Source organism: Heterocephalus glaber, unplaced genomic scaffold (genome assembly GCF_053883595.1).
Source record: "Heterocephalus glaber isolate CG9 unplaced genomic scaffold, H.glaber_assembly_v1.0 deba00001452, whole genome shotgun sequence".
Lineage (NCBI taxonomy): Eukaryota > Metazoa > Chordata > Mammalia > Rodentia > Bathyergidae > Heterocephalus > Heterocephalus glaber.
In genome coordinates this window covers 15,038,788-15,178,196 of record NW_028258302.1, presented here as the reverse complement: position 1 = coordinate 15,178,196, position 139,409 = coordinate 15,038,788, and the positions used below count along the sequence as shown (strand labels likewise).

Below are 139,409 nucleotides of genomic sequence, written 5' to 3'. Positions count from 1 at the left end.
TGGCATTGGAATCAAAATATTTAGGTTGGGGCCAGGGATTTAGTTCAGTGGCACAGCACCTGCCTCACAAGTGCAAGGTCCTGAGTTCGATTCCTGGTACCAAAATATATATATATTTAGGTTGAAATCCTAGCTCTGCCATTTACTAAATTTTTGACTTGGATGTCAATAACAATAATACCAGTATTTTTGTTTGTGTTTTTGTTTTTTGTTTTGAAACAGGGTCTCTCTGTAGTTCAGGCTGTCCTTGAACTCACTATGTAGCCTAGGCTGGCCTTGAATTCATGGGGATCCTCCTGCCTCAGCCTCCCGAGTGCTGAGATTACAGGTGTGCGCCACCATACCTGGCTGTGATAGTATTTATTTATTTTATTTTTTTATAATAGTATTTGTTGAATGCTTACTGTTTGATAAGCTTTAGCAAATGTTTATCTCATCTAGTCCTTAACACAACTTTATTCTGTGGGCACTGACAACCTATCTATCTCTATGTATAGATACAGAGATACTTTATTTCTATCTCTATATCTATATAAATTTGGGGAAATATTACTGGGGATTAAAACCAGGGCCACATAGTTGCTAGGCAAACACTGAGACAAGTTACATCTCCAGCCCTTTAAAATTTTTATTTTAAAATAGGGTCTCACAGGGCCGGGGATTTAGCTCAGTGGTTTCGCTGCCTACTATGAAAGTGCAAGGACCCGAGTTCGATCCCCAGTACCAAAAAAAAAGAAAAAAAAAAATAGGGTCTCATAGATGGGCGTGGTGGCGCACACCTGTAATCCCAGCACTTGGGAGGCTGAGGCAGGAGGATCACTGAGAGTTCCAGGCCAGCCAGGGCTACATAGTGAGTTCAAGGCCAGCCTGAACTATATAGTGAGATCCTGTCTCAAACAAACAAACAAAAAATGGTCTCATTAAGTCAAATATTGTCTTCATGTTGTATACCTGAAACTAAGGCTCACAGACTGGGATTCAAACCCAGGGCCTGGCCTTCATCCAGAGCTTCTCTCCGCAGGTTGGCTGGGCAGCCTGGGGCTCCTCGGCTGTGTCCCGGTTCCTGTCCATGGCAGGGCACGGTGAGGTCCTGGGAGCAGCTTAGAGCCCCTCCTTCATTTGGTGCTCCGCTTAGCTGCATGGGCGCCTGCAAGGCCCAATTCCACCCACCCCCACCCCCACCCCCACCCCCCACCCCCGCCTTACGGCTCTTCTGGTACCTGGTCCCTCACTACAGAGGCACAGGGGATTATACTTCACATAGTTAAATGTGATAGATTAATAACTACCACAAATTGTCATTTTCTAAGCTGTGCTTGATGCTATGGTATTGCTGATTGTAACATTTGGCCTAACATGTTGTGATTGATCTAATCAGTTTTCCTTCCTGGTATTAGGAAAATAAAATAGCCTCAGAGTCATTACAGCCTCAAAACCTAAACACAAGCCATATCTGGAAGACACCTCTGAAAAGCAATCATTCCACAAGGGTTTTAAGCACAAGCAACAAAGATACCTGCATTAAGCAATTTTGAAATATCAACCCAGGAATTAAACCAAGGACAGTAACAAAAACAAAAATGAGAAGACATTTAAGCAAGGCACAAACGCAGGCCTCCATGCCACAAAAAGGAAATTCTGGGGGAAATGAGTTGGAAAAGTCAGATAATCAACCAGCTGGACACCCTGAACTGATAGCACAGGAAGTAACAAAGCAGATACATGAGGCTCTAGAAAAATTCAAAGCAGAAATAATCTCCCAGATAAATACAGAGATGATTAGAGTGAAAGACATGATTAGAGGCTCTAGAGCAGAAACAGACAAGAAAATAGATGAGATCAGAAACATGCTGGAAGCCCTGAATACCCAGCATAAGAAAGAAATGGAATCCATGAAACAGATTCAAACAGATATTCAGGAAGTTAAAAATTCCATTGAAAGCATGCAGAGCAGACTAAGAGAATCTGAAGACAGAATACCAGATATAAAAGACAAGATCGCAGTTAAGGACCATGAAAACAGAGATTTCTTAAAGATAGTAAGGGACCATGAGAAATCAATCCAACAGCTGCTAGATGATGCAAAGAAGAATAACATAAGACTGATAGGAGTCCACAAAAAAACAGGAGACAGTACAATTGACATAAAAAAACTGTTTACAGAAGTAATAGTAGAAAATTTCCCAGAGGTGGAGAATTGGACACACAGATAAGCGAGGCATATAGAACTCCACCCAGCCACAATCAAAAAAAATCTACACCTAGGCATATAATAGTCAAGATCCCAGAAACCCAACAGAAGAACAAAATTCTACAGGCAGTTAGAGAAAAGAAACAAATCCCCTACAAAGGAAAGCCCATCAGAATCACGGCAGATTTCTCAACACAAACCCTCAAATCAAGGAGAGCCTGGAGTGAAGTATTTCAAGCCCTTAAAGAAAATAACTTCCAACCTAGACTGTTGTATCTGGCAAAATTATCTTTCAAAATCAATGGGGAAATTAGATACTTTCACAACAAAGAACACCTGAGAAATTTCATGAACACCAAACCAGCACTCCAAACAATTTTATGCAATATCCTAGAAAAAGACAATGACGGTCACAACTCCATGAGGGCCAACAGAGAGAAGACACCATGCAAGGTAAGGCAATAAAGGGAAAGGGGGAAAAATAAGAAAAGAGCCAACAACAATAAAACATCACTGCAAGAATGAGTCAATATCTCTCAGTTATAATCATCAATGTTAATGGCCTCAATTCACCAATCAAAAGAAACAGACTGACAATGGGTTAAGAAGCAAAACCCAGCAATATGCTGTATACAAGAAACACACCTAACTCAAAAGGAAATTCATAGACTGAAAGTAAAAGGATGGAAAACAGTTCTCCACATGACAGGATCCCAGAAAAAAGCAGGGGTAGCAATCTTATTTGCAGACAAAGTAGATTTCAAATCAAAACTAATTAAGAGAGACAAAGATGGTCACTACATCCTTGTGAAGGGAACAATCCAAGAGGAAGAGATGACAATCCTAAATATTTATGCACCAAATATGAATGCCCCCAACTATACAAAACAAATATTAATGGACATGAAAAACCAAATAAGCACTAACACAATTGTAGTGGGGGACCTCAACACCTCTCTATCACAAATAGACAGATCATCTAGGAAAAAAATTAACAATGAAATTCTAGAACTGAACCAAGCTATTGAACAAATGGACTTAAGAGATGTTTATAGAGTGTTCCACCACACAAAATCAGAATACACATTCTTTTCAGCTGCACACAGGTCATTCTCCAAAATAGATCACATGCTAGCTCATAGGGCAAACCTAAGTAAATGTAAAAGAATCAAAGTTATCTCCTGTATATTATCAGACCATAGTGCAATAAAATTGGAGATCAATAACATAAGAAACCGCAGAACAACCACAAACACATGGAAGTTGAATAACACTGTCCTGAACAACCAATGGGTCACAGAGGAAATCAAAGAAGAAATTAGACAAGTTTCTACAAGTAAATGATAATGCCAGTACAACATACAGGAATCTGTAGGACACAATGAAAGCAGTTCTTTGTGGGAAATTCATAGCAGTGAATGCCCATATTAGGACAACAGAGAGAACTCAGTTAAATAACCTAATGCAGAACCTCAAGCTCCTAGAAAAAGAAAAGCATAACAAACCCAAAGCTCATACAAGAAAGGAAATTATAAAGATCTGAGCAGAAATCAATGCAATGGAGACTAAGAGAACAATACAAAAAAATCAATGAATCAAAGATCTGGTTTTTTGAAATAATAAATAAAATAGATAAACCTTTAGCCAACCTTATCAAAAAAAGGAAAGAAAAGGCTCAAATCCATGCAATTAAGAATGAAAAAGGTAGGGCTGGGGATTTAGCTCAGTGTTTTCGCCACCTGCTGTGCAAGCACAAGGACCCAAGTTCAATCCCCTGTACCAAAAAAAAAAGACTGAAAAAGGTGAAGCCACAACAGATCCAGCAGAAATTCAGAGGATCATCAATACCTACTTTGAGAACCTGTACTCTAATAAAATGGAAAACACTGAAAAAATGGACAGATTCCTAGATACATACAAATTGCCAAAGTTAAATGAAGAAGATATAGAAATTCTAAACACCCCAATAACAATGAGTGAAATTGAATATGTAATAAAAAGTTTACCAACAAAGAAAAGCCCAGGTCCTGATGGGTTCACTGCTGAATTCTACAAGACGTTTAAAGAAGAACTATCACCATTACTCTTTAAACTCATCAAGGAAATTGAAAGGACAGCAAGGCTTCCAAATTCTTTCTTGGAAGCAAGTGTTACTTTGATTCCAAAACCAGGGAAAGACCTATCCCAAAAAGAGAACTACAGACCAATCTCCCTAATGAACATAGATGCAAAAATCCTCAACAAGATACTGGCAAACAGAATACAGAGGGTCATCAAGAAGATCACACACACACACACACACACACACACACACACACACACACACACAGAAGATCATACACCCTGACCAAGTCGGATTTATCCCAGGGATGCAAGGATGGTTCAACATCCATAAATCAATAAATGTAATACACTATATTAACAGAGTCAAGGACAAAAACCATATGATCATCTCAATAGATGCAGAAAAGGCATTTGACAAAATCCAGCACCCATTCATAATAAAAACGCTACAGAAAATTGGAATAGAAGGTCTTTATCTCAACCTGATTAGGGCTCTCTATGAAAAACCAACAGCCAACATCATACTAAATGGTCAAAAACTGAAAACTTTAATGCTAAAATCAGGAACAAGACAAGGATGCCCACTATCACCACTCCTGTTCAATATTGTTCTGGAAACATTAGCCATAGCAATTAGACAAGAGAAATAAATAAAAGGAATAAAGATAGGAAAGGAAGAAATGAAACTGTCATTATTTGCTGATGATATGATACTTTACATAGAAGACCCAAAAAACTCGGTCAAAAGCCTTCTAGACCTAATTGACAGATTCAGTAGAGTAGCTGGATATAAGGTCAACACTCAAAAGACAACAGCCTTCTTATATGCAAATAGACCCATTGAGAGAGAAATTTGGGAAATAATTCCTTTTACAATAGCATCTAAAAATATGAAATATCTAGGAATCAACCTAACAAAGGAAGCAAAAGACCTCTACACTGAAAACTACAGCACTCTGAAGAAGGAGATCAAAGAGGATATAAGAAAATGGAAAGATATCCCTTGTTCCTGGGTAGGAAGAATCAATATAGTGAAAATGGCCATACTTCCAAAACTACTATATAGATTTAATGCAATACTGATTGAAATTCCAACAATATACTTCACAGGACTAGAGAAAACAATCCAAAAATTCATTTGGAGCTGAAGAAACCTAGAATAGCAAAAGCAATTCTGGGCAACAGAGACATGGCTGGGGGTATCACAATCCCCAACTTGAAACTATACTACAAAGCTACTATTATAAAAACAGCATGGTACTGGCAAAGAAACAGACCCGAGGATCAGTGGAATAGATTAGAAGATGAAGAAACAACTCCAGACATACTCAGCCACCTCATCTTTGACAAAGGAGCCAATCACCCTCATTGGAGAAAAGATAGCCTGTTCAATAAATGGTGTTGGAAAAACTGGATTTCAACCTGCCACAGATTAAAACTAGACCCATACCTATCACCGTGCACTAAACTAAGATCAAAGTGGATTAAAGAGCTAAATATCAAGACAGAAACAGTAAACTTGCTGGACGATAAGTTAGGTAGAACTCTCAAGGACATTGGCATAGGAAAAGACTTTATGAACAAAACTTCAGTAGCACGGGAACTAGCACAAAGAATCAACAACTGGGACTTCATCTTATTAAAAAGCTTCTGCTCTGCAAGAGAAACTACCAACAGAGCTAAGAGACAACCTACAATATGGGAAGAAATTTTTAGTAGCTGTACCTCAGACAAAGGTCTACTATCTAGAATATATAAAGAATTGAAAAAAATCAGACCCCCCAAATTCAAAGACCCAGTTCAAAAATGGGCATCCAGAATGAACAGACATTTCTCAGACAAAGAAATAAAAACAGCAAATAAATACATGAAAAAATGTTCAACATCACGGGTCATTTGAGAGATGTAGATGAAAACAACACTGAGATTCCACCTCACCCCACAAAGAATGGCTGCTATCAAGAAATCAACCAATAACAAATGCTGGCAGGGGTGTGGAGAGAAAGGAACCCTTCTCCATTGTTGGTGGGAGTGCAGGCTGGTGCAACCACTGTGGAAATCAGTATGGAGATACCTCAAAGAACTAGGACTAGAGGTCCCATTTGACCCAGCTATTCCCCTACTGGGTATCTTCCCCAAAGAATTAAAAGAATCATACCACAGCGATACATGTGCTCCTATGTTTATAGTGGCACAGTTTGTAATAGCTAAGGTTTGGAAACAGCCCAAGTGCCCATCAACTGGAAACTGGATAAAGAAGATGTGGGGTTTTTTTTATAAAATGGAGTATTACTCAGCCATAAAGAATGAGAAACTAGAGTCATTTATAGCTAAATAGATGCATATTGAGGCGATACTCTTAAGTGAAATAAATAGGACACACATGTGCAAATACCGAATAGTATCTCTAGTGTGAGAAACTGAAAGTGTAAATAAGGATGAAAATGATTAAAATGAATAATTGATAATTTGAAATAGGAAAAGGTCCAAAGGTGGAAGGGTGGCGTGAGGGGAAGGGGAAAGGGAAGAAAGGAGAGGAAAAATTATGAGAAAGAAAAAAAAATGGAAACAAAGTCTATGTAAATAGGGAAGGGTGGTGGGGGTGAAGGGCGCATAGGTAGTGGGGGAAAAAATAAGAACTAAGATACATCATGTTCAGGTACAAACACCCAATGATAAATGTAAACGTATTGTATACCTAAAATGTACCAATTAATATATAAATTTAAAAAAACCCAAGGCCTTATAGACAAGCACTCTACCCCTGAGCAATACCTCCAGCCCTCTTTTCTCCTTTTCTTATAAAGCCACTAACCCAATCATAGGGATCTTTCCCTCATGAATTCATCTAATCCCAATCACCTCCCAACTTCTCAGACCTCTAAATACCATCAATGTATGACTTTGGGGATTAATTTTCTAATACATAACTAGCAGCTAGTGATCTTTATGCTTTCTTATCAGCTTCTTCCAGAAGAGAAAAAACTTTCCTATCTCTGCAACAGAGAGAGACCTCACTTGCTTACATTTTTCTTATTTGCTCCTCCTAATAACCTCTTTGGGTTATTTTTGTTGTTTTGGTTTTGTTTTTCTTGCTAAAGATTGAACCCAGAGCCTTAAGCACGCTGGGCAAGCACCCTACCACTGAGCTACACCCCAGGACCACACCCCCAACTAATATAAAAGGCACATCGCATTCTGCTGAGAGCAGCTCTTCCCATGCTGCAGCTTTCTGCCATATTTCTAATCATCTAGACCCTGGAGCAGCATTTTGCAAGTTGCAGGTTATTATCCATTAGTGGGTCATGAAATTAATTTAGTGAGCTGTTTCCAGCGTTTTAATTTTTTTAATGAAATAGAAAACACCTGGTACACCCTAAATAGGAAACCAGAGTACTTTCTTACGAAGCTCTGATTCAATTACACATCCGCATATACGTGCAGATACTAGGTCACCATGTGTAAAATGAATTTCCCTTTGTAAGATCTGGTAAGGAGTCTGAAAGCTATTGACCAGCAGAGCATCTCAAACTTTTTGGTTCCAGGATCCCTTTGCAATGTTAAAAAATATTTAGAACTGCCGGGGATTTAGCTCAGTGGTTTCGCCGCCTGCTGCGCAAGCGCAAGGACCTGAGTTCGATCCGAGGTACAAAAAAAAAATTGGGAACCCTCCCAAAACTTGTTTTTGTAGGCTTTGTTATTTGTTGCTGTTGCTGTTGTTTGTTACTTTTTCTTTTGTGGTACTGGGGATTGAACTGAGGGATTTTGCGCTGAGATAAATACCAGCCCTTTATTTTTTGTTTCGGGCAGGATCTCACTAAGTCACTAATTTGTCCAGGCTGGGCTTGAATTTATCATCCTCCTTCCTCAGCTTCCTACAGTGCTGGGATTACAGGCATGCGCCACCACATCCCACTTTTTTAAAATAGGTTTTTATCTATTATAAATTAAGAGAAGGGGTTGTGAAATGTAGCTTACTAGTAGAACACTTGCCTAGCTAGTATGCCTAAGGTCCTGGGTTTAATTTCTAACACCACAAAACAAAAAGAACAAAAAAAAGAAAGAAATTAAAACCTTTTTTTGGTGGGGGAGACACAATCTTGCTCTGTAGGCCTGGCTGGACTTGAATTTGTAATCCTCCTGCCTGTCTCCTGACACCGATTACAGCATGTGCCACCACACCCAGTTTAAAACAAATTTTTAGATACTGGAATACACAAGCATTCCAGTTCATCATCATTACAGTTCATGTCTTGTAGCCTCTGGAAAACTCAGCTGTGCCCTGTGAGAGAGTGACTTAGTGCTATTACGGATATTGCTTTGCCTTTGCAGATGCCCTGAAAAGGTCTTGGGGATAGGTCTACAGCAGTGATGGTGAACCTTTTAGAGACAAGTGCCCAAACTGCAACCCAAAACCCATTTATCACAAAGTGCCAAAGCTGCAGTTAAAGCTGAATACTGAGGTTTTAGTTTAGAAAAAACAACTGATACATCAACATCTTTTGTCTTAAAAGAATAATACAATAATTCGCATGCCATAGGTTCACCACCACTGGACTACAGGATATCTCTGTGTAAGTATTCCTGTCAAATTTCTAATCACTCTTTCCACAAACAATCACATCATCTTCCTCCCCAAACCAATAGACCTTCACAGGGTTCTGGTTGATCCTTGGCATCACCCTCCTTCACTGACCCAGGATTCAAACTAGGAATTCTGACTGAGCTTAGTCCTTCATGGGAGTCTGAGTCACTAAATCTCATTCACCTGTCTTTTCTCTACCTAGTGGGAAAGGCTTGGGATTATTGTTTGGGAAGAGGCCTAGAAAAATGATTAAAAGCATGGGATAGAGTTACACAGACATTGATGCAGAACTTTGGGCAATGTCCTAATGCACACCCTAAATTCAAAAGTACCAAAAGATGCAGAACGAAAAGCAACAAACCTCCTTCCCTTCCTTCTCCCAGATTCACTGGGTTCCTCATCTAGGAGGTAGCTACTTGTGTTGTTGGGGGTTTTTTGTTTTATGTTTTCCAGTACCGGGGATCAAACTTGGGTCCTTGTGCTTGCACAGCAGGCAGCAAAACCACTGAGCTAAATCCCCAGCCCTGGGATATAGCTACTTCTTGAATGTCAGCTTTAAGTCTCTGATTTCATATCATGCCTGACTGTCAAACTCCAGGCTTACTTGAGCCCCTCTCTGACCCCCTCCCGCTAAAAGAGTTTGCTGTTCCTTCCTATGGGAAATTGTCCATAAACCTCTGCAAAACACAATAAAAGTAAAAAAAAAAACACACACAATAAAAGTATTGCTTTGACCATGGATATATTTATCTTTCTCAAAACATTATGTGTGTCTGGAACAATTTTAACCTGTTATCTACCTAGTTTAGTTGACAGATGCACCTTTAGTGCTCTCTGGTGACTAAATGCATTTCCCCTGATCAAGCATTTTCAGATACCCGAGTGCCTGTGTGATGTGGTCTCAGCCTCTCAACTCAGCCTTTCAATTTTTTCCAATAGCCTTCACCTTTTCTACCCAAAGTGATTCCCCTGGGAAATTTGACTGCAGCCAAGACAGTCTCCTTATTAGTGCCTGTCTGCCACACTGTCCTACTGCCAGGGCTTTGCTTATGCTGTTGAACATGAACTGAACTTCTGAAACCAAATATTACTTGACGTCACACGCTATTTCCTAGAAACAACATATTTATCTGTGCAGTATGTAAATGATTAATTTGTCTTTCAAGAGGTTGCCCAGTTTGGAAACTTGCATGACATCAATCCCATCGCAGCAGTGTTTAAAATAGCAGAAGACTCTGGAAGTACCCTAAATGTTTATCAGTACAAGGATAGTTAATCAAGGTGAGTAAATTATACCTTTTCTAGGTGGTGTACTGCATCACTGTTAAATGAAGTAGGTGTAAATAGGTGTCTTAGTTACTTTTCTCTCGTTACTGAGACAAAATACCTGACACCCCAAATTAAAGGCAAAAAGGTTTATTTAGCTCACAGTTTGTAGAGGTTTCAGTGCATAGTCGGCTGGCTCCAAGGCAGGGTGGCACATGGCAGAGGGGTGTCACAGAGGAGAAACAGTTCATGATCCACACATGGTAGCAAAAGCAACAAGGGATTTTAACAGTGCCTTTCTGCTCCTTTTATCTTATCCAGACTACTGGGATTAGGGTGGTGCCAAACCAATCAATAGACTGATTTAGTAATCACTCTCCCTTAATCCCAGCATCACACACTCTAGGTTCAGCCACCTCTGAAAAAGCCACCTATGACCACCTGAGGCTTTGAGGGAACATCTAGACTCACGTAGGTAAATCAGGATAAATTTAAAATGGAATCATATAATATGCTTGAAATCTTTCTATGTTGTGTTTATGAAATTCTTCTAGATTATTGCTTGGGGTGGTAGTTGGCCCCTTCTTATTACATATATATTGCTATATGAGGAACACCATCATCCATTCTACTATGCAAGATCATTTGGGTTGTTTTCAATTTTTGATTGTTATTGTTTTGTTGGCCTTTACAAATATTCTTGTAACATCTTGGTGTACATATGAACATATGTCTATCAGCCACCTAGAGTAGAAACAATATATATTATGTTCAACTTTACTTGGTACTGTCAAATAGTTCTGCAAAATAGTCATGCTATTTTATATTCTCACAATAGTGAATAAGAGTTCCAGTTATTCACATCTTCAGCACAATTTGGTAATGTCAATATTTTATTTTATTTCATTAGCTTTTGTGATGCTAGAGATTGGACATAGGGCCTCCCCATGCTAAGCATGCACTCTACCACTGAGCCACATCCCTAGACCCAATATTTTATATTTGAACAATATTTTAGGTGAGTATGAAGATCTTGTTGTAGTTATAATTTGCATTTCTCTGATGACTGAGCAATTTTTCACGTGTTTAATGACCATCTGCATTTTCTCTGTCAGTAACATCTGTTAAAATATCTTGCCCATTTTTTATTGTGCCATCTTTTTCTTATTGATTTATAGTCATTCTTTATATTTTATGAATGAATGTGTATTATATACATTGCAAATTTATGTGTCTATTTTCACTTACATGTGTTCAAAGACCACCTTTTAGTAGTAGTATGTCGTATTTAAAAGTAGCCCACCCTTCCCCATCTTTATAAGTATTAAAATACAATTTTAAAAAAGAGAGAGCTAAACGTGGTAGCATAAACCTGTAATCTCAGCCCTCTGAGGCTGAGGCAGGAGGATCTCAAGTTTGGCTCAGCCTGAGTACTTTAGTGACTTAGAGAGACCTGGTCTCAAAATAAAAATTTAAAAAGGGCTGGGGATATAGTTCAGTATGAAGGCTCTGGGTTCAATCCCAAGCACCACATTGAAAGAGAGAGACAGAGACAGAGAGAATTTCCCAAAGTGCAAAAACCACGTCATTATTTTAATTAAAAGAACTTATTTTTAGAGCAATTTTACAATTATTGAAAATTGAGAAGATAGCACAAAGTTCTCATATATCCAGTTTCTACTTCCCTTTTTCCCAGATTGTGTGTGCATGTGTGTGTGTGTGGGTGCACATTTGTATATGTATATGCGTGCATACACTGGGAATTGAACCTAGGCTTAACACATGGTAAGCGGCAGTTTACCACAAGCTACACTCCCAACCTCAGTTTCCCTATTATTATATCTTGTGTTAACAAGATGTATTTGTTTTAACTGAACCAACAGTGGTATGTTATTATTACCTGGAGTCTATATTTCTTATAGTTCACTGCGTTGTACAGCAACATGGTTTTGACACATACATATCATATATCAACCATGATAATAACATATAATATAGTTTAACCGTTCTAAAAATCTTTCCTTTGTACCTTTCCTCTTCTCCCAAATCCCAGGAAACCATTGATCTTTTTACTATCTCTATAGTTTTTCTTTTTCTAGAAAGTCATGTAATAGCAATCATACAATAGTGTTTTTTTCAGATTGGCTTCTTTCATAAGACAATTGCATTTGGGCCCCAGTCACTGAGCCGCCTCCGAGGATTTAGCTGCCTCCCCCTTGAGCCCCCTGCTTCCCGGCGATCCGTCCCCCCACCCCCACCCCCGCCCGCCTTCTCCCGCAGCCGCCTTCCGCAGGCCATTTCCACCCAGAAAAAGGAATCGTATCGTATGTCCGCTATGCAGAACCTCCACTCTTTCCACCCCTTTGCTGATGCAAGTAAGGGTGATGACCTGCTTCCTGCCGGCACTAAGGATTATATCCGTATAAGAATCCAACAGAGAAACGGCAGGAAGACCCTTACCACAGTCCAAGGGATCGCTGATGACTACGATAAAAAGAAACTGGTGAAGGCGCTTAAGAAGAAATTTGCCTGCAATGGTACTGTAATCGAGCATTCAGAATATGGAGAAGTAATCCAGCTCCAGGGTGACCAACGCAAGAACATATGCCAGGTCCTGGTAGAGATTGGACTGGCTAAGGAAGATCAGCTGAAGGTTCATGGGTTTTAAGTGCTTGTGGCTCATTGAAGCTTAAGTGAGGATTTCCTTGCATTGAGTAGAATATCCCTTCTGTCCTTTGTCACGAGTTTAAAAATCTCACAGCTTGTATAATGTAACCATTTGGGGTCCACTTTCCTTTGGACTAGTGTAACTCCTACATCCAATAAACTGAAAAGAGCCAAAAAAAAAAAAAAAAAAAAAGACAATTGCATTTGTTTCTTTCATAACTTTTTGTGGCCTGATACCTCCATCATCACGAGTAATATTCCATTGTAGGATTGTGCCAGTTTTGTTTATCCGTTCACCATTTGAAGGACATCTTGGGTTTTTTTCCAGTTTGGGGCAATTATGAATAAAGCTGATATAAGCATTCATGTGCAGTTTTTTGTATGGACATAAGTTCATTACAGTAAATACCTAGGTGTATGATAGCGGGATTGTATAGTAAGACTACATTTAGCTTTGTAAGAAACTGCCAACTGTCTTCCAAAGTGTCTGTAACCTTTTTACATTTCCACCTGTGAAGAATGAGAGGGGTTTTTTTGTTTTGGTACTGGGGATTGAACTCAGGACCTTTAGCTTGCGAGGCAGGCCCAGTGCCACCAAGCTAAATGCCCGACCCTAGAATGAGAGTTCTTATTGATCCACATCCTTCTTGACCTTTGGTCTCTTGAATTTTAGCCCTTTTATTTATTTTTTCGTACCAGGGATCGAACTCGGGTCCTTGCGCTTGCAAGGCAGTCGGCAGAACCACTAAGCTAAATCCCCGGCCCTATGGCCATTTTAATAATCGTGTAGTGATATCTCATTTTAAATTGCTGTTCTCTAACAAAATATAATGTACAGCATCTTCCTATATGCTTACTTGGTACTCATAGTATTTTCTTCAGATAGGTGTCTATTACAGGTCTTTTGCATAAATCGGATTATTTGTTTTCTTATTATAAGCCTTTTTTCCCAGTCTATGGCTTATCTTTTCATTCTTTTTCTCAAAAAATTTTTTTAAATTATGGTGCTGGGAATGGAATCTAGGGCCTTGTGAATGTTAGGCAAGCATTCTACCACTAGAATATATTCCCAGCCCATTTGTTTTTCTGTTTTTTGTTTTTGTTTTTGTTTGAGACAGAGTCTCATTATGCAGTTCAGGCTGGCCTTGAACTCACTATGTAGCCCAGGCTGGCCTCAAACTTGCAGCAATCGTCCTACCTCAGCCGCCCCAACTTCTGGGACTATAGGCATATGCCACCACACTTAGCTTTCCAGTCCTTTAAAAAATTTTTTTTTAATTTTTAATTTTGAGACAGAGTCTTGGCAAGTCACTCCTGTAGCACCAGCTGAGCTCAAACTGGCCCATCCTCCTGCCTCAGCCTCTCAGAGTACTAGGACTACAGACATGCACCACCATATCTGGCATAAATTTTTTATTTGATACAGGGTCTGGCTTACTTTCTTAGGCTGGGCTTGAACTTGCCTTCCTCCTACTTCAGTTTATCTAGTATCTGGGATTACTGACATGTGGCATCGTGCTTGGCTTCATTTTGTGTGTGTGTTGAGAAAATTTTTGCTTCTTAATTTTAAAAATTATTTTATATTTTAAAGTTTATTATTATTATTATTATATTTTAAGGTACCAGGGATTGAACTTAAGGCTTTCACACTGAGTTACACTACCAACCTTTTTTAATTTTTCAAAAAATTTTGAGACAGGGTCTTGTTGTGTTGCTAGGCTGAGTCAGGAGGATTGCTATGAGTTCAAAGACAGCCTTGGCTACAAAGTGAGAGCAGTGCCAGGCTGAACTATCTAGTGAGACCTTGTCTCGCAAAATAAAATAAAAATAAACTGACACATAGTAATTATACATGTTTTGGAAACACAGTGTGAGATTTTGCATGTATATAAGGTGTAATAATCAAATCAAGTAATTGGTATATTTGTCACTTCAGATAGATAATTTCTTTGTGTTGGAAACATTTATGATCTTCTCTACTTGCTATTTTGAAATATTCAATTAATTGTTTTTAACCATAGTTATCCTCCTGTGCTATGTGAACCTCAAAAGTTATTTCTCTTTGGACTGGGGATTTAGCTCAGTTGTTTCACTGTCTGCTGTGCAAGCGCAAGGACCCGAGTTCAATCTCTGGTACCAAAAAAAGTTATTTCTTGTATTCGACTGCACCCCTGTGACCATTAACCATCTTCTCTTTATTCCTTCCTCTCCCATACCTTTCCCAATATCTTCTTTTTTATTTGTTTGAGACAGTGTCTTGCTATGCAGTTCAGGCTGGCCTTGAACTCACTACGTAACCCAGTCTGGCCTCAAACTCACAGCAATCCTCCTACCTCAGCCTCCTGAGTACTGGGAGTATAGGCATGTGCCACCCCGCCTGGTCCCCAATATTTTCTTTCGTGCAACTAAAACTTCATCAATTCAAGGTCACCCAAGTTTTCTTCTATGACATGTTTCATAAGTTTTATAGTGTTGAATTTTACATTTACAAATATTATCCATTTTGTGCTATTTTTTATGAAAAGTTAAAGGTCAGTGTCTAGATGTCTTGGTCTACTTGAGCAGCTAAAATACAAATAATAAATAATAAAACAAATAGTGAAAATAGTCTGCGTGGCCAGGGATTTAGCTCAGTGGTTCTGCCACCTGCCTCAAAAGCACAAGGTCCCAAGTTCGATCCCCGGTACCAAAAAAACAAAACAAAACAAAAGTCTGGGTGGCTTATAAATAACAGAAATTTATTTCTTACAGTTCTGGAGGCTGGGAAATCCAAGACCAGGCAGAGGCAAATTGAGGTCTAGTGAAGGCCCACTTTCTGGTTTGTAGACTGCCATCTATTTGCTATGTCTTTACTTGACAGAAGAGAGCAAAAGAGCTCTCTAGGGCCTCTTGGAAGGGCATTCACTAATCCCATTTATGGAGGCTCCATCCTCACAACCTAATTATCTCTGAAACTTCCCACTTCCTAACCTACCAATTTGAGGATTAGGACTCGAATATATCAATTAGAGAGGGAGTACAAACATCCAGCCCCTAACTCTGGATTTATTTATTATGTACACATCCAGTTGTTCCAGCACCATTTGTTAAAATGATCACTCTCTGTTGAATGACCTTTACTTCTTTGCCAAAGATTGGTTGACTATATTTATGTGGGTTTATTTCTGTGTTCATTACTTTTCTCTCATTGCTGAGGCAAAATACCTGGCCCCCAAAGGTAGAGGGGAAAGGGTTTATTTAGCTTACAAATAGAGGTTTCAGTCTATAATCAGCTGGCTCCAAGATAGAGTGGCAGAGGAGAAACAGTTCATGGTAGCAGAAGACAGAGAAAGCAACAAGAGACCTTAAAAGTGTGTTTCTGCCCCTTTTATCTTACTCAGACTACTTAGGGTGGTTAGCACTCATGCCCTTAATCCTAGTGCCCTCAGGCCTAGCCCCACCATGAATCAATCACACACTCTAGATTCAGCTACCTGTGAAATAGCCTATGACCACATGAGGCTTTGGGGGAACATCTAGACAAACCATAACAATTTCTGAGTTATCAATTTTGTTCTTTTGCTCTTTTTGGCTATTCTTTCACCAATACTACACTGTTTGATTACTGTAGCTTTATAGTAAGACTTGACATCAGGTACCTTGACTCCTCTAAATCACTGGTGGCTTAATATTTGAATTTCATAAATTCAACACACTCTACAAACATACTGGGGATTTCTACTTATGACTCTTGTCAAGGTGGTGATGTATGGTATACCTTATTTACAGAGCATAAAAGGCTAAATCACCTGCTCGTCTAACAAATAACAATATTGGTTTTTCAGTGTTTAACTGTAGTAACCTCTTCCTAAGACAGGAACCATGTTCTGGCTATTGTTAGCTAGATTAGGAATTATTCCCCACTGTACATTAAAACATTGAAATCCTATTTGATCTGTTCTTCCTTCCTTTCTTTTTATTTTTATTTTATTATTTATTTGTTTATTTATTTAGTTTTTTGAGACAGGGTCTCACTGTGTAATTGAGGCTGGTCTTGAACACACTGTGTAATCTAGGCTGGCCTCAAACTTCTGCCTCAGCCTCCCACGTACTAGGATTACTGGCATGTGCCACCATGGCAGGCTCTTTTTTTGGAAGCAAAACATTTATCGGTGCATTTTAGATATACATAATGATAACATTCATCATAAAGAATTTGTACCTGTACGTTATATATCTTGTTTCTCCTTTTTTTCCCATTTCCCTCCCCTCCCTTTGAGTCCCCTTCCCCTCCTTATTTACAAAAGCTTTGTTTCCATTTTTTCCTTTTACTCTCTTTTTGCCTTGTCCCTTCTTTCCTTTCCCCCTCCCCTTTCCTTTGTTCCCCTTCTCATTTGAACATTGTCTTCCCATTTTCCAATAGTATCTACTATACATTTTGTTCCTTATTTACACATTCAGTTTCTCACACTAGAGAAACAATGTGGTATTTAAACATGTGTGTCTGATTTATCTCACTTAAGAGTATGGTCTCAAAGTGCATTGATTTAGCTAGAAATGTCTCAAGTTTATCCTTCATTATGGCAGAGTAGTACTTCACTGTATAAAAAAACCACATCTTTATCCATTCATCGGTTGATGGGCACTTGGGCTGTTTCCAAGATTTAGCTATTACAACTGTGCCACTATAAACATGGGTGTGCATGTATCTCTGTGATATGATGCTTTTAATTCTTTTGGGACGATACCAAGAAGGGGAATAGCTGGGTCAAATGGAACCTCTAGTTTTAGTTGTTTGAGGTATCTCCACGCTGATTTCCACAGTGGTTGCACCAGTCTGCACTCCCACCAACAGTGGAGAAGGGTTCCTTTTTCCCCACAGCCTGGCCAGCATTTGTTATTGGTTGATTGACCTGTCCTTTCTGAGTTTGATTAGCAGAAATCATCTCCCCTGCCAGGTGTGGTGAGCAGTTGTGGCATTATCGATGCTCTTGGGAGAGAAAAGGCATTTGAATTCATTGCTACAAACAATTTTTTCTTCTTTCCTCGTCCTTGTCCTCGTCCTCGTCCTCCTCCTCCTCCTCCTCCTCCTCCTCCTCCTCCTCCTCCTCCTCCTCCTCCTCCTCCTCCTCCTTCATCTTCTTCTTTTTCAGTACTTATAGCCCTTGGCCTTCTTTTGAGTTTTTTCTATGTATAATGGAGTAAAAATAATACCTTTCTCACAAGGTGGTAGTGGGATCAAATGAGTTAGTTTATGTGAATGTATACATGATATATTTAGATATTTATGTAGGGAGAGAGAGCACATGTGGCCAAGCCTAAGAGCACAAGTGAGTACCTGATAGAAAATAATCAATAGTCACTGCAGCTATAGTTGTGTTCTTTGTGCCATCTACTTCCCACTACCAAGCATTCATTCTGAGAACAAATATTTACTGAATGTCTCCTCTGTGCCATAGACTGCTCACTCTTCTCTGTTAGTACATCTTAGATGCTCTGTCACCTCGTCACAATGAAAGAAAGTGTTTTGTGTGTACGTGTGATATTGGGATTAAACCTAAGGCTTTGGGGATGAGCTGCATCCCCAATATTTCTTTTCCTTTTTTCTTTTTTTGAGACAGGATCTCAATATGTAGTTCAGGCTGGCCTTGAACTCACTATGTAGCCCTGGCTGTCCTCAAACTCCTAGTGATCCTTCTGCCTCAGCCTCCTGAGTGCTGGGAGTATAGATGTGCATCATAATGCCCAGCTTGTTTAGTTTTAAAATTTTGAGACAAAGTCTTATTAAATTGCATACAGTGGTCTCAAACTTGCCATCCTCCTGTCTCAGTTGCCCAAACTGGGATTACTGGCATGCACCACGATGCCAGACTAGAAAAAAAGGTTTAAAATAAGGGTTCTGTATTACAATAATCTGGGTTTTAATTCTAATTGTACCACATTCTAGCTATGTGATTGTGGTAGTGTTTCTTAACCCTGTATAAGCATTTATCTTCCATGGAAAGGGTTCAATACATGTTAGCTATTATTCAGCTTAATTGACCCAGTGCTCCTAATCAAGGTTGCAGCTTGCAACTGGGGAGCTATGGATAGATGATCTCAAAACTTTCTTCTAGCACTTCGGAGGCTGAGGCATGAGGATCTCTGTGAGTTTGAGGCCAGTGTGAGTTACATAGTGAGTCAAGGCCAGCCTGAACTGCATAGTGAGACCCTATCTCAAGAAACAAACAAACAATAAAACTTTCTTCTAGTTCCAAAGTCTCTAATTTTGTTCTTTTTTTTTTTTTTTTTTTGTACTGGGGATCGAACTCAGGACCTTGCGCTTGCGAGGCAGGCGGTGGAACCACTGAGCTAAATCCCCGGCCCTCCAAAGTCTATAATTTTTAATTTATATATTCAGTGGAACTGCTGAGAGGGAAAGGCCAGAAAGAATGACCTATAACATTTTAAGGAGACGGGGCCAGGGATTTAGCTCAGTGGCACCATGGCTGCCTTGCAAAGGCAAGGTCCTGAGTTTGATCCCTGGTATCAAAAAAAACATTTTAAGGAGAAAGGAATGAAAGGCTTTGAGGTCTGAATTCACAATAGTACGTTCTTACTTCCCCAAGCATGGGTAAGGTTCAGCCTTTGGGATTCACAGGCTAATTCACATCAATGTGAGCAGAATTGGAAACAAAGCAACTCCCAGAGTAATAAACATGGGAGAAATAATTTAAGTGCAAAATATGTATATTCAGTCCTTTCTGAGGGTGGGTGCTGTCTGGCTTTCACAGGAGTGATAGGCAATGTTTAAAGGCTCAGAGTCTGAAATTAGGCAGATCTGGGTTTGAATTCCAATTTGCTTCCTTATCAGCTGTGCTACCCTGAACAGGATGCCATTCAACTCTATGCTCTGGGTTCATTTTCTGCAAAGCACAGATAGCAATAGTACCTAAGGGACCATACCCAATACAGTGAAAATAAATTACTATTATCTGACAAGTTGCACCCTATGGGTAAGTGACAATTTCCCTTCTCAGAAAGTGATGGTAGCATCTGCCATTACTGGTTTGAGACTTCTGATTTCTGTCTTAAGAAGTTAGGGACAGTGGATCCCTTGGCACCTTGGAAATTTTCTTAGAAGGTTGTCTACGTCAGACTTGGGACTCTACACAGGTGGAACTTTTTTAGAGGCGGGAACTGCAGTGATTCCATTAGTCTTGGATGGACCAATCTCTGTCTCCCATCAACCTGAGAAGCTCCCGGAGAGTACGTGGCTGACTCCCCTCCAGGCCACTCAGTATAGGTCTGATTCCCCTTTATCCTCTTCGGTTAAGCTCAGGAGACCCAGAGAGAAATGTGTTACTTCAGCTTCCTTAAAGGAGGAAGGAGTAGGCTGAGGCTTGGCTCTGTGGGCCCTAGACTGAGAGATCCTGTAATTCAGGGGCTCAGAGGAAGTCTAGAGGAACTCCTAGGGTACTTTGCTGGTGTCTAAGGGATGTGAGAGAGTGTGCTGGGGGAGGGTTCCAGAAGCCGCTTGAGGGAGCCCTTTATGCGGGGGGTGGGGGGTGGGGTGCGTCCAGGTAACTAATGGCAACTGGGCGGGGCAAGCCGGCTCAGCAGGAATTCCTCTACGGCGAAAAACTTCGACTCCCAGAATGCCCCAGGGCTTCGCCCAGCTTTCCTGCCCGCCCACTGGCTGCAGGTCCCGCGAAAGGCGAAGCGGATTGGCCGCAATCGCTCCCCAACTAGCAGGTTAGTGGGCGCTGCCGGCAGCAGACGTTGACCAGGCGCGGGGAGGCGGGAGTGCAGCTGGGGCCCTGGCTCGCCATTCTGGAAGCTCCCGGACGCCGTCTCCGTAGCGTAGGCGCCGGCTGTGAGGCACCGGGAGGGCGCGGAGACGGCGTGACGCAGGCGCAGTGCTGAACTTCTCCTGGGTCCCCAGACAGCTGGAGGAGATAAACAGAGGAGGAGGAGGGAGGGGAGTGCGTGTGTGAGAGCGCGCGAGGGAGTGTGAGTGTGTGTGAGCGCGGGTGTGAGGCGGTGCGCAGGGGCGGGCGGAGGCGCTGTCCGGCCCCGGCCAGGCGCCGGGCGGGGAGCATGGGAAGAGGCTAGAGCTACCCGGGTCCCCCAGCCCTCTTCCCGGGATCCGCGCCCCGACTCCCGGGAGAGGGGCCGGGCACCCGGGACCGACATGGGCTCCTGAAGTTGGCTCCGCTGGTCCGAGGAAGAGACCTGACAGGTACGCGTCGCCGCAGCACTCTGCCCGCCGTGTACACCGTGGCTCCCGCAGCCCCGGCATGCGGGCCGCCCGCTCTGGGCCGGCCCCAGCCTATCGGCCTGGGGGCCTGAAGCGCCAGGTCTTGGCGCCCCGGGGGGTCCCGAGGTGGGGCAGGCCTCGCTGGGGCGGAGGACAGCGTGGGCCGGGGGCGGGGTGGGGACAGAGGGGCTGGCCGGGACTTGGGGGGAGGGGTGCAGTGGAAGTCTCAGGAGGCTCTGCCGAGGTGAGGTGGAAATCATCCCTTCCCGGGACTTTTTTTTTTTTTTTTTGGCGGAGTTTTTGACATCTGATCTGGCGTCCGTCTCAGGAAGAAGGGGGCAGGTGGAAGTTAAGGAAGGGCAATGACCTGACCTGCTCTCTTCGTCAGTTCTCTCTGTTCCTCTCTTTTCTCTCCTCTTCTCTCTCATTTTCAGGCTTCTGGCAGCCGCAGATGCCTTTAGTGGCTCGTCTTGGCACTAAACTGAACTTTGCCAAGGTATTTCCACCCGCAATTGTAGCGCCCAGTACAGAGGGACTCTACTTGGGAATGGGCTATTCCGTACCCACTTCAAAGGATAAATAGGAAGTGCGGAGATAGAGAAGTCTGGGAACAAGCAGGATCCATTCTTTCTGAAAGCTGCAGTGGGGCATCCCATTGCCAGCTGCCAACCATGTTGAATTTGCTTGGTTCCCTTTGGCTCACTATTGGCTTCAGATGTACTACTATGGTTTTTAAGAGTAAAGCGTTTATCACATGTGTCTAACAACCCAATATAATTGTCTACCCTAAAGTTCTTCTCTGATTATCTTTAACCTCCTGAGCTGGTAGTAAAGCAATTTTAAAGTATTTCTCTCAAGTTTGTGAGTTCAGAAGCCTAGTAGAGTGGCTGTATATTCCTCATTCTTTCCAAAGATGGGAGCATGATCTGGGTAAAATGGCCGTAAAGTTTTTATTTTTTTTAAGGTGTTTTGAGGACAGCATATCCAGAAAAATGGTATAGGCAGCATTCCTTCTTTCCTCTTACCTATTTGTCTTTTTGTGTTGCTGGAGATCAAACCGAGGGCCCCCAGAATGTTACACAAGCCCTGTATCACTGAACTGTATCCCCAGTCCAAGTGTTCCTTTTTAAACAAGCCTGAATCAGTATGGAGAGTAAAACTATTCTGAGGGCTCCTTCTGACTCAGTGACATTATGAAATCCCCTCCTGAGGAACAGATATGCCCAGTGGCCTGCAGTAAGCTTTTCTGTACTTCACAGTTCTTCAAGGATCAGTGTCTGCTCACTCCTTGAAAGGAAATACTTAAGGTTATTTCTGGTTTGAGTTCTGGCTTATTCTTGTATCTTTCTTACTTACCTGGTTTTTTTGAAACAAGGTCTTACTCTATAATTCAGGCTAGTCTTGAACTCACTATGTAGCCCAGGCTGGCCTGGAACTCATGGCAATCCTCCTGCCTCAGCCTCCCGAGCACTGGGATTATAGGCATGCACCACCATGTCTGGGTTGGAATTGAATTTTTGTTGAATTATTGTTGGGTTTAGTACTCTGATCCTCTAAAACAGACTAAGGAGTAACTAGTAGGGCCGAGTCTGATTTCTTCATTGTAGGTTGTATCTCATCAACAAACCAGAAACAACATTTTGTGTCTCAATTTGTGATCACGCTGCCTGAAAATCTGGGGTTCTTTTCTTTTTTTCTTTTTCCTCTTTTGACCTATTTAGAGGCACTGACATTCAAGTCACATCTTAACTTGTAGAGGTAGTGCTTTTTGGTAAACTGCAGAATAACTAAGCAACAACTTACATTTCTGCTGGGGACTTATTCTCTGGTGGCCACTGAAAAAATACCTGTAATGATTACTATGATGGTGTTAACAGTTTGCCCAGTTTTGAGTTTTGGAGTTGTCACGTAAGTGACAATTTTTCTAGGTGAAAGGAATTCAATATTGACTCACTGAATGTCCTCTGCCAGGTGTTTTCACACACCTGGACTTCAGAATTTAGAAGGACACAACTAGACATCTTTCTTTCTTTTTTTTTTTTGGTACCGGAGATTGAACTCAGGACCTTTCGCTTGTGAGGCAGGTGGCGGCACCACTGAACTAAATCCCCAGCCCATAACTAGACATTTTGAAGTCCACTTGCAAAAATCTGTGGACTTTGAAATGGCAACTACTGGTGAAGATCCAGATTGTGACTTTTTTTGTGTGTGTATTTTTTTCTCTCTCTCTCCTCTCCAATTAGGGAATGTGGCTCTCACAGGTACAGTTGAGTCGCAGAGAAAGTCATGGTTAAACATGTGAAATGGTGATACTTGCCTTTTCTTTGGATAACTGGGTTAATGGTCTGTCCTGTTTCCGTCATCTTTCCTTTCCAGATTCTCCACTGTATCTTGGGCTACCATTGCAGATTGCTATACCCACAGAACCCTTGGGCTGTGCTTTCTTAGCTGTCTTGTTTTCAAAAACCAAGGTCCTTGCCAGGGATTTAGCTCAGTGGTTCCATCGCCTGTCTCGAAAGCGCAAGGTCCCAAGTTCAATCCCTGGTACCAAAAAATAAATAAATAAATAAAAACCAAGGTCCTGACAGTTGCCATCAGAACCCAGTTCCTTGAGGTTATATTTAATTCTGGCTAACTTACTTTGAGAGAATACTGGCAAATGTCCTAAAAAGTGACTGATATTTATTGAGAGTCTGGTATGTGTTTGGGTTGACTAGGTAGTATTCTTACTTTATCTAGTTTAATCCTCGACTGTTTTGTGAAGTGAGAATCATTTTCTGTTTTACACTGATGAAGGAACAGATTCAGCAAGATTAAGAAACTTGGTTAAATTCACATAGCTAAGAAATGGAAAGATTCAAACCTGGGTCTTTCTGCTTTTTGATATGGAGCTCCCTCTGGGACTGCAATACATGAGGAAGACCTGAAAAGTCCAAAGGTGAGAGCCTGGTGGAACATGATATCTGCCTGCAGATACTTAAGAATCGTCATGGGGAGAGGGAACGGGACTTCTCTGATCCTCGAATGCAGCACCAGAATTAAAGAAGGAAATTCCAAGTGGGTAGACTTTTCACAGGAAGGAATTTAGCTTTCTAAAAACAAAGTAGGCTACCTATGAGAGTGAGTTACTCATCATTGGAAGTATTCAAGCCAAGCAAGACTTGGCCATTTCACAACTTCAAGCCCAGCCTGGGTAATTTAGCAATTTAGCAAGACCTGTCTCAAAATTAAAAAATAAAAAATGGCTGGGAATATAGCTCATTGTGAGGGTCCTGAGTTCAATTCTCAAATCCTGAGCACTGCCAAAAAAAAACAAAACAAAAAAACAATGAGTGCTGGAGGTTACATAGCTAGTAGTGGTAGGAATGTTACTGAAACCTATATCTGCCCCTCGTTAGTTTTGTGACCTAGAATAAGTCATGGGTTCTCTCTGAGCGAGTTTCTTCTGTAAAATGAGCCTTAAAATGACATCTGCTTTATAGTGGGTTTATGAGGACTAAATGACATAATACATGCTTTTCACCAGACATCAATGGTTGCCTCAAGAGCCAGTGCTTGGAAATAAAGGAGTATCATTTTATTGGCTTCCACAGAAGTGAGTTTGGGCCTGACTGACACCCCGAGAATTCTGGGACTCATTCTTTGTGCTATTAGTAATGGCTGCAGACTCCTCGAAGGGCTTTGTGGCATTAGTGACTAATACCTAAAAATTTGAAGCTTGAACACAGGGAACATACAATTAGTAGGTCAGAGTACAGGCTGCAGTGTAGAGGCCCAGTGCAAAGAAAATTCTTAGCTACTCCTATAGAGCCAGATTTGAGGGTCACTGTTTGCATTTTTATGTTTAATGTCTTTTAGGATGAACAAGGTCACAACTACTAGAGCTATGCCAGAGCTAGATGCCAAGAATAATGACCCTTAATCCTCTCTGGAGCCATCTGGGGAGGTATTAACCCCATTTTCTTTGGGAGGGGGTGGGGAGCAGAATAAGACCTTGCACAGGGAACTATCCAGAGACTTCTAGGGCAGTGTTAGGAGCAGAACCCTGGTAAAATTTTGTCCTTACTCATAACCCCAGATTTGGGTGAGGTAATGATGAGATAGGATATTGCTATGTAGTTCAGGCTGGCCTTGAACTCAGGATGATCCTCCTGCCTCAGCCTCCTGAGTGCTGGGATTACAGGCCTGTGTCACCATGCCTGGCTCCTAGATTCTATTTTTAAGAAGAATAAAACTGCTTATCCCTTAATTTTTTAGGGAGATTTTCTCAGAATGAGAGCCAGGCAGTTCAGTTCAGGGAACTTCTTCAGTTGAGGCCTGAGTGTTAGAGTGCTGATGGCTACCTGAATCCCTCTTGAGACACCTGTCTGGATGTATCACAGCTGCAACTCAGAAAGGAAGCATTTCCAAATTGGTCAGCTTCATTTTCCTTGATCTTTCTGTTTAGAGTAGAGTAGGGAAACTTCAGTGGCTTCCTTACAAGAGGTACTTTGAATTGTGGCAGGATTTGGAAAGATGCATTTGTTATTTTTCTTTAGTTTAGTTTTGTTTTTTGAGACAGGGTCTCATTGTGTAGTTTTAGGCTAGCCTTGAATACACTGTGTAGCCCAAGCTGGCCTCGAACTCAGCAATCCTCCTGCCTCAGCCTCCTGGCTGCTAGGATTGCAGGCATGCACCACCACACCCAGCAGAAAGATGCAAATTTGGAAAGGCAAAATTCAAGACTGGTTGCTCTTAAATGGCAAGAAAGGACAGCATTGTCAAAATGTTCCTTCCTTTCTTTTTTCCCCTCTCTTTATGATATTGGGGGTTAGACCAGGGCCTTAATGCATGGTAGGCAAACATTCTACCACTGAGCTATAGCCCCAGCCCTTTTTACTTTTATTTTATATTTTAAGACAAAAGTTGCCTAGGCTGACCTTGAACTCATGATTCTCCTGCCTCAGCCTCCCTAGTAGTTGGGATTACAAGTGTGTACCACCACACCTTCCATCTTCCTCCACCTTTTTTTTTTTCTTCCACTACCTTATGATCTGCAGCCTAGAAGAAGGCAGGTAAACTGTGATTGTTGAAAATCAAAGTTCTGAAAAGATCCAGGAAAAATGTTGACAAAGCTCAAATGGTACTGTAGAGCCCATTTGGGCAGAGGAGACATCAAAGTGAGTTCTCACCCAAAGACTCCCAAAAAGGGAAGCATTTCTTGGGTTGGACTTCACAGAGAAAAACTTCAGTCAGTCCCATGTGGGATCATTTGAGCCGAGAGCCTCCAAGATGGCAAAGAACTATTTCAAAGATATTTTGCTGTTGGGCCTGTCCTTACCAGCCAAACTTAGTCCATGACCCTAAAGTAGCACTCTATAAATTTGTATTTGAGACCAGCAGATTGAAGGTGATTTTTTGTTTTATTTTGTTTTGTTTTGTTTCTGTTTGTTTTCTTAGTGCTAGAGATGGGACCGAGGGCCTTGTGCATGCTAAGCAGGCACTCTACCACTTGAACTACACCCTTAGCCAAAGTGATATTGATTCCTTCCCTTAGACCTAAAGAATGGTAAGAAACAAAGTTTCTTTTAGGTAAGACTGCTTGGACTTGGTTGGATTAATGATAGCAATAGTAATTTTTTTCTTTTGGTTCTGATGATCGAACTCGGGTCCTTGAGCTTGCAAGGCAGGCGGTGGAACCACTGAGCTAAATCCCTGGCCTTAATTATTTTTATTGTTTTGGTTTTTTTTTTTTTGGTACCGAGGATCAAACTTGGGTCCTTGCGCTTGCACAGCAGGTGGTGAAACCACTGAGCTAAATCTCCAGCTTTTTGTTTTGTTTTGGTTTTTTTTGGTATGGGGATTGAACTTGGGCCCTTGCGCTTGCGCAGCAGGCGGCGAAACCACTGAGCTAAATCCCCGGCCCTGGCCCTAATTGTTTTTAATAGGCAATGGCCTAGGCTTGGGACTATCTAGGTTGACTCTCCATTTAATAACTATATGACTTTTTTTTTTTTTTTTTAACAACATGACTTTTGGGCCGGGGTTTTAGCTCAGTGGTTCCGCTGCCTGCCTGCAAGCTCAAGGACCCAAGTTCGATCCCCGGTACCAAAAAAACCCAAAACTACATGACTTTAGCAAATGAATTTTTCAGCTCCTACATCTGTAAAATGAAAGTAATAGTATATTGTAGGATTGTTATAAAGAGCTTGTGAGATAACATCAGTAAGCTGTTTAGAATGTTCAATAACTACTGTTTACCAGGCTCAGTGTCAGGCATTTTACATGTACACTCTTCCATTCCTTATCACCCTGCAAAGGTAGATATTACCAGATTAGGAAACTGAGGTTTAGAAATGTAAGTCACGGACTGGGGATTTAGCTCAGTGGTTCCGCCACCTGCCTTGAATGCGCAAGGTCCTGAGTTCAATCCCCAGTACTGAAAAAAAAAGAAAGAAAAGAAATGTAAGTCACATAGAAACTAGGTGACAGCTGAAATTTGAATCTTAGGTCTGTTAGATTCCACAGCTCAATTCTTTATGATAATTATGGTACTTGCAATGAAGTTTATTCATGGAAAATGCTGCTTGGGCTTTACTTCTCTTCTGTAGGATTGCTCCAGTAGGAAAACCATTACAAAGAGAGTAAAAGGAAACTTGCGTACATCTTTTGCATAATTCAGAATGTTGAAAGGGGGTCAGTTGTCACTGTGGCTGGGTGTGCCTCTCTGCTGTGGTGTCCAGAGGAAAGAGAATACAGATGCTTTAGGTTCTATCTCCAGAACCAAGATGCTGCTAAATAGCAGTGTCTCCTTGTAATTATAGCAGAGTGTCATTAGAAGAGGTTTTGTAGCTCATCTCTGAGTCCACCCATCATTTACAAAAGGAAAAAGAACCTAAGAGTGAAATGCCTTACTCAGGATCATACAGCCAATTAAAGGCAGAGGCAGCCTTAAAGTGCAAGACCCTCAATCCTGGTCCAGGGCTTCTTCCTCAATACTATGTAGTATTGTTCTTCAGTTCTCCCTCCCTAAGTGCGGATAATAATAGCTTTATGGCTTCTCTATAGGATTGTCCTGAAGCAAATTAAAAGCATGAACAAAAGCACATTGATAGGTATAAAACCTTGTATGTGTACCAAGATAGTTATGCTATTTATTCAGCAATAGTTATTGCTACCTGCCTAGCTCACATCACCCCTGGGAGACCTAGGAGAAGTGATAGATGAATCAGATGAATAGCTGGCCCTCAGGATACTTTGTCTTTTTGTTTTTGTTTTATGAGACAGGGTCTCACTGTGCAGTTCAGGCTGGCCTTGAAATCACTATGTAGTCAGGCAAAGTATACAATTTAGCAGTTTTTAATATAGTCACAAAGTCATGCAACCATCATCACGTTCTGATTCTAGAAAATTTTTATTCTTTTTTTTTTTTTTTTTTTTGGTACTGGGGATCGAACTTGGGACCTTGTGCTTGTGAGGCAAGCGCCGGAACCACTGAGCTAAATCCCCGGCCCTCTAGAAAATTTTTATCACCCAAAATAAGAAACATTCTTTTAAGCTATTGCTGCACACCCCCAGTCATCCTTATCTTGTCCCTCAGCCCTAAGCAACCACTAATCTACTTTCTATCTCTATAGGTTTTCCTGTTCTTGACGTTTCATATAAAGAATCATACAATATATTATATTTTGTCTTTTGTGACTGGCTTCTTTCACTTACAATAATTTCTATTACTGTATCATCCAGATTGTAGTATGAATCAGTACTTTATTCCTTTCTATGGTTGAGTATTATTCCACTTGTTATGGATGTACTGCACTGTATTTATCCATTCACCAGTTGAGGGTCTTTGGATTGCTTCTCCTTTTGGGCTTTTATGAATAATGCTGCTGTGAACCTTCCAGTACAAGGTTTTGTGTGGATGTTTATTTTCAGTTCTCCTGGGTATATTCCTAGGAGTGGAATTTCTGGGTCATGTAACTCTGTTTAACCTTTTTTTTTTTTTTTTCTGTACCAGGGATCGAACTTGGGACCTTGCACTTGCGAGGCAGGCAGCGGAACCTGTTTAACTTTTTGAGGTAGGCCTTTTATTGTTTATGGTGCTGATTATCACACCAAGGGTTGTGCATATGCTAGGCACATGCTCTACCACTGAGCTACAACCCCAGCCTGAAGTAGGGCTTTTCTTAAAAGATATTTTTTTTTACCGTAAATAACGTGTCACACACAGTAAACACTACAGTGTGCCAGTTACCCTATGGAATCCTCATAGCAGCTCTGTGAGGTAGGTACTATTATTATCTTGTATATAAGAGATGAAGACATAGCTGGTATTTCTTGAGCACTTACCACATGCTAGGCTTGTGCTAAGTGTTTTACAATGCATTACCTCCTTTAATGTTTCCAGTAATCCTGTGAGAGATATATAACATATACCTACCTTTCAAATAAAAAGAAAAAGCCCAGGACTTTAAGAAGGTAAGTAATTTTACCCAAGATCACACAATCTAGAGAGTAGTAGAGTCAGATTCAAATTTAAGTTCCTTTTTCTTTTTTTCAGTGTTGGAGATTAAACTCAGGCCCTGGTGCATGCTAAGCAAGTCCTATGCCACTGAGCTACATCCCTAGCCCTTTTAGTTTCACTCCATAGCTGGTTCCTAATTGCTATTTGTACATTATCATAAAAGTAATAACTGTTTACTGTAGAATATCTGGAAAATAAGAACAAAAAACCCATCTGTCTTCCTAACATTTTGCTGAATGTCCTTCTAGTTATAGCATTGTGAAGATAAATATTTCTTGAGTTGTCTCCCACTACCTCCAATACGAGTATGGTTGTGTATGTCTTGGACCTGATTTGTTAACTATATATATATATTTTTTTTTTTTTTTCTTTTTTTGGTACGGGGGATTGAACTCGAGACCTTAGGCTTATGAGGCAGGCGGTGGAACCGCTGAACTAAATCCCCGGCCCCGTTAACTATATATTATTAATAATTTTCCATTTTATTAATCAGTATTCCACATTTTGCATTACTTTTAGTTGGGAAGAAAGATTTTTAATTAATTAATTTATTTGGATGGTAAAAATTGAACCCAGGGTCTCAAGCATGCTAAGTGCGTGATCTGCTACTGAACTATTTCACTGGCTGAAAGAAGGATTGTATTTTGAAGGATTTTATTAGGAAGAATTCCAAAAATGTACAGAGTAAACAAAATAGAGCAGAATAATGAACCCCATGCATCTGTTAACCTATTTCAAGAAATATCAACATTCTGCTAGCCTGGCGTGGTGACACACACCAATAGTTCCAGCACTTGAGAGGCTAAAGCAGGAAAATTGCCATGAGTTCAAGGCTAGCCTGGGTTACATAGTGAGTTCAAAGCCAGCCTGAACTGCATAGCCAGACCCTGTCTCCCAAAAAACATTCTGCCTGCCTGCCTGTCCATTCTTTCTCTCTCTCTCTCTCTCCCTCCCTCCCTCCTCTCTCTCTCTTTCTTTTTGCAATACTTGGAATTGAACCCATGGCCTTTGCACTGAGCTACATCCCCAACCCTTTTTAAACTTGAGACAGGGTCTCACTAAGTTGCCAACAGTGGGCTTGAACTTAGAATCCTCTTGCCTCAGCCACCCAGAGCGCTGGGATTGCAGGATGTGCCACCAAGCCCAGCTTTATAAAGATTCTGGTGGGCCAGGAATTTAGCTCAGTGGCACTGCGCCTGCCTCGCAAGCACAAGGTCCTGAGTTCGATTCCCAGTACCAAAAAAAAAAGATTCTTGAACAAATATTTTTGGGGAAGTACTAGGAATTGAGCCCAGTATATTCATACTGAGCTATATCCCTCCCCTCCCTCTCTCTCATACACACATTCTCACACGCCTTTTTTTTTTTCTACTTTTATTTTGAGACAGTCTCATTAAACCGTTAAATTCCCAGGCTAGGATTGAACTTTCAATCCTCCTGTTTTTATCCTCATAGAGGGCCGGGGATTTAGCTCAGTGGTTCCACCACCTGCCTCACAAGCGCAAGGTCCCAAGTTTGATGCCTAGTACCAAAAAAAAAATGTTGGAATTTAGCCTCATAGAGTGCTAGGTACACCTACCACGCCTGGCTTGTACACATTTTTGTGTGGATTTCCTTTGTTTTTAAAAAAATTACATTTTTCCTTCTGATCTTGTATTTCAAAGCTAGCAGAGGTCATAAAAACAGCATACTGTCTGTGTGCCCTACCCCTACTCCTACAATGGAATCCCTAATGTCAGTTTCAATTCTGGTAGAGAATTAAGGGAGAAACTAAGTATGTATAACAACAATTACCAGGTTTTAGTGGAATTTACATTTGGCTTATATCTGTTGAGCATCTACTATGATCCAAGTACTATTGTGTATTTTCATAGATAATTTATTATTTATTCCTCAGAACAACCTATTGAAGTAGTTATTAGCATCCCCATTTTACAAATGAGGAAATAAAACTCAGAAAGGTTAAGTAACTTGCCTAATTGGCACATTGAAGGGGATGGAATCCAGGCATAGGTCCCTAAGTATTTTAAGTCTGTTCTTTTTCTGCTATAAGACAAGGACCAAGACACACATGAAATGAATAGTTTCTTATGTTTGGGTATTACCATTTAATCCTTTGTTCTAGATGGGTAATCTTTGCAGATATATTTTGTTCAAAGGCTTGTTAACCTCAGGCTGTTATATCACTAATATCTTTTGCATTATGAGTATATTCTTCCAAATTGAGATGTTGATTTAATTTTTTTTAATTTTTGAAACAAGGTCTCCTAAATTGCCCTAGTTGCTAGATTCAAACTTGTGATACTTCTACTTTAGCCTTAGACTCCCAGAGTTTTCTTCCTTCCTTTCTTTTTTTAAATCAGGGTCTCGCTAAGTTGCCCAGGCTGCCTTTGAACTCATGATCCTTCTGCGTTTGCCTTCCAAGTAGCTGGCCAGGATTATAGACACACATCCTTATGAATATTACTTTCTTACTAGCATCCTTTATATAATATCAGAGTTGTGCTAGTTGCCTAAAAGTTTGTAGAAGGAAAAGGGATTAAATGAAGATGCTGGCCATTTTAGAGCTCCAGGAATAGAATACTTTTTGAGAGGTATAACATCTACATAGCAGCTTGTATTTTTATTACAGCATTATGTCACATGTTTCTTCTGTGCCTTTGATATTTTTGTTTTGCATATTCCTAGTTCCCAGAAACCTTTCTCTCTCTTTTTCATTGAGTATATATTAGAGCTTACCTGCAACATCCTGTATTATAGTAGGTGCTATTCTAAACCTTTGTACTCTAACTAGAGAAAGTTTTTATAGAGCTTTTATGTCCCATAAACAAATTAGCCCCGATATTATTAGAGCTTTAAATGTGAAAATCAGGGTATATTATGTTAACTGTGTTCACCTTAGGAATGAAGTTTCTTTGATCTGCAATAGTTCCCATTTTTCCATTGGTGATTTTCAAGTTGTCTTGCTCTGCTTTGGTGTTTAATTTGTTTCCTTGTTTCTTCCTTCCCTCCCTCCCTCCTTCCCTTTCTGCCTTTCTCTTTTCTTTTTCTCTCTCTTCCTCTCCCTCTCCTTCTCCCCCTCTCTCTCCCTCTCCCTCTTCCCCTCTCCCCCTCTCCTCCTCTCCTCCTCTGCCCCCTCTCCCTCTCTTTCCCTGTTCCCCTCACTCCCCCTTACCCCCACTTCTCCAGGGTCTTGCTGTGTTCCCAGGCTGGACTCCTAGGATCAGTTGATCCTCCTACTCAGTCCCGAGAGTTGCTGGGACTAAGGTGCACACTATTGTCCCTTGTTGTTATTATTGTGCTTTCTTCTAAAATGCATGAACAAATGAGTCTAAACAAAATGTTATCCATGTTATTCCTTCTGAATTTACTCCCCTAGCTATTCCTTTTGGTAATTCAGTTAAATTTGCCTTTTGAAAAAGGGACTAAAGTCCTCTATGGTGCTGTGATTACACCAGCTTTAGAGCCACTGATATTCAAATAAGGACAGCTATAATGTGTGCTCTTGAAGAGAAGGCTCTCTGTTTGGCTTATTCTTGTTGTGTTCAAAGTCTTAACACATTAAAACTTTTATTGCATAACCACAGGCATGGTGGCGCATGCCTGTGATCCCAGCACTCTGGGAGGCTGAGGCAGGAGAATCGCAAGTTGGAGCTCAGCCTAGGCAGGAAGAGGATCACAAGTTAAAGCTAGCATGTCTCAAAGTGAAAAATTTTAAAAGGGGTAGGGATGTAGCTCAATGTGAAGGGCCTGGGTTCTATCCCCAGTGTTGAAGAAAAAAAATATTTTATGAATTCTCAAAGTTACTAATTTCAGCCTTTTTGCCTCAGCAGAACTGAACATTATATAATTTGCATACTGTACCAGAGATAGAAATTCCCTTGATGTAGTCTTTTCTAGTGTTTAATCATACATGTAACTTCCTTATGCCAATTCCAAAGCTCTCATATAAATATCATTCCATATCTGAGTTCCTGTTTACAAATCCCTCATTAAGATGTTTTTAAATTTTGAGCATTATTAAATCTCCCATCTTCATGTAACTATTGATTTATTGATCTAATTATATGTGTTTGAGAAACTTTTGGATTGAAGCATTAAACTAGTTATGCCCCTTGGTAGATTTAAGGATATTTCTCTCCTGATATGAATCTTTTATGAGTAAATAATATCTATCTAGATGTGTTTTCAGCTATGTTTGTCTGCCTGTAAAAGTTTATGAAAAAGCACTGAATCTCTATTTCCTTAGAGAAGAGAAGGAAGGCTATGTTCTAGGATGAGCTATTTGCCAGTATGTTATCATTTCTTCTCAGTATGGGAGCAGAAACGTTTATCAAAATGCTAACTAGTAGCCAAACTTGATGGCATGCACCTGTAATCCAAGGATCATGGAAGGATGAGGCAGGAAGATCATAAGTTTGAGCCCATGCTGGGCAGTTTAGTGACTTAGTGAGACCCTGTCTCAGAATTAAAAATAAAAAAAGAGAAGAAATTGTATAAATCAATTATATTGTCCGACACATGGTATAAAGGAATTAAGACAGTAAAGTATTACACATTTAAAAAATAAATAAAAATTTTGAAAGAGCTGAGGATATATTTCAGTACAAAGGTCCTAGGTTCAATCCCTGGTATGGAGGCTAAGGGTAAAAGATAACTAGGCATGAGTTGTATCAAATTTGACAGTTTGGTTTTTATAAATCTGTGCTTACCGGTCTGATTTTAATTTTTTCATTTTTTTTTCTTTTTAATTTTTTCATTTTATTTATTCATTCATTTATGATACTGGAGATTGAACCCACGGATTGAACTACATCTCCAGCCCTCCCCCCTTTAAATCTTGAAACAAGGTCTTGCTAAGTCACAAAGTTGTCTAGGATAAGCCCAAACTTCATCCTACTGCCTTAGTCTCCCAGCTGGGATTATAGGCTTGCATCACCACTCCAAACTACCAGTCTGATTTAATTCCCAATTTTCATTTTCTAACTGATGTGTTTTTCTGCTTGTCTGGTTTATTTTCCACTTCTTGTTTTTTTTAGTGTTTCCAATCTTAGCTAAAGCTCCTTGCTATTGAATTTGAGCTCTGTCAGTATAGGTACTATGTCTTTCATCTCTTTCTCTGTGTCTGTCACAGTCTTTGTACCTGATAAATACTCAGTTAATGCTGTAAGAAAATTAATTAATGAGTAGTGGCAATTTAGTTGACTCTTTGGTAGACTCTCAAAGTGATTGTTACTCTGGGAAATTACATCCCATAGTAGTTAAGAGTGTGGGCTTTGGAATCATACAGCTCTGAGTTTGAATCCTTGTTCCAGCTCCAGTATATTAGCTCTGTAACACTGAAAAGTGTATCACGTCCTTGAATCTGTTTTATGTGTAAAATGATGATAGTGGAACAGGTACCTTATAAGCTTTGTTAGGCTGTCTTTCTCTACTGCCTTACCACTTTCTCAGAAGTGTCTTCCTCCAGTTCTTTGCTTCTGATCATTCATGTTTTAGCTTAAGTGTCATCTTGTCAGAGAGGTCTTTTGTATCAGGCAGGATTTGTAATTGTAAACAGAGCTCTGGCTGATTTTTGAAAGTGTATTAGGGAAACTCAGAAAATATGAAGGAAAACACAGAGCCAGGCTTGAAGAATGGCTTGGAAGAAGTGAATCTAGGCAGTTATTCACAGAACCAACCCAGTAAGAACACTGCTGCCACTGCTACTCATAGTTCACACATTACCACCAGCTGCCCCTTGATGGCCACTATAGCCATCCCTTGCTACACCCTGGCAGGAATTCTCTGTGGTCCCCAGACACTGACAGTAGGTCCCAGTCCGAGATTTGGGTTGATATATCTGGTTATGTAGCCTAGGCTGTACGTGCACATTCTTCCTGCAAGGGAGCATCAGAAAGAGAACTCTAGTTGCCACAACTCTCATTTCATAGTGGGAAGGAGGTCTGCTTCACACCAGACTTAGTAGATGGGAATTCCTGAAATACAGGAAGGGATTCTGAGCAGCCAGAAAACTCCAAAAATGTCCACAACATCTTCTTTGACCTCAGTCACTCTCACATCAACCAGTTTTATTGTCATCATAGCATTTTCACTGATGCATATTTTCCTCTTTTATTTATATCATTGTTTATTGTCTGTCCCCTCATGCTAGAATTTAAGTGCCAGGAGAGCAAAGGCTTTGTCTGTTTTCCTGCATCCCCTGGCGTAGAACAGTACTTGGGCTACAGTAGAAGTTTCTGTTCATTTGTTGACTGAATAAGTGAATGAATATAAATCACTTAGCACAATGTCTGATACATAGTAAATGCATATTTGGCAACTTACTATTTCTTAGCACCTTTTTGTCTTTTTTTTCCCCCCCTTTGGTTGTGGTGCTGGTGCTGGAAACCAAACTCAGGGCCTTTAGCACACTAGCCAAGTGCTCTTCCATAGAGGTATACCTCCAAAAACAAATGGACTGGAGGTAAGGAATGAACTTTTTTTTGGTGTAGCATACATGCTCCCTTTGGCGTTTTGTTCTTTTTTTTTTTTTGACGTTTTGCTCTTGTGTCTGTGTGAGACGAAGGGACTTGAGCAAGGTCACAAACTGGGTTTATTACCAGATATGCTCCCAGCTTGAGTAACATTCTGATTATAATAAGCCTCATCCCATATTCTTGGTGATTGTAAGGAAATCATGTTACTGTTTTGGCTTTGATCATTATATCACAAGCCTATGTTATAGATACAACTGTAGCCTGTGATGAGCTTACATTAATTTGTTCAAATTCACATTTTTAATTTGATGGCCAGAAACCCTTGGAAAAAGACATCATGAAACTATAGTTGTTCTCAGCTGCTACTTGTGGATGTTCTTGGGGCCCCCATGATTTGTGACCCTAAATAATGCCAAGGACTTTCTTATCTCTGTGCTGTTCACCAGGATACAATGTTGAATAGCTTCCGTGTTGTAAGAGAAATTTTTGACCTTTTTACAGGGTTGTAATTCCAGAATCAGAATCATTAGCTCCAAAGAACTTGGGCTGAATAGGAATATCTAATCAGCCAGCACATTTTTTATTGTCCTACTGTACTGTGTATCTGGCATTAAAGGAAGAATATTTGAAATAACATAATGTTTAGAGTTTCCTTTTGTGGTTAAATCCTAAAAAAGAAAGGTAGAAGAGGTGTTATTTCAGCAGAGCACGCTAAGAATCTGCAGGAGGCCAGCAGATGGGAGATCCAGAAGTGGCCTCAAGAGGTCTTAATGGCTGGGATGGTTGGGAGAGAAGCCAGGTGGGCCCTGAGAGTCACATACACAGCACAGGGCCCTGAAGGAGAATAAAGACTATACTTTTCTGTGACTCTAGAACTAAAAGGTGCAAATAACAAGAGACAGAATTTTTTTTTTTTCGAGACAGGATCTTGCTATGTAGTTCAGACTAACCTTGAACTCACTATTTGGCCCAGGCTGGCCTCAAACTCATGGCAATCCTCCTGTCTCAGCCTCTTGAGTGCTGGGGTTACAGGTGTGCGCCACCACGCCTGGCAACATAATTTCTTAAAAACCTAGAAAGTGAGGCTGGGGAATTTAGCTCTCAGTGGCAGAGTGCTTGCCTGTCATGTGTGAAGCCCGCCCTGGGTTTGATCCCCAACACTGTAAGGAAAACAAAAACAAAAAACTTCATGGATTTTTTTCCTCTCGTGTCCCCCCACCCCAATTAAAAAGTAATGTGCCCCTTGGAAACAGCCCAATTGCCTGTCAACTGGAGACTAGATAGAGAAGATGTGGGTTTTTTTTTTTTTTTATAAAATGGAGTACTACTCAGCCATAAAAAACAAGAAACTAGAGACATTTATAGCTAAGTGGATGCACATTGAGGCCATACTCTTAAGTGAAATAAATAGGACACATGTAAATACTGAATAGTTTCTTTGGTGTGAAAAACCAAAAGTGTAAATAAGGATCAATATGTATAATTGATATTGTGATATAGGAAGAAAACGTCTAAAGGAGTAGGGGAAGTGAGAGGAGTAGGGGAAAGGAAAGAAGGGAAAAGAAAACGTGTAAGAAAAGGAAAAACATGGAAACAAAGTCTTTGTAAATATGGAATGGTGGAGGGGGTGAAGGGAGGGCAGGGAAATGGGGAAAAAATAAGAACCAAGATACTTTAGGTGTACAATACAGTTACATTCATTATTAGGATCTTGTACCTTTACATGATATATCTTGGTTCTTATTCTTAAACTTAATGAAAAAAAGTTAATGTGCCTTTCTAGAAAAAAATTTGAAAAGAAAGGAAAAAAAATCATACTATTACCTGTTACCCAAAGACAGCTATTGTTATTGTTTAGATTTCCTTTTTATTTTATTTTATTTTATTTTATTTTTTTGGTACCGGGGATCAAACTCTGGTCCTTGTGCTTACGCAGCAGGTGGCGAAACCACTGAGCTAAATCCCTGGCCCAGAAGAGGAATTTTTTTTTATCAAGTTGGATCTTGGACATGGTCACCATTACGTTTCCTTGTTATTCTTTTTCTCTTTAACATTTACTAGTTTATTCTGAAGGATATTTCAAAGGGTACAGATGAAGAGATGTGTAAAGCAAGGTATATGAGGAGAAGCGTGGAGCTTCCATGCCCTCACTGAGTATGCCACCTTCCAGGAACTTCCAAGTGTTCAGCTATCCTGAAGCTCCTTGCTTTCACTCTTTAATTCTGTTAATCTGTGAGTGGGTTGAGCATTCTGTGTATGGTACTGATTTGGTTTGGAGGTGAGCCAAGCAGAGGGTTGAGGATTTGAATCATAATTAAAAGTTCAGTCAGGCTGCCACAGATACATACTGAGCAAGTGAAACTTGATCTCTATCAAGCTGTGTATCTTGTTCTCTTTTTTTTGATACCAGGGATCAAATTCAGGACCTTGCACTTGCAAGGCAGGCAGTGGAACCACTGAGCTAAATTCCTGGCCTCTGCATCTTGTTCTTTTTCCCAGGATATGCTACCATACTCATATTCAGCCCCTCCATTTTCTGGTGAAATGGACATGATTCCTTCAGTGTTTATTCCAGTACCTCCTGGGATCTTGAATCACTATCCTTCCAGCCCCCTTTACTCATTCAAGTTCTTCACTATATATGAAGCAGCACCAGCCCACCATACCATAAATCACAGGAAATATCCGGTTTAGTGAGTGGACTTGTGGACTGTTTTGCGGGTAGAATCGGCGGTGTGAAACCACCTGAATCCATCTCCCGAGACTTGATGGGTTTTTCTTTCTCCAGATAGTTAAATGTGTGTTCTTGTGGACCTGGGCTTGGCTGGAATGTGCAAGTGTCCTGAAAATCCTTCTATAGGTTTCTTCTGTTGAACCTATTAAGTGAAGATGGCAAAAGTCAACATAACTAGAGACCTCATCCGCAGACAGATCAAGGTAAGCAGCTCAGACCTCTGAATCAGAGCATGAGATCCTTTCTTCCCCAGAGATTCATTTCATAGTTGAACTTAGATATAGACTTGACTTGCCTAGAGTCACATAATTAGTGGCAGCCCAGGACTAGAATTAAGAACTCTTGGCTCCCTGTTCTTTTATCCAAGAACATAGAATTCATGGAAACTCCCCTATCCAAGTGCTTGTGCCTGGGCTGCTGAGGTTATTGTAGTCTTGTGAGGTAGGGGAGCCATCAGTATGTTGCACACATGCACACATATCCATGTGATGGGGATTGTGCACAGGAGCAAATAAAGCTTTTCATGTTGCTTGAGCTGCTAAGTTGTAAACTATATAATAGACCCTGGGGAAATGTTGGTCCTAGTGCAGTTTAGATTCTGAGGCTCTCCCATACTAAAGCCTGTCCTCTGCAGTTTGTATGTAGAAGACACTCATATCTGTGAGGTAAGTGGATGGTTTGGGCAGTTAAATTCAGTTAGTGAGGTAGCCTTTGTCTTTGCCAGGCAAGCCCTCAGTAAAGGAACTGCAGAGATTTAGAGGAATGGATTCGACCAAGGTTTGATGTGCTTCTATGATCAGAACCCCATTGATTCAGGAGTTTCATCTCACCACTGCCCTAATAAACTGCCATTAACACTACTTCCCTGTGCATCATTTACTTCCCTATGCATCAGTTTTCTCTTGTTAAATAGTAATGCTATCTGTCTGCCTACAGGCTGGTCTTGAGAATGAAATCTGAATGAACATGAAAAAGTTCTTTGAAATGGTTAAGTGCTAAAAAAAATTTAAGGAAATTTTTTTTTTTTTTTGGTACTGGGGATTGAATTCTGGTCCTTGTGCTTGCGCAGCAGGCAGTGAAACCACTGAACTAAATCCCCAGCCCATAAGGAAATTTTTAATAGCGTTCAGCATAAGTACTCATTATCTAGAAGGACTGAGGATATACCTCTACATACGCCATGTACTTGGTGCACATTAGTATGTGTGCTTTATATATTTTTTCCTGCATTCCTGAATCCTTTTAGCTTTGTCTATTTGTGGGTTGTTGTTTTTTTTTTCCATTTCATTAGATTGGATAGCCCTCAAGGATGGACTGTTTTTTAGAGGCACAGAATCAGTAGGTTATTTTTTTTCCCTTGTGTAACCCTGACAACATAAATCCTAAAGACAATGCTTGCTGTCTCTTAAATATGGAATCATTCCCTATTTGTTGTCCCCAGTTTTTCTTTCCTTTTTTTACACTTTTTTTGGACCCAGTAGCACAGCATAGTGTTTAATTATATACTCTCTACTCTCTTCATTTATGCTGTAATCTTGACCAAGAGTAGGGAAAATTCCTGCAAGCCAATTCTTTGTTATCTTTTCTAGTTTCTGTTGTGCCCAGCACTGGAATGAATTTAGAATAGGTACAGAGCAAGCCAGGCATGGTAATACATGCCTGTAATCCTAGCATTCAAGAGGCTGAGTCAGGAGGATGACAGCGAATTTGAGGCCAGCTTGGGCTACATAATGAGTTCAAGGCCAGCCTGAACTGCATAGCGAGACCCTGTCTCAAAAAAAACAAAAACCAAAAAGAATAGGTACACATCAAATCATGTTGAATTGAATTAATGAAACTGAGTTTGTTTCTGTCCCCCAGGAACGAGGTGCCCTGCGCTTTGAGCGGCGATATCATGTCACTGACCCCTTTATCCGGAGGCTGGGCCTGGAAGCAGAGCTGCAGGTAAGAGATTCAGTTTGCACACTAGTTGCATATGGCCTGTTCTCCTTTCTCTGTATCTGGAGTCCTTGGTGTTATTCAAGGAATGGACAAGCTTTTCTCCACAGATCATACCTAAAGATTACCTTTCCTTTTATTAGGCAATTTTATACGCAGCTAAATCTGAATCAAGTTTAGTGACCGATTTCACATCAAAATTTTGTTTTGTTTTGTTTTTCGAGACAGGGTCTTCTGGCTGGGGTCAAACTCATGGCAGTCCTCCTGCCTCAGCCCTCTAGTAGTGGGATTACAAGCTCGCGCTACCATGCCTGGCCCAGAAATTGTTTTTTGTACATGTTACTTGCTTTGTGCTTAGAAAAGGTTTGTTGAATTCCATACCATTATTACTATTCACATGGGCAGTAATGATTCCTGTATACAGGAATCGTGAATTTACAGATTATTTCACACACATGTTGTTTGTTTCTTATTTTATCTTCAAAACAATGCTGTGGACACATAAATAAGAAATAGGGTTTTGGTTTTTTTGTTGTCGTTTTTTTGGTACCGGGGATCGAACTTGGAACCTTGTGCTTTCGAGGCAGGCAGCAGAACCACTGAGCTAAATCCCTGGCCCTGTTTTTGTTTTGTTTTGTTTTTTGAGACAGAGTCTTGCTGTGCAGTTCAGGCTGGGCTTGAACTCACTATGTACCCCAAGAACAGTTTGAGGCTTGCCTCAAACTCAGGGCAATTCTCCTGCCTCAGCCTCCTGAGTGCTAGAATTGCAGGCATACACTACCGCACCTGGAAAGAAATAGGTATTTAAAATAAACAAACCAAACCAAACCAAAACAAAACAGACTTAGCCCAAGCACCCTGTCTTAAGTTTGCTGTGTCTAGTCCATGGCAAGGGCAGGCTTTTAGTCCAGAAGTCTAGCTTTTACATTGTATGTGACACAGATACTCCATTATGTTAACTCCGTTCCCTTTTCTTCCTTAAGATTGTGTTTTGAATCCAGCGTTAGCTGTCATGACTTTGTATTATTATCTGTGGCTTAACTAAGAATTTTTTTTGGTTCCTTCAGGTAAATATTTGTAAGTGATTATATTGATTTTTAGAAAAAGACTAGAAAATTTTTTTTTTTTTGGTACTGGGGATCAAACTCAGGACCTTGCGCTTGCAAGGCAGCCAATGGAACCACTGAGCTAGATCCCCAGCCCTAGAATTTTATTGAATGTTATCAGTGTTTTCTTGGGGTGATGAGATTAGAGGTGATTGTTATTGCTTTCTTTTAATTATAAACTTGTATCCATTTTGAAATATAACTAAATTAATAATGATACGGAAAAATAGAGCGAAATCACTTATCTCTTGTATATTGCTACATAATTGTAATTACACATTGAATTTTGTGTCTTTTCTTAGGTTAATATAATGATCTTTTTTCATGTTATCAAGTAGAAATCATAATATTCCTTTCATGTTTTTCTGTTTAGAGAAGTAATAAATATCATGGTAGCCAGGCATGGTGTGGCACATATCTGTAATCCCAGCTATTTGGAAGGCTGAGACAGAAAGATAGCAAGTTCAAACCCAACCTGGGCAATTTAGCAAAACCTGACTGAAGGTAAAATTTTTAAAAAAGGACTGGGGATATAGCCTAGTGGTAGAGTGCTCGCCTGGCATGCATAAAGCTGTTGGTTCAACCCCTAATCCCTCACCAAAAAAATAAAAGGAGGAGGGCCGGGAATGTTCCTCTCATCATTTCAGGGTCCAGTGGAATCTGGGATCAGAAGAGAGGTATAAACTAGGACAAAAATCTGGAAAATCTGCTGGGAGCAGCAGCACATGTCTGTAATCCCTGGTACTTGGGAGGGTGAGGCAGGAGGATCACAGGGTCAAGTCCTACCTGGGAAATATAGTGAGACCTAGTTTCAAAATGAAAAATAAAAAGGGCTGGGGGGCGCTGGGGCTTTAGCTCAGTGGTTTCACCGCCTGCTGCGTAAGCACAAGGACCCGAGTTCGATCCCGTACCAAAAAAAAAAAAAAAAGGGGCTGGGGGTTATAGCTCAGTGATAAGAGCACTTGCCTTCCAGTGTGCATGTGTGATGCACTGATTCCAATCACCAGTACCAAAAATTAGAATATAGGAAAACTTACACCTGCTATCATAAGGTCCATAGCTTCCATGTACAGTCATATCTTGGTACTTGACTGCTTTGAAATGCATAGAATTTGGTACTCGATGCATTCTGACATGAAAATTTTGTAAATACTGGATGTGCAAGCTAGAACTTGTCAGTATTGATTGCCTTGTGACTCTTACTCTTTCTACTTGGAACAGTTTGTCTGGTACTGACATTTTTTTTATATACATCATGCCATCTTGAGCCAAGTAATGGGTACCAAGGTGTTTTTTTGTTTTGTTTGTTTGTTTCCTGTGGTACCAGGGATTGAACTTGGGACCTTGCGCTTGTGAGACAGATGGCGGAACCACTGAGCTAAATCCCTGGCCCTAGTACTAAGGTTTTAATGTGCTAAAAAGACTCTTCGGTGTCTGAGGTTGGGGTGGGGATACTGAGGATTGAATCCAGGACTTTATGCACGCTAGGCAAGGTGTAGCACTGGGCTACATTCCTCCTCATCTTTTGTAAAAATTTTGTTTTGAGCCAGGGTTTCACTATATTTTCCAGGCTGGTCTTGAACTTTGGATCTTCTGCCTCAGCATCTGGAGTAGCGAGGATTACAGGTGTGAGCCACCACTAAAAGATTTTGATATTTTGTTTTGTTTTGTGGTATTGGGGATTGAACTCAGGGCCTTCACACTGAGCTACTTCCTGAGCCCTTTTTTTTACTGTTGATTTTGAAATAGGGTCTCTTGCTAAGTTGTTAAATTGCCTAGGCTGGGTTAGAACTTGAGATCCTCTTGCCTCAGTCTCTTGCAGAGTGCTGAGATGATGGGCATATGTCCCGATTCCTAGTTTAAGACTTTATTAATGGGACCCATAGTAATAAATTAATAAATTTTTAAAAATAATAATAAAATTTAACAATACTGTATAATTTAAAAGTATTAATATTAGAAGATCTTCATAATTCAAGGAGTCAACTGTTTTCAGACTGACCAGGCATATGATCTAGCAGAATCATATGTACATCTGTAAAAGACTCAGTTATGTATTTGTAACAGAATACACCAATGCATTTTTTTTTCTTTTTGGAGCTGGGGATGGAACCCACAGCCTTGGACATGCCAAGCAGATGCTCTACCATGGAGCTATATCCCCAGTCTCACAGGAGTAAGTTTTAATGAAGTCGGGTACCAATAGTTTGTTTATATGGTTTCAGATTCTACATTGTAACTCACCTGAAAGTAGCTACTCTGAAGGCTGAGGTAGAAATAACCCAGTTGGAGGTCAGCCTGGGCAATGTAATAAGACACCCCCCCCAATTTAAAAAATAATATAAAGGGATCCTGGGGCTAAAAATTTGAGAACCAGTGGACTGTAGATCCATGAAATGTGAGACTAAATGTCACCTGGGAGAAAGTAGCAGTGAGAAGAGGACCCAGGCCTAAGTAACATGGTGTTTCTACATTTAGGGATGATCTGTTTCTCCTGTTCCTGTAGCCACAGGACACAGAAAAAATAACCATTTGGGTGGGGGAACTTGAGGAAAACAGGGTGTTACAGCAAAGGAAAAGGGAAAGTTGAACCATACTGATTTTTATAATCTAACTCTCAGAGACCATCTTGTTTTCTTCTTTACTGGTATGAGATTAATGGGGACACATGTTTGTGACTCCCAAATGGTAATTAAAATATGACTGTCACTGGGTGTGGTGGTGCACACCTGTAATCTCAGCACTTGGGAGGCTGAGGCAGGAGGATCACCGTTTGAGGCCAGCCTGGACTGTATAGTGAGTTCAAGGCTAGCCTGAACTTCATAGGGAGACCTTGTCTTAAAAAACCCAAATCAATCAGTCAATGAACTTGGATAAGTCCTTTAACTTCTAAATCCCATTTCTTCATCTTTTTAATGTCTTAGATGTACAAGGAGGAATAGATACATTAATTATGTAAAGTACTTAACACAGTGCCTAGCTTGTAAAATTCAATGGTATATTGCATTCAACTATTAGATATTGGGGTTTTATTGTTACGTTTGTTTGTTTGTTTGTTTTATGGTAGCACTGAGCTACATCTCCAGCCCTTTTTTTTTTATTAATTTTTTTTACCAGTACATGTTTGCAGTACATAATGATTATATATATCCATTGTGGGGAGTTGGTACATGTACATAACACATCTTGATTCTTTTTACTTACCATTTATCATCACCCCTCTGTTCCTACCTCTTCCCCTTTTTTCAAAAGATTTATCTCCCTATTTCCTGTTATCATTTATTTTGCTCTTTATTTATACTTTGAGTTTCTCATACAAAGAGAAACCATGAGACATTTAAGCTTGTGTATCTGGTTTATTTCACTTAATATGATGGTCTCAAGGTGCATCCGTTTTCCTACAAAGGACTCAGATTTATCCTTTATGGAAAAGTAGTACTCCATTGTGTACATTTGCTTTACCCATTCATCTGTTGATGGACATTTAGGCTGCTTCAGAGATTTAGCTATTATGAGTTGTGCTGCTATAAACATGGGTATGCATGAAACACTGTGATCTGATGTTGTTAATTCCAGAAGATACCTAGAAGGAGAATAGCTGGGTCAAATGAAATTTTTAGTTTTAGTTTTTTGAGGATTTGCCATACTGATTTCCATAGTGGTTGTATTAGTTTACATTTCCACCAATAATGGAAAAGTTCCTTTTCCTCCACAGCCTTGCCAGCATTTGTTATGATTTCTTTTTTTTTTTGGTACCGGGAATCGAACTCAGGTCCTTGCACCTGCGCAGCAGGCAGCAAAACCGCTGAGCTAAATCCCCAGCCCTGTTATGATTTCTTGATGATAGCTGTTCTTTCTGGAGTAAGATGAAATCTTGAGTACTGTTTTAATTTGCATTTCTCTAATGGACAGACGTGTCAAACATTTTTTCTTGTATATATTGGCCATTTGTACTTCCTCTGAGAAGTGTTATTCATTTCAGTGCTCATTTTTTGATTGGGTCTTTTCTTCTGGGAGCACCCAGAACTTTTGAATTCTTTATGTATTAGTCTATTAGTCTTGATATTAGTCCTCTGTCCAAGGTGTAGTTGGCAAAAGTTTTTCCCCATTCTCTAAGTGGCCTCTTCACTCTGTTGGTTGTCTCTTTCATTGTGCAGAAGCTTTTTAATTTGATGTAATCCTTGTTTGTTGATTCTTGATATTATTTCTTGTTCCATTGGGGTTCTGTTCTGAAAGTCCTTGCCTATGCCTATGTCTTCAAGAGTTTTACCTTTCAGCAGATTGTTTCTATTTTAATATTTAGGTTCATTTTTTTATTGTATGACTTTTTTTTTTTTTTTTGGAAACAGGTTCTTCCTGAATCACTAAATTGTCCATGCTGGGTTTGAATGTTCAGTCTTACTGCTGTAGTCCAGGCTGGAAGAACAACAGCATGTGAGTGATGCAAAAGAGAGTAGAGTACTTAGTTCAAAAGAACAAATAGTCAGAGAATACAAGTGGCAGAAGGGTGGGGGGACTGATAAGTCCGATGTTCACAGTGAAAGATGCTGTAATCTGTGCTTAATGACTGTGGACTTTAGCCTAAGGACGGTGGAGAGCCATTGAATGGCTTATAGCATAGGAACTATATGATCAGAGTTATACTTCACGAAAAATTAATCTTGGCTTCATGAAGAAGAGATCGCCAAAGTTTAAACTGGAGATAGCCTGAACCAGTTAGGCTTTTACGGTACTCATGAAGTGATGGGTGACCTGAACTAAGATAGTAGTGATTTGGATGTAGAGATGTCACTGGACTTGAGAAACATTAAATAGGTAGAATTAATAGGATTCTTGGTGATTAGATATAGTAAGTTAGAAAAGAGTAACATGAGAAAGATAGGTTTCTGGCTTGAGTGGCAGGATAGAAAGTAGGATCTTCTGCTGAGTTAGGGAACACTCGTAAAGGACTGGATTTGAAAGGAAAGATGATATGTTTGGTGATGGATGTTCTGGACCTATGGGCTGTGGGCACTGAGCCCTATCTGGACAGGTAGTTGTAATACTTGGATTTGAGCTCCTGATAAAGGTACAGTCTGAAGGTGTCTATTTGGGAGTAGTGAGCAACATGTAAATGATAGTCATGAAGGTGAGTTGTGATTGTCCTCTCGGAATGTGTAGAGTCTAGAAAGGGCTTTGAAGACCAACATTTATGGGCTGATGCACAAATAAAATTAGGTAAAATATGCTTTAAAAAGAACAGCAACACAGGCTACTGTGTTCTCTCTTACACCCACATGCTGTAGGGTACACTTCTTTTCCTACTTTTGCTTGGCCCAAACTCACTCTGCAGACATTGTTTCTTTTCCTACCTTTAATAAAACTTTGTTACTTTTTTTTTGGTACCAGGGATCGAACTTGGGACCTTGCCAAGAAGGCGGCGGAACCACTGAGTTAAATCCCTGGCCCTATAGAGGTCTTTTTGAGGATAAAGAACCACTGAACTGGCCAGGTTTGGTGGCACATGCCTATAATCCCAGCACTTGGGATGCTGAAGCAGGAGGATCACTGCAAGTTTGAGGCCAGCTTGGTACATAGTGATTTAAAAGCCAGCCTGAACTGCATAACAAGACCATGTCTCCAAACAACAACAACAACAGCAAAAGAACCACCGAACCATAATATGTATGGTTACATACAGATATTTTCTTATACTTGGCTTTTCCCTTACCAGTATATCTTAGAAATCATCCTATATCAGTTCATAGGGTTCGTTATTTTTTGTAGCTGTATAGTGTGCTATGGTGTAGCAATAAATCTTGTACTAAATCTTGTGTACAAAGATTTAGTCAGTGAATTTTCCATGTATGGCACATAACATTCTTTCTAATAGTTTATAATTATAACAATACATGGGGCCGGGAATTTAGCTCAGTGGTTTCGCCACTTGCTGCGCAAGCGCAAGGACCCGAGTTGATCCCCAGTATCAAAAAAAAAAAAAAATGGGCCAGGGTTGTTGCTCAGTGGTTTCGCCGCCTGCTGCACAAGCGCAAGGACCTGAGTTCGATCCCCAGTACCAAAAAAAAAAAAATGCATATAATTATAACAACACCATAATGAATAGCCTTGAACATATGTACAGTGGTACCTCGGTTCACACACATTTGCAAATTGTTCACGTTTGTGAACAATTTGGTTCACAAAAGTGTTTGGAAAAATTTTTTGTGGCAAAATTTGTTTTTGTTTGCAAACTCTACATCAGGTGACACAGCCGTGGCCATCTTTCCCACACAAACACAAATGTGGCCATCTTTTCCAAAATCATGGAACAAATTAAGTTCATGAACCAAGGCAATTTGGCATTGCTAGAAATGTATCTTTAGGGCCGGGAATTTAGCTCAGTGGTGCCACACCTGCTTCAAAAGTGCAAGGTCCTGAGTTCTATCTCCGGTACCACACAAAAAAAAAGAAAGAGAAAGAAAGGAAAGAAAAGGGAAAAGGGGAAAGGAGAAAGGGGGAAGGGGGAAGGAAAGAGAAAAGAAAGATATCTTTAGAGTGAAAAGACAAAACCTAAAAATGAGGGCCAGGGATTTAGCTCAGTGGTTCCAGCACCTGGCTTGAAAGCACAAGGTCCTGAGTTCAATCCCCGGTACCAAAAAAAAAAAAAACCCTTAAAAATGAGAGTGCTGATAAAAGGATGTGTATGTGGTTTTGTTAGATATTGCCAAATTGCCCAATTTTCCTTGCCAATAGCAAGGAATTAAATCTGAGATTAAGTTAATTTCTTTTATTAATAAGTTAATTATATTATGTGTTTATGGGCCTTTTTAGTATATTATTTGCCACTTTTGTTGTAACAAAAGAGAGAGAATAGGGCTGGGGATTTAGCTCAGTGGTTTCAGCGCCAGCCTTGCAAGCGCAAGGTCCCAAGTTCAATCCCCGGTACCCCCCCCCAAAAAAAGAGAGTAAGAACTGATATGTACAAAAAAAAAAGAACTGATAGGTATTTCTGCGTAGTTTTTTTAAACAGAAGCATGGGATGGATAAACAAATTAATGAAATTGGCTATCTCCAGGGATAGAAGTAGTCAAGGTAGAGGGGTAGGGAAAGAAAAGGGAATAACCCTTTTCTAGACTTTTTTGTTTGTTTGTTTTGTTTTGTTTTGTTTTTGGTGATGCTGGGAATTGAACCCAGGATCTCATACATGTTAGGCAAATGCTGTGCCAATGAGCTACATTCCCAACCCTTTGTAAATTTATTTTGAGACAGAGCCTCACTAAGTTGCCCAAACTGGCCTCAAACTTGGGATCTTGCTGCCTTAGCCTCCCAGGTACCTGGGACTACAGGTGTGTGCCACTGCATATGACTTTTCTGAACTTTTTATATTTTTCATATTTAGAACCATGTTGAGATCGTACATATTCAAAAATTATAGATTGAATCAACAAAGATTAGAAGGGGGAGCCAACCAACTCAATTTTTTAACACAGCACTGACTATATACTATATATTATCAGTGTAAAGATAAAATGAACTTTAAAGAAATGTTGAACTCTATAGATTTGTTATTTGTACTGTTATTGCTATAGCAATTCGATAACCATTATGTGTATGTGGTAGAAGTGAACAAATGAATAAATATATCTAAATGTTGTTGGGAGCCATTTGGGTCAAAATTTGATGGACAGAATATTTGCACAGTGCCAAATATTCCTTCACAGATAACAGGTAACAGAGGGAAAAATAACACTACAATGGGGGAACCTGGTGACGACCACCTTAACCAGGACAAAAAGACACTTGCCACCTGATATTATACAAGAGGATATAAAATCAAACTGGGTGGGGCCGGGGATTTAGCTCAGTGGTTTCGCCGCCTGCTGCTCAAGCGCAAGGACCAGAGTTTGATCCCTGGTACCAAAAAAAAAAAAAAAATCAAACTGGGTGCTCAGTGGTTTCGCTACCTGCTGCTCAAGTGCAAGGACCAGAGTTCGATCCCCGGTACCAAAAAAAAAAAAAAAAAATCAAACTGGGTGTAGTTACACACACCTGTAACTTTAGCACTCAGGAAGCTGAGGAAGAAGGAACTCAAGTTTGAGGTCAGCCTGAACTACTAGCAAGACCCTGTATCAAAAAAATAAACAATAAATGAATACAAAATCATGGAGGTGGTGTTTCTGTCAAGATGTATTACCTAAATCTAATCATGAGGAAATGAGACAAATCCAAACTGAGAGACATTTCTTTAGAGCAGCTGATTTACTCTTCAAAAATATCTGTCTTAAGGACTGGGGATTTAGCTCAGTGGTTCCGCCACCTGCCTCGCAAGCACAAGGTCTTGAGTTCAATCCCCGGTACCAAAAAAAAAAAAGTCATAAACAAAGCAGGACTGACAAACTATTCCAGATTAAAAGAAACCAAAGAACCCTGCCATGGTGACTCGTGCCTGTAATCACAGCTACTTTGGAGGAGGATTGCAAGTTTGAGTCCAGCCTGGGCAATTTAGCAAAATCCTGTCTCAAAATAAAAAATAAAAAGGCCTAGGAGGAATGTAGCTCAATGGTGGTAAAGCACCCCAGGGTTTAGTCTCCACTATTGCTAAAAAAGAAAAAGCAAAGAGAAAATGACCACTAATTGCATTGTGTGATCCTGGATCAGAAAAATAAAAAGACATTATTGGGACAGTTGGTGAAATTTGAATATGTATGATAGATATTGATATTGTATCAGTGTTAAATTTTCTATTTTACATAAGTAAAAGAATGGCTGTTCTTAGAAATGCACACTGAAGCCAGGTGTGGTCACACACTCCTGTAATTCCAGCACTCTAGGAGACTGAGACTGGAGGATCACAAATTCAAGTTTATCCTGGGCAATTTAGAAACTTAATGGGACCATGACTCAAAATTAACATAAAAAGGGCTGGGAATGTAGCTCAGTGCAAAGGTGTAGAGTTCAGACCCCCAATATGACAAAAGGGGCTGAGGGAGGGAAAGGGAAGAAAGAATAGAAAGAAATGTACAATGAAACCAAGGTTGGTGGCACATCTCTGTAATCCCAGATACTTGGGAGGATGAGGTAGGAGGATTGCAAATTCAAGGCCAATCTTCTCTACATACTTAGTAAGACCCTGTCTCATTAAAATAAAAAGGGCTAGGAATGTAGCTTGGTAGTGCAGTGCTTGTCTGGCATGTGCAAGGCCCTGAGTTCAATCAGTAAGAGGGAAGGAAGGAAGGAAGAAGAGAATGAGAACTGAGTATGAAAGGTCCTACAGTCTGCACATATTTTCAAGTGGTTCTAGAAAAAAAAGTGCTTGAACTTGGTGTGGATGCAGATGGGTGGATGTAGGGAGAAAAAGAAGGGAGAGGGAGAAAGTGTGGCAGTGTTAATAAATTGAGGATATATGGATGTTATTGTACTATTATGACTAAACATTTGAAAGTGCTTTAAAATAAAAAGTTAAAAATGTTCATTGAAAACGTACAGGGGCCGGGGGTTTAGCTCAGTGGTTCCGCCACCTGTCTCACAAGTGCAAGGTACTGAGTTTGATCCCCGGTACCAAAAAAAAAAAAAAGAAAAAGTACAAAGAGGTACTGTTGTAGCAGCAACCAAATAAGAGAGCCAGAAGGGAAATTGAAATTAGATAATTTAAATTTAATATTAATTGGGATTAATTCTAACCAAACCACTTTTTCTTTTGTCTTGAACATTTTTTCTCACCATTCCACATCCTGAGCATTCCACAAGCTGAGTGTTAGCTCACCTTGGCACAGTGAATTTTATTGTCCTAAATGGACAGGAGCCACGTAGCTGGAATTCCAGCTCATAGCCTGCAATCCTCATTTTTGGGTGAGGGAATACTTGCTTTCATTTTCGGTTAGATCAACCAGGTCTTCCATGTTCACACTGCAAGTTGTGATCACACTTTAATCCCTCTTCTTCTGTTCACTTCTGGAATTTCTTGGTACAAGATTAGACACATGGAACTCATTGAGAGAAGAGAACAGGACCCTCATTGTATAATTAAAACTGAGCATTTTGTTTGTTTAGAGTCTCGCTATGTAATTCAGGCTTGCCTTGAACTGAAGGCCATCCTCCTGACTCAGCCTCTATAGCTGAGATTACAGGAATGTACCACCACACCTGATCAAAACTGAGCATTTATGAGGCCATAGAAGTGGTGGAAATAAGATTAGTAAAATTTCTATCAGACCTTACTGACTATAGAGTTCTTCCCACCTCAGCCATCTGTATGCTTTTTTAAAAGGCTTAATAGGGCTGGGGATTTAGCTCAATGGTTCCACCACCTGCCTCACAAGCACAAGGTCCCAAGTTCGATCCCTGGCACCAAAAAAAAAAAAAAAGGCTTAAGAAATAGTTCTTGGCTTGGTGAATTCATTCTCTTGCCTTAATATTGACCATAAACAAATTGCATATAGAATACAGTCATCCCAGTAGGCCTGGGATTTAGCTCCGTGGTTCCACCACCTGCCTCACAAGCGCAAGGTCCTGAATTTGATCCCCGGTACCAAACAAACAAGAAGAATACAGTCATCCTTTGATGTCCTTGGGGGATTGTTCCAGGACTTCCCACAGATACCAAAATTTTCATCTAGTCAAATCTCTTATGTAAAATGGTGTGGTATTTCATATGACCTACCCACATTCTCCCAAATAATGTAAGTCATCTCTATTTTGTTTTGGTACTGGGGATTGAACTCGGGACCTCGCACTTGTGAGGCAGGCGCTGGAACCACTGAGCTAAATCCCCGGCCTATATTTTTAATACTTAATAAAGTGTAAGTACTATGAAAATAGTTGTTATACTGTATAGTTTCAAGAACAATGTGGGCCAGGGATGTAGCTTACTGGCGCCATGCCTATCTGGCAAGCACAAGGTCCTGAGTTAGATCCCCAGTACCAAGGGAAAAAAAAAGAACAGTGATTAAAAAGTCTGTCTCCAAGGCCAGGATTTAGCTGAGTGTTTCCACCGCCTGCCTCACAAGCACAAGGTCCCTAGTTCAATCCTCGGTACCAAAACAAAAACTCTGTCTCGAATACCGTTTTTTAAAAGTCTATGCATATTCCGTATAAATGTCACAGTCTTAACTATATTTTCTATCTGTGACTAGTTGAGTGCACAGATATGGAAGTCATGGAAATGGAGGGTCAACTATGTATCTCACCTTCACAATCTGACCTGATTGTTTTTTGTTTCCATTTTGTTGTATAATTTGAGCATAAATTCAAATTATGAATTTATAGAAGCAAGTCAGGTATACTTTCTTTGTGAATAGAATTGATAGACCACAGCAGTTCCATAGGTATGGTGTAACCTGAGTTTAACAGACTTGTCAGAGTTTTAACTTTGCTTTGTTTTATAATGTCATTTTAGAGAAGTGAGCTAGATACTAAATCTATTAAATAGTCACATTCAAAGAAGAGAGGGAATCTGACTATGTGAGAGATTTCAAGGATTATCCTTTAGATCAAGAGTCAGCAGCATGATTATGGATCATTAGAAAAAAAACTGGTAAAATCTGTAAGAGCTCAGCTAGTTTTATATTTCTTAGTGAAATTTGTTCTTCAAATTGTCTCTTCTTACAGCTGAAACTAGAGAGACTTACGACAAAGTATCAGACTTATAGATAACCTCTTATCAATAAAAGAATCTAAGAGTCAGCAGGTTACAATCATTATTTCAATTTCTTTTTTAAAATTTTTTTTATTTTTATTTTTACTATTTCAATTTCTAAGTGTGACTCTCTCCCCTACCTGCCCTTTCATTCTAGTGTGCTCATGCTTAGATTATGCTCTAATTTCTTAAGTTTTGTTTATTCTTGCCTATAGGCTACCAAACTCCAAGCAGTCATACAAATGGAACCGATGACAAATGTGCTAGACTTTTACTGGGATTCACCAGATCAACCTTGTAAACAGCTCATAACTGCTAAACTATACAATATGACTTCTGTGTTGGATTCTGAAGTCCCCTGCACCTTCTCCTTATCCTCTACGTGGGAGGCTATTACTAGTTCCTCCTGGTGGAGACCCTTGTTGGCTATATTCATAGCAGTCCTGACCTTATAATTTGGCCCATGTATTCTTAACTATTTCTTTGGCTTTGTCTCCTCCAGACTCAAAGCTATACAGCTACCAAGATGACAGTGCCTGGTGCTCATCGAAGGCCTTTAGATAGACCCTCTGTAGAGTAAATCTAACTGCTGATCACAACTATGACTCTATTCAGCCGGAAGTAGCCAGACCTGTCTTCACCCTTTGCCCCCTCACAGCAGTTAGGGGTACTTCTTCAGAGGGGGGAATATTGCAGATAGGTAAGTTAATTAGATATCTTGTAGGCAGTTAGACAGAGCCACCCCACAAAGAGCCAGCATGGAGGAGAGTGAAGACACATTCACTGAAGGCCAGCACTTTAAAAGGAGAGAAATTAGCACACCCATGTAGGATAAATAACAGTGATTGATATTCTAAACAGGTATCAATCACCTGGGTGAGGGGCCCAGGTTTTAACCCAGCCTCTCCAGGAAATATCCCTGACCCACCTTTACTGAAAATCCATGTACATGCTATGTGACTTGCTCCCCCATTTGATCCCCATTTAATCAGTATTGGGTGACTGTACTTGTAATCTTATTGGTTGGTCATGGTTTTGTCCCACCTCATGCCCACCTTGTAAAATTCCAGTGGGTCTTATAGTTTTGTCCCACTTTGTACCCGCCTCACCACATGGCTCTGCTGTATAAAACATCTTTGAAACATGAGGTGGGTGGGCAACCCACTTTCCGGTTCCCCTTCTGTCTCTCTTAGAAGCTTTCTTTCTCTCAATAAATTTTTCCTACTCTTGAAAAAAAAAAGTCAGCAAATTATAACCTGTGAGCCAAATCTAAATTGCCACCTGTTTTATTTTATATTTTGTTTAAGAGTACAGTTCAGTGGTCTTTAAGTATATTCACAAAGTTCTGCTACTATTGGTGCTAATTTCAGGACATTTTCTGTTTTCCTTTTTTTTTTTTTTCTTTTTCCTGAGACAAGGTCTTGCTATGTATTTCAGAGTGGCCTTGAACTCAGTGTGTAGCTCAGGCTGCGTTCAAACTTGCAGCAGTCCTCCTTTAGCCTCCCCAAGGGCTGGGATTATAGGCGTGCACTACCACACCTGGCCTCCAGGACATCTTCATCACTTCAGAAAGGAGCCTCTTTCCTGGTGGTGGCACACACCTGTAATCTCAGCGCTTGGTAGGCTGAAGCAGGAAGATTCCCAGGAGTTCAAGGCCAGCCAGACTCTGTCGCAAAAAAAATTTTTTTGGGGGGGGGGGGTACCTGGGATCAAACTCGGGACCTTGCACTTGCTAGGCAGGCGCCAGAGACACTGAGCTAAATCCCCGGCCCTAAAAAAAAATTTTTTTGATACCTGGGATGGAACTTGGGTCCTTGCACTTGGGAGGCAGGCGGTGGAATCACTGAGCTAAATCCCCGCCCCTCAAAAAATTTTTTAAAAGGAGCCTTTTACCCATATTAAGAGTCACTTCCCATCTCCCATCCCTGGTCTCACTCTGCCAATTGTTAATCTACTTTTCCTCTTGACATTTCATATCAATAAAATCATACGATGTGTTGCTTTTTTTTTTTTTTTTTTTTTTTTGATGTGTTGCTTTTTGTGTCTGGCTTTTTTCACTTAACATATTTTCAAGGTTCATTCATGTTGTAACATGAATCACTACTTCATTTCTTTTTATTACCAAGTAATATCCATTTATTATTTGACATTAGGGATGTTTCTACTTTTTGACTATTATGATTAATGCTGCCATGAACATGGATGCACAAGTTTTTATGTGGATATACAGTTTTCCATTTTCTTGGATATGCACATAAGAGTGAAATTCCTGGGTCATATATTAACACAATGTTTAACTTTTTGAGGACTGCCAAACTATTTCCTAAATTGATACTACCATTTTACATACCCAACAAAAATATGTAACAGTTTCAATTTCTCTACCTCCTCAGCAATACCTCTTATTATCTGTCTTTTTTATTATAGCTATCATAGTAAATATAAAGTAGTATTTCATTGTAGGTTTTTTGGGGTTTTTTGGTACCAGGGATTGAACTCTGGACCTTAAGCTTTCGAGGCAGGTGCCGGAACCACTGAGCTAAATCCCCGTCCCACCCTCATTGTAGTTTTGACTATCATCTTCCTAGTACCCAATGATGTTGAATATCTTTTCATGTGCTAATTGATCATATTTGGATAATTTTCTTTGGAGAAATGTCTATGCAGATTCTTTGCCATTTTCTCATTGGATTGTCTTTTTATTGTTGATTTATGAGTTCTTTATTCATGTATAATTTGAAATATTTTCTCTCATTCTGTCTTGTCTCCATTTTCTTGATATAGTGCCTTTTATGCACAAAAGTTTTTATTTTAGTGACTTCCAATTTATTTTTTTCTTGTGTCTCTTGTGCTTTTGGTGATGTGTCTAAGAGGTCAAGATCATGAAGATTTTAAAGCTGCCTTTTCTTCTAAGTGTTGCATTTTTTTAGACATATGTAAGTCTTTGATCCATTTTGAATCAATTTTTATAGATGGTATGAAATTGATGTCCGACTTCATTCTTTTGCATGTAAACATCCAGTTGTCCCAGCACCATTTCTTGAAAAGACTATTGTATTCCCCATTGAGTTGTTTTGGCACTCTTTTTAGAAATCACTTAACCAAAAATGTATAGATTTATTTATGAACTCTATTCCATTGATCCAAGTGTCTATTCCTTGTGCCAGTACCACTTTGTAACAAATTATGAAATTGGGAGTGTGTCTTCCAACTTTGTTCTTTTTCAAGATTGTTTTGGCTATTCTAGGGCCTTTGCACTGCCATATGATTTTCAAGTATACTGCCACATGTTTTCATAAATAAAGTTTTATTGGAATACAGCCACACTCATTCATTTATGTATTGTCTGTCTGTGGTAGTGATTCAACAGCAGAATTGAATGATTCAGTCAGAGACCACATGGTATGCAAAGCCTAAAATATCTCCTATCTGGCCCTTTACAGAAAAAGTTGTCCACTTTAGATGATGGAGTGAACTCATGCTTTGAAACACCAGAGGACCAAAGTAGGCAGTCAGTAATTTACTCATAATTTTTGGCAAATATTGAGTACCTATTTATGCCAGGAATGTTCTAGACACTGAAAGGTAAATATAGCAATAAATAAGTCCAACACAGTTTCTGGTCTTTTGAAATTTCTTGCTATGGCCTATAACATTCCTTAGATTCTGGCATTGTTCACATCCTTGAACCTATTTTGTTCATCTTACTCTGTTCTGTTCATCATTTTGCTCAGGCCACATTGCCTTCACTCTGTTTCTACAGCATACCTAGCCTATTACTACTTTTGTGCTTGTTCTTCCTTCTACCTGGGGTGCTTTTCCTTCAGATCTTTGTGTAGCTTGTTTCTTCTCAGCATTCAGATTTCTCCTCAAATATCACTTCTTCAAAAAACCTTTCTCTGACCACTGGAATACATCTAAAGTATGTCCTACACTCTGTTTTATTTTGTTTTTGTCTTTGTTTTTTGTGGTACTGGGGATCAGATACAGGGGTACTCTACCACTGAGCCATATCCCCAGCCCTTTTATTTTTTATTTTGAGACAGGGCCTTGATAAGTTGCCCAGGTAGGACTTGAACTTGTGACCTTCCTGCCTCAGCCTCCCAAAGTGCTGGGGTTACAGATATGGGCTGCTGTGCCCACCCCATTCTTCATAACACTAATCATAATCTAAATTCATAGCTGATTTTTGTCTTTTTTTCTCCCCTTCCCACTGAAGTTCTCTCTCTTATCACAATAGCCTTTGCATGTATAAGAATGCCTAGCATTGGGCTGGAGTCTAGCACAGTAGTAGAGCACTTGTCTAGCATCCACAGGACCCTAGGTTCAATCTCCAGCGCTGCTAAAAGATAAAAAATAAAAATAAGGGGCCAGGGATGTAGCTCAGTGGCACCTTGCCTGCCTTGTAAGCACAAGATCCTGAGTTCGATCGCCAGTATCAGAAAAAAAAAAAAAATAATAATAATAATAATAAAAATAATGCTTAGCATATAGTAAGTGTTCAGATAACTATTTAAAGATTGAATAAGTAAACAGATTTTGCAGGGGTAGGCTATAGGTGTGTAGGCTCAGTGTAAGGAAAAACTTGCTAGTGTGAATTATAGTTGTTGCCTTGCCTTACTATCTGTTATGCATTGGGTCTAGATGTCCCCCCAAAGTCTCGTGTGGTCATAGGCTGTTTTGGAGGTGGCTAATTCTAGAGTGTGTGATTGATTCATGGTGGGGCTAGGCCCGAGGGCACTAAAATTAAGGGCATGAGTGCTACCTGCCCTAGGTAGTCTGAATAAGATAAAAGGAGCAGGGAGATGCTGTTAAGGTCCCTTGTTGCTTTTTGCTGTCTTCCGCCTTCATGAACTGTTGCTCCTCTGCTCTGTGCCACCCTGCCGTGGAGCCAGCTGATTATGGACTGAAACCTATACAAACTGTGAGCTAAATAAGTCCTTCCCCCTTCTAACTTTGGGTGTTCAGGTATTTTGTCTCAGCAATGAGAGAAGAGTAACTAAGACACTATTCTATGAATACTTAGATTTTTAGATAAAAGCTACAGAAGTTGAGATTTGAGAACAAGTACAATCATTCTGGAAGCATTAATGCATTTCTCAGATTGTACCTTAGAGCCTGAGGTTTTGAGTTACAGTCTTGTATTCTGTCTCTGTTAGCTGTGCCATGTTAAACAGGCTGTCCAACCTCTCTTAGCAATGTTTTTCTTATTCCTGAAGTGAGGTATTTAATGTAGAGTGGTATATTAGTTTCTATTGCTGCCTTAATAAATTACCACAAACTGGCTGGGGATTTAGCTCAGTGGTGCCACCGGCCTGCCTCGAGATCCCCAAGTTTGATCCCCAGTACCAAAAAAAATAAAATAAATTACCACAAACTTAGTGGCTTAAAACAATGTAAATTATCCTATAGTTCTGTAGATCAGAAGTTTGATACGGGTCTCACTGACTAAAATCAAGGCATTGGCAGTTATACCTGGAAATACAATCCCTCTTCTTGCTATTGTCAGCTTCTGGAGCCTGCCACATCTCGTGGCTCCAAGGCCCCTTCCTCTGTCTTCAAAGCCAACAGTAGTGGCCCAGGCCCTTTCACACCTCCATCTCTCTAGTTGTCTGCAGCCAATAGAGGTTCTCTAGTTTTAAATATTCAATTGATTAAATTGGGTCCACCTAGATAATCCAGGATAATCTGTTCATCTCAAGGTCCTTAACCTTAATCATGTCTGCAAAGCCCTTTTGCCACCTAAAATAATGTATTTGTGGGTTTCAGAGAATAAGGACATGGACATCTGTAGGGGGTCATTATTTTGCCTACCTCACGTGCTCAGCTTAGCGCTGTGCCCAGCTCTTTGTAAGCCCTCACTAAGTGGCAGTCATTCAAGGCCCTTGCTTCTCTGGAAGATTCCAGGATGAAGCTGTGACACCCACCCCGCACAGCCTCCCCAGGCACAGTTAATTTACAGCCTGGTGGGAAAATGAGAGGACTAAGAACAGAAATGATCCTGACCTAGAAAGAGTGACTAGACATAAGTGTGGGGTTTCAACCAAGTGCCGGGGGTCAGCAAGCGATTTGCCAGGTTTGAGCAGAGTGCATGTCAATCATGTATACAAGTAGAGAACTGGGAAGAAATGACTTTCCACTCAGATGTCCTTACAGGACACAGGATAAGAGGGAAGGAGAAGGCAGAGAAACCACCTTTCTGACTAGTCATTTGGAAGATCAGCCTTGTCCATATCTCTTAATTCTTCCCACTCGTCCCACTGGACTCATTTGATCACTTAGGCAGTAGATACCTGCCAAGCACTGTGCCTGGCCTTCTGGCCCTAGGGACGTGGTAAACATAATCCACAAAGTCTGCTCTCTCAGGGCACTCAGTCTAGGGGAAAAAAACACACATTGACAACAGAGCCATACTGAAGTATGACGGTAGAAGCCCAAGGAAGGGTTCCCTCCTGCCCGAATTCACTGCAGGGAAGGCATCTGGAAGGAACAAACTACAGACTACAAACTGAGATCTGAAGAATGGATTGAAATTATTGTTTAGGATGCTTTGGGCCACAAGTAAACATTCTAACTCACATTCTCTTAAACAATAATGAACTGATTGGTTCACCTAACTGGAAGGGCAGGAGTAGATAGATGTCAAAGTTGGTTAGTCTGGTCATTCTGGTTCCATTTTTCTGATTCCTTTGGTTAAGCCCTCTCTGTGTTGATTTTACCCTAAGGCTAACTTCCTACATAGTGGTAAAATATGTGCAGCAATTCCAAGTTTCAGGCAGTATCCTCAGCATCCAGAAGGGAAAAAAGCGTTTCTCCCATAGATTCTTCTAAGAATGAGAAAGCTTTTTCAGAAGTTCACAGTACCTGTTCCACTTGCATCTGATTGAGGTTATGGGTTCATTTCAGAGTCAATTCCTATGGCCAAGTGAATGCCACACTATTTGGTTTAGGTTTAAGTTCCTGAACTCATCACTGGCAAGAACAATGGTTCTGTGCTTCCTGAAACACATGGTTTGATTTGGGGTAGGAAAATAATAATTAAATGTATATCAAAGTCCTGTTAGAATGAGGGAAGGTGAAGAACAGAAAGAAGAGTGTTGGAATGCCTAGAGATTTATTTTCCTACCGTGGATGACACATGTCTACTTCTTCATACTTCCTATTTCTTCATGAATTCTGTGTCCTCACAACTCTAGCCTTGCTGTGATTTCTATGTGTGCTTTCAACTTCAGTGTCTGCTGTTAACTACCTCAGTCTCTCTGTGTTTCTCAGTTCACATTTCCAAGATCAAGACAATAGCCCATTCTCCTAGCATGAAGTAAACTTCCAAAAACCAGGGACATTATTTTGTATATTCATGTACCCCAGCCTCTGAACAGTACCTGCCATGTAGTAAGTGCTTGATACACATGTTGAATTATTGAAAGATTATCCTTCTGTTGGACCAGTTGATCCTTGGAGCAAATTTTCTATAGTAAGGACTCTCCCTTGAAGGAACTGTTGACATATCCCTTTTAGTAGTAAAAGAAAAAATTTTTTGATTTCATCTGTACCACTTAACTGCTATCTGAATTCCAGTTAACTTTTCTGCAAAATGGGATTGATGAAATCTGTCCTTAGCTGAGAGGTGCCTAGTGTCAAATAAAATTGTAAGATGCCAAGCAATTTAGTCAGTTCTGGCCATTAACATGTCTCTGGAAAACAGATAGAAAGATAGATAGAAAGGTGAGTTCATGTGATCAGTTGCACTTTTTTGTTTTGTTCTGTTTTGTTTTTAGGTACCGAGGATCAAACTCAGGACTTTGCGTTTGCAAGGCAGGCATGGCGCCACTGAGCTAAATCCCTGGCCCCTATTTTTCAGAATTGAAGGAGATCCTCTAACTACTTGTCTTCTTGTCCCTTTCCATTTGTTCCCCCAGGGTCACTCAGGATGTGTCAACTGTCTGGAGTGGAATGAGAAAGGAGAGTAAGTATGAGCTAGAGGCTGATGGAGAAGAGGGTGAGGGGCCATGGAGAAGAGGATTCCTTCTTCTCAGGTGATCTAAGAAAAAGAGTGAATCAAAGTGAAAAGACACTTGCCCTTCTTAAGCTTAGCCCATGATTATCAACACACAGTTAAATCATTAATCCCAGATAGATGCAAATTTGGATGACCATCCAAACCTGTTTTTTAAATAAGTCACTATGTTCAGGCATAATGAGAAATTCTTAGGATAAAAGAGAAGAGAAACTACTAATATTTATAAAATAACCTTAAATTCTATGACATTTATTATTCTTTTGAGTTCTGTGTGGCCCAACTCCCTTACGAATGTGAAAGTGGGGAAGGGGCCTGGGAACTTGAGAAGAGGTCAGAGTCTCTCACTCTGCTTGTAGTTTGCTGGCCTCTGGTTCCGATGACCAGCACACAATTGTGTGGGACCCGCTGCACCACAAGAAGCTGCTCTCCATGCACACGGGACACACTGCAAATATCTTCTCTGTCAAGGTGAGTATAAAACCCATAGCAAGTGGAAGGGATGTTGGGCTGTGGGCATGGTCATGTTGACATGTGTGTGTCCCATGAACCCCATGGGGTCTACAGACACCCTGTGGTCTGAGCATCTCGTGTGGATGCTTGAAATCCATCTCTTTTCCATGCTGTTCTTCCTCTTTTAGAGCCAAGAAGTCACCTCGAGATGGATTTATATTTATATGAGCAGTGATGATGGGGGAATGGGTCTGAGCATGAATTTCAGGATCAGACAGACCTGGGGTTGACTCCCTTTTCTGCCTCTTGGAAATTGTGTGAACTAAGTAAATCACCTGACCTCTCTGAGTCTGAGCCTGTTTCCTCCTCCTCCTCTTTTTTTTTTTTTTAATGCCATTGGGGATTGAACCTTTGCACTGAGGTGTATCTCCAGTACCATTTATTTATTTTTTTTATTTTATTTTTTTGCAGTGCCAGGAATCAAACTCAGGACCCTGCACTTGCGAGGCAGGCATGGTGCCACTGAGCTAAATCCCCAGCCCAGCACCTTTTAATTTCTTTGTTTTTTTTGTTTTGTTTTGTTTTTGTTAGCACCTTTTAATTTTGATAGAGTCTCACTAAGTTGCTAAATTGCCCAGGCTGAGCTCAAACTTGTGATGCTCCTGCTCAGCCTCCCAGGGTGCTTGGATTATAGGCATGTGCCACTAGACCCAGCCTGGATTTTTTTTTCAGTTTTCTTTTTTTTATTAGTACTTGTTTGCAGTACATAATGATTATATTCCTCATGGGATGTGGGTACATAACTCATATTAATTATTACATAACTCATTAATTTTTCACCCTCCCTTTCCTCCCCTCTTCTTCCATTTTTTTTTTTTTTTTGGTACCAGGGATCGAACTCAGGTCCTCACGCTTGCGCAGCAGGCGGCGAAACCACTGAGCTAAATCTCTGGCCACTCCCTCCATTTTTTGGTCCCTTTCCCTTTTGCAAAAGATCTGTCTACCTTTTTCCTATTATTGATCTTTTATTTTGCTCTTTATATTTTAGATTTCCCATATAAAAGAAACCATGCAATATTTAAGCTGATTTTTTTCAAGAATCTAACACAGGTTCTTTTAGTTATTCTTTTTATAAGAAATAAACCTTTTGACTTGTTGGTAGAGGGGAGCTGAGCTGAGAAGAGATACGAAGGAACTTATAAACCATTGAAGACCTGTTATGTGAAAGTGACGCGAGACTTGTCTTTTTTGACTACAGGGAACAAACTTAGGACAGATGGCTATGAGCCCACAGAAGCACATGTGTTCAGGGAAGGGAAGAATTGTCTGATATATAGGGCTATTTGAAAAAGGTAGAACAGCCTTCTGTGGATATGTAAATATCATAGCTCTGAGATTGTCCATTCATTGGACACTTTGCCTGCTAGGTTTAAGATTGGAGGAAGTGACCTGTGAAGAAGGGCCTTTCCAACTTTGAAAGTCTATAATGGAGGTATATAAGAGTAAGGCTGGCCACCAGAAAACCTCACTAATCTAAAATATTTTCCTCATTAATATGAAGAGAGGGCCAGGGATTTAGCTCAGTGGTTCTGCTGCCTGCCTCACAAGCAGAAGGTCCCGAGTTCAATCCCCGGTACAAAAAAAAAAAAAAAAAATACCAAGAGAAATGACGAACAGGGTTGGATTTAGCTCAGTGGCACTGGGCCTTCCTTGCAAGCACAAGATCCTGAGTTCGATCCCCAGTACCAGAGAGAGAGAGAGAGAGAGAGAGAGAGAGAGAGAGAGAGATAACAAAGTATCTGAACAATAAAGTAGATTAGAACTCAAAACCTACTTCTTTCCCTCAACCCTGCCTCTTTCCCAAGCTGATTCACACTTAGGCAAGGAGCCCATTCTAGGTCAATTTCTGTGATTTTTAAAAGACAAAACAGTGGCATTTCATCGCTTAACTGACCAATAGAGACTGCTGCCCCTGAGAAGTGTTGGATCCAGTCTGGGGACCTAGGGAAAGGAGCCTGAGCCATCTATTTGGCATCCTGAACACAAAACATTGAGTGCAGAGGCCAGAATTTGACAACAGTCTTGAAACTCCCTAACGGTAAGACTTTGAGCAAGGCACTTATACCCAGACCGTCAGCCTCTTCTTCTGTTTAAAAAAAAAAAAATGTGGAAAAGGCTTCTGCTCTTTTTAGACAAAACACTAGATGTAAGTTGCAGTATTTCACCCATGGGCTCCCCCTGGTGGCAACTACGGCATGAGACAGGCCCATGGTGAGGGTTCACCTTTTTATTTATGTTGTGCCGGGAGTTAAAATGCTATTTCCAGACAGGATGAAAGACTATTGATTGTCCCTAAATATGATGAGATTCTGTTTCATCCATCCTTTTTCCTACTGAGCCTGTGAAGAAGCATATATGAAAAAAGAAAATTGTTCTTCTGTGAACATTTGAAGTCAAGTGGATCTCATTTGTTTAAATGCAGAATGATGCCCCTCCTGGCAAAACCACTACTCAGCCTTGGTGTGAGTTGAGAGGAACTTTTCAGTTAAAAAGAGAAACAAGACATTTTAATTTTTTGAGCTCAAAATAAGAGAAAAACCCAACTAACACCACCTCCAAATACTTTCTTCTCAAAATTAGGTGATAGAAGCCAGGCGTGGTGGTGCGTGTCTGTAATCTCAGCTCTCGGGAGGCTAAGGCAGGAGGATCATGAGTTCGAGGCCAGCCTGGACTACATAGCCCAAACCTGTCTCAAAGAAAAACAAAAGTTAGGTGATTGAATAATAATTTTTTAGAAAGTATTAATTCTAAGTAGTGTTGTGAATATTTTGTTTGTGCTGGATGTTCTCTGGAATTCTCGACTTCATCAGGATGGTGGGGCTCCCATTCTTTTTTTTTTCCCCATTCTTTATAATACTGCGTAGAGGTGGATCTTTGATGGTCAGCTGCTCCCCAAGTCCACCATTTGAGCTATGTCAACTCTGCTAGTGTGAGGAGTACTGCCTGTATTTCTGCTTGGGTCTCTTTCCTTTTTGTTTTTTTGTTTTGTTTTGTTCTCTGATACCAGGGATCAAACTCAGGACCTTGAGCTTGCCAGGCAGGCAAGGTGCCACTGAGCTACATCCCCAGCCCTCTCTTTCCTTCTTAGATTATTCCTTAGAAAGTTTTGGGTCAGAAGGTAGGAATAGTTTTATTTTTGTTACCTATTGCCAGATTGTTCTTCAGAAACAGTTGAAGCAATTTGAAACACCTACTCTTTTATAATTCCTTTTTTAGCGTAGAATTAATTACTTAATCCCTAGGTTATTAAATAGCCGCCATGGGCTGGGGTGTGTAGCTCAGTGGTAGAGCTCATGGTTAGTATGCACAAGGCCCTGGGTTCAATCCCCTGAACCCAAAAATAAATAGTCATCATGAGGCAGCATGGCGGTGAGAGTCAGAATTAGTTTTAACGCAGTCCATCTACATGTTAGTGGAGAACCTTAATTTTTCAATTTTTGGGGGAGATGCCGGAGATTATATCCAGGACCATCAAGCATGCTAAGCACATGTTCTACCACTGAGCTACACTTCCAGCATCCAGACCTCAACTTTTAAGGAGATTGTTTTAAGTTTCAATAAGATAATATAGTTTCCTTGTGTCTACTACATGGTAAAGTTTTAGTAAATGATAATAACTCATTACCATCTACTCAGCTTTTTCTTGGGGAAGAATCAAAGGAAAAGGGTTCCTCTGGTAGTCCAGGTATGTATCTTGATTTTGACAGGATAGTACTTATCCAAAGTTTTTTTGGTGAATTGTCTTGATGGGCTCATTTTCTTATCTTTGTTTCTGATGTGGAGAGGGAAATGGGGTGCTGACATTCAGGCTCATCTCCTTCATTGACCATCTGTATCCCCATCACCTGCCAATACCTTCTTCATTCTGTCCTGAGCAGTTCCTGCCTCACGCTGGGGACCGCATCTTGATCACGGGGGCAGCTGACTCCAAGGTGCATGTTCACGACCTAACAGTAAAGGAGACTATCCACATGTTTGGAGACCACACAAATCGGGTAAAGCGCATTGCCACAGCACCTATGTGGCCCAACACCTTCTGGAGTGCTGCTGAGGATGGGCTTATCCGGTAAGGTTCTGGGTATGGAGTGACCTTTGTCTCCCTTGCTCCTAGTGCATGGTAACTCTCCATGCCATCTGCCCATAGTGCTTCCTTTCATGAGCCTGGTTCCTCCCACCAGCAGATTTCCAGCCTCATTTATCTGCCCAGGGCAATTGTCTGTGTACAAACCCAGCTGGGAATATTTGCTTACCCCACCCTCACTCTCCTCCTGGACCACCTCCAGGCCCATGGGCCTTCTCTCATCACCTCACATGTCTTTGTTGTTGCTGCGTGTTCACACTTGCTGTTTTCTTTACCTGGGATTCTCTGTCCCCAGTTCTTTCCATATCTGACTTTTTATCACCTAAAGGTATCAACTTGAGTCACCTTTTCAGAAGCACCTTGTCTGACCAACCTGTTTAAAGTAGATAGATATTATTCTGATTCACTAATGTAATTGCATCCTCTATAACTCTAATCAACATCTGTAGTTATTTTTACTTGTGGGTTTACTTTTATGTGTGTATCTGCACTGAGTAGTGAACTCTCTTAAAGTAGCTCCAAGTCTCTCTTCTTTGTTGTATCCCTAGGACAGTGCCTGGCACATAGAGGCATTTGACACATTTCTCTTGAACAGTTGATCATTGAGCAGATGCCTGGGATGGGATGAGCCAGCCAGAAATGGGAAAGTAGACTGTTCCCATTTCCAATGCCCTGTATTATATATTTGCTTCTACTTGCCTTCATCCTAAAATGGTGGTGTGACCCCCCCCCCAACCCCGCCAAGTGGTAGGGAACAAACCTAGAGCCTCAAGCATGTTAAGTAAACATTCTACCACCAAGCCACACCAGTGGCGTCCCACACACTGTTTTCTTGGGGTTTTTTGTTGTATTTTGTTTTGTTTTGTTGACACAGGGATTCATTATGTCAGCCAGGCTATTCTTGAACTTCTGGGTTCCAGTGGTTGTCCCATCTCAGTCACAGCTGCCTGAGAGACTGGGACTACAGGCATGCACCACTATGCCTGGCTATCACTGCCCTCTTTAACTTCTTTCTTCAGATGCAACCTTAGAACTTTTTCATTTCCTCAACCTGCTTTAATCTGCCTCCCTGGAGTAGGCTTTTGTGCTATCTCCCCTGTTACAGAGAAGTATCTGTCTAAGTCATGTGAACTATGAAACAGTAATTATAAGTATGCCACTGAAGTCAGGCAGAATTGAGATCAAATCCTAGCTCTTTCACTTAGTGTTTGACTGGTTGTCACTTGACCCCTAAGTTTCCTTAGGGGAAGTGGAATAATCACAGTGTCTCCTTTGTCAATCTGAGCATTTAAATTGAACTAGAGCACATGACACCTTAGCACAGTCCACAGACAACAGAAAGCACTTGGTGGTCAGGGCACTGTGATACGCTTGTTGACCTTGACTGACCAGGCTGTGGCAGGGCCAGGTGGAAGGAACTGAGTGTCTGGGGTATTGGTAGGGTCCTTGGGAGTTAGGCAGAGCCACGATCAAGGAGGGTGTCCTCAAGCAGGTGAACATAAGCTGGGTAAGAACAGATGGGATTTGTATGGGCAAGGAAAAACAGAGTGGATTCCCCAGCCTGAGTAGAGTTTGGGAAGGCAGAGATAAAAGTGACATGTACAGGATAAAAGAATTCTGGTGAAATCAAGTTTAAAAACCAGACTGTGGAGTTGGTAAAAGTAAACTCAAAATAAACTCATACTAAAAGTGTTGAGGAATTTGCAAATTTTGGGGCAGAAGAATGATGTAAAACTATTTTAGGATGAGCATCTGGTGAAGATGGCTTACAAAGACAAGGCAAACAGTGAAAAGATTGTTACAGATGTCTAGGCAAGAGGTGGGCGAGCATGTAGGCAATGTCCCTTCCCACTCTCCAGGTACCTGTGTATCCCCCAGGCTGGAGCAGTGAGAGTTTGCTGCTGCTATTGGGTGTCTTGACATTACCTTTCCTGTGGAGCTGTGTCATGGGGGTGACCTTGATATTTCTAGGTAGTTCTTAGATATCCTTCAGATTCTCTTTTCTGTCACCTCTGTACTTCTTTTATCTCATAAAAGAAATTAGATTAGGAAGGAACACAGGAAAGTAGTTTAAATGCAGTTTTATTAACTTATCCCTGCTCTGCACCTAGACGCCTAGCTGTGTCACCCAGATAAGTTATTTAACTTGTTTGGAACTCGGTATTCTAGGGGTAGATGAGATGATACAGGATTTAACTAAATATGCATGTAAAAACACTTAGGGACAGTACTGGGCTTTAAGCACATTTTCATTAAGAATGTTAGTGATTGGGGCCAGGGATTTAGCTCAGTGGTTTCGCCACCTGCTGCGTAAGCACAAGGACCCGAGTTTGATCCCTGGTACCAAAAAAAAAAAAAAAAAGAATATTAGTGGTAGTATAATAATAGCAATAATGTCAACATCTGTAAAATAAGTACAGTATATATTCTAAGAGGTTGCATCAGGATAAAACTGTGAGAAGCTACTGTAGGCACCTGGCACACGATGAGCACTAAAAAAATGGGAATGATTTTTAATTATTTACAAAGATGTCCAGTGCTCCTCCCAATCCTCTTGCCTAAGGAGGATTTGGCTCCTTCCCTTCCTTCCACGCAAGGACTTGGACCCCCTAACTCTATTCTCTCTCGCAGCCAGTATGACCTCCGGGAGAACAGCAAACACTCAGAGGTGCTGATTGATCTGACAGAGTACTGTGGCCAGCTGGTGGAGGCCAAGTGCCTCACAGTCAATCCCCAGGACAATAACTGCCTGGCAGTAGGGGCCAGTGGGCCCTTCGTGAGACTCTACGACATCCGCATGATCCATAACCACAGGTATGAGCAGCTTAGCTTCTTGTCTAAGGAGGCTAGCAAGTCCCTTAGCGGCCTGAGGAGGAACACGTCCTTTGGAATCTGCTGCCATATTCCCTCATGGCCATCTCGGCTTCTTTTTGAAGTGTGTTTGTATCTGTGTCTGTGTGTATGAACTTTAAAATTGATTGATTGTATACAGTAATACTCTTATACGTGTAACTTTATTTTATTCTTTTTTTAAAAAAGAAAGAGTAGAAGGCCCGGGGAGTTAGTTCAGTGGCACTGCGCCTGCCTTACAAGTGCAAGGTCCTGAGTTCGATTCCTGGTACTGAGAAAAAAATAAATAAAAGAAAGGAAAAGTAGAATATACACAGCAACCCTCCACCCCTCAATAAGTCCCAGACCTTAATAGCTCATAAAGTCTGAGCTTTCTGTGATTCTTGGGACAGGTGCAGCAATGTGTGCCCTGCTTAATTTTTTTTTTTTTTTTTGCTTTACTTTCATTCACAGATTTGAGTGGCCACTGTTCCCTTTCCCACATTATGTGCCTTGAAGTCAACCTTCATCCTTAGCCTCCTTATCTGTAAATGGGGATAATAAAGTGGCCCTGAGAATCCAGACAGTTTATAGGACCTCCTTGGTAAAACAGTATTATGTCTGTCCATAGCTGGTGTGTTTTTTTGTTTTTTTTTGTTTTTGTTTTTGTTTTGGTACCGGGGATCGAACTTGGGTCTTTGCGCTTGCGGAGCAGGTGACGGAACCACTGAGCTAAATCCCCAGCCCTGTCCATAGCTGTTTAGTGGGTGGACCTGGGAGTCACTTAGGTAAGGAAGAAAGGTGTCTCCTGTATCTCTCAGGGACACTAGGCTTCTCTAGGGAGTGTGGTCTTTCTAGCCAGGGCAGAGTTTTAACCTGATTTTCCTTCCCACCAGAAAGAGCATGAAGCAGAGCCCTTCAGCAGGTGTGCACACCTTCTGTGACAGGCAGAAGCCCCTTCCGGATGGTGCAGCCCAGTATTATGTAGCAGGTAGGCCTCAGCCCAGCCTCAAACTTTTGACTGGATACTGACTTTCTGAGGTAGTTCAGGAGCACAGCATGGCACATATCAAAAGCAAGGGTTTTAGAGTCAGACAGACCTGGACTTTAATCCCAGTTCTGCCATTGATCAGCTAGGCAATGTTTAGCAAATTACTTAATCTTGATGAGTTTCTTTTCTGTAAAATGAGTTTTTAATGACTGAGATAAAGCATATACAACACCTGACCCAGAGCTGGGTGTAGTGACACACACCTGTAATCCCAGCACTCAGGAGACTGAGACAGGAGGATTGTGTAAGTTCGAGGCCAGCCTGGGCTACAAAGTGAGTTCAAGGCCAGCCTGAACTCACAGTGAGACTCTGTTTCAAACAAACAAACAAACCCAACTATTGGGAGAGTGGGAGAGGATATGGGAATGGATGGAATCTCTGAGCTCCTGAGTGGACAGGATACATATGCATAATTTCTTCACTGAGGGAGTTACTCATTATTTATCACTGATGATTACAAAAAGAAAAATAAAAGTTCTTTTTGAACCACAGGAAAATAAAAAATACCTAACTGACCCACTGCTAATAGAAAAGGCTCAGCTCCTTCTGCGATGTTGATTGCTAACATTTTCAATATGGCTCTCTTCACGTAACCTCCTGCCCCTTTGAGGGGGACTGGGAGCCTCACCCTAGGGTGACTGTCTGTTCCTTACAGGGCATCTGCCAGTGAAGCTGCCTGACTATAACAACCGTCTGAGAGTGCTGGTTGCCACCTATGTGACCTTCAGCCCCAATGGCACAGAGCTGCTAGTCAACATGGGAGGGGAGCAGGTAAGTTCAGCTGCCTCATGTGACTGTGCCCTTCTACCATCTCATACCCAGCAGTCAGGACTATATACTTTCTGTCACTGCCCAGAGACAGAAGTAAAAGCCAAATTGTAAATGATATTATGGCATAATATGGAGATTGCTAGAGAGGTATGCTAACCTGGTCTTTTTTTCTTCACTTCTAGTATAATGATTTGGTTAAGAACATAGACTCTGAGGGCTGGGGATTTAGCTCAGTGGTGCTGATGTTTGCCTCTAAAGGCCAAGGTCCTGAGTTCGATCCCTGGTACCCCCCAAAAAAGTTAAGAACATAGACTCTGAAATTGACAGACCCATCTTCAAACAGTTGCCTTCTGTTTACTAGCTATTTACTGTGACTTTGAGCATGTCTTTTCATTTTTCTGAGCCTCAGTTTCCTTATATTCTATTTTCCTAGGAGGAAATCCATGGGGCTTAGAGAAAGCAGCCAGGCTGTGGTTTAGGGCCAGCTTGGAGAAGTGTTCTTTGATAATGGCAGGTTGCTAAACCTTCTTTTTGTGTGTTTTCAGTCAGAGTATTTCATAATCCTTGCATAAATTCATTTATTCTACAAAAACTAAGCACTCACTGTGACTAGCATTATCGTAAACATAGAGAGGATAAATGCAAATATGATCTATCCCCAGGCTGATGGGAGACATGTCAGGTGAAATGGTGATGACTTGACAAAGCAAAGTGTGATATATACAAATGAAAAGGGCTAGAAGCTGTGTGTGGTAGCTCATGCCTTTAGTCCCAGCACTCTGGGCAGCTGACACAGGAGGTTTACAAGTTTGAGCCTAGGCTTGGCAAGTTCACAAGACCCTTCTAAAAATTTTTTAAAAGACTGGGGCTGTAGCTCCTTGTGAAGACCTCGGATTCAATTCCCATTACTGGAAAGAAAAAAAAATGTTAAGTAATAATAGATAATATATACTTACTGAGAGAAGTAACCAGTCATGTTACTTTAAGCAAGTTGCTTCTCTTCTGAGTTGTCAGTTTTCCCACCTGTAAAATGAGACATTTGGCTTTGGGACCTTTAAGGACCTTTCCAACTTAAACATGATTTTAATTAATGATAGTTATTCAAGCAGGGCTTTGGGTAGATCAAACAGCCCACCCCAGGGACCAGAAGCTACGAATATTTTCATCCCGGAACTTTGCTTCCAGGAAATATCTCCTGAGCTAGTTCAACCACTTCGTGGTCAGTGCTCACTGCATGCAAGACCCTGGTTCTTGAGAGCCACCATGGCCTTGTTAGTGGTTCAGCCACATCCTTGCCTCACAGTCTCCATCTCTCTTCTTGGCTTCTCAACAATAGGTCTATTTGTTTGACTTGACCTACAAACAGCGGCCATACACCTTCCTCTTGCCTAGAAAATGCCACTCCTCAGGGGGTAAGTTCTTTCTTACCACGTCTGTTGAGGCGGGTTGGGGAGCTTGAGCACCTGCTACCTCTGCTGAAAAGCTGGCCCGTTACTCTGGACTCTAGCTGCAATACTCCAAAAGAGCAAATCTCAAAAATGACCCTGTCACTACAGTAAGAAGATAGTATTAGCTCAGAGAGATCTGCCCAAGGGCTTAACATCACAGCCATTTTCACTTCCCTCTACAAAGATGTGTTCTTCCCATGGCCTGGTTCTTGAGGACCTTAAGTAGTTGCCCTTCCTTTGTTCATCCTGGCTCATTGACTTTTTCCTGGTGTCCATAGTTGGAGGCACTTCCTCATCCCTCATACCCTCATACCCTCCTCTACCCAAGCTAAGGGAAACCGTAAGCTAAAGCTGTGTCCCCAGCCAGCCAGCAGAGGGCGCAAAGGCTTTTCTTTATGCTGTTCCCCCGCTTGTCTGTCGGTCTCAGGGACTGGGTTTTACCCTGGGAGAATAGTCCCACAATGGAACCATCAGACCCTGTGATGGAAGCCAAAAGGCTATGGAGAAGAAATAAGGACCTCCTCCTGAGTTGTTTTTGTAACTTTCTCCCCATCCCTGCCAGAAGTCCTGAATGGCAAGATGTCCACCAACGGTGTGTCCAATGGTGTGTCTAATGGCCTACATCTTCACAGCAACGGCTTCCGGCTACCAGAAAATACAGGCCATGTCAGGTGAGGTCAGCTGACTTGTCCAACCTTCCTCCTCAATTACACCTTATGGACTAGAGGAAGGGACAAGTTTTATTAACCTTCCTCCTGACTGGCAACCAGGCAGAGATCCCAGAAGGTAGAGCCTGGGGCAGAGAAATTGGAGGGTGGCTAGTGGTCCCAAGGGTACCACCAATCATGCTGAGACTGACACTCTAGTCTCTTGGTAGCTGGGGTAGGGCCCAGAGGCAAGCTGCCTTTTAGGACTGAGCACTGTCCAAAAAGAGATCCCATGTTATATTCTCCCCTATTATATTATTCTCTGTCCAGTTGTATATTCATGTCTCTGTTCTCTGCTAGACCCTATGCTGGACTTTAGATATGTGCTCAAATTTTTTAGCCCTTGAGAGGAACAATTTTCCATAAAGAGAGCCATAGGAGAGACTACAGTGATTGTAAGGTTCAGCTCAGCATGGAGGCAGGTGATGCCAGCTGCTATCATGCCCAAGAGTTTGATTAAGAATTGCTGTAAATTCCACCACCTGCCTTGCAAGCGCAAGGTCCCAAGTTCGATCCCCAGTACAAAAAAAAGAATTGCTGTAAGGGGCCGGGGGTTTGGCTCAGTGGTTCCACCCCTGCCTTGTAAGCACAGGGTCCTGAGTTTGATCCTCAGTACCAAAAACAAAATAGAATTGCTGTAAGCCTGTCTAAGACAGCTTTCTTTCTGCCCTTCTTCTTTTCTACCAGCTCATAGCATTTGGAATTGTGCCTATTCCCTCTCATGGTAATAGGTAAAAACCCAGGCCAGGGATGGGAATGGTCCCCTCTTCTAGATGACACTGCAGATTCTAAGGGCCAAGAAAGCCTGTGTGGTCTTTAGGGTAGGACTTAAGACGTCCTAAGAGTTGCTCCACCCTCCTTTGACTGGTCTGACTTGACTCTCTTCCTCTACAGCCCCCAAGTAGAGTTGCCCCCATATCTGGAACGTGTGAAGCAGCAAGCCAATGAGGCCTTTGCCTGCCAGCAGTGGACCCAGGCCATTCAGCTTTACAGTAAGGCCGTGCAGAGGGCCCCTCACAATGCCATGCTCTATGGAAACCGAGCTGCTGCCTACATGAAGCGCAAGTGGTAAGGGGTACTACAGAGGGGCCTTGGCCAAAAAGGGATGAAGCAGCTGGACTACAAGTAGGCTGCTAGAGCAAGGTTGCCAAGGGATCCAGGAAAGGTGGCAGTAGCATCCTGCTACCTCAGGGTTTCTTGAGCCCAGGTCTCTTCTCCCCACCTCCAGGCTGAGAGTAGCCAAGGACACCAAGTCTCAGGTCTCAAGCACCAAGGAAGCTCAACATGTTTTGTTAGCAAGTGCTGTGGCCACTGAGGAAGTGGGAGTTGAGAGAATGGTTAAGTCCAGTCGTTGGAGAATTAGGTCTTAACTTGGTCTTTGAAGGAACAGTGGAATCTTGGTGGAAATGAAGGATTTGATGAATTTAGTTGATATGTGTCTAAAATGATCCTGTCGCTCCTTGCCCCAGGGACTTGCTTTGTGTAATCTAGACTCACTAGACCAAACACAAATGAGGTGCTAGAGATCTGAGACCAGTGTGGCTCTTGCTAGGATTATGGTAGTAAGTCCAAGGAGCACCCCCATCTTTGGAGACCATCAGGGCCCCTCAGCCCTTATGCCTGCAGCACCAGCAGGCAAGCAGGCAGGCAGACCCCCATCCCCCAGCCAGGGCCAGGACTGGAGATGGATAGAGCTGGGCCCACAGCCATTTCTGCTCCGTCTGGCATCCGTCGGCTCTGCCCAGACAGACAGGCCAGCTGGTGTGCCATCGTCTGGCTGAAACTAGGCAGGCCTAGGGAAGCTTAAGAAACCCACCCAAGTCAGCAGGATCATAAATGAGGGGTAGGGAAGATGCTGTTCCTACAGGCCTTAGCTCAGGCATCAGCAGTTTGCCTAGAACTCAGGTAGCTCCCAAATCCAGGAGATGACCATTTTGGGGCCATCCTGAGGTGTTTCACCTCTCTGTCCCAACAGTTGAGTAGAATATAGCACTCTTCACCAAGGCTTGAGACTTAGAGCTCTTGCTAAAAGAGATTGTGTTCTTGCTAAAAGAGATTGGTGGTTTTCCAGCCTATGTGTGCCCTCAAATTGTACTTTGAGCTCCTACTAAATGCTAGGGATGTGGAATTCTGTCACTCTGAGTTCCCTGTGCCCCAGAGCACCCAGCTTTTAGACAAGGAGATAAAGTCCATATTTCAGCATTAGAGGCAGGAAACAGTAACTCTGATGGTCAGGTAAAATGCTGTTGGAATCAAGCAAAGTTGAGTCAGATGTAGAGTAAATAAACATGGTGGTGCACACCTGTAATCCCAGCACTCAGGGAGGCTGAGGTAGGAGGATTGAAAATTTGAGCTTATCCTGGGCAGTTAACAACTTAGTAAAACCCTGTCTCAAAATAAAATATAGAAAGGGTTAGGGATGAAGCTCAGTGCAAAGGCCCTGGGTTCAATCCCCAACACTGCAAAAAGAGAATAAAAGAAAGATGTGATGTCTGAATGGGCTTGCAGTGTGGGCAGACTTAGACAAGGAGATGAAGAGGAGGAGGGAACGGTGGAAAAGGACATTGTAGGGAGATAAAATGGTGTGAACAAAGGCATGGGGGCTGGGGACTGACTAAAGAGCTTGCTTCAGAACAGCAAATCCATTTGGCTGGAGCAGAGGGTTGAGGAAGGGACTGGCAGGAGATGAGTCTGTGAGGTAGCCTGGGGCCTGCCTGGGAAGGGCTTGGAATGCAAAGTGGTGGCGTTTGGCCTGAATTCAGTGCATGATGGGCAGCTACTAGAGAGTGTTGATGTAGGAGAGGGATGTGCAGAGGGGCTGTCCTTTCAGGGAGATTAATCTGGCAGTGTGTTTAGGATGGGTGAGCCCTAGGGCCAGCCTGCTCTTTCCTCCCACCCCCACATGTTTGCCACTGACCCCTAGAATGTCACATTCTGTCCCAAGGCCAGTCTCCCCAGGACTACCATCTGCTCCTGGATGCAGACCACCCTCTAGCTCCTGGCTGGTCTCTGGTCTGGCTTTCCCCGGGAGCTCAGAGGGACACCTTGCAGGCAGTAACTGGGTTTCCAAACAGCGCCTGCTCCTCCATCATAGCCATTCATTCTGACTCAGGCCTTGCCATCAAAGCGGCTCTGTCTCCTGCCTGCCCCATGCTTCTGAGCTGCTTTTTCCTGGTCTGAGTATGGCTACTTTGAGGCTGGGTGCTCCCTCTGCGTGCCACAGGGAGAGAGGGAGAGAAGAGTCAGGAGGAGCCTTCCCATTGTCAGGCATGTTTTGGCCATGCAGGAGGGTCGTGAGCCTTGCCATCAGCTCTGGGGAGTGCTGCTTATGGCTTGGCTCAGCCTACTCCAACCCTGCAGCGGGAGAAAAAATACGCTTCCAAGGAAAAGTGCTTCTTGTGTCCTGACTGGCTTTCCAGACAAGAGGTGAGGACAGGACTCTGGTAGCTGGGGGTGCATGCCTCCTTTATTCTGACACAGAGTGGGAGAAGGAGGGGCTTCTCCTTTTATCTCCTCCCACTTATTTTTCCTCTCCCAAAATGCAAAGCTCTCCCACTTCCCTTCATCCATACTCTAGGTTGGAGAAGTGAGTGGGAATGACTGGGAGCATTCACAGCCCCCTCACCATCAGCTTCCAAAGAGCTGACTCTGCCAGACAGTCCAGCCCAATCCTCCAGCCTCAGGAGGTAGAGGCCACAGCTGCTGTGGATCAGTCAGCCAGGACAGAGGGGGGTCTGGCTGAGGGCTTGCTGCCTGCTGGTCAGACCCTGAGTCCCTGGCCTGGCACTTCTGGCTTCCTCAGACCACAGAACTGTCCTTGAGGGCCCCCTGCCTTGGACATGGCTTTGAAGGCCAGCAGGGGGATTTGAGGAGGTGGATGAAGGAAAGAGGAGGGCCTGGGGAGCCTGAGATGGGCAGAATGCCAGGCCTTCTGCTGCAGAGCTGCGGGTGCCTGGGGTGAGTGGTGCACAGTTGCAGTCTGTGCCCAGCAGAGGGCAGCCTGACACCATTTTTGCCATCCCCAAGCCCTCAGGGTTCCTGGCTTCTCCTTAGCATATTCCATCTCCCCAGGAGGGAGGACTGGGTTGAACCAGGATTCTCTTCATGCCCCAAGTTCCCTCACCCTGAAATCTGTCAGAAGCGGGCTGGGGAGGCCATAGAAAGCAGTGGAGACTGAGTGGGTACCCTTTGCTTGCCACATGGCCCCACCTCCAAGCTGTACTCCCCTGCCTTCCCAGGGACGGTGACCACTATGATGCCCTGAGGGACTGTCTCAAGGCCATCTCCCTCAATCCATGCCATCTGAAGGCACACTTCCGCCTGGCTCGCTGCCTTTTTGAGCTCAAGTATGTGGCTGAGGCCCTGGAGTGCCTGGATGACTTCAAAGGGAAGTTCCCGGAGCAGGCCCACAGCAGCGCTTGTGATGCATTGGGCCGAGACATCACAGCCGCCCTCTTCTCCAAAAACGATGGTGGTGAGTGGGCACTGAGGAAGAGTTGCTGTCACTCACCTATTTGAGATGCTACATGACCTTCTGGAGAGGACATGGTTCTGGGTTTGGAGAAGCCTAAATGCATATGATCCAGAGATCTTGAGTTTCTCTGAGACTCAGTTTCCTCACCTGAAAAGGACAAATGCTAACACCTCCTATGAGAGTTTCTGTTGAGGATTACCTATAGCATGTTCAAAGCACCTGGTATAGAAGTAAACTGAGCCCAGTCAAGCCAGATGGGCTCCAGCTGGGCCTTCCCGCCTGCTCCTAGACAGAGCGTTGGCAGCTCCACTGGGCTGAGAGGCAGGAGCTGATTGTGGCCTTGGTTGGAATGTCCGCAAGTGCAGCACAAACAGCAGCTCAATGCAGTAGAAATGCCATCAGCTCTACCCAGTGGTGGCTGTGGGCACAGCACAGCCTCTGAACCCACTGCTCACCTGCACAAATCCTGCCCAGCTCGTGACATTAGCATTAGAGAGCAAGCTGGGACATGGTAGTGTGGTCTGTAAACATGGAAGGTGAGCCCACTAGAGGCAGATCCTCACCTCTCTCCTTTGCAGTTTACTAGCCATGGGATTAGTTCATTTGTTTAATGAATAGTTAGCAGACACCTGTCATGCACCAGGCACTGTGCTCGGTCGTGGAGATATAGCTGTGACCCCATCAGATGTGATTTCACTGTTGGAGTTTACAGCCTAGTGAAGGAACAAGCCCTGAAGGAAGGATAGTGAAGGACAAGAGGCAGGGCCTCTGAGTGGCATAAGTATATAGGGAAGACCCAATAGCAGTCTAGGGTTCCTCAGGAAGAGACATGTAAGTCAGGGTGAGAGGGATGCAGAGGATCCAAGGTGGCTGCAGGAGGTAAATTGTCCCTGGCATAGGGATCACTATGTCCAGGAGCTCAAAAGGAAGCAGAAACATGGCCCTTTTAGGAACTGAGAAAACTATCATGATTTTACCTGTCAGTCAGTGCCCCAGTTGAGATCTATAATAACTTGGTCCTTATTGCCTTAAGAGCTATGAATCTGTCTATAAAAGCCACTCACTTAGGCTGCCTTTGTGAGTGCCTTCCCCCCATCCTAACCTGCCTCTCTTTCACACAAACATATCTTGAGGCTGTGTATCCCTGGGGCTTCCATGCCTTTACTCAGAGACCTGAACCAGGACTCTTCCCTACATCAGAAGTTTCCTTTTAAATATCCTCAAAAGATGGCTGAGCCCAAAGATGCATCTTCCTCACTTTTTCCCAGTTTTCCAGAGTAATAGTAGAGGCAGGTAGCCTTACATTGCCAATATTTGGGCTGAAACAGGGTCATAGGGGACTGGGAGAAGGAGAGACAAGACTCTCACCTTTCCTTGATCTCTACCCCCAGAGGAGAAGAAGGGAGCTGGTGGTGGTGGCCCTGTCCGTCTCCGAAGCACAAGCCGAAAGGACTCCATCTCAGAAGATGAGATGGTGCTGCGAGAACGAAGCTACGACTACCAGTTCCGCTACTGTGGCCACTGCAACACCACCACAGATATCAAGGAGGCCAATTTCTTCGGCAGGTCTGAGGCCCTGAACAGAAGGAGGTTCCCAGCCCTGTTGGCAGTAGGAGTTTAGGGGTGGGGCAGCTTTGAGGGCATAGTGCTTTTAGAAAAGAACCTCAGTTCCCAGCTCTGCCTCTGTACTCTAGGGCAAGTGGCATCACCTCTGTCAGCCTCAGTTTCTTCATCTACAAAATGAAACCAGCCATACCTACTTACGGGGCCATAATAGAAACTAATAAGATAATCCAAGTGAAGCATCCAGTCCAGTGCCTGGACCATTCCTTTACCCCTACTCCTACTGTCTCTGTCTGCATATGCCAGACCCTGCCCTCTTTATCTGGATGCTCAGAGGTTCTTTCTGCTGGAGGAGGATAAAGCAAGACCCCTCAGAGGCTGGGAATCTCAACTCACCATTTGTATGCTCAGAACTACACCCTGGGTACCAAGGGACAAAGTCCAGGTCTCAACCCTCGTTTGCAGATGTTTACAGTTTCTTTGGATAACCGAGACCCATGAACACGAATCAGAAATCTCATCATCAGGATCCCCTCTAAATATCAGTAGTATGTGAACCCCTATTCGGTAGATGTACTAGATTTGGGGCCTGGATCCAAGAAGCCTGGGATTGCTGAGGGAAGGCTTAGATGGGTGTACTTAGGGTGTACTTAGAAACTAAGAGGTATAAGATCTAATCCTAGCACCAAAAAGGTTATAATGTACTTTGAGGGAGACTGTCTTGAAGGGACACAGGCAGTCACTGATCCATGACTAGTGTCAGCAGTACGGAGAGAGTCCCATGAGTTCCGAGCTAAGAGCAGCCCCCTGAGTGACTCCAGACTTCCCTGCTCCCCCTTGCCCTAAGCCACACAGCCTGTACTTGAGGCTTTAGGGCAATACCCCACCTGACCTCCCTGCACTTTGCCCCTCTGCCAGCAATGCTCAGTACATCGTCAGTGGCTCTGATGATGGCTCCTTCTTCATCTGGGAAAAAGAGACCACCAACCTTGTCCGAGTGCTCCAGGGGGATGAGTCCATTGTCAACTGCCTGCAGCCACACCCCAGCTATTGCTTCCTGGCTACCAGCGGCATCGACCCTGTCGTGCGACTCTGGAACCCCCGACCAGAGGTGAGAGCATGGGCAAGGTGGCCAAAGCTCGATAGGGAGGAGGTAGGGTGGGGACCCTGAGAGCCTCTGAGGGATGAGGAGAGAAATGAACCATACAGATCCTAGAAGCTTCTGGGTGAGTAAGCTTTTACCCTAGAGCCCCAAACTGGGTCAAGGTGGGAACCCCCAGGTTCTAGAAATTCCAAATGCAGTGGGGAGTTGTCAGGGCAAGAGTAGGCTCCTGCCTTCTTGGAGCACATCCTTGAGCCAGCTGTGAAGCTGAGATGCCATACAACAAGCAGGGGTGCAGGCAACATAGGGAGAAGCAGACCAGCTGTAGCCCCTCATGAGAAGGGTGCCTCAGAGGTCCCCTGGGAGCCCTTCTCCTCATGTAACTCTGCAGTGCGTCTGCCCAGAAGTGTTCAGGGCCCCATCCCTCAGTCATAAGGAAGTGCACAGGCTTTGGAATCTGATGGGCCTGAGTTTGAGTCACACCTCTTCACTTACTGCTTGTGACACGTAACCATCTATACACTGGAAATGGGGATGACAGCAGCACTCCAAAGATTGCTGTAAAGAAAAAGAAGTGATGGGCTGGGGATTTAGCTCAGTGGCACCGTGCCTGCCTGACAAGCCCAAGGTCCTGAGTTCGATCCCCGGTACCAAAAAAAACCCTGATACTTTTGAAGCCCAGCCTACAGGGACACTTAGGCTGCTCTGGTCCCTCCACTCCCAATGTGGTAGCCCACGAGCCGCCTGAGGCCTCCACTGCTCCTTTTTCTCATCTCCTGCCCTTTCCCAGCTGGCAAACAAGTCACAAGGTGGATCTGCTTCCAGAGCTAATTTGCTTGGACTTGTAAAGAGAGGACCCTACAGAAGCCTCCCTTGAGAGGAAAGCAAAAAGAAAGATAAAGGAAGGCTAGGGATTTAGCTCAGTGGTTCCAGCACCTGCCTTGCAAGCACAAGGTCTCAAGTTCAATCCCTGGTACCACAAAAAAAAAAAAAAAAAAAAAAGATGAAGGGCTGTTGGGAATGCAGCAGAACAGGATGGGGGTGGGGCTGTATGTCTGTCCCCCTCTTCTGTGTCCCAGTATGTGTGCTGCCCCATGTATATCCGACTTGGTATGTCCCCCAGCGTACTCCCTGCTGTGTTTTATGTTGTGTTCACCTTGCCCATATGTGCTTAGCCTGGTGTGGTGTGTTATCTGTCTCATACACATCCCACTGTGCGTACATTCTCATGTGTATCTCAGTATGAGTGTTCTCTTCCACACATGAACATCTCCCACTGTGCACATCCTCCTGTCGAGGTAGTTGGCTCTGTATTTCCTTCCCCCTGCCCCTGTCCACATGTGCAAGAGTATGTATGTGCCTGCCTCATGTGTCCTGGGGTCCCTCACATTACCCCTTTTCCACACAGAGTGAAGACCTCACAGGCCGAGTTGTAGAGGACATGGAGGGTGCCTCTCAGGCCAACCAAAGGCGCATGAATGCAGACCCCTTGGAGGTGATGCTGCTCAACATGGGCTACCGGATCACAGGCCTGAGCAGTGGGGGTGCCGGGGCCTCTGATGATGAGGACAGCTCCGAGGGCCAGGTGCAGTGCCGGCCCAGCTAGACACTCCTTAGTCCCAGTCCCCAGCCCAGTTTCTGGTTGGCCCTCCTCCCTGGGCAAGAGGTCAGGGGGTTCTGTTTCGGATTGTCTTCCCACCCCACCCCCATTTTTTTCATTTCCCCTGTTTTCTTTGTTAGTTTGGCATTGGGGGGTGGGGATTGCTGCAACTCGCTGGCTTTCAGACTCTTGGGCTGGTTGTCCCTTGACTGTCCCCAGCCCTGAGCAGAAGAGCAGGAGGGGAAGCCCCTCCCTTTGCCCCGCCCCCTGCTTCTATGTCCCTGGAGGGCTCTGGCCTGCCTCAAAACCCTTTCCACCTCCATTAGGGAGGCAAGGGCTGATGCTGTCTTCAAGGACTGCCGTGCCCTTCATTTGGCAGCAAGAAGGGGAATGGAACTCTCAGCTGGGAAAGGCTAGCCTTGGCCTGTTGCCACTCTGGCTATCTCACCTGCAGGGCTAGTGCCCCCTCCCGTGGTCTTCAGGGAAGGTTAGGGTGGAGGCAAAGAGAAGAATGGGAGCCCTGGAGTGGGCAAGGCCAAACTACCTACTGTAGTGGCAAGGGAACCTCATCACCCCCTCCGAGGCACCAGCTCTGGCCCTGGGGCTGCACTCCCTGGCCACCTCTGGAGGCTCTGCCTTTCCCTGAGGGACCTTGCAGGGGGTGGGGTGCCGCACCGCACCCCACCCACCCGTGCAGCCACTTCTGCACCACGGCCACTCGGGTGCTCCTCGGCCTCACTGTGACCTTTTTGCCAGAGCTCCCGGCCAGGCCTACTCTGCTGAGGTGGCGCTTCCTGCTAAGGGCCCTTCTCTGCCCTCTCTGCCCTCCTTCCCACCCCATGTGCTGAGCCGCCACAAAGACCAAAGAAGTGATGGCTTTTCTCTGTCCCTTGCTGCTCTGGGGGGAAGGGGGTGGGAAAATCCCCAGCTCAGCCCTCCCTCCTTAGCAGCCCCAAGCTTTACACTGGATGCATCGGTCACCCGCCACCAAGCCTCCCTCTCCCTCTGCCCCCTTGGCTCCTGCTCAGGAGTTGCTCTGGGTAGTTGATTCATCCTCCCTTCCCTCTCCCTCCCCTTCCCCTTCCCCTTCCCCTCTGTGCTTCCTTGGCTTCAGCCCTCCAGCTGCAGCCTCTGGGGAGAAGCAGCCTCCCTTCTCTCCCTCCCTTTTTTCCCTCCCTCCCTCAGCCCCTGTCTCTGCCAGGTGCCTCCTCTCAGTCAGGCTTCAGAGCAGCCCTGGAGACAGGAGGGCCATGTTAAAAGCTTTTTCACAGTTTTAAGAAGACGAGGGGGGTGAGGCTAGTGGTGGGGGGTCTGGCACCATCTCATTGCTTTAATCCCAGCGACACAGGTGGCAGCTTCCCCCCCTTCCTGCCCACCCCAGTCCCACTTCCCACCCCTCTCTTCTTCTAGCTTGGTAATGAAGTATATTTATTGGTGAAGGAAACAGCTGCTGCTGCTTCTCCTGCTGCTGGGACTTGCTCCCCTGTCTCTCCTCCATGACCTTTCTCTAACCAGAGAGGGGGGAGTAGGAGTATTGGGACTAGGCCCTGGGACACAAGAACCAGCTAGGGCCCCTTTGCTTTCCTGTGTTCAAGCCACCCGCCATTTCCTCCCTCCCTGCCACCTGCCCCCCGCCCCTGCCTGCCCAGCCTGGGCCCTGCAGTGTGGAGAGACACATAAGCCTTACTGTCCTCTGGGGGCAGGAGCTGAGCCTTTTTGTTGCTCTGCTCCCAGGAGAGTGAGGGTGACGCAATTGATTAAAACCATTTTGTTCTAGATGTGGCTGGTGTCATTTGTGGGGTGCAAGTGGGTCTTGGGACCAAAGTGGGGGGACCTGGTCCTTCCCCTGTGTAGCTCTGTGAACTTGAGTGACCACCCTTTACCAGGCGGCATGAGGTCTGCCTCGTGAGGTCACTGTGAGCAGTGGCCGCCCACCCAGCAGGTTGAGCACAAAGCCCAGCACTGGTGGCTGTGATCTGCAATAATCAGTTTTCACTCTGGCTTTCTTTTCTATAAAACAAGGTTTAGAGTCTTGGTGGCTTTTCAAACTTTTAAAACCAGAACCACATAAGAAATATACATTTTGGGGCCAGGGATGTAGCTCAGCGGCACAGTGCCTGCCTGGCAAGTACAAGATCCTGAGCCTGATCCCCGGTACCGAAAAGAAAGACACATTTCACACTGTGACCTGCCCACACACACACACAAAATGAGCAAAAATTTTACACAATAATACAGTACTTAACCTTGCCACGTGCAGTATGTTGTTTACCTTTCTATTTTATTGGAGGGAAGAATACTGGTCATCACCCACTTGGTTGATTTCACAACTTGTGGTTTTTCTTGGGTCCTGGATTATCAGATCATCTCGTAGACTAGAGCTTCCCATACTTTCTCAGCTCACAGCACCATTACCATTGCAGTAACTTTTTCTTGGCACCCCAAAGCCAAAAAATACTTAACAGGTCAATTTACTGAGTAATTAAATCCAAATCACTTAATAAGTGTTTATATCCTAATGAGTTAGTTGCTATTTTAAAAATAATACACATAAACTGGAAGAAACAGTATTTTATTCTTAAATAACTGCAGTTATTAGGGAATCTGTGTATCTATGGGGCACTGCATAACTTGTCAAATTTTCTAATCAAATAAGAAACCACCACCCATATTTCCTATTCCACATTGACTTTCATTTGCTTTTTATCACAGCATCCACTAAAAGCCTCGCTTCTTAAAATGGCATACTTAAAAGCAGTGTAGTGGCAACATATAATGAAACTACAAACTACCTTGAGTTAATAGTTTTTTCAGTAGGCAACAGATGTCCAATACCAAAATATCCCACTTTACTCCCTGGAATCTGCCATGGCACCTAAAGTATCTTCATACAGTTTGGGAACTGTGGTTCAGAGCTAGGGGTTTGGTTTTTGTTTTGTTGTTTGTTTATGAGACAGGGTCTCACTGTGTAGTCCAGGCTGGCCTTAAACTCACAGCAATCCTCCTGCCTCATCCTCCCAAGTGCTCAGATTACAGCACAGGCGTGTGTGCCACCACACCCAGCAATGCTGGAGGAATGTAGTTTCACTGCTAAAACTTGGTGATGTGATTTTTCTTTCTTTCTTTCTTTCTTTTTTTTTTTTTGTATGGAGATTGAACACGGGACCTTGCGCTTGCCAGGCAGGCGACAGCACCACTGTGCTAAATCCCCAGCCACTTGGTGATTTTTCTATTCCTACATTTGGAAAGAACCAGGCAGGGGCCAGCTGGGTATGCTTGATTTGGATAAGGAGACAGGTAAGAAAGAGGCCCTGCCAGAAACACAGTAGTTGGTGTTACAAAGCCTGCTACAGGCTGTGTTCCCAGATTGAAGCCTACAGGAACTTCAAGATATTTCCACACTGCTGAGGATGTAGCTCAGTGGCACAAAGCCTGCCTGGCAAGTTCGAGGTCCTAAGTTCAATCCCTAGTACAAAAAAAAAAATTTTGAGACCATGGAAGGAACAAACAATGTTCCAGACCAAGAGAATAGTGTAATTTCACAGATTATTTCATGGACTCTGTGTAATTTAGTTTGGCTGGATTGTAGAGGGGGAACCAGAGGGCCAAACTGTGGAGGATTTCCTGTGCTTGGTGAGAGACTATAGGCTTGATCCTTGTGGGCAAGAAGAGCCATTAGAACTCACCAGGGGCTCCCTTTTTTGTTTGTTTGTTGTATTGGGAATCGAATTCAGGACCTTGTGCTTTCAAGGCAGGCAGGCACTGCACCACTGGGCTAAATCCCTGGCCCATGTTTTCGGTTTTTGGGGGGGAACAGGGTCTCGCTATGTAGTTCAGGCTGGCCTCAAACTCACTATGTAGTCCAGGCTGTCCTCAGCAATCCTGCCTCAGCCTCCTCAATTCTGGGATTACAGGCTGTGTGCCACCACACCCAGCAACCAGGGGCTCCCTTTTATCTAGAGTTTTTGTTTTGTCCCTAGGCGTGGTCCCATTCTGTTGCCTAGCCTAGCCAGAGTTCATGATCCTCCTGCTTCAGCCTCCCAATCTGCTGGGATTATAGGAATGTACCATTGTACTGGTTTTGTGGGTATGTGTGTGTATGTGTTTTGTTTTGTTTTTATTTTGTTTTGTTCTGGAAATCAAAGCTAGGGCCTAGGGCATGGTGGTGCATGCCTATAGTCGCAGCACTCAAGAGGCTGAGGCAGGAAAATTGCTGAGGCCAGCCTGGGCTACATAGTGAGGTTTTTTTTTTTATTGGTACATTTTAGGTATACAATATAATGACATTCATCATTGGAAATTTGCACCTTTACATAATCTCTCTTGGTTCTTATTTTTTACATAGTGAGTTTGAAGCCACCCTGAACCACATAGCAAGACCCTGTCTCACACACACACAAAAAAATCTAGGGCCTTTGTGGTAGGCACATTGCTTGACCACTGAGCCACATTCCGTGCCACTATTTATTATGCTGGGAACCGAATCCGGGGCCTTTGCTTGAACTTCCGATCCCCCCATCTCTCCTCAGCCAAGTTTTTCCTATTATTAACATCTTACATTAGTATTAGTATGATACTTTTTTTTTTTTTTGGTACAGGGGATCGAACTCGAGTCCTTGCACTTGCGGGGCAGGCGGAGGCACCACTGAGCTAAATTCCTGGCCCCTTAAAGTCCATATCCTACCTTACACTATGGCAATTCTCCTGCCTCAGCTGTATGGGTTTGACAAATGTACAGTGTCAGGTATTCATCACTACACTGTCATACAAAATAGTTTTACTGCTCCAAAAGCACCCTGTGCTTTACCTGTCCAGCCCTCATTAGTACTCCTCCCCCCAGAAAGCCCTTAGGAATAAATAACAAAATGTAGAAAGTCTGTATGAATAAAACTACAAAACTGATAAATCAAAGATCAAAATAAGTGGAGTGTCGTCCATGTTCATGAATAGGAAGATTCTATATTATTATCAAGTCAGTTTTTTCCAATTGCTCTATAGCGTCAACATAATCAGAATAAAAGTCCCATCAGGTTATTTTGTGAGCATCAGCAGACTGGCTCTGAAGGTTGTATGGAGAAGCGTAAGACTCAGAATAGCCAACTAACACTGAAGAAGAGAGCTGAGACTATTTGACTTCAAGACTTACTATAAAGCTACAATAATCCAGACAGTGATACTGGTAAAAGGATAGACTAACATGCAATAAACAGAGAACCCCAAAATAGACACACACAAATACAGTCAATCTGTGACAAGCAAAATTTCAGTGGAAAGGACGGTTTGCAGTAAGTGGTGCTGTAACAACTGGACATCCAGATGCAAAAAAAAAATGGATCTACCGCTGTACTGCTCACAAAAAACTTAAAATGTGTAACATGTCCATATAAGATATAAAAATATAAAACTTCTATAAAATAACAAGAAAGTCTAGGTGACCTTGGGTTTATGTGCAACACCAATAGCATAATCCATGAAAGAAAAAATTGATAAATTGAATTTCATTCCAATTAAAAACTGCTCAGTAAAAGACACTGTTAAGAGAGTGAAAAAGATAAGCCAAGAACTAGAAGAAAATATTTGTAAAACATTATCAGGTCAGGCATGGTGGTGCACACCTATAATCTCAGCACTGAGAGGCTGAGGCAGGTGGGCTGCCACTAGTTCACGGCCAGCCTAGGCTACATAATGAGTTCAAGGCCATTTTAAACTACATAGGGAGACCCTGTCTCAAAAAAAAAAAAAAAAAGGCTTTTTCGCAACAAATCCGCGAGAGGACAGGTGTAGTGAAAACCACCACTAAATCAAAGCCAACATGGGAAAGGAAAAGACTCATATCAATATCGTCATCATCGGACTCGTGGATTCAGGCAAGTCCACCACTACCGGCCATCTGATCTACAAATGTGGTGGCATCGACAAAAGAACCATTGAAAAATTTGAGAAGGAGGCTGCTGAGATGGGGAAGGGTTCTTTCAAGTACGCCTGAGTCTTGGATAAATTGAAAGCCGAGTGTGAGCGTGGTATCACCATTGACATCTCCCTGTGGAAATTTGAGACCAGCAAGTATTACGTGACTATCATTGATGCTCCAGGACACAGAGACTTTATCAAAAACATGATTACAGGCACATCTCAGGCTGATTGTGCTGTCCTGATTGTTGCTGCTGGTGTCGGTGAATTCTTAGCTGGTATCTCCAAGAACGGGCAGACCCGTGAGCATTCCCTTCTGGCTTACACGCTGGGTGTGAAACAACTCATTGTTGGTGTTAACAAAATGGATTCCATTGAGCCACCCTACAGCCAGAAGAGATACGAGGAAATTGTTAAGGAAGTCAGCACCTACATTAAGAAAATTGGCTACAACCCTGACACAGTAGCTTTTGTGCCAATTTCTGGTAGGAATGGTGACAACATGCTAGAGCCAAGTGCTAACATGCCTTGGTTCAAGGGATGGAAGGTCACTCATAAAGATGCCAATGCTAGTGGAACCACACTGCTTGAAGCTTTGGATTGCATCCTGCCACCCACTTGCCCAACTGACAAGCCTTTGCGGCTGCCCCTCCAGGATGTCTACAAAATTGGTGGTATCAGTACCGTCCCTGTGGGCCAAGTGGAGACTGGTGTTCTCAAACCTGGCATGGTGGTCACCTTCACACCAGTCAATGTCACAACTGAAGTAAAGTCTATTGAAATGCACCATGAGGCTTTGAGTGAAGCTCTTCCTGGTGACAATGTGGGCTTCAACGTCAAGAACGTGTCTGTCAAAGATGTCCATCATGGCAATGTTGCTGGTGACAGCAAAAATGACCCACCAATGGAAGCAGCTGGTTTCACTGCTCAGGTGATTATCCTGAACCATCCAGGCCAGATCAGTGCTGGCTATGCTCCTGTACTGGATTGCCATACAGCTCACATCGCTTGCAAGTTTGCTGAGCTGAAAGAAAAGATTGATCGCCAGTCTGGTAAGAAGCTGGAAGATGGCCCCAAATTCTTGAAATCTGGTGATGCTGCTATGGTTGACATGGTTTCAGGCAAGCCCATGTGTGTCGAGAGCTTCTCTGACTATCCACCTCTGGGTTGTTTTGCTGTTCGCGATATGAGACAGACAGTTGCTGTGGGTGTCATCAAAGCAGTGGACAAGAAGGCTGCTGAAGCTGGCAAGGTCACCAAGTCTGCTCAGAAAGCTCAGAAGGCTAAATGAATATCACCCCTAACACCTGCCACCCCAGTCTTAATCAGTGGTGGAAGACCGGTCTCAGAACTGTTTCTCCCAATTGGCCATTTAAGTTTAATAGTAAAAGACTGGTTAATGATAACAATGCATCGTAAAACCTTCAGGAGGAAAGGAGAATGTGTTTTGTGGACCATTTGTTTTCTTTTTGTGTGTGACAGTTTTAAGTTATTAGTTTTTAAAATCACTTTTTAATGGAAACAACTTGACCAAAAATCTGTCACAGAATTTTGAGACCCATTAAAACAAAGTTTAATGAGAAAAAAAAAGGACTATTATAAGATGAAATGAACTAAAAGCCCCAAAATGATATGGAGGACAGGGAAAGATGATGAGTATCTGTGGTCCCAATTACTCAGGAGGCTGAGACAGAAGGATTCAAAATTCAAGGTCATCCCAGGCAATTTAGTGATAACCTGCTTCAATTTTTTTTTTTTTAAGTTGGGAACTCAGTGGTAGAGCACTTGCCTAGCTTGTGCAGCCTTGTGTTTGATTCCCAGTACCAAAAAAGGTCTGGAGGAAATAAATGCCTGTTCCTTAGTCAAAGAAGACAGTCTGAAAAGGCTACACCTTCTGCAACTCCAACGATATGACTTTCTGCAAAGGCAAAACTAAAAAATCAGTGGTGTTGCATTTTTAAAGCATTCTGTGTGTGTGAAAGTTCTCATGGCCCTGCTAATAGAAAACTTGGGTTTCGGATAAGCCCATGCAGTGAATATACAGCAAATCCCTGACTTATAAAAAATTCAAGTTGGGAACTTTCACAGGTGTACAGTACTGTATAAAACTCACTTTGTCAGCTTACAAATGAATCCAACTTACGAACAATTCTAGAACAGAACTCGTTCGTAACCACACCAAAACAGACATTAGAAATTGGGACTTCTGTGTTTGTGATGGGCAGATATGGCCTGAAAGCCTAATGCTAGTCAGTCTTTTACCATTTTTTTCATGGGGGGGAAGACAGGGTCTTGCTATGTAGTTCAGGCTGGCCTTGAACTCAACTACATAGCCTAGGATGATCTTGAACTCACTGAAGTCCTCCTGCCTCAGCCTCCCGAGTGCTGGGATTACAGGTGTCCACCACCACGCCTGGCTCCTAATGCCAATCTATATGCTTAGAGGCATACCAAAAAATGTTTCCAGAATTTAAAAGGCAGTAAGAGAAGTTAGCTAGTTCAGAGGTTCTCAGCCCAGGCTACATCAGAATCATCCAGGATTTTTTTTTAAAAACCTCCTGGGGCCAGGGATTTAGCTCAGTGGTGCCCTGCTTGTCTCACAAACACAAGGTCCTGAGTTCGATCCCCGGTACCAAAAAAAAACACAAAAAAACAAAAAACCAAAAAACTCACATGCAAGCTGTGCCTCATAGGACACATCTTGATCCCCATACTCTGGGAGGCTGAAGCAGGAGATTGCAAGTTTGATCCCCACCTGAGCAACCTGGTGAGAACCTGTTTCAAGTCTTAAAAATAAATAGGTAAAAAGGGCTGGGGATGGATGTAACTCATTGAGAAAGCCCTGGGTTCATTCCCGCAGGATCAAAGGGGTGGGGAGGAACTAGAGTCATGAAGTTCAGAAATGTGCTTACAGACAGAAATATGATAAAACTAAAGAAAAACAAGGGACAGTAAAATCACATTTCAAGATAGTGGTTATCCCAGGGTGAAAACAGAAGGAAAAAATTTTTTAAAGGGTTAGGGATATAGCTCAATGCAGAGGCCATGGGTTCAATCCCTAATAACACCACACACACACACAAAAAAAACCTCCCATTCCTACCCCTAAGAACTCTGTTTTAGGGCCGGGGATTTAGCTCAATGGTTTCGCAGCCTGCTGCTCATGCGCAAGGACCCGAGATCGATTCCCCCATACCAAAAAACAAAAACAAAAAAAACTGTTTTAATTGATCTGAGGCACAGTTCAGATATCCATTTTTTTGTTTGTTTGTTTGTTTTGTGGTTTTGTTTTTTGATACAGGGTCTACTACATAACCAAGCTGGCCTTGAACTCACTATATAGCCCAGGCTGGCCTCAAACTCGAAGCAATCCTCCTGCCTCAGCCTCCCAAGTGCTGAGATTATAGGCATGTACCACCACGCCCAGCTATAAGTATCCATTATTTTAAAGCATTCCAGATTCATTCTAGTGTACAGCCAGAATTGAGAACCACTGATCTAGCCCTAGCTGTATAATACAGATATGGACAATAAGTTCCAGAGAGGAGCAGGAAAAGGGATGGCTTGCCCCAGGACCCCCAGTGAATGAAATGCAAGGCCAGGACTGGATCCTTGATCTCTGATACTTAGTCCAGCTCTTGAGGCCTTGTGTTCCAGAGAGAGAGAGACAGAGAGAGAGAGAGAATCTTTTTTTTTTTTTTTTCTGTTACTGGGGATTGAACCCAAGGCCTTTGCACTGAGCTACACCCCCAGCCTTTTTGAGACAGGGTCTCACTAAATTGCTCAGGCTGGACTCATATTTGCAACCCTCCTGCTTCAGCCTTTGAGAGTACTGGAATTACAGGCATATACCACCACACCCATCTAAAATGTCACTTTTTTTTTTTTCATTTTCTTAGAAGTTAATAAGTCCTGATACCTTGTGAGCTGTATTGAGTGCCTGGCACTGTCTAAAGGAAAATGCACACAACAGACCCAGTCCTTCTAGAGCAGTGAACCTATGGCACATGTGCTGCACCTGGCTGTTTATCATCATTGAAAGCTCTTAAAGGTTCACTATCCCTGTTCTAGAGCCTCCAGGTTATCTGGGAGTTGTGGAGTAGTAAATAACAGGATCTGCCTGGTCCCTGAACATTGGATTTCACTATGAAACAAGTCCTCTGCAGTACTTTCTGCCATGAAGTGCCCCACAGTGTTGAAGCTCTTTGTCAGGGATAGGGATACAAACGTGTTTGGCAGGGAAAGCAGGCAGATGGAAGGTATTCTGATGGGCATGACAACAAGCATGTGTCATGCCATGATTCTGTCTCCTCCTTCCACATTTCTTTAAATGGGTCCTGGCCCTAAATGGCCATACTCTACACCTATTTTAAGTTGATTATATTATAGTCTCAGGCTGATCTCTCTTCATCACTTCTTTAGTCGCCCTAAAATGGATCACTAGCAGAGATGACTCTGGGCTAGATTTTAGAACCCCAACTTTGTCTAATATGTGATTAGACCTCAGGCATGGCCCTGAGCCTCTTCTGATATTTTCTCTTCAGTAGAATGGTACGGTATTATGTTACTTTCTCTGGTTATCTCACTGCATTGTAAGGAGGCTCCAAATTATAGATTATGCACATCAAAGTGCTTTTGAAGTGGTTATGGGTCCTACAATAGTGCTGTGTGGTTTTATCTGCTACAGTGGCTAGCACTGAATCTTTATCTTGGCCAGGCAACACTCAGGTACAAACTAATAAACTGCACAAAATCAAACCAGGACAAGACTTTTTTGGGGGGGGTACAGGGGATCTAACTCAGGACCTTGCACTTGCCAGGCAGGTGTGGTGCCACGAGCTAAATCCCCAGCCTAGGACAAGATCTGGATTGTTGGGCCGGGGATTCAGCTCAGTGGTTCCGCTGCCTGCCTCACAAGTGCAAGGTCCTGAGTTCAATCCCCAGTACCAAAAAAAAAAAAGATCTGGATTGTTGTTTCCTATTTTAGAGATGAGGAAACTGATGACAAGACATCAGGTTCATTTACTTTCCTAAGGTGACGGAACTAAGATTCAAACACTGGGCAGGCTGACTGGCTCCTGACTCCACATGTTTAAACTCATCCCTTACTGTCCACCCCAACATAGGAGACTGATTCTGGTCTGAGCTGTGCTTTCTTTCTATAATCTTGGGTCAGTTTGCACATCTGTAAAATGGAGTGAAGTAGTGTTGTAAACTCTGATGTCTAAAAGGGTCAGTTGTCAAATAGTTTCCTGCATTGTATTGGCCCCCTTGGTCCTCTCCCAACCATGGAGAACTTTGTAGCCATAACGCAGAGAAACCCAGTCTCCTGCAGTCAGAGAGGAAAATGATGGTGCTGAGCAGAAAAGCTGCAGAAGAGGACCTGCCCTCCCCCACGCCGCACACTGCATCATGCCCAGCAGCTCCTCTGTCCTGTGGCTCAGCCGTTTCACTACTGTAGAATTGTTGGTTGAGGTGAGGGTTCCCCTTAAGGAGATCTGTGGTCAACAAATAGCTCCTGGGACATTCCCTAAACACTTCCTATCTGCCCAGTGTCCAGCTGGACTCCAGGGACCAGTAGATCCAGTCAGCCCCTTTTTCAAGGAGTTCAGTCTCTTGGGGGAAACAGAATGTAAACAGCTAATGCTAATACAAGATACATGAATATTCAGTAAGTGGTAACAGCCTTCGTGCTCTGGGAGCAAAGAGGGAGCATTGGCCCAAAACCTTGAACATGGTGTAGAAGAGGAAGGAAAGGGTATTCCCAATTAAAGAACAGTTCGAGGGCTGGGGATTTAGCTCAGTGGTTCCAGCGCCTGCCTCGCAAGCACAAGGTCCTGAATTTGATTCCCCATACCAAAAAAAAAAAAAAAAAAAAAGAACAGTGTGAGCAAAGGTATGAGCTATGAAGTTCATGGCTTGTACTCTGAAAGGCAAATAGCCCAGTGAGGCTAGCTCCAAGCAAGTTGGAGGGAAAAGAGAGACGGGCCTTGAAGGGAAATATGGGGAGCCATGGGGAGCCTTAAATTCAAAAGTGTGATGGCCTGAGAAAGGTTTGTGAGTCCCCGGGACTCCTATATGAGTCCTATTTAGGGAATGCCCTGACTCACCAAGACAGGAAGTGTCCCATCTCACTGTCACACAAGCAGCATCTTACCTTCAAAGGTTTGCCAGCTTGACAGTTCCCACTCTGCCACCCTTCCCTCCCCCAGCCAGCCCTGTAAGTGGATCCAGATGGTCATTCCTATTTTGGGTCAATGTATGTGTTGGGGGAGGGGTAGCTCTGAACCCTGTCAATGGGGTTCCAAACTCTTCATGTAAAGGAGCTTCTTCCAGGCTCCTGCTGTGATCCTCTAAGCCTGGGAGGCAGTGTTAGTCTTTGATGGAGATTTCCCATCTGTCTATGGGTGAAAAGGAAAGCAGGAGCAAAAAAAGTAAGGACACAGGCCGGGGAAGCTGTTACACAGGGTCAGAACAAAGGGGATGTGAACGTGAGTGAGAAGGAGCCCTGTGGGCAGGCTATGGTGGAGAACAAGCCTGGGAGACAGGCTCCAGAAGAGTCAGAGAAGCAGCTGGCTTCTCCCTCCAGCTACCTGGCCATCATGCTCCTTCTTCTGCAACTGGAGGGAATACAGGTTGTAAGGAAGGGAGCTAGCTAGGGCTCTGATCAGAACCTGTGCCTCAGCACTATCCCCACCAATCTCCAGGAGCACCTTACAAAGGCTCATAGCAGCCAGGCATGGTAGTGCACACCTGTAATCCTAGCACTGAGGGAGACTGAAGCAAGAGGATCACAAATTCAAATCCTACCTGGGCAATTTTTCTGGCCCTGTCTCTAAATCAAGAAATCAAGAAATCAATGACTGGGGATGTCCCACAGTGATAGAGGACACCTGGGTTTAATCCCCAGTGCAAAAAAACAAAATAAAACAAGAGGATTCAAAGTTCAAGCTGTGCCTGGGCAATTTAGTAACTTAGGGAGAACTTGTCTCAAAAAACAAAATGGGCTGGGGATTTAGCTCAGTGGCACCGTGCCTGCCTCAAAAGCGCAAGGTCCTGAGTTCGATCCCCAGTACCAAACAAACAAAACCCTGTAGCTCAGTGCAAAGACCCTCAATTCAATTCCCACTACCTAAATAAATAAATAGAGGCTGGGGGTATAGCTCAAGTGTAGAGCCTCCCTGGGTTCAATCTTCAGTACCATCAAAAAAAAATTTTTTTTTAAAGGAAAGGTGTATACACTAGAGATGTAGCTAAGTAGTAGTATGCACAAAGCCCTGGGTTCAGCCCCCAGTACCACCAAAATTTTTTTAATTAATAATTTATTCATTGGACAACTTTGTACTGCAGGCTTAATCTATTCCAAGTCCTATACTGGAAGCTGGTTGCCACCTTCAAGGATCACACATTGCAAGAGTCACCAGACAGGTACAAACATCTTCAAAGAACTTTTGAATGAGCCAAGGGTGGTGGCACACACCTGTAATCTCATCACTCTGGGAGGCTGAGACAGGAGGATTGCAAGTTCAAACCCAGCTTGCGCGATTTAGCAAGACCCTGTCTCAAAATTTAAAAATTAGAAAAGAGCTGGGGGTGTAGCTCAGTGTGAAGGCCCAGTATCTCCCACACACACACACAAACAAATTTTTGAATGGAGTAGAATTATGTTCAGCTGTGATAACTATGAGGTCTTCAGAAAACACCTAGCCATTCAATAAACAATGAGCATTTGCTCTGTACCAGGAACTGTGCTAGCTACTAGTCAAGGACCTTAGAGTTACACAGCAGACAGACATATCCTTCCAAATGAGGAATGCAAGTTTTCCATAGATCAGCACTGAGAAAGAGTAACTGAATGGAAACAAGACTGTCCCAAAACACACAGCTCTCACCTTCCTGAGTGGGTGTGTTCACACCTTCCTTTAGCCTGATTTTTATAGGCTGCCTTCCTTCTTGCCTTCCACATTCCCCCTCCTCCCCTCAGCAGATTTCATTTCTTTTTGTCTCTCTTGGCATCCTTCTAAAAGCCAAAAGACTCCAAAACTGGAGCCTCGCCTCTCGGTATTACTGGGGTGTGACCTCATACAATTGCTTAACTTCTCTGAACCTGTTTCCCATTATGAAGGGACTGGACCACATCTACTCCAGCCACGATGATATTCAGTCTCCGGCACACAGGGCTCCTCCCAGCTTTCCTTCCTTTCTTTCTTTGCACCTCTGCACGCTGCATCCACCCCCCTCCCCATGCCACCTGGCAAACTCAATACTCAAATACCTCCCCTTGGGTGGATGAGTCTGTCCCTACTCCGTACAGATTTTTAGTCTGTCGGTCCTTTAACGCTATCTCGTGAGAGGGTACAGAAAAGGGCAAAGGAAGGGCCGGGGATTTAGCACAGTGGAAGCGCAAGGTCCTGAGTTCGATCCCCGGTACTAGAAGAAAAAAAAAAAGAAAGAAAGGAAAAGGGCAAAAGAAATATAGACTTTGGGTTTGAGTCGTGACCCTTAACTTCTCCTGTAAAGCTTGTTACTCACTTGTAACATGGGGAAAATACTTAAATTTGCGTGTGTAATCAGTTTACGGGAATTAGAAATGGTATTTGTCAAGTGGTTGGCACCTAGTAAGTGCTCAATAAATAGCATGTGCAGTACACCTATTAGAAGGCCTGGGCTTTACTACAGTTCGCAGGCATTCTAAGAAGCCAGACTGCGAGCCGCCTGAAGGCAGTGCAGGGTGCAACTCGCCAGCAGGCACCACAAGAGGGGCAAGGCCGGCCGGGCCCAGAGTGACTCGGCTCGAATTCCCGGGGGGAAGGCCAAGCAGCGCGGACCCCACCTCCGGGAAGTGACGCCACGGGGCCTAGCCGCACCGGAGCAGGTCCGCCTGAGCGAGGCGCGCGCAGCATGGCGGAAGCGGAAGGGAGTTCTCCGCTACTGCTGCCGCCGCTGCCGCCTCCTCCCGGAATGGCGGAAGTGGAGGCGCAGACGGCGGCCGAGACGGACATGAAGCACTACCACGGCTCTGGCTCCGTCACCATGGACGTGGAGCGAAGCCGCTTCCCTTACTGCGTGGTGTGGACTCCCATCCCGGTGCTTACGTGAGTTTCCTCTGGTGCCCGCGCGGGAGCGAGGAGGGCTCGGGGAGAGCCACGGCCTTCGCGGCGACCTCGGGCGAGCACGCGCCAGCCTCTGGACCCCTGCCCGCACCCTGCCCTTTTGCGGGATGCTCCCCGCAAGGTGCCTGTTCCCATCGCAGGTGGGACACCTGCCCTCGTGACACCTGGTCTAGTCTGGGAGAAAGACAAGTATAGGGCGGCGGAAAGGCCAGAGGGGTAGTAAGCTCGAGCGCTGCAGGCGTGCAGAAGGGGGCCCCTAACCTGCTCTTGAGGGGATACCTTCATTCCCTCACTGGTTTATTCACTCTCGAGCAGATGCTTACTGATCACTTACACGGCAAGACATCCTGCTGCGTCTGGGAGCAAGAGTGGGAGTTTGGTTGGGGCCACTGCATCCTGTGATGTCAACATTGGAAGGGCCACCAGGAGTCTAGGAGTGCAACCCTTTGCCTTGATCATCATTTCGGTTGCAAAGCAGGTTCTGGTCCCAGGGTGTCTGCCTCGTGAACCAAAATTTTGTAGAGAAGCAGGTTCCGTAAAGGTCAGGAGAGAAGCAGGTACGCGGGTGCTGCTTGCTGCCCGTCTGTTTTAGCCTTGGGAACTGGTAACAGTAACTGCTCCTCCAAGTGTGGGACAGTTTGCTGATCTCTCACTCCCATTTACTCTGAATTTCACCACCACTTTTAATGTAGGAATTATCTTGTCCTATGGTGAAGCTGAGCTTCTTATAGAACTGCCTTGGTCAAGGTCCTGGCCCTGAAAGCAGAGACATTCAAAACTCAAGCCTTCTGACTGTCTACTATCTAACTTACTGTCTTTCTTCTTCTTCTTTTCTTTTCTTTTTTTGTTAACTTACTGTCTTCCACATTTTCTTTCTTTCTTTTTTTTTTTTTTTTTGGTACTGAGGATTGGACTCGGGTCCTTGTGCCTGCGAGCCAGGCAGCAGAACCACTAAGCTAAATCCCCGGCCCATTTTTTTTCTTTTTGAGACAAAGTCTCACTATGTAGCCCAAACTGGCCTTGAACTCTTGAGGATTATCCTGCCTCAGCCCCCTGAGTGTTGGGATTACAGGCATGTGCCACCGTGCCTCACTTAAACTATGTCCTATCCCCTCTGACTGAATGAAATAATTTTGTTTCCTTTATCAAAAACAGCCATGTAGGGCTGGGGATTTAGCTCAGTGGTTTCACCGCCTGCCTCAAAAGCACAAGGTCCTGAGTTCAATCCCCAGTAGCAAAACAAAACAAAAAAACAGCCAAGTAGATGGCATGGTGGCACTTGTCTGTAATCCTAGCTACTTGGGAGGCTGATTTAGGGGACTCTTAAGTTCAAGGCCAATCTGAACAATTTATCAAAACCCTTTCTGAGAGTAAAAAAGCCTGGGAGTGTAGCTCAGTGTTCCTTGAATTCAACCCCCAGTACTGCAAAAAAAAAAAGAAAGAAAAGGCCAAGTGATGATGTGGCTTTATGTGCATATATATATATATATATATATATATATATATATGCTGCTGATCCTAAAATGGCTTTAATGTTTGTATTTGTTTAAAATACTTGAATTGTTTCAAATACTTATGCGTTTAAGAGCATCGAAATCTGAGGGGTTTTTTTTTAATTTTTATTTATTTATTTATTTTTGGTACAGGGGGATTGAACTCAGTCCCTTGCACTTGCGAGGCAGGCATAGTGCCACTAAGCTAAATCCCTGGCCCTTTTTAAAAAATTTTAATTTTTATTTATTTATTTATTTTTGGTACCGGGGATCGAACTCGGGACCTTGTGCTTGCGAGGCAGGCGGCAGAACCACAGAGCTAAATCCCCGGCCCTCTGGCCCTTTTTTAAAAATTTTATATATTTATTGGTACATTTTAGGTATACAATACATTTACATTTATCATTGGGTGCTTGTACCTGAACATGATGAATCTTAGTTCTTATTTTTTCCCCCATTACCTGTGTGCCCTTCACCCCCTCCACCCTTCCCTATTTACATAGATTTCGTTTCCTTTTTTTTTTTTCTTTCTCATAATTTTCCCTTTCCCTTCTTCCCTTTCCCCTTCCCCTCCCGCCACCCCTACACCTTTGGACCTTTTCCTATTTCAAATTATCAGTTATTCATTTTAATCATTTTCATCCTTATTTACACTTTCAGTTTCTCACACTAGAGATACTATTCGGTATTTACACATGTGTGTGCTATTTATTTCACTTAAGAGTGTGGCTTCAATATGCATCCATTTAGCTATAAATGTCTCTAGTTTCTTGTTCTTTATGGCTGAGTAGTACTCCATTTTATTAAAAAACCACATCTTCTTTATCCAGTTTCCAGTTGATGGGCACTTGGGCTGTTTCCAAGCTTTAGCTATTACAAACTGTGTCTAGCCCTTTTTTTAAAAAGCCAAATTTTTTTTTTTTTTTTGGTATGGGAATCAAACTCAGGACCTTGCACCTGTCAGGCAGGTGCGGTGCCACTGAGCTAAATCCCTGACCCAAAATCTAAGTTTTTATGAGTAGCTAGAGTCAGGATTTTGTGGGACTCTTTTTTGGGGGGGGAGAGTGCTGGGCATCGAACTCAGGACCTTGCACAGGTTGCAGCAGGCGCTGGAACCACTGAGCTAAACCCGCAGCCCTCTAAGTTTTTAAAAATAAAATAAGAACGTGTGTCCATCAATTCATCAGTGTTCTTTTTTTTTTTTTGAGACAGGGTCTCAATATGTGGTTCAGGCTGGCCTTGAACTCACTATGTAGGCCAGGCTGGCCTCAAACTCATAGCAATGCTCCTGCCTCAGCCTCCTGAGTGCTAAGATTATAGGTGTGGGCCACCTGGCTTGGCTTAAGTTCTTTTTTAACACATTTGCTAAGAGACTTAGGGCCGGGGATTTAGCCCAGTGGTTCCGTTGCCTGCCTTGCAAGCTCAAGGACCTGAGTTTGATCCCCGGTACCGGAAAAAAAAAAAAGTGTTTGTGTAAGAGACTTGTATGTGCCCAGATCCTTGTAGGCGGTAAGAATGTACAGTGGTGAATAAAGCAGATATAGTATTTGCTCTTATAGAATTTTGCTTGTTGCAGTACTGGGAATTGAACCCAGGGAGTGCTGAGGTATATCCCTACCTACCCTTTTGTTTTGAGACAGGATTGCCCAGGCTGGGCTTGAACTTGTGATCCTCCTGCCTCAGCCTCCCAAGTAGCTGGAATTACAGGCACGTGCCACTATGCCAGACTCTTACTCAGTTTAAATCATGGTAGAAGGTGTAGAAAGTAAACAAACTTCTGTAAGTGCTTAGTGCTATGGAGAAAATTAAATGTTAATATATAAGTACTGGGGGGGATACTTAGGGAATGTATTGATTTTGCCAAAACCTATCCTGTTATTCTAAGGTCTAGTTGGCCTTTCCTTATTTTCAAAACCACCATGTGTGGCATGGTCTACTGCATAGAAATGGTAGCAGCGTGAGGTGGAGGCACCACAATCCCCAGTCAGCTGGGCTAGAAGCACCTCACATCCCATTTCTCCCCCCAGATCTGTGTGCAGAGGTATCTATAAGACCAAGGTGAGCAAGAGATTCGTGTTCCTTCAGAGGACTTGCCCTCCCGCAGAAGAGGGAGGGAGACAGGTAGACTAACCTTTGTAAGGCATTTCAGTGTTACTGAAAGAGGACAGAGCTAGGAACACATGTGCTACAAGTAACCACATATGTCTTTGAAGGAGACATCAGAGGAGGAAACTGAATCCAAAGATCTGTCTGCCCCCTCAGGGGTGTTAATAATTCTGCATGAAAAACCAGGTAATAAATAGCTGCTGCTACCAATAAAACAACTAAGATTGGGTACTCCTTGTGTTCTGGGCTCTGTTCTAAACATTTCATGTTCACTGTCATTCAGTCCTTACATTAACCTATGAAAATAGATAGTCTTCTTACCAAGGAACAGGAAATAAAGGCCCAGAAAGCAGCATGGGGCTTTTCCCACTGAGATAGTCTACCTTCCCAAATAGAGCTCCAGGATTCATTCATTCCAAGGACCTCTTATGTAGTGGTCTTGAGTATGAATAGACAGCTATGCACAAAGGAACTCTTGAGGGCCAGGGATTTAGCTCAGTGGCACCGCGCCTACCTTGCAAGTGCAAGGTCCTGAGTTTAATTACCAATACCAAAAAAAAAAAGCAGCTCTTGAGTTTGCCTTCCTGGAGCTTCCAGAGTGACGGTCTACTTTGAGGGTTTCTTTGGGGCTTCCACCAGCCACAGGCTCTGCTGTTTTCTCTTGCAACTTAGACTTGTCTCAGTTCTAGCAGCAGCTGCCAACACAGGTGTGGTGTGTGGAGCACTCATCAAAACCAGACTTTCTACCAGTCAGATGAAAGGAGTTGAGGCCAGCGGAAATCCTGAGATTAGGGTCTAAGAAGGCAGGTGAGCTACTTGCCCATAATTCTGATTGTCCATCCTAGGGATGGATCTTCAACAACTTACTCTTTGTCAGTTCAGTCAGCGAGAAAGCAAGTATTTATTGAATATTTGGAGATAATAACCTTGAGAAACTACCAAATATAAGGCAATACTCTAAGCATTTGGCAAGTGGACCCTATTTAATCCTTATACTAGCCACCCCTCAAGGTACTTAATACTGTCCATAGAGAGACAGGAATGAATAACTTGCCCAAGGCTAAACCTAGATCCAACATTAGAACCAAACTCCCCCTCTTTTTTTCTTTTTGGTACCGGGGAGGGATTGAACTCCGGTCCTTGTGCTTGTGAGGCAGGCGGCGGAACCACTGAGCTAAATCCCCAGCCCTCCCCTCCTTTTTTCTAATTGGCACATAGTAATTGTATAGACTTATGGGATGCAGTGTGACATTTCAATACCTGTTTAAAATATGTAATGATCATAGCTGGGTGTGCTAGTGAATGCCCATCATCCTAGCATTCTGGGTGGCCGAGGCAGGAGGATCTCAAGTTCAAACTCAACCTGGGCAACTAGAGACTGAGAGAGACCCCATCACAAATAGTTGTTGTAAAAAAGAAAAGGGCTACGAATGCGACTCAGTGTGAAGGTCCTGGGAATACACACACACTGTAAATACTAATATATATATGAGACCAGATGGGGGGATTGGAATATCCATCACCTGAGACCTCATTTCTTTGTCTAGCTATTAAAAAACACAATTGGGCCAGGGATTTAGCTCAGTGGTTCCACCACCTGCCTCGCAAGCGCAAGGACCTGAGTTCGATCCCCCAGTACCAGAAAAAAAAAAACACACACAGTTGGGCCAGGGATGTAGCTCAGTGGCACAGCACCTGCCTGGCAAGTTTGAGGTCCTGAGTTCGATCCCCAGTACCAAATAAATAAATAAAAATAAAAACACAATTGTTGTCAACTACAGTTAACAGTACTGTGTATAGAACATCAAATGTTATTCCTCCTATTAGCTGCACTCTCTTCATTCTTAAATGCAGGGCATTTGTTCATTTAGTTAACAAACATTTGATTGCAGTTATATGCCAGGCACTGCCCTAGAGGCTACTATAGTAAACAAGATTTAGTCTCATGGAACTTTTGTGGGAAAAGACAGTCATCAAATAATTTCAGGTAATAGTACATGGATACTGTAAAGAAAGTAAAGCAGAGCCAGACATGCTAGTGCATGCCTGTAATCCCAGCACTTGGGAGGCAGGAGGATCGCTGCGAGTTCAAAGCCAGCCTGGGCTACATAGTGAGTTCAAGGCCAGCCTGAACTACATAGTGAGACTGCCTCCATTAAAAAAAAAAAAAATATATATATATATATATATGTGTGTGTGTGTGTATATATATGTATATGTGTGTATATATATATGTATGTGTGTATATGTATGTATGTGTATGTATATGTATACACACACACACACACACACACATATAAAGGAAAGAAATTAAAGCAGAGTAACAGATCTGGAATGCATGAGGTTGTGTGTGGCTGTCTGGTAGCCTCTGACCTGGCCTTCCTCTTCGTATCTCCCCTCCCATTCTTCAAACACATACTATACTTTCCAGCTTTGGAGTTTTCTTTTCTGCATGTCCATATCCCATCCTTTCACAGGTCAAGGTTAAAAGTCATCTTCTCTGGGATGTCTTTGCTGACACCACCTCAGCCCCATATGACCACTACACACAGCGTTTCCAGGGTGCCTCTCCCACCTAGTTCTGCAGGGATAACACCTCTGCTGACCTGCAGCCCTAAGTAAGCTTTCCCTCCTTTGAACTTGATGTAAACAGAGTACCTTTTCTACTCTTGGCTAAGGTTTCTTTCAGCTTTAGTCCATGCGAGTCTGTTGTGTGTAGCAGTTTGTTCTTTTGTTGTTGTATTGAGACACTATCTCACTCTGTAGTGCAGGCTGGCCTTGAACTCACTGTGTAACCAGGCTGGCCTCGAACTCACTGTGTAACCAGGCTGGCCTCGAACTCACTGTGTAACCAGGCTGGCCTCAAACTCATGAGGATCCTCATTTAATGCCCTATCTGTTTAATGACTGTTTGGACTTATGATTGAGGAAAACTGTTTGGACTTGTGACCCGGTGTGCAGACTTAGGAACCATCCTTTTCTTTTTCCATACAGTTCTATACATCTTGGGGTTTTTTGTTTGTTTTTTGGTGTGGGGGGTGTCAAACTCAGGTCCTTGCGCTTGCAGGCGGCAGCACCACTGAGCTAAATCCCCGGCCCTAGGCTTAATTTGTTTTAAAGAGACAAGAGGGCATGATAAAACAAGGCCTGGTGGAAAAGAGGACTGTCTTCCTCTCTGCCCATTTGTCAAAAAACCATCAAACATGAGCTGGGGATTTAGCTCAGTGGCACTTCACCTGCTTCTCAAACGCAAGGTCCTGAGTTTGATCCCTGGTACCAAAGAAAGAGAAACCATCAAACATGAAGTCCTACAAACCTTAGCTACTCTCCTGGCTCTGGTTACAGACCAGCCCTTTTACCTCCCCCTACCTACCACTATAAATAAACACATTGAGGTTGCTTGGGGTCTTTTATCTTCCATCCAGAGTTAGAGCCCCACCTCGCCCCACCTTTGTTTCTCTTTGTTCTTTTATATCTTTCTTTCTTTACCTTTTCTTAATCTTCCACCATTGTCATTTCCTACTCCATAAATCCTTCAGCCACCCACCCAGGCCATAACACTTGCACATGCTAGGCAAGTGCTGTACCTCTGAGCTACACCTACATCCTGACTTAAGTTAGTTTTGGCAAATGTTTCTGGCTGTTTTACTTAAAAGTGTTATCACAGTTCTTGTACATGGCTGCATGGGCACAAGTATTTGTTTCTGTTGGGTGTTCCCGGAAGTGGAACTGCTGAGGCCTGGGGTCCTGTGCCAGACTCCCAACTCGATAGAACTATTTCTACTCCCCCAGGAGTGGGTGGGAGTTGCAGTTGCTCCTCAGCCTCCCTGCAGTCCGTGCTGTTGCCCTTCTCGCCTTCCTGCTGGGCACAGGGCTACGCTGTTGTGTGATGGTTCTCAGGCAGCTCTCTGTGCTTCCTGCTCCTCTGGAGCACCCTATGGGCTTTCATGTCACAGCATTACATTCAGGGCCCTCACACTGGAGGAAGTGTCCCCAGTGCCTGTCTAACTGACCACAGACACCCAAGCTGCAGCCCTTACCTGTGCTTTTTCCTTGCAGGTGGTTTTTCCCCATCATCGGCCACATGGGCATCTGCACATCCACGGGAGTCATTCGGGACTTCGCAGGCCCCTATTTTGTCTCGGTGAGTCCTGGTTCTGCCCGGCCCTGGAGGTTTGAGGTTCACTGCAAGCCCCACCTGTCTTGCCTGCAGGAGGCTTCCTGTCTCCCCAAACCCAGGAAGATGCAGGTGCCATGCAGCCCTGGCCCTAGCCCTATGCCCTCGCCAGTGTTTGACCCCTTTCCCCCTTCTCTTGCCTCCAGGACAGGCCGGGAGGGCAGTGTGGCCAGAAGGACTCTTAAGTAACTGACCCAGCCCTTTGCCCCCACCCCTAGGGTGAGAGACACGGGTAGGGCTTAGAGGCAAGAGTGGAGTCAGACCATCCAGGAACCACATCTCTGGACCTTCAGAAGGTGGGAGCCAAGGTAGGGGGAGGCTGATTCGGTTCCTGGGGTGGGGCTTCTAGAATGAACCAGCTGCATTCTCAGGTCCGTTCCCAGGGGATGGACCAGGACTGGTCCAGTGGGCAGCTCTGGATGAGCATGCACCATCTGCCCATTTGCAGAATCAGAGCTGGGAGAAGGGGTGTGGTGGCACCAGCTTCTTTATAGTAACAGTAGTCGTGACTGTCTTAACATAAAGCCTATGACTTTGCACTTAAAAATTATTTCACTAGTAGGGCATGGTGGCATGTGCCTATAATGCCAGTACTCTGGGAGGCTGAGGCAGGAGCATCGAAAGTTTGAGCACAGCCTATGTGGCTTAGTGACTTAATAAGACCTGTCTCAAAATTAAAAATAATGGGGTCGGGGATGAGATCAGGCTGTAGGCAACCAGGTGGCTCCCTGTGGGCCATCACTGTTGGGTCAGGAGGCCAGAGTGCTGGTGTTTATGCCACTAAGGCAGCCTCCTGCCTGTCGCCAATGGCCAGAGAAGACTGACCAGAAGCTTAGAGAGGGCAAGAGAGTTCCCTGGGTGCCGCATTGCCTCCTTCCCACAGAAGGGCTGCTTTTGGCTCTTTAGGTAGCGAGCATGCCAGCCCCCAGCAGGCCTCTGCCCCACTGTTGCTCACCTAACACACCCCCATCTACGTCACTGTCACTGCACTTGAGCCACTGACACAGGCTTGTCATCCAGCCTGGATGTCGGCTCCCCACTAACCTCTGCTCTTGTCCCCCAACAGGAGGACAACATGGCCTTTGGAAAGCCTGCCAAGTAAGTGACGGGACATGTGTAATGGCCCCCAGGCCAGCTTCCTCTCGCCTAGAGCTGCAGGCCAGGCCCTCTAGGACGCAGTAGGAGCCAGCACTCTGAGGGCAGAGAGTGAGGGGAGGGACAGCCAGCGCCCACCAGGGCAGAGCAGTCTTTTTCCAACCACCTGCTATGCCAGCCCTTGGCTGGCCTTCACCTGTAGACTATACAGGCCTTGCCTCGGCTCGATGAGATCATTTTCTGCTCCAGGGCAAAGGTGAGGGAAAAGAAGGGATATGGTCAAGGTCACATGTGTAGGAAGTATAGTAGCAGGGCTCACAGCCAGGTCTTTCCCCCTCTACCAGCTGGACTTACTCTTGCCCCTTAGGAGCAAACAGACCATTTAAGGAATTAGGGAGCTGAGCATGGTGGGATACACCATAATCCAAGAACTCTGGGAGGCTGAGGCAGGAGGAACACAAGTTTCACCCCAGCCTGGACAACTTACCAAGATCCTATCTCAAAATACTAGAAGATTTTGGGGGGGGGGGGGGCGGGTACAGGGAATTAAACTCAGGCGTGGCAGCACTGAAGAACATCCCCAGACCCTATCTCAAAATAAAAAAGGACTGGGGATGTACCTCAGTGCAAAGGCCCTGGGTTCAATCCCCAGTATTGGAGAATAAAGGGCCACCATTGAGAACTTTGCTGGTAAGTTCTGCTTGGAGGGAATAAAAGCAGTTCAGGCCCTTTTGGATGGGCTGATTTAGTTGGGGGCTTTGGTCTTCATTTCCTTAGTCTTGGGTGCTCACCCAGTGCCAGTGGCTCAGTCATCAGTTTTCTCAAAGCAGCAGTAGATGCCCTGTGCCCTGTGGCCTGAGGCTGCCAGGAGAGCTGGGGGCTGAGGAGGAGTGGGTGTCCCACAGCAGAGGCAGCGTGGAGCAGAGTTCCCTGACCCTGCTCTGACTCTCTCACGCAGGTCGAAATGTGGGCCAGGGGCCTCTGAGCTGGGTGTTTGCAGTTAGGCTGCTTTTCAAAGACAATTTTGTTTTTTTGTGTTTGAGGTGGTTTTTTGTTTTTGTCTTTTGACAGGGTCTCACTATGAAGTGCAGGCTGTCCTTGAACTCATTATGTGGCCCAGGCTGGCCTCAACCTCACAGTAATCCTTCTGCCCCAGCCTCCCAACTGCTGGAATTATAGGCACATGCCACTACGCCCAGCTTTTTAAAATTTTTCAAAGACAGTGTGAAGGGTATTCTTTCCCGGGCAGGAACCCCTGGGGACCCCTGGTTCAGGCCACCATGGTTTCTGTCTCTAGGCTCTTCCCCCAAACCATTTCCCCACACCAGAGCTAGAGGGCACTGTGTCTCCCAGTGCTCCTGGCCCTGAACCCCTTGGGCCCTGCGTTGCTTGGAACAGCTGTCCTCACCCAGCTTGACGCTCACAGGCTTTGTCTTCGCCAGCTTCTCTCCACCTCACCCCAGCAGAGCGAGTGGGGAGCCCTGGGGAGAATGCTTGCTGATGGGCAAACCCCACAGTGTGACCTTCAGGTCCCTGCATGATGTGGCCCCTGCTGTATCTCCTCCATCAGCCTCCAGCATTCTGTCACCCCGTTTCTCCTTCTGAGTCAGTCACTTGTGTCTGGGACACACTGCACAGTGTTGTGCCTTTCACTTTGTTCAAGCTGTTCCTCAGCCCACAGTGGCCACCTCCATTTTCTGTGACTTGCTAACCCCTCTTCTTTCAGATTAGACTCAGGTGTCACCTCTGGAGAGCCTTCTCGTATACCCTGTCTTCTTCCATTCAGGTTGCCATGACAAAACACCATGGAGTGGGTGGTTCATAAACAACAGAAATTGCTTTCTCCTAGCTCTGGAGATTTGGAAGGCCAGGCTCAAGGTGCTGGTAAATTCCACGTCTGGTGAAGGCCTGCAGCACCTTCTTGTGTCCTTACATTGGGTGGCGGGGAGGGGAGCAGTCTCTTTCCTGCTTCTTCTACAGGCACTGATCCCTTTCATGAGCCCCTCCTGCATTGCCCAGTCACTTTCCAAAGCCTTGCCTCCAAATACTTACACATGCGGGATAGGATTCAGCACGTGAATGGGGAGAGACGCACACCCAGACTATAACACCCCTGGCTGAGTTAGTCCCATGCCCTCCCAGATCCACTGTGGCACTGGGCATCTCCCCTCGGGTCACAGTTGTCTGCTGTGTGACTTTGCTCCAGAACCGGCTTACCCCTCAGCCTCAGCATCCAGCTCAGGGCTGTCACAGGAGGCCACAGGAGGTGAGCTGGTGCCCAGAACCCCCTGTCCCCCTCAGGTACTGGAAGTTGGACCCTGCACAGGTTTATGCCAGCGGGCCCAATGCATGGGACACAGCTGTGCACGATGCCTCTGAGGAGTACAAGCACCGCATGGTAGGCAGGCTGAGCCAGCAGGGACCAGGGTGGGAGATTTCCCCAGCCTGTCCTAACATCCTGTTCTGTGCCTCCAGCACAACCTCTGCTGTGACAACTGCCACTCGCATGTGGCATTGGCCCTGAACCTGATGCACTACAACAACAGTACCAACTGGAATATGGTGACCCTCTGCTTCTTCTGCCTGCTCTATGGGAAGTACGTTAGGTGAGCTGGGCCCACTCGCACAGTCCCCTCCAAGGATCCCAGTCATTTCTAGAGTCCTTCAGTCAGCAGGGACAGCTGGACAGATGCCAGCTGGAGCCGTGGTGGGTCTAGAATGACAAGCTGAGTTCCTGGGGGAGAGGGAGGTGTCTTTGCTGAAGTCCAGCTCATCACCTGCTTACTGTGATGGCCTTGGGAAACTGCTGTGGCCTCTGTCGCTGCTGTCCTTGGTGAGATGGGGGTGGGGATTCTGGCTCCTTGGTGAGGTCACAAGTCCACAGAGCCCGCTGCTCAGGCAGTGTGAAGAGAGATCACACAGGATGGTGTGACCGTGCCCACAGAGTCCCTTCCTGGGCATCCCTTGTAAAAGCCAGGGTTCTGGGGAGATGGGCCCAGTGGTGGCCCAAGTAGACCTTTGAAGTTACAGCTCATGGCCTATGAGGTCCAAGAAACCATCCAGCTCCCAGCAAAGAGAGCTCAGAGAGGTTGAGTGAGTTTCCCATGGCCCCACAGCGTGGACACAGCAGAGCCCAGACTTGGAAGCCACACAGAGTTGGGCTAATCTGCCTGCCTGCCAAGCTTTCCTCTTAGCTGTGCTCATCCTTAAAAGCTACTGAAAAGGAGACTCTTGGGAGTCTTTTTTTTTTCCATCCTTAAAGGCTTTTAGAGGTCCCCTGAGAAGAACACAGCTGTGGTCACATTGAGACTGAGGCAGAGGCACAGTTGAACCAAAGTCCTTGACTGCCAGCCCCTTGGCTCCAGCCCCAGCACGGTGCAGACACTCACCAGCTCCTCCCAGTGAGATGTGGTACTAGGCCAGAGGCACATATGGCTTCCATACCCAAGCGGAAGTTCCTGGTCCTCTCCTAGTGGCTGTGGTGAGCCGTTAGGACCCAGGGAGATTGAGTACACATATACTTCCTGCTCTGACAGGGATCTAGACTTCACCAGCAGCTGGAGGTACAACACAGTGGGCACCAGACTGGGCCCGGTCCATGTTGACCAAGTTTGGGCCTGTGGAAGTGATTCTGGGTTCTTCTTTGGGGCTGGCAGCCCTGTCGGGGTTGTGAATGGATGGGGCTCAGGGCCCCTCACCTACTCACCCTGCTGTTCTTCCTCTCTTAGCATCGGGGCCTTTGTGAAGACCTGGCTGCCCTTTGTCCTCCTCCTGGGCATCATCCTGACTGTCAGCCTGGTCTTCAACCTGCGGTGATAGCTGCCAGGTGGCCCCGAGTCCACCAAACTCCTGAGGAGACAGCCACCACCCTTTTGGCCCCAGATTCTTCCTCTTCACCCCCAAGGCAGACTGGGCCTGCTGTATAGGACATGGGCCCTGGGCTGGGGAAATAGAAGTGCTGAGGACAAGCATGGGACAGGGCTGTCTGCTTGTTGATCTCCCTATCCCCTCCCCCTGGGCTGGTGACACCACCCTTGAGGCATCCTCCTTGCCAGCTGTTGGGACGGCCTCACCTCCCTCTATAGAGTTCCTCCTGCCATTGCCAGTGCCCGGTGCACAAGGACCCACCAGTGAGGCCACCCTGTGATGAGATTGGGAGTGGGAGCCTGCTCTCTGGTCACTGGCTCTGGTCTCAAGGTGGGGCGGGGACACTTAAGTCTCCATGAGCTGAGCTGCCCGATGCCTCCCCAACATTGGGCTGGATGGGCCCCTCCTTTGGATGTCTGCGCCCGGGTAGTGCATGCCCCTCTCCTGGCATTCTCCAGCCCCTGCAGCACCCTCTTCCCTCCCGGGGCTCCCAGCACCTGGCTCATCTCCCTCTGCAGTTTGAGCTGGCGAGGCCAGCAGAGCTGACGTGCGGAGCAGGCGGTATGGACCACACTTGGCCCCAGCTGGGGTGCAGGCTGCATGCTGCTGATGCCACCCTTGAGTCCCAAGTGTGGGTGGCCTGTCAGAGCAGCCAGTGCCATCAGAGAGCCAGAGAGGGGCTGTTCCTCCCACCAGACTGCCACTCCCCAGAAGTCGACAGAAGGGGCCTATGCTGACCATCTCACCCCTGCCCCATGAGCTCCATTGTGAGGGGCTGCCTGGCAGGATAATAAAGAGTTTTGAGTCCAGGTGGTGTAACTGTTTCTCCTTCTCTGTGGCTCGCTCACCCCTTCAGCTCCTTCCCTCTTGGTGTCCTTGGACACCTCTAGTGCTGGCCAGAGGTCTGGTTGCCAGCGCCTTGGCTGAATCTGTGTTCAGTGCCAGGAGCTTACAGGACTTCAGCGTCTCAGAATAGGAATTGCTCATCCCTCCGCATCTGCCCTTCCAAGCTCCTAGGCTTCCAACCTCTGGGAGCCCTGATGGAGAAGACGGGCATCACCTCTCCATGGTGGACACTCACTAGATACTGCATATGTAAACACATTTATGTATTTATTGAGTCTGCAGGGAGCTGGGCATGTGATCTCAGCTACCTGGGAGGCTGAGGCAGGAGGATCACAAGTTCAGAATCAGCCTGGGGAAAACCTTGTCTATGAATGAATGGGCCCGGGGATGTAACTCAGTGATTCAGCACTTACCTAGCATGCATAAGCCTTGTCAATCCCCAGTACTTTAAAATAAAGGAGGGTGTGGGGCTGCAGGAGTTGTAGTGAAAGTCCTCTGAGTAGGGATTATTACCCCCATTTAACATGAGGAAAAATAAGTTTGAATTGCAAAATGTAAGTTGGGCAGGCTGGACCTCAGATGGGATGGAAGGTCACCTTCAGTTTTTGAAAATAGTAAGGACATTCAAACGGGAGCTTGTTTTGATGAGAGGAGGAATGAAGTTCCCTTTAGAATCCACCGCTTGTCCACCTCCCCTCCCAGGTCTGTGAAATTTCTGTCATTCATGGCCCCAGATTCAGGAGCGGGGACAGGGTAGGCAGCCTGGAATGGAATTCGGGTGACCTCTTGTGCCCAAGGCCAGACTGAAGACAGCCCCAAAGGATCGTGGTCCCAAAGCCAAGTACTCCATGGCCCAAAGCTCTTCTCCTAGGGTGAGCAGAATCTGGGTGCTGAATGAGGTGCTCAGAGGGATTCCCCATAGACAGGATGTAGCACCCTCACCCTGGCACTGGAAGAGTCCAGGCCTTCTCAAGCAGGTGGGACCTAGGGTGGCAGAGAGGACAGAGAGAGCTGTGGCCAGCACTTCCTCAGAGGTGGACATGGAGTGGCAATGGGGGTGCTGAAAGGAACATGAGTGCTGGTCTGTGCTGGAAAAGGGACACCTGGCACCTACTTCATGCCAGCTTGTACCAGTACTTTATTTCCTGTAGAATAGGCTCCTGGTACTCTGCTATCTACAGTTTGCATAGGAGGAAACTGCAGCTCAGACAGGCTAAGGAACCTACTGAAGGTCACAGAGGCAGAGCAGGGACTCTGCTCAGGGTTGTCTAACTGCAAAGTCTGCAATCCTTCCATTACTCTGGTTCTTAGAAAGAAAAGTGTCTTAACTTTGCTTTCAAAACAGTTTCCTATCAGCTCCTCCGTGGGTGGGGCGGGGCTGCTATGGGGCAGCTACCCATTTTCTGCCCGGTCGGCCAAGGCTCTGTGGGACCTGCCGAAATTACAGGATGCGGGTATGTTGGAGCTGGGGCCACGCCTCAGGCCCCGCAGACCCACCAAGCTGGCCCTGGCTTCCAGGAGAGCAGCTGCAGGGCGCACCCCAGGGAGCCGGCAGTCCAGGCCCGGTTTTGCACCAGGCCCTGCTGAGGTGTTTCCTCCTCCTCCCCCTCCTCCTTCTCCTCCTACTGGCTGGGGCAGCTGCTCTTCTGGGCCACTCAACCTTAGGCCTTCACAGCTCTTCCCCTGGTCCCTAAAACCCACCCGCTGGGGAGCCAGAGCCACCTAAGAAGGCGTCCTCCTATACTGGACCCCCACAGGTAACACCTTGGTGCCAGGTCCCCTGCCCTGCTGGTGTCCCCAGGAGCAGGCACTGGCACCTGCTATCCTGGGTACCCTCTGGCATCCTGGGGTGGGGGAGGCGGGAATATGTCTGGGACTGGACTGATCGGGCAGGTAGACCCTTCTGGTACCAATGGGTCTGTCCACAGTGGTGAAACAGTTGGGAGGACCAGGTGCTTGATCAGCCTCTGGAAGGGACGGGATTTCAAGAAGGGGAACACTGAGTTTGGATGCCAGTGGCTTCGCCCAGGCAGACCTCAAGACAAGGGCAGGTTCAGTTCTGCCAAGTGTCCCCTCACCTTAGCGCACACATGCGTAGTGGCCCCCAGGAACCCCATCACACAACACAACACACAGATTAGTCTTGCAGACAGCAAAAAAGGAAATGCACATGGTGTACACACCCACACAGCACTGTCACCCAGAAAGTCACTGAACACCAGGACAATCTAATCAGCCAGGGAGCATCACACAGCAACACAACACAGAGACACACGCAAACTACATGGGCTCCTGGAACTCTCAGCATGCAGACATGCCAACCATTCCAGACACCGAACATGGAACACACGGTGTATGACAGAAGTAGCCCAGAAGAGCCTAATGCTGTTTGTGTGACAGCCAGCACCTCGGACACAGCAGTTGAGAGAGTTGTCATCTAGGAGTACACAGGGTTCCATAGACACAGACATGCGGAAACCCCAGCCTCTTCAGGGCAGGCAGCAGGGGGACAGGCTTGCTCAGCTTGGGCACTGACTCATCTGGGAGGAAACAGGGCACTGGAGGCAGCAGGCACAAGCCAGGACCTGCCACTGAGCAGCCCTCTTCCCATCTCTCCCCTACTTGGAGCCCTGGCAAGGAAGAGGTGGGAAGGAGAGGACGGACTGCACAGTGGGCTCAGGCTGAAGCCATAATCTAGTGCTGTGCCCCCTGCCACGTCCATATGCCCCTCTCAGCTGGCAAAATTTTCCTTCCGAGTCATGGTGGTGCCTGGGCATGAGCTGCTTTGCCATCCGAGGCTGCTAGCGGGGCTTGATGTGGAGGGTGAGGGAACCATGTGGCCACAGCAGGGGGGCCCAGGGGCCCCGGGCAAGAAGGCAGGGCTGGCGGTGGGGGCATCCCCGGGCTGGTAGCCTCAGTGGGAGAGGGTGCTGTGGTTACTTGAGGGGAGGAAGTTGGGGGTATGGGCTGGGGAGGAGGTTGCCTCACACAGGAAAGCCAAATGGGCCAGGGCAGGGTGGAGGTAAAGAGTGGCAGAGCAGGCCCAGGTGGGGAGGCTCCCTGGGCAGGGGGATGAGCAAATGGGTGTGTTTATGTGTGTGCATGTGGGTGTGTAATTTCCTGGGTGTGTGCAGGTGTATTTTTGCATTTAATCAGTCAAATACCAGTTATCTGCTATGTGCAAAGTCCTGGCTTTGAGGGGGATGACCTGTCCCCAATTTCAAGGAACTTGCAACCAGTTAGACTGGCAATGTGTGTAAGCAAAAGTGGGATTTGAGTTTAGCCAGAGACACACATTTGTCCCCGGACGGACTTACTCTTGTGCAGATGAACATCTAGACGGGTCCCTCTCTCCCTTTGTGTACGCCAGCTTTGTATGGCTTAAGAACATGTGTGTGCGCAGCCTGGGTGGGTCTGCACAGGTCCCTTCGTGGGGGCATGGGTGCACTTGTGCCTGTCTTCACAAAGTGTCAGTGTGCACATGTGACCGCAGGCATTCACGCACGCCCACCCAGGTCAACGTGTGCACGTGTGTCTGTGTGTGCCTGCTGCCGGGTGTGTGCATGTGTGTCAATAGGGTTTGAATACGTCCCTGAGTGTGTTCGTGGGCTATGACCTTGACCTCAGCCTTCCAGGGAGTGTACCTTATCTCCCACCAGGCACACATTTGGGGAGAGAAGGGCAGACATGCTGTGTTCGAGAGAAGAGACTGACCTGACCATTGGTCTGCCCCCAGGAAGCCACTTGTGCCCAGCTGGGGCACGGCTCCAGCTGATGCCCCAGAGGGACCACCCATCTCAGGAGAGGCTTTGGGCCCTGTCCTCCCTCCCCATGGCACATGACCCAGAGCCTGATGCCGAGGGACTGTTGGACCTCAGCTTCCTGACAGAGGAGGAGCAGGAGGCCATTGCCGATGTCCTCACCAGAGATGCCCGCCTGCGCCAGCTGGACGAGGGGCGGGTCAGGTGAGGCAGGGTGGCTGCTGGCCAGGAGGAAGGGGTCTCGGGCCCTTGAAGGTTTGTGAGGGGCCCCTGCTGTACTTCCTACCAACACTTGCCTGTCAAGAGTCCTCTGGTCCCCTCTGCCCTGGGCCAGCTCAGCACTCATCACTTCTCCGGGTGGCTGAACCAGCTCCCTCCCTCCATAGCCTCCCTCCCAGCCTGCACTTAGGCCTGCCCCTCCCAGTCACTACCAAGTGGCAGCACCAAAGGCCTCCCAGACTGGCCCTGCCAGCCTCCCCCACCTCATCTTTCCCCTCAGCCCCAACCTGACAACAAACACAATACCCACTACCCCCACATGGGTGCTCTGTGCCCCTGAACACACCCTCACTTCAAAGCTGAGGCTGTTTGTGCCTTCTTCCTGGAAGAACACAGCAGTAGAGGGGCACGACAAACAGCTGGAGGACAGACACTTCTAGTTATGCACCTTTGGGCAACTTACATGACCCTGAGCACTATTCTCCTCATCTATAAGATGGAGCTTCGGAGTCCTATCTCAGAATTAGGAGAAATTATGTAAGTATGGCCCACAGTAATCATTTAATGAATATTTATCCTTTTCTATCTGGAGAACTCCAATTTGTCCTTTAATAAGCAATTCAAGGCCGGGGATATAGTTTAGTGGTTCAGAATTTGCTTAGCATGTGTGAGGGCCTGGGCTCAATCTCCAGTATGGGAAAAAGAAAAGGAGAAAGAAAAAGAAAGAAAATTTGAGTGTCACCTCCTCTGGGAAGACCTCCTGGATTCCCACAGAGCCCGCCCTTCTTACACTCATCATTGCACCTACCTCCCCATAGCATACTTGACGATTCTGTTTTTGTTTTTGTTTTGGAACCAGAGATCCAACTCAGGACCTTGTGCTTGGGAGGCAGGCAGCAGAACCACTGAGCTAAATCCCGGGCCCTTGACTATTCTGGATTCAGTCTCCCCATAGCAGGGGTCACATCTGATTTGCTGTGAAGAGCTGGGACCCATTGGGTGGCAGGAATATTGGTTGAGTGAGGAGTGACAGCCATGCCTTCCCCTCTCCTCCAGCAAGCTCCGGGCCTCGCTAGCAGACCCCGGGCAGCTGAAGACCCTGACAGGAGACTGGTTCCAGGAGGCACGCTCCCAACGGCACCAGCACACCCACTTCGGCTCTGACCTTGTCCGAGCCTCTATCCGCAGGAAAAAGAGCTCTAGGGGTGAGAGGAGACCTGGTGGGTGCTGGGTGGGTGGGTAGAGTACACAGGGAGAGGGCCCCTGGGCTGCAGTCCTAGCTGCCCCCTACTGTGTCTTTGGATGGGGTTAGCGTTGTCGCCAGGGGCCTCTCCTGTGGGTCACAGTTAGACTTCCTGAGAACGGGCAGTCACAGAACTTCTTACCTGGGCCCAGGAGACCAGCCTCTGGGCAGTGACAGGGAGGCTGAGGCTGCTGGGAAAGAGACTGAAGAGGAGATAGAGCCCAGGTGAGGAGGTGTCACAGAGGGGAGGTGACTGCCCTTACCCAATCCCTTCCTCTAAAAACCAGCTCTACCTCATCCTAGGCTCCCCACAGAGGAGGAGGCCCCTCAAGAGAGGCGTGGTGAGATTCATGTGAGTATTGAATGACTGAGTGAGCTAATAATGCACAGCACATCTCTTCTCGGCTTTTTGGCTAAGACCAAGTGTAGTATCTGTTCTTAGCAGTTTAATAACGCGCAGGACCTACAGTGCAGGTGAATGTGCTGGGGAAGCAGGCCCCTCCACTGGAATCTGGAGACCTGGGCTTCAGCACCCACTTTGGTCAGGTGCTGGTGTGGACTGACCTCTGAAGGAAGCAGCCAGTAGCAATGGGTGGGACTCAGAAAGTGAGGCCAGAACTCAGATTCTACTGCCCCACCCAGAAGCCTGGGGATGGGGTAGGCCCACCCGGAGGGGCAGCCCTTGGGATGTGAGGGTGTGAAATACAGGCCAGACTGGTCCTGCCACAGCTGCCAGCCCTGCTCTGAGGGCTGCCCTAAGTCTGAAGCCAGCTGGCGTCTCTGACTCCTGACCCCACTATGACCTTTGGTCCTTTCTTCATTGGCCTCCACTGTGACCTCTACCCCTTGATTTCTTTAGGGACCTGATTTTCCCTCATCATATGCCCCTCTAAAGGTCTCAGATCATGAGGAGGAGCCTCAGATCCAGGAAGGTGAGCGGGAGTTTGCGTTAGGAGCCAGAGAAGTTGTGGGGAGGCCCTTAGTGATCCCAGTCACCATGTCCACATTCCTCCTCCTGCGTCTCGGTGACTGTGTGCCCATCACGCCCCAGGGCAGCTCTGGGGGCCTTGGTCTGGAGGCCGTCAGGGTTGTGAATCGGTCCCACCAAATTTGCTCAGGGGCGGGCAGGAGAGAAGCCTGCTCAGCAGCTTGTGCTCTGCCCCAGCCCCCGGCCCAGGGGGTGCCCAGGTGGAAGCGGAGCAGGCGGTGCCAGAGCCCCAGCCCAAGCCCTTGCCGGAGACCAGGAAAGAGCCACTGCCCGCGGCCCAGGTAGGCGGGAGCGGCCCGCCGCTGCTCGCAAGACCCGGAGCGGATTCTGGGCGGGAGTCGGGCTGCGAGCCGTGGACACCTCGGAGGTAGTGGCAGGGGCGGGGAACTAGCAGGCGCCCGGTCACTTTCCCGCCCTTCAGGTCCAGGTGGCGTCCGAGACCCTGGAGAACGGGGAGGCCCCGGGGCCCAGCCCCTCACTTGACCGCATGCTTAGCAGCAGCTCCTCCGTGTCCAGCCTCAGCTCCTCCACGGTGAGGGGTGCGGGAAGACCTGGGGGCCGGCTCTCCCCTCTACCTTTCCCTCCCTGCTCCTCTGCGCTCCCGGGTGTAAGCCCCTGAGCCCCGCCAACCCCAACGTGAGCCCCCAGACCCGGGCTCTGACCTCCCCCACCCCTGCCTGCAGCTGAGCGGCAGCCTCATGAGCCTGTCCGGGGAGGTGGAGGGCGGCACCTTGCAGGTGTGCGGCTCCTTGAACTTCGCACTGCGATACGATCCCGGGGCCCGAGAGCTGCGCGTGCACGTGATCCAGTGCCAGGGGCTGGCCGCCGCCCGGCGCCGCCGCTCCGACCCGTGAGTGCCCGCCCCGACCCGTGAGTGCGGGGTGCAGGGCTGTAGAGGGTACCCACGAGGGAGAGGCTGGGGGTACAAAGGAGTCATTCTCACAGACCAGCCCAACATCAACTTTCCTTGGCCTCAGTTTCCTTGTCTTCAAACTGAGATCGACACCGGGCACGGTGGAGGAGGCCTGTAATCCCAGCGCTCGGGAGGCTGAGGCAGGAGGATCACTCCCAGTTAGTTCAAGACCAACCTGGGCTAGTAGTGACTTCAAGGCCAGCCCTAACTACTTAGCAAGACCCTGCCCCCCAAAAGGGAGGGGGTAACGACATGGGGATTCAGGAGGTAATTTCTGTAAATTAGGAGGCCTCGAAGGTAGGACAGTGTTGTGGATGGTGGCTGGGGAGGTCCCAGAGGCAGGGGAGAAGGCTCTGCCTGGGTCCCTCTCCTTACCTCCAGCCCTCCCTTTCCTTGCCCCAGCTATGTCAAAAGCTACCTCCACCCAGATAAGCAGAGCAAGCGCAAGACAGCTGTGAAGAAACGGAATCTGAATCCAGTCTTCAACGAGATTCTCCGGGTGAGGCTGCAGACATTAAGGAACAGGGCTCCTCTTCCTGAGGGGCGAAATGGCAGGGGCTGCCAGTTTCCACCTGGGCTGCTGCTCCAGTCCTTGTTTCCAGGAGGCCCCGGTTGATGCACTCTACAGCTGTCCCCATTAATGTCCCTGGGGCTCCCCTGGATGCCTCCTGCTGGTGCCTGGCAGGACCACCAGCGGTGCTGCACTAAAGCCACCTCCTGTCCCCAGTACTCTGTCCCGCAGGACGAGCTCTCAGGTCGTGTGCTGAGCCTGTCTGTGTGGCACCGTGAAAGCCTGGGCCGAAACATCTTTCTGGGAGAAGTTGAAGTGCCCCTGGACACGTGGAACTGGGACTCCGGGCCCACCTGGCTCCCCCTGCAGCCCCGGGTAGGGCAGTGAGGCCTGCATAGGGTTCCCCCTGGAGCTCCCTCTACCCCCACGCCCTCCCTCCCAGCCAGGCCTCGTCTGCCTCTCACCCTTACAGCAAGGCTGGCCCAGGGCCGGTTTGACCACACCCCATTGTGTCTGGAGGCCTTGCTGGTCCCTGCCCCCTGACCAGCCCTCCTCCCTGGCTCTTGCAGGCTCCACCCTCTCCCAAGGAGCTGCCCAGCCGTGGCTTCCTCTCGCTGTCCCTCAAGTATGTCCCTGCTGGCTCAGAGGGTGAGTGACCCACTGTGAGAGGCCAAGCTGGATGGGCCTGGGTGACAACAGAGCCCTGTTGATCCAGGTGGACTGAGCCCAGGGCCTAAGCCGAGCTCTCCGCAGGTGGGGGGCAGCCTGTGAGTGGGGAGCTGCACTTCTGGGTAAAGGAAGCTCAGAACCTCATGCCGCTGCGCTCAGGATCCCCGGACACTTTTGTGCAATGGTGAGAGCATGCTGCTGCCTGCTTGCCCTTCCTTAGCCAACTGTGGGGCTCTGACCTGGGAGCATCCTCAACACTCCACCCTGTCACCAGCCCAGCTTGGGGCTCAGGCAAAGGCCTGGAGTAGGGAAAGTGGAGGACACTTTTGAGGAGTTGCATTCCAGGGAGACTGGTGGTGACTGCAGGAGCTGAGACTGAGAGGCCACAGGGTCCCTCCATGGAGAAGATGGAAGGTCAGGTTCAGGGGGCTGGACCAGAACTTGCAATTCAGGGAGTTGTTTGTTTTTTCCCTCATATGCTGGGGATCAAACCCAGGGCCTGTGTGGTTCCATTGCCTGCCTTGCAAGCAAAAGGTCCCGAGTTTGATCCCCAGTACCAAAAAAAAAAACAAAACCCAAAACCTAGGGCCTGAGGTTTCCCTAGGCCTAGGTTCTACCCCTGAGCTATACCTCCACCCCCAGTGGTTTTCAAAGTAAGTTTAGAGGGATCTTTAGGGGTGCCTCCAGAGCTGGGTGTGAAGGCCACACCTATAATCCCAGCACTTTGGAGGCTGAAGCAGGAAGATCACAAGTTTGATTCCTGCCTGGGGAACTTATCAAGATGCTGTCTCAAAAATACATGAATAGGGGCTGGGGATTTAGCTCAGTGGTTTTGCCGTCTGCTGCACAAGCGCAAGGACCCGAGTTCGATCCCCGGTACCAAAGAAAAAACAAAACATGAATAAATAAAAAGGGGTAGGGGTGTATCTCAGTGCAGAGGCTCCAAGCTCAATCCCCAGTACCACAAAAAAGGGGTTCTTCCAGGTGCTGCCCCTCTGAGTGAAATGGAGGCAGGCTCATCAGATTCTGGGCTTCCATTGTTTTTCTTTCAGTTATTGTACTTTTTTTTTTTCAGTTATTGTACTTCTGAGCAATATTTTATTTTGCAGAAAGACTTTGAAACCTTTGGAAACTAATTGGGGTATAGAGGCAACAGGGAATCCATGAAGGTCACTGAACCAGGGAGTAGCAGAAAATTACATTTCAGAAACATCGCTCTAGGCTCTATCCTAGGAATGGGAGTTGTAAACTTAAAGGCAGGAGACTCAGAGGAGACCGTGTGAAAGTCCCAGGGCAGTGAGGCTAGAGGCCAGGTCTAAGGCCTGAGCCAGGGAACATGGACGTAAGTGAGGGAGAAAGGATAGGCCACTGGCTCTCGGGGCTGGGGGGAAGTCACCTGATGCCACCTCACCTTTCCCACAGCTCAGTGCTGCCTGATGACAGCAGAGCTGGCCGCCAGCGCACAAGGGTGGTTCGACACAGCTTCAGCCCGGTGTTCAACCACACCATGGTTTACGATGGCTTTGGGCCTGCTGATCTACGCCAGGCCTGTGCCGAGCTCTCTCTCTGGGACCATGAGGCCCTGGCCAGCCGCCAGCTGGGGGGCACACGCCTCAGCCTGGGTACTGGTAAGCAGAGCGGGGCCCTGAAGGGGGTCAAGCTGGAGGCAGGGGCTCAGTGTGTGGCCTTGGGTACCTCTCTGCCCTTTTCTGAGCTCTTGCCATCAATCTGGGGGTGACTGGGCACAATGCATAATCTGGGAGCAGGCAGGTGCCTCTTGGGACCTAATGTGTCCAGTGTGACCATGCCCTCCGCCTGTGCCCACCCACATCCAGGCAGCAGCTACGGGCTCCAGGTGCCCTGGATGGACTCCACACCTGAGGAGAAACGGCTCTGGCAGACACTTCTGGAGCGGCCATGTGAGTGGGTGGATGGCCTTCTACCCCTCAGAACCAACCTGGTCCCCAGGGCTTAGCCCTATATGCAGCCCCTCTCTCAGGGCCCCCATCCCTGGGCCTGCCCTCGGCTAAAGTCAATAAAGTTTCTTCTGAGATCAGCAAGGGGCTGCTGTCTGCTGGAAATGTTGCACAGGGAGGTAAAATTCAAGGAGGAAAATGGTGGGAAGGGAAAGGGACCAGATTAAGGAAGCTCAGGCATAGAAACAAAGACCTCAAGGGGCCGGGCCACTCCCAGGACACCACACACCCCCCTCCAAAAGGGCTGAGACAAGGGTACTGTTCAATAGTCTTTGGTCATGTTTGGTGCTCTTGGGTGCCTCTGTAGGTGGTTCTCCACACTGGGGCTGGGCCTGGGCCCTACTCTGACCCCAGCCTCCTGCAGTTGCCTGTGGGTCCTGGGACAGGTGTGTCAGAAGCTGCTTCATATCTTCTCTATTTATCCATCCATCTGTGCCTGTCCTGGCTCTGGTGCCCTCATTCAGCCTCTCGGGGTCCAGGGGTTCCTGATATGGATCCTGCTCGCTTTGCCAAGATGGCTCTCCAGATGCGGCACACCATCCCTCCCCTGGGGGCAATGGGCTCAGTGTGGCTCAGCCAGAAGAAAGCCTCAGCTCTCTGGGACCCACTGTCTGCCCAGTGCCACCTCTGTCCCCAGGGGACACTGGTGGTCCTGTGGTTTCCAGGGAGAAAGAGTCAGGCCTGTAGCCAGGGTCAGGCTGTGGCCAGCATCAGGCTGTGTGTGTGGTTCATCCCTGAAGGGCCCAGGTGTACCTGATTCGGGTGTAGAGGAGGTCATCTCGAGTGGCACAGGTGAGCAGGGATTGGAGGGTGAAGCTGTGGTTCAGCAGCTGATTGTGGACAAAGACCCACAGAAATAGAGAGAAAATTACAGACAGATGTGTCCGGAGATCCAGGTACTAGTTCTGTTCTACTATCACAATGCTAAGGCTTCAGTTTTCCCCTCTGTATCAGGGTGGGAATACATTAAGGGCTGAGAGCCTCTGCAAGCAGAGGGAAATGTGAGAAGAGCTGAAAGATGGACAGAGAAGCAGTCTTTGCTTGGTGGGGGTCAGGGATAGCCAGCAGCTCCCCCCTCACCGTTTGGATGGTCCCTGAATCCACACTTAGGTCCTGTAGCCACTGCACTAGGCTCTGGTCCTTTGGAAGACATGCTGTCAAGAAGTCAGGAGATGAGCCTAGTGGTGCCTCCGCTGGAGGCCACCTCACACCCACACCAGCTCCTCCAGCCAGGACAGCTCACCCAGAGGCTCTGAGGCCAGGGCATAAGTCTGGACCTCCTCATTCACCCGCTGTAGTGCCCGGTGCACCAAGGCCTGGCACTCCCGTTCCTTCTCCTCCAGGACATCCCTAAGCCTGTTGAAGCACAAAAGGAGAATGGAGTGGGGAGTGGGTTGAGGGTTGTGCAGGTTCTGTGGGCCATTGTGATGAGCTTTACCGGTCAGTCTCAGCCCGCAAGAGGCCCAGCTGCACTGTAAGGGGGGGGCTCTGCTCGGGTTCTGTCAGGAGCGAGGTCTCCTGCTGCTTCTGCTGGGACTCCCAGTCTTTGCTCAGCTCCTCTGACCTTGGTGAGACCATCTTCTTCTCTACCTCTGCCAATCCAAGTAGGGTGAGCTCAGGCAGGGCAAGGACACCGGTTTGGGACCCCCAGATACTGTTGCCCGAGGAGACTCTGAGAGGGACCAGACAGGGCCAGGCCTGGAGATGTCTCATCACACACGCGCTCCTTCCGGCCTCTCCCGCACCCCTCGGCAGTACCCGGTGAAACCCTCACTGGCCGGCTGCTGGGCACCGGCTCCTCCTACCCGGATCTAGCACAGCCAGGGCTGCCCGGACGGCGCGGCTGAGCAGCGAGTCCAACACGAACATCCAGTGTGGGCGGATCTGGCGCCGGCGGAGGATCTGCTTCACCTGGAGGGAGAGGAAGGACGTGGATAAGCGCTGACAACCCTGGTGGGGCTCGAGTTGGGAAAGGCCTTGAGAGTTTCCGCTGGAGGAAAGGGGGGTGGGTGGGCTTGAGGTCCGAGGAAGAGCTGGGACTGGGGCAGACACCCTGTCTTCATGTGGAATTTCAGAGCGTCAAGCCTTGGCCAATTTCCAATCACAGGTAGCTCACTATCTGTTATTGAGCAGCCCTAACTGCAAGGAAACTTCCTTACCGCATCTGGGAAGGCGAAGAGTGGTCCACTCAGAAGTGTAGGCCCAAGGCCCTGGGCCTGCAGCTGTGCTTGCAGCACCCGCAGTTCCTGGGCCAGCTGCCGGCGATTGGGGGTGTGGATGTGCGCACCGAGGCAGCGCAGCAGCTGTTCCACATGAGTCCTGTTTAGCCGGGTACCCTGAGAAGGGGAGAGGGGCCGTCAGGTAGGAGAGATTCTGGTGGAGAGGCCATCAGCAGTCCTGTCTGTACTCAACCACCAGGGGGCGCCCGGACAGGCCGCCCACCTGCTCCCGCTCCAGGAGCAGATTTTCCGCCAGCGTGGGCAGCTCCTGCTGCAGCACCTCCGCGAGCATGGCCCGACGCTTGCTCTCCTGGTGCAGCAGGCTTAGCCCTGAACTCTCCTCCAGGGACGCTGGCTCCTCGACTCCGCCCTCCTCGGGCACCCTAGGTGCAATGGGAAGCGTCTGGTGGAGGGCGGGCAACAGCATCCAGCCACCTCTGCCACAAGGTCCAGATCCTGGCTGTTACTTTAATTCTACCTCACGGGGCTAAGATTAAACCCAGTACTGGGGAAGGGAGCACAGTAAATAGAAGTAAAAGCGTCTGAGAGAGGGCAGTAGGTATCAGATTCATCCTTGCAAGGGTCAGGGTGCCCAGGTCCCCAAGAAGGGCTTTGAGGTGAGGGGGTGGGGTACAAAGGGAAAGCCAGATGAAGGGAACCCCCTCAAGGACCCCAGGCTCACCGGAGCAGGCTGGTGTCCCCATAACTGAGGCAGCGCTTCGGAGGGCTGGGTGGCTGCTGAGAGGGTGCCTGAGGCCTAGGGAATGTCTGGGACTGGGTGGTCATGTCAGCTGAGTGAGTGGGACCAGCCGAAGGGGCATCTGATGAGAGGGAACAAGCTGTCAGAGCTCCCCCTCCACAGCTCCTCAGCTCTCCAGCCTGCTCACCTCCTCCACCCCCATAGCACCTGAGGACTGAGGAGCCTGACGAGGAGAGCTGGGGCTGCGGCTTCTCTTTCCAGGCTGCAGGAAGGGGTCCTCCAGCAATGCTTGGGCATTGGCTCGGAGGCGGGGGTCTGGCTCAAAAGTTCGGAGGAGGAAGGCTTGGGCCTCAGCAGACAGAGAGTTGGGCATTGGTGGATGCACCTTATACATCCCCACCTGGCAGGGGGACAGGGAGGACAAGAGTTATGATAAGAGATGTTCAAGGTCCAGCCGAGCCCCGCCCAAGCTCCATGGGTCAGGCCCCACAGTGTCTCACCTGAAACATGGCAGCCTGTGGGCTCCCTAGCTCATGGAAGGGTGGGCGACCTGTGGCCATCTCAATTACAGTGCAGCCCAATGACCAGATGTCAGCTGCCTTCCCATACCCTCGTGGGCCCTGGTCAATGATTTCTGGGGCCATATACTGCAGGGTCCCTAGAATGGGAGCAAGAGCAATAATGGCCACCTCAGCTTTATCATGGGGAGGGGGGTTTCCATCATCCTCTGGCTGCCTGCACCTGTGCTGAGCCTGTTATCCCAAACAGCTCCTATCTCCTACCTACCTTGGCCATCAAACATCTATCCTGAGTTTCATCACCAATCATAGGCTCCATTGCCTGCTAAGGCTTCTATCATTCATGCTAGGCTTCATCACATTCATGGACTCCATTACCATAGGAGCATTCCATCATGTATCCTGGACTGAACTAACCCCCAAATTATTATTATTATTATTATTATTATTATTATTATTATTATTATTGGGGTTTTTTGAGACAGAGTCTCTCTATGTAGTTCAGGCTGGCCTCAAACTGACAGTAATCCTCCTGCCTTAGCCTCTTAATTGCTGGGATTACAGGTGTTTGCTATCACATCCAGGTACCCCTCTGAATTCTACCATCCATCTTGGCCCCCAACACTCACCTCAACCTGCATCAACACGTGTGCACTCCATTTTATATGCTAAGCTCAACTTTTCCAGTTATCTGAGCCCCAGTTCTGGATTCTATCACCCCACCCCTGGCTCAATTACCTACCCTGGATTTCATCCCCTATTAGAACTCTAATTCCATGCCCCAAAAAAACCCAGTTCCCAGGCTCTAAGAGCTCTGCTGCCCACTCAGCACTCCCACACCCTGGTACCTGTAAACGTCTCAGTGCAGGGTGTGATGCCTGCTAGCCGCTTGGAGGTGCCAAAGTCAGAAATCTTGAGTAGCCCACTGAAGGTGTTGATCAGTACATTGTCCCCCTGAAAGGCATCGACATTGTGGTCAGTGGACACTGGGCTAGGTCCCCGGCACAGAACTGGACACACATCCTAGGAATCCATTTCCTGGGGATCCCAGCCTGGCTCACCCTATATCAACATCCTCCCCCTGCCACCCACATATAAGCCCCTCTGGGAGCTGGTGCCTGGTTTCTTTTCAGATCTGAACCTGTCTCCTTTAAGGAAACTCCCAGATGATTTCCTCACTTTTTGCAAAGGGTCTTCCCACTGAATCTAAACTGCCAGTCTCTGTAACACACCACCACGAGTACCACCCCACCCCCCACCCCCACCCCCAGCACACAGGGCCCACCTTGATGTCCCGGTGCACAATGCAGTTGTCGTGTAGGTAGCTGAGTCCCTGCAGGATCTGGCGGGTGTAGAAAGTGATAGTACTCTCGTTGTCCTTCAGGGGTCCCCACACTGACCGCAGCAAGGAAGACAGGCTGCCTGGACAGATACAGTCCAAGTTCACGGTTGGCACTCATACCTTTGCTCAAGGCTCAGGTACAGCCATGCCATGGCCCAGACTCCACCTGGGCACAGCCACCCACTCACGCTAGGGTTCATTCCCCCCTAGGGTTCTCCACCCTTCCTGACTCCATTCCTGTGCCCCACACTGGGGTTTCACTCCCCTCCCACGCAGAGCAACTACCTCCAGGCACCTCCTCCATGAAGATCTTGAGGTAGCCGCCCTGGCTAGCTGAGCCCAGATAGCGCACGATATTCTTGTGGTGCAAGCGTTTGTGAAGGGCAATCTCTTCGTGCAGGGGCTGAGAGAATCTGGGGGAAGTAGGGAGAGAGGACTGGGATGGATGTAGCGGAGGTGCCTACCCGATCCGCGCCTCCAGGCCGTGCCCCAGGATCGTCCCCCCACCCACACCCACACCAGCCGGTCTCCCCAGTTTGCTTCCTACACTGCACCTGCTGTCCCGCTCCGGGATCTCCTTGATGGCGATGCGCACCCTCGTGTGCCGATCGCGGGCTGCGTACACCACCCCATATGTGCCCTTGCCCAGCACCAGCCGCTCGCCATTCTCAGTGTATTCGTAATCAAACTGCAGAGCAAGGAGGACGGGGTTCGGCAGAGCCCTCAGCCCAGCTTCCCTCCTAGAGCCCTCAGTTCCACGTCCTCACCTCCAGCACCTCCCCTACGCCCCCTGCCTCCTCCGCGGGCGCCGTGGACTCTGGATTCTTCACCGAGGCCTGGATGAGGCCACAGAACCTGGGGGCGGGGTCGGAGGTGAGGCCAGTGCGAGGGGAACCTTGGGAGCGAACAGTCCTCTCCCCACCCTTTTCCCTCGCTCCCCTGGGCAAGCCTGCCCGGAGTGCCGGGACCGAAAGGCTGAGCGCACCACTGGCAGTGCCCGACGCTGGGGAAGCACAGCTGCACGTCCTGGGCCGGAGGAAGCGCATAGAGGAAGCAGCAGCGCTCGTCGCGCTTGGAGGCGCTGGGGAAAGAAGCGGCCGGGGAGGGCAGGATTAGGGCAGGCGAAGGCGGGGTGGCCAGGTGGCCACGCACCCTCGGGGTCCTGCCTCTCACCTGACTCCGCAGATGGAGGGCACGGGGAAGGTCCAGCTGGAGGGCCCCTCCTGAGAGAAGAAAAAGGGTTTGGGGAGGGGCTTAGGGATGGGAGAAAGCCTCAAAGAGAGCGGAGTGGAGCCTTGAGCGAAGAGGGCCTCAGCCACTCATTCACCTGGGTCTCCGGCTCCTGCAGGTTTAAGGTCACGGTTCTCACTGGGTTTGCACCCTGAACCTCAAGCCTCGCAGGCAGCATCACTTTGTTCATCTCCAGGATCAGCACCTATCGAGGCAGCAGAGGGCAGGGGGGTGAGAAGGGCCTCACCCCTCTCCCGGGGCCCTGCTCCCACAGGCCTCACCAAGCACTGGTTCTCCTGGGGACAGGCTGCTGTCTTAAGCGGCTTGCAGGACTGCAACAAGAAGTGCAGCCAGAAGTGAGCTCGAAGGTGGGGTCCTCCGGAGGGCTCTGGCGTGGGCCTGAAGTGCTGGTAGAGTAGGAAGGTTTCCATCACTGACACCAGGTACCTGGGGGCACAGTCATGTTCCCAACTCAGCTCAGGCACCCTCTGCCATAGTCAGTAGGAGCAAACTGCCTTGGCTATAGCCAGAACATGGGCACAGGCACCATGGGCATTGATCAGGTCACGGTCTGGGGCTCAAGCTAAAGTGCTAATGGACAAGGGAGCAGAAGCCCCTAGCCCAAGGCCAGCCAGGAATACAGAAGGGGCCACCTACCATATGGGGGCATTGAGCTTGTACAGCTGCTCTGCAGCCAGCACCACCTGGATAGGGTCATTGGCAAGGATCTGGGCTCCCAGGTAGAAACCTACATCCCAATAATACTGCAGCTTCTCCACACAGCCTTTTCGGGCCAGCAGGCAGCCCAGCTTCATGCCTGGGGGAGAGGGGCATGGGTCCCAGTGAGTGTAGGTGCACGTGTGGGTAAGACCCAAACATGGGCTACATCACTCATGAACTTAGGTATGGATGTAAAAGGTAGATGTGGCAAGATCTCAGGTAGGAGTAGGAGCCCAGGGACAGGAGAGGGTTTGGGCAGAAGCAGATATGGAATTCAGTGTGTAATGGGTACAAGCGTGAGCTCAGGAATGGTGGTGAGAACTCCAGTGTGAGCATGGGCAGAGCAGTCCAAAAGGAATGAATTTAGCCTTAGCTCCTGGCCATGGTCCTATCTTCTTGTCCTCTGCCCAGGGTCCCCTGGGCCCTGAGGAGGGGACAATGGACCAGGATTGGGCTCACCTATGAGCTGGAGTTCCTCAGAGTCCTCAAATTGCTGCCCAGCTGCCATGAGGAGCACAGCTGCATTGATCCCAGAGTGCAGGCTGGGCTCCACGTCGAAGGCCTTGCGGTACCTGCCGAGGGGCAGGGGTGAGTAGCCACGGGGCTGGACGGATGCCCACAGCCCTGTCCCTCATCCTAGCAGCTCAGCCTTCTGACCCCTCTCGTGTAGCCCTTACCAGTGATAAGCCTGCTCCAGGTGCCCTCTATCTTGGAAGCCAGAGCTAAAGAACATGTCCTTGTAGATACGGCCACACATGCAGTATAGGTCAGGTGCCACGGAGCCCTCAAGCTGTACCAGTGGCAGCAGCACAGCCAGTGCTTTCTCCCGGTCCCCAGGCCTGTTCCTCCTGTGGCAGGGGAAAGTGGGGTGAGGACTGGCCTGATGACCCTGACCCTCTCTGTCCTGGGTCCCCTAGGCCCTAACAGCAGGGTCCCCCCCAGGGGTCTGACAGTGACCCCAAAATGACACTGAACCTGGTCAGGACATCTTTAAGGATAGTGACCCCAGATAGAAGTGGTTCCCAGCTGCAATGACTCTAAGGAACTGTGACCTTTGATAGTTGTGACCATACTAAGGCTATATCATCTCCCCTGTCCCCACCAGAGAGCAGTTACCCAGAACAGCAGTGACCAGTACCCTGGTCAGCAAATTCCTGGAAGAGCAGCGGACATAGACAGCAATGGTCTCACAGAGCAGGAAGACCTCATGTGGCTCTGACCCAAGCCTTGCTCCAGCACTCACCGGTTGAGAGCAAATGTGTAGTGGAAGCAGACATTGTGCTGCTCGGCCACGTCACAGGTGGGCAAGGCCTGCAGTGTCTCCACCAGCTCAATGATGGCTGAGTAGTCCTGCATGAGGGAATAGCCAGCCCTAGAACGATGAGCCCCCGGCCCTGAGAACCCTGAGCCAGGGTCCTGTCATCCCCTATACTGTCCTCTCTGCACACTTCCCTCAGGCCCTCATAGCCACCTGTGCCACACTGGGGGTGTTCCCCACCTACAACTCCCCGGGAGGCAGTGACATCATCATCCTCAAATCTGAAAATCTGAAATCTGAGGCTCAAGAGAAGTTAGATAATCTGCTCAAAAGGACCAGTGAGCTAATCCTCGGTACCAAAAAAAAAAAAAAGGACCAGTGAGCAAGTGACGCTGCAGGGAGCTGAATTTGGATTTGCCTGATAACAAATGTCCACCACCTATCTGCCTCCCTGAAAACCAAAGACCTGCACATCACGGTAGGACAGCAGCAGGTTCATGATGATGTCAGGGCTCAGCAGCTCCACGCTGTCCAGTCTCCGCTGCAGGCGAGCCAGCTCCTGACGAAGCCGCTGCCCACTGAACCTCTCCCGAGCCTGCCGGATGGCCTGCCGAATGGTCTCCCGGAAATAGCCACTGATGCCCAGGCCAGTAGAGGGAGGGAGAGAGAATGGTGGGCCTGTCCCTCAGGTCAGACTCCTCCTGGTGCACCCTCCCCGTGAGCCCCCCATTACCAAGAGTCCGTGGGCGTGGCCTCCAGCAGGCAGGCAAGCCGGCCCACCAGGGGAGAGAGCAGGGCCTCGGTGCCCACCCCCGCCTGTACCAGCCCATCAGCCAGGCCCCTCAGGAGGCCTACATCACCACACAGCACCCGACCAGTGGCCGTCACCACATAGGGGATCAGTGTGTAGCTGCCAGCACAATCCTGGTGGGAAAGAGGCGGGAATTAGTGGAGGTCAGAGGTCAGCACACAGTTAGAGAGGAACAGGGAGGGGGAGTGAGGTTAGTACCACTGAGGATCAGAATAGTAGGAAAGGATCACATTTCATAAAAGAGGCTATAAGGAATAGAGGGTCTCATGGATGTCAAGGGGTCTTCAGGAGGTCAGAGGTAACTGAGGAGGCCAGGAAGATTAGTAGAGGTCAGAGGTTACAACAGAGGTCAAAGAGCACAATGGAGTGAGGGGTGGGTTCTGCTCACCGAGTTCTTCTGGAAAATATCCTCCTGCAGGAGGCAGACAGTCAGATACTAGCATTCTGGGTAGGCCTGACCCCAACCCTGCATCTGTCCCCATGAGCCACCCGCCACCTACACGCAGGGCCTGCAGGTCTGGAAGGTCGGCCTGGGAGCAGAGGAGCACGTTGTTGGTCATGCTGAAGCTCTCACGCACGGCGAGGTGGTAGAACAGGGAGGGCTGTGCCAGGGAGCCGCTCACCTCCAGCACCACCACATCTGTGGGCACAGAGGTGCAGGTCCTGAGCCCTGAAGCCTCACTAGGTGGGGAAGGAGCCTGGGGATGCCTGCTGGACCCCACCCGCCTCGCTGTGGGACTCTGTGCCAGGCCTGTACGTCTTGTAGGGTCCCCAGCCCTTTCACAGTACTGCCATCTGTGGTGTTGCAGAGGAGTTGGGCTCCCTGAGCTGAGACTCTCAAGCCAGGGGCAGCTCTGTGCTGGAGAGGGGGGTGAGGGTGTGCTGCAGCTCAAATCCTGTTCCAGAGGCGTGGGAGGCAGAAGTCCCCTCCCCTGGGTCCTCATCCCAGTCTCTTGAAAGCAGCCAGCACCATTAGTGTGTGTAGACAAAACAGTGCCTGTATGTGTGTATGTGTAACTCACTGTGTCTGGCTATGTCTTTGTGTGACAAGGTCTGCAAAGGGCTGTGTGAGTCAACATGGATGTGATTTGTGAGTTGATGACTCTGTATGCGTCTTTGTGTCCTTGTGGTCGGGTCGGCCTTCATTTTTAGGCTGCAATTCCATGGATGTCCAGGAAGCACAGTTCCCGGACTCTCGGACGAATAAATAAGGATGGAGCGGCGCGGGCATCCGGGCTGGAGCGAGGGAGGGGTGATCCGAGAGGTAACCGCCTTCTGGCCCCGCCCCCGCCTCTCCTACTCTTGGCGGCTGCTAAATTGCCTCACCAGAATCCAGACCGGACAGGCCCCTTGCTTTCCTTTCTGCCTCTCGAGCCCGATTGTTGGAAGTAGTAATACTGAGACCTCTAAAGTCCAGCCCGTCGGGAACGGGCCCCACATTCCCTAGTCCACGCTCCCCTCCAGGATTAGCCTTCAAAAGCTCCGTGAGAAGCAAGGCGCCGTGGTGCAGGCTTGTAGTCCCAACACTCTGGGAAGCTGAGGCAGGAGGATCGCAAATTCGAGTCTCACGTGGGCAATTTCGCGAGACCCTGTCTCAGAATTTTTAAAAAGGGCTAGAGATGTGGCTCAGGGGAAGGCCCTGGGTTCAATCCCCAGTACCAAAAATAATAAAAATCTCTGCGTGAGATCAACTGAAGGCTGAGCTCTCCAGCGGCCCCTGGGAACCACAGTCCTGCCCCTCTGTTAGTCCCGCCCTAGAGTTTCTAAACCCGGTCCCGTCCCAACCCTCTAGGAAGGGATGGCCTCTATGGTAGGGTACTTAGGCTCCAATCTTGAGCTCCGTAGTTAGATAGATCTCCAAATCCAATCCCGAGCCCAGCCCTGCGAGCGCAGCCACGCTCCAGACCCCTACCTAAATTCCACTGCCGTCCCAGCCCCAGGTCCTTTAGCTTGAACTCACTTTCCGCCCCAGACCGGCACCCAGTTCGGCCCCGCCCCGCCGCCCCCGCACTCACCCGCGTTGTAGAAGGAATCCAGCGCGGTGGTGTCACCCAGCGTCAGGGTCCCAAAGGGCAGGCTGCGCAGCTGTGGCGGCGGCCGCGGCCCGGAGAGCTGCGCACAGGCCTCGCGCAGGCAGCGCAGGGGCAATGGTTCCGCCTCGGTTCCGGCCCCAGGCTCCAAGTCGGGCCGGGGCTCCCGGGTCAGCACATAGACCACGCTGAGAGGCCGGCTCCGCGCGCAGCCCCGGCCCGGGGGCCCAGCGATCGGCCGTCCCCGGCTCAGCGCCTCAGCCAGCGGGTCCTGCCAGCAGCTGCCGGCGCGCTCCAAGGTCCCGGACCCGGGGCACAGCCCCGCCATGCGGGGGCGCTCAGGAGCCAGGAACCTAGGGCGGGGCGGGAGCCTGGCGCGGTGAATCCAGGGAGCTCGGAGCCGGAATCCAGTCGGGCTCCGAGAATCTCCTACGGGATCTGGGTGTCCGGAGGTTTGCCGGATGCCCTGTTTCGGAAATCTGGAGTCCAGGGTGAAATCAGCTCAGACTTTCAAGGTCCTTGAGGATCTCAAATCTGGGACTGGGTTCCGGGAATCGGGTACCAGACGATCCTCGGCTCAGAGTCAGTGAGAGAGATCCCCGGAATTGGGTTGGCAGTGTCTCCACCCAGACTTCTCTGGGAACCGCTCGCCGGCCGACACTTAGTCTTGCCCTCACTTGTAGGCCAGCCCAGCCCTTTCCCGACCGGGAAAGCTCCACCCTCGGCCCTGAGGCAGCGCCGCTCCCCTGCGGCTGGGGACTCGGCCTCGCCCCTCCCTCCTCTCCCGCCAGAACCTCTGACACTGGCCGCTTCCGGAACAGCCCGTGCCCCTTTCACGCCAACCTCTGTGGACTGCTCTCACCTCAGGGGCTCCAAAGATGTGTGCCCAGGACTGGAATAAGGAACAAGTGGGATCTGCAGGCCCTGCCCTACAAGCTCTGCTGAGTGAGCGGACCTCAGAGCATCAGGTGTACAGACACGGTGGTGAACAGTGGGCGGTCAGAATCCTTCAGGCCCAGAGCAGGACCTGGCCTCAGAGCTCTGGCCAGGCAGCTGTTTGCCCCAGAACTCTGCCTGCTGTGGAGCCCTGCTGACCTTTGACTTCTCCCCAAATCATGACATTGGGGCCTGAAAAGCACTTCCCACTGTAAACATTTCTCTACTCACCCTTTGAAGGAGAATTTCAGAAACCTTTGGGCTACAACCACATCCCAACTTCAAATCCCCAAAAACTTCTAGTGTGAATTAGTGACAGAGGTATCACGCTGGTATAAACCTCAGTGGACCTTGCTATCAGGAACTGGGGACTTGGGAAGGAGGTTGAGTAACTTGTCCAGGATCAGCCAGCTACATGACAGAGCAGGATGCAAACCCAGGACTATCTGTCAGACTCTTAATTATTTGTTGCTGCCACCATTTAATATTGTGGCTTTGGGCAAATGAACTGCTCAATAATTGCTAGCTTGGCAGCAAATAAACATATGAAAAAATGTTCAACATCACTGGTCATTTGAGAGATGCAGATGAAAACAACACTGAGATTCCACCTCACCCCACAAAGAATGGCTGCTAGCAAAAAATCAACCAATAACAAATGCTGGTGGGGGTGTGAGGAGAAAGGAACCCTTCTCCATTGTTGGTGGGAGTGCAGACTGGTGCAACCACTGTGGAAATCAGTATGGAGATACCTCAGAGAACTAGGGCTAGAGGTCCCATTTGACCCAGCTATTCTCCTGCTGGGTATCTTCCCCAAAGAATTAAAAGAATCCTACCACAGCCATATATGTGCACCCATGTTCATAGCGGCACAGTTTGTAATAGCTAAAGCTTGCAAACAGCCCAAGTCCCCATCAACTGGAAACTGGATAAAGAAGATGTGGGGTTTTTTAAAAAAATAAAATGGAGTACTACTCAGCCATAAAGAAAGAGAAACTAGAGACATTTATAGCTAAATGGATGCTTACTGAGGCCATACTCCTTTTTTTTTTGGTACTGGGGGTTGAACTCAGGTCCTTCTGCTTTCCAGGCAGGCAGAACCACTGAGCTAAATCCCTGGCCCCTCAGGCCATACTCTTAAGTGAAATAAATAGGACACACATATGTAAATACCGAATAATTTCTCTAGTGTGAGAAACTGAAAGTGTAAATAAGGATTAAAATGATTAAAATGAATGATTGATAATTTGAAATATTAAAAGGTCCAAAGGTGTAGGGGTGGTGGGAGGGGAAGGGGAAAGGAAAGAAAGGAAAGGAAAAATAATGAGAAAAGAAAAAAAAAATGGAAACAAAATCTATGTAAATGGGGAAGGGTGGAGGGGGTGAAGGGCACCCAGGGAATGGGGAAAAAATAAGAACCAAGACTCATCATGTACAGGTACAAACACCCAATGATAAATGTAAACATGTTGTATGCCTAAAATGTACCAATAAAAGAATTTAAATAAATAAATATATATATATATATATATATATATATATGTAAATTGCTACCTTGGTGAGTGTTGTTTCATTGCTCTGTTGCTTCATGGAAGAAAAATGTACCTTCCTTGGTTCGACCCTGGGTTCAAACCAGCTTCCCATGGGATAAGCAATAACCAAAAAGCAGTAGGGGTGAGAACTTGGCCCATGACAGAGGCTGGAGTGGAAAACAGACAACTTACAAGGGACAAGCATGAGCAACAGAGAGCATGAGAAAATTATGCAATTCCTGCCACAAAACTGTTCATTTAGCTGGGTGTAGTGGTGCACACTTGTAATCCCAGCACTTGGGAGGCTGAGGCAGGAGGATTGGCACAAGATCAAGGCCAGCCTGGGCTACACAGCAAGTTCAATTCCAGCCTGAACTACATAGTGAGACCCTGTCTCAAAAAACAAATAACCTGGGTCCACTTCCAGGACCCAGATGGCCCAGCAACATTGTCAGTGGATGCTTGAATTCCATCTATTTCCCCCACTAGATGCCCCTTTGGTCTTGTCTTGCACACTTCCAGAGACAGAAGCCTCATTACCTTAGAAGGCCATCCCTTTTATTTTCCTGATTGGAAGGCAGTTTTTCCTTAAATGGGGAAATTATGTCTGCTCTGCCCTGTAGGGTTTTGCCCAGTAAGTGAGAGTCTGGAAAGCCAGTAAAGGGTTAAAGTGATTTATTTTTAGATGTGGACAGGGAAGCAGAGGCGGTTGGCAATGGGGAGATGGCTGAGGGTCCGGAAGCTGCACAGAAAAGATAAGGGCACTGTCTGCCAGGGTGCCCTAGCGAAGCATCATCCTAACCCTTCGGTAGGGCCGGCCCACGCCTCGGCCTGAGGCCCAGTCAATGCCATACTTGGGGGCAGTGGCCTCAGACACTGCGTAGAGCCCATTGAGATTGGATCGGTAGCAGGATCCGTACCACCAGGCACCATGGACAACCACTGCACAGTTGCCCTCTCTTGAATCGTGGTCAGCATCAAAAGTGGTGAAAGGCTTCCCACTGTGAGAGCTCAGGGAGTCCCCTGCAGGGAGAGGCCGGAAGGTACCTTAGCACTCCACACCATGCCTAGCACTCTTGGAGATTTTTACCTTGGAGATATTATCAGACCCCTTGAGACAAGAGCAGCACCAAAGGGCCAGATGTTTGTCCAGAGCCACTCAGCTAGTCAGTGGCAATGAGATTTGAACTTAGAACTATCTGGCTCCCAATTCACCAGCTTTTTCCCCTGCCTTACCCTCCAGAATCCCCAGTTTCCTTCTAGTTCCTTCATCTCATCACAGTCCTGGTCAGCAGACTGAGCAGTGACGGGAGGAAGCTCTTGGGTGCCTGAGCAGGAAAGGGGGCTCCCCTGAGGCCCCTCCCCATAACCACTTCTGCCTTTCAGATCCCTCCCTAGCATTCACTGCTACTCTGAAAGAAGCCTTTCCTGGTTCCTCTCTCAGAGCAGAGACTGCTAACACTCAACAGAGCCTTGGGTAGCACCCACACCCCCATGCTACCTCCCCACCAGTTTTATGGAGGAAGAAACAGGCTCTGATAGGGAAGGGAATTGCCCAAGGTCTCATAGTTAGCAAGTGGCAGTGTTGGACTCAAACTGTTTTCCTCTAGGGCCCCAATTCTTTCCCTCCTGTGCCATGTTTTGCCAGGATTGCCATTTCTCAGATGTGGAAACTGAGGCCCACCAAGGGGAAGATACTGTCCTGACTCATTCACGGAGGTACTGGCAGTGCTGGGAAAGAAGCCAGCCTTCCACCCTGACCCCTCATTAGGCCCCACGTTAGTTAGGCGCACTCACCAGCGGTGCCCTCTAAGAACCTGCCCAGTGCCAGCTGGTAGTGGTCTTTCTCCCCAAGGAGGTGGAAGGACTCATAGAGGGCAAAGGTATGGTTCCCAATAAAGTCTTCCAGCTCTACTCGAAGCTCCCAGGTACCTGGGAGGAAGGGGGAGGCTGGGATTGTGGACTCCTGGGATCCCAATGTGGCAGTTTGGGAGGCAGGCCATACCCTGTAGGCCCCTCCGCCTTACTGGGAACTCACCCTGCAAAGTGAGCTGGTGCAAATTCTCATTCCCCAGCCAGAACTCAGACTCCTGGCTCCCAAAACCTGCTTTGTAGGAAGACCAGGGGCGGAAGAAATCCACAGAACCATCCTGTCGCCTCTGGAACACCTGGGGAGTCAAAGGGGACTGGCACACCAGCTATGGCTCCAGCCACAGGGTGTGGACAAGGGCAGTGAGAGTTGAGGTGGTGAGGGATGGGCAGGCATTTCCCTTCCTTCGGTTGGGGGCTTGTAGATGAATGTGATTCCTCCTAGTGAGCTTTGCCTGTGAATATACTGTACTAACTCCGTTCCTTTATTAGCCAACACTCCACCAGGAATGGAAACCTTGTAAACTCGGTAGGGGAAGGGGGGAGACTGAAATGACAGAAGCGCTATTGCTGCTGTTGGGAGATGGTCAGTCCTGAGCGGATGAATACTCAAAATAAACTGCTTGAATTTACTATGCTAAAAATTAAAATATTTAGCCAGGTGTGGTGGTGACACCTGTAATCCCAGCACTTGGGAGGTGGAGGCAGGAGGATTGCTGCAAGTTCATGGTCAACCTGAGCTACATAATGAGACCCTGTCTGAAAAAAAAAGAATTAAAATATTTAAATGAGAGATGTTACTCCCAGAGGTCCAAAACTGGACTTGGCTTTATCCTGCTGTTCCCACACCTTCCCTATCCAAGCCAAGCTGTCCCTCAGCCCTGAAGTTTCCCACCTAAATATTTTTAAATCCATGTGTCTCTCATTACACTGCTGCCACATTCCACTGTCAGTACTCTACTCCTCACATTCCCACTGCAATTATGGGTCCCTGAAATCCTCTAAAGGGTGCCTCGTCCCAGTGGGCTCTAGTTCCCCCTAGGGGATGAGGGGAGAAGTGACCACTGAGCCTGCTCCGCTTAATCACTCACCAGCCAGCCACCTCCTGTACTGTCCATGTCACAAAAGACTGGGAGGACCCTGCCCTCAGGTAGGCACAAGCGATACCAGCCACTCAAGGTGGCACCCCGACTCAGCAACTCCCGACAGCTCCTGGGGCCTAGGAAAGGAGAGATCCACCAGGTGGGGTGGAGGGCAAGTTATTTCCCAAACCCCTCCACCCAGACACTGGAACAAGTGTGGGACTCCAGGAGGCCTTGTGACTCCCTTGGAGAGGGGTTCTAGGGAGGGCTGTGGGGAGGGGTGGGGCCACATTTGGGGGCCCCTGAAACACCAGGGCACTGCCCGATTTCCGATTCCTGGCTCCTACGAAGGCCACCTCACCCTCCTGGCACCGGAACAAGTTCACTGGATCTCCTGTCCCAGAGAAGGGTCAAGTGTTGGTTCCAAGGTGAGGTTCAAGCACACCTAGTGGGGTGGGGCTCAGGCCCTTCTAATTCTCCCCACTGCTCCCAGGCTTCCGCCCTTAGTGGATGGGCAATCATAGCCCACTGCTGAGCAGCAGCCACACAGAAACATCCCATCTTCTAGTCTGGGGACAGAGCAAAGAAAGGAAGGGAGTTCCCAGTCCCACACACTTACCTGGCTCACCCTTGGGACCCATCTTGCCTGGTGGCCCAGGTGGCCCTGAAATCCCAGAAGCAGAGATGCCATGAGTGCTGCCTCATGCCCAGAACCGAAAGAAACAAGGAACTTGGAGCCAGAAGTTTCCAATCTCATTTGTACCCTTTCCTGACTCTGAGTTTGGAGGCAATAAACATCCTCCCTGACCCTCATTTCCTCTCAGCAAAGCAAGGACAATACCACCTACCTGGAAGATCTTAGGATGCTGGTGCCTGGCACCAAGGAGGTTCCTCAGTCCAACTGCTACATCTCCAGCCTCCCCAGGTTATCCCAAGGCCCCTGCCCGTTCCCAGCATCTCTCACCTTGGGGACCTGGAGCTCCCTTCTCCCCAGGACTTCCTGGGGTTCCAGGACAGCTAGGCAGGAGAACAACTTTGCTGGCTTCCAGTTCCCTGGATTCTGCAGGGAGACATGGGGCCGGTGGGCACAGGGTGGGCATGTCTCTTCCAGAGGCCTCTACGGTTCTAACTCCACTGCCCACCTTCTGGCTGGCAGGATGCTTGCCTGCTGAGTGAGTAAGTGTTTGCACCATTTCTATCCTTCTTGCACTGCAGGGGCTAGGGATTTAGCTTAGTTGTTCCGCCACCTGCCTTGCAAGCACAAGGTCCAGAGTTTGATCCCCAGTGCCAAAAAAAATAAAAGTTGTGCATTGCAGAACCCAGACTGTCAAACTCTCACCCTGCTCCTTGGAGCAGGGATTGAGAGGTGGGTTGGTGGAGAAACCACCCTAGGCCCCTACCTGGGCATCTGGGGTGTTCCTCGGTCCTCAGGCAAGCAGGTCCCCAAAATAGGATGAACAAAGACAGTGGAGTCCACAGTAGACCCATTTTGCTGGGGTCACCAGAGCAAGGATTCCACCTTTTATAAGGAGCCAGGCTGATGCGAGAACCTGTAGCAAAACTTCCTCTCATTGTCCCCCAGGGGACACCCCACCCAAGCTGGAGCCAGTAGGGGGTGGGGCATTTCCTCTCTGAGCCCGAGAAAGAACAAGCATTGTCTCTGGCCTGCTTCTAGGACTCCCCAGCCATCTCTCCAGATCTCTGCATTCATATAGATTTTCTGTTTATTTATGACACCGGGAATGAAACCCAGGGCCTCACACAAGCTAGGCAAGCACTCTATCACTGAGCTACATCCTCGGCAATTTTTTTTTTTTTAGGCAGAATCTTGCTAATTTACCCAGGCTGGGCTGGAACTTGCAATTCTTCTGCCTCACCCTCCCAGAATGCTGGGATTACAGTCAAGTGCCACCATCCTTACCTGATGCTCTCTCCTTTAACCTTAGCTCATTCTGTGCCTTCCATTTGGAATTCTCTCCTTTTTGCTTCCACCTGCCCTAAGGCTGTCTCTACTATCCTGGTCCTTCTTGGGCTTTTACTAGTGACCACTGCTTAGGGCACTTGCCTAGTATGTGCCAGGCCCTGGTACCAGTGAACAAATAAAAAGTGACTAACGGGTCAGGAATTTACCTCAGTGGTTCTGCCGCCTGCCTCGCAAGCACAAGGACCCGAGTTCGATCCGCAGTACCAAAAAAAAAAAAAAAAAAAGATCAAAAATTGACTATGAGGCACCTGCTGCACTCAGAGGTCCTGCTGAGTGTGGTTGTACATCACCTCTGATCTCTACATGGCTTTGCTCTTGGCTGCGGGTTATATGCCTGGTACAAAGCAGGGGCTCGGGTGCTCAATTAACACTCTAAGTGGATCTAGGTATAGCTTGGTGGTAGAGCATGTACTTTTTGTATGCACAAGGCTCTGAGTTCCATGCCTACACCAAAATACATATATGTTTAATGCCTATATACTTATTTTATACAAACATATGTTGTGGTTTTTTTCCTGTACCAGGAATTGAACTCAGGACCTGGTATTTGCCAGGTAGTTTGCAGCACCACAGAGCTGCATCTGTGGCCCCTTGTTTTGTTTTTTGAATCAGGGACTCACTACGTACTTCAGGCTGGCCTTGAATTCACTATGTAGCCTAGGGTGGCCTCAAACTCAAGGCAATCCTCCTGCCTCAGCCTCCTGAGGGCTGGAATCACAGGCGTGCATCACCTCACCCGGCATTTATTCATTCAGTGAACCCTTCCCGAA

At 46.1% G+C, this 139,409-nt stretch overlaps 5 protein-coding genes and 3 pseudogenes across 28 annotated transcripts; 6 read left to right on the top strand and 2 right to left on the bottom strand.

Annotated features, from left to right (window-relative positions):
• Positions 1 to 12,411: 12,411 nt before the first annotated feature.
• LOC101725414 (eukaryotic translation initiation factor 1 pseudogene) lies at positions 12,412 to 12,939 on the top strand (annotated as a pseudogene).
• A 7,650-nt stretch (positions 12,940 to 20,589) lies between these two features.
• Wdtc1 (WD and tetratricopeptide repeats 1) lies at positions 20,590 to 83,297 on the top strand. Of its 8 annotated transcripts, XM_087215482.1 has the most exons (19): positions 20,592 to 20,973; positions 28,988 to 29,048; positions 32,684 to 32,761; positions 35,895 to 35,960; positions 38,762 to 38,910; positions 40,568 to 40,651; positions 61,285 to 61,331; positions 61,742 to 61,853; positions 65,774 to 65,961; positions 68,608 to 68,790; positions 69,702 to 69,796; positions 70,512 to 70,627; positions 71,964 to 72,039; positions 72,638 to 72,746; positions 73,677 to 73,850; positions 77,021 to 77,256; positions 78,648 to 78,822; positions 79,738 to 79,930; positions 81,330 to 83,297. In XM_087215482.1, exons 5-19 carry the CDS (start codon positions 38,863 to 38,865, stop codon positions 81,525 to 81,527), a joined length of 2,034 nt encoding a protein of 677 aa, XP_087071608.1. In that variant the 5' UTR covers positions 20,592 to 20,973; positions 28,988 to 29,048; positions 32,684 to 32,761; positions 35,895 to 35,960; positions 38,762 to 38,862; the 3' UTR covers positions 81,528 to 83,297. The 8 variants fall into 8 exon arrangements, with proteins under 8 accessions (XP_021118793.1, XP_087071608.1, XP_087071609.1 ...); XM_087215483.1 differs by lacking the exon at positions 32,684 to 32,761; XM_087215481.1 differs by lacking the exon at positions 35,895 to 35,960.
• A 3,968-nt stretch (positions 83,298 to 87,265) lies between these two features.
• Positions 87,266 to 89,021, top strand: LOC101696629 (elongation factor 1-alpha 1 pseudogene; annotated as a pseudogene). The gene has a single exon (XR_015452767.1). The product of XR_015452767.1 is annotated as an elongation factor 1-alpha 1 pseudogene (transcript).
• A 7,269-nt stretch (positions 89,022 to 96,290) lies between these two features.
• On the top strand, positions 96,291 to 110,091 carry Tmem222 (transmembrane protein 222). 4 transcript variants are annotated; one of them, XM_021263138.2, is made up of 7 exons: positions 96,291 to 96,526; positions 102,621 to 102,761; positions 104,203 to 104,287; positions 105,387 to 105,418; positions 107,717 to 107,813; positions 107,891 to 108,012; positions 109,144 to 110,091. In XM_021263138.2, exons 1-7 carry the CDS (start codon positions 96,333 to 96,335, stop codon positions 109,229 to 109,231), a joined length of 759 nt encoding a protein of 252 aa, XP_021118797.2. In that variant the 5' UTR covers positions 96,291 to 96,332; the 3' UTR covers positions 109,232 to 110,091. The 4 variants fall into 4 exon arrangements, with proteins under 4 accessions (XP_021118797.2, XP_021118796.2, XP_087071602.1 ...); XM_021263137.2 differs by having other exon boundaries at positions 96,298 to 96,526; positions 107,891 to 108,021; XM_087215476.1 differs by lacking the exon at positions 102,621 to 102,761 and having other exon boundaries at positions 96,300 to 96,526.
• A 1,644-nt stretch (positions 110,092 to 111,735) lies between these two features.
• On the top strand, positions 111,736 to 120,488 carry Sytl1 (synaptotagmin like 1). 2 transcript variants are annotated; one of them, XM_013074343.3, is made up of 16 exons: positions 111,772 to 111,885; positions 113,865 to 114,093; positions 114,498 to 114,645; positions 115,165 to 115,313; positions 115,504 to 115,576; positions 115,655 to 115,703; positions 116,211 to 116,283; positions 116,517 to 116,620; positions 116,761 to 116,871; positions 117,023 to 117,189; positions 117,655 to 117,751; positions 117,980 to 118,138; positions 118,333 to 118,411; positions 118,517 to 118,616; positions 119,855 to 120,060; positions 120,268 to 120,488. In XM_013074343.3, exons 2-16 carry the CDS (start codon positions 114,042 to 114,044, stop codon positions 120,405 to 120,407), a joined length of 1,707 nt encoding a protein of 568 aa, XP_012929797.1. In that variant the 5' UTR covers positions 111,772 to 111,885; positions 113,865 to 114,041; the 3' UTR covers positions 120,408 to 120,488. The 2 variants fall into 2 exon arrangements, with proteins under 2 accessions (XP_004850760.1, XP_012929797.1); XM_004850703.4 differs by lacking the exon at positions 114,498 to 114,645 and having other exon boundaries at positions 111,736 to 111,885.
• On the top strand, positions 115,745 to 115,853 carry LOC147827240 (U2 spliceosomal RNA; annotated as a pseudogene).
• Positions 120,489 to 120,664: 176 nt separating the features above from the next.
• Map3k6 (mitogen-activated protein kinase kinase kinase 6) lies at positions 120,665 to 131,922 on the bottom strand. 6 transcript variants are annotated; one of them, XM_004850702.4, is made up of 29 exons: positions 131,222 to 131,922; positions 129,707 to 129,846; positions 129,595 to 129,618; positions 129,129 to 129,319; positions 128,862 to 129,030; positions 128,381 to 128,487; positions 127,815 to 127,985; positions 127,597 to 127,709; positions 127,075 to 127,234; positions 126,699 to 126,864; positions 126,515 to 126,622; positions 126,361 to 126,410; positions 126,173 to 126,268; positions 125,955 to 126,042; positions 125,742 to 125,875; positions 125,473 to 125,600; positions 125,131 to 125,267; positions 124,694 to 124,799; positions 123,828 to 123,985; positions 123,535 to 123,727; positions 123,310 to 123,448; positions 122,851 to 123,010; positions 122,568 to 122,744; positions 122,214 to 122,319; positions 121,847 to 122,000; positions 121,652 to 121,764; positions 121,489 to 121,562; positions 121,162 to 121,238; positions 120,665 to 120,955 (listed from the first exon to the last, which is right to left on the bottom strand). In XM_004850702.4, exons 1-29 carry the CDS (start codon positions 131,562 to 131,564, stop codon positions 120,865 to 120,867), a joined length of 3,873 nt encoding a protein of 1,290 aa, XP_004850759.1. In that variant the 5' UTR covers positions 131,565 to 131,922; the 3' UTR covers positions 120,665 to 120,864. The 6 variants fall into 6 exon arrangements, with proteins under 6 accessions (XP_004850759.1, XP_021118798.1, XP_021118799.1 ...); XM_021263139.2 differs by having other exon boundaries at positions 120,665 to 121,060; positions 131,222 to 131,739; XM_021263140.2 differs by lacking the exon at positions 128,862 to 129,030 and having other exon boundaries at positions 120,665 to 121,060; positions 129,251 to 129,319; positions 131,222 to 131,739.
• A 2,440-nt stretch (positions 131,923 to 134,362) lies between these two features.
• Positions 134,363 to 138,235, bottom strand: Fcn3 (ficolin 3). 7 transcript variants are annotated; one of them, XM_087215475.1, is made up of 9 exons: positions 138,056 to 138,235; positions 137,620 to 137,715; positions 137,275 to 137,319; positions 137,017 to 137,049; positions 136,665 to 136,792; positions 135,743 to 135,872; positions 135,502 to 135,636; positions 134,941 to 135,032; positions 134,363 to 134,727 (listed from the first exon to the last, which is right to left on the bottom strand). In XM_087215475.1, the coding sequence occupies exons 1-9, from the start codon at positions 138,225 to 138,227 to the stop codon at positions 134,716 to 134,718; spliced, it is 843 nt and encodes a 280-aa protein (XP_087071601.1). In that variant the 5' UTR covers positions 138,228 to 138,235; the 3' UTR covers positions 134,363 to 134,715. The 7 variants fall into 7 exon arrangements, with proteins under 7 accessions (XP_087071601.1, XP_004850765.2, XP_021118802.1 ...); XM_021263146.2 differs by having other exon boundaries at positions 134,536 to 134,727; positions 137,620 to 137,823; positions 138,056 to 138,186; XM_004850708.4 differs by lacking the exon at positions 134,941 to 135,032 and having other exon boundaries at positions 138,056 to 138,234.
• Between the last annotated feature and the right edge of the window lie 1,174 nt (positions 138,236 to 139,409).

Excerpts from the sequence above, each read along its gene's own strand:
- Wdtc1 (XM_087215483.1), top strand. The coding sequence starts at position 38,863 with ATGGCAAAAGTCAACATAACTAGAGACCTCATCCGCAGACAGATCAAG. Across the intron at positions 38,911-40,567 it reads TCATCCGCAGACAGATCAAG|GAACGAGGTGCCCTGCGCTT; the intron begins GTAAGCAGCTCA and ends TCTGTCCCCCAG. Across the intron at positions 61,854-65,773 it reads CAAATATCTTCTCTGTCAAG|TTCCTGCCTCACGCTGGGGA; the intron begins GTGAGTATAAAA and ends TGTCCTGAGCAG.
- Tmem222 (XM_021263137.2), top strand. The coding sequence starts at position 96,333 with ATGGCGGAAGCGGAAGGGAGTTCTCCGCTACTGCTGCCGCCGCTGCCG. Across the intron at positions 105,419-107,716 it reads GCCTTTGGAAAGCCTGCCAA|GTACTGGAAGTTGGACCCTG; the intron begins GTAAGTGACGGG and ends TGTCCCCCTCAG. Across the intron at positions 108,022-109,143 it reads CTCTATGGGAAGTACGTTAG|CATCGGGGCCTTTGTGAAGA; the intron begins GTGAGCTGGGCC and ends TTCCTCTCTTAG.
- Sytl1 (XM_013074343.3), top strand. The coding sequence starts at position 114,042 with ATGTCCTCACCAGAGATGCCCGCCTGCGCCAGCTGGACGAGGGGCGGG. Across the intron at positions 116,621-116,760 it reads AGCCACTGCCCGCGGCCCAG|GTCCAGGTGGCGTCCGAGAC; the intron begins GTAGGCGGGAGC and ends CCCGCCCTTCAG. Across the intron at positions 120,061-120,267 it reads ACGCCTCAGCCTGGGTACTG|GCAGCAGCTACGGGCTCCAG; the intron begins GTAAGCAGAGCG and ends ACCCACATCCAG.
- Map3k6 (XM_021263139.2), bottom strand. The coding sequence starts at position 131,564 with ATGGCGGGGCTGTGCCCCGGGTCCGGGACCTTGGAGCGCGCCGGCAGC. Across the intron at positions 127,235-127,596 it reads TGAGGAACTCCAGCTCATAG|GCATGAAGCTGGGCTGCCTG; the intron begins GTGAGCCCAATC and ends CCTCTCCCCCAG. Across the intron at positions 123,728-123,827 it reads CACAGGCTGCCATGTTTCAG|GTGGGGATGTATAAGGTGCA; the intron begins GTGAGACACTGT and ends TCCCCCTGCCAG.
- Fcn3 (XM_021263143.2), bottom strand. The coding sequence starts at position 138,143 with ATGGGTCTACTGTGGACTCCACTGTCTTTGTTCATCCTATTTTGGGGA. Across the intron at positions 135,873-136,664 it reads GTACAGGAGGTGGCTGGCTG|GTGTTCCAGAGGCGACAGGA; the intron begins GTGAGTGATTAA and ends TTGACTCCCCAG. Across the intron at positions 134,728-135,501 it reads GTTCTTAGAGGGCACCGCTG|GGGACTCCCTGAGCTCTCAC; the intron begins GTGAGTGCGCCT and ends CTCTCCCTGCAG.